The sequence below is a fragment of the Polyodon spathula genome, chromosome 2 (genome assembly GCF_017654505.1).
Source record: "Polyodon spathula isolate WHYD16114869_AA chromosome 2, ASM1765450v1, whole genome shotgun sequence".
NCBI lineage: Eukaryota > Metazoa > Chordata > Actinopteri > Acipenseriformes > Polyodontidae > Polyodon > Polyodon spathula.
The window spans coordinates 100,768,280-100,912,458 of record NC_054535.1 but is presented as its reverse complement, the minus strand read 5'-3'; positions in this window follow the sequence as shown (position 1 = coordinate 100,912,458).

The following is a 144,179-nucleotide window of genomic DNA, read 5'->3' as shown; positions in this document are numbered from 1 at the left end:
AGCAGAATGAAAGAGAGAGAGAGAGAGAGAGAGAGAGAGAGAGAGAGAGAGAGAGAGAGAGAGAGAGAGAGAGACAGAGAGACACAGATAGATAGACAGAGAGACATAAGAGAGATAGAGAGTACACCAGGCAGTGCTGTGGCAGAATCCTGTTCAGTACTTTCTCCATCACATGTTGAAATGTGACTTGAGACTGAAGGGCCTAACCTTAAATTGCAACAGATTTCGACCAGTGGAGAAGGCAGTCATTGGCCGGACTGAAGGGGCGAGCCCCACCTGCCAGTAGCCACTTTTCAGGTAGTCGACACAGAACCGCCACTCTCCATCCTTCTTGGGAACCAGGACAACAGCCACAGTCCACAGGATGTCAGATGGTTCGATGAGGCAAGCAAGCAGACTGCTTTACCAATTCCATGATCTCTTGCTCGTTACTCGGCAACTTTAGGTTATCATTCACGTCTTATCTGGGATGATGAAGAATTCGTTCCACTATTTATTATTTTGTCTGAAGAATTTGTGTAACTTTTGGTTGTCCAGTTTTTCAGGAGGGATGCTTGTGCAAACAAATGTCTCTGTTAGGTCAGAATGTAAGGTGTTTCATGCTTCGTGGTTTTTAGTGGACTTTTGAAACAAGGAAGTCACCATTAAAGTAAAGCAACAGCCACTCTGCCCAGGATTTCCACCTTTCTCTTTGGTGAACACCTGAGTCCAGATGTCCATCAACAGACCATTTCCTGTAGTGATCTACAGTAACGTTGCAGGAGGTACAGAAGAGCTTACCTCCATCACTGTGTAAAACTCCTGCTGGATACTGCTTAAGCGGTCTCCTGTAGACACATTTTTAGCTTTTTTAGAGACATCAATTTTCTTGTTTGCAGTGTAGTGTTTCCCGCCTACATTGTATTTAGTCACATGACATAATTACTGTACAGCAGTCTATGCATGGGGAATAGTACACACAGCAGAGGTGTATAGTTTAGCTAAGGTGATTTAAAAAAAAATAATAATAATAATATTATTAGAAAACCAATTGCAGTATTAGGCTAATTTCACAATTTCCATGCAGTCTGTGAAATTACATTTTACCCAAGGCCTGATCTATGGGAGAACATGGGGATGAGAATGCTTGCCTAGACAGTGCACTTCTGATGTAAAGTTCTCATGCCATCACAGGGATGTCAGGCCTATGAATTTCCCACAACATACAGAAATACATCTGACTAAATCCTTTAGTTAGCATTAGCATAGGCCAGCATCAGGCCCAGACTACACTTCATGACTGGCACTATAATTGCCTTGCACTAAGAGCACTCACTGTCAGGAGACGTGATCGTGTCTGTGTTGTGTGTTGTTCTTTGTATTATTATTTCTGGACTGAACCCAGTGGCTTATACGCTGGCAATACACATTGTTGTGTAGAGCCAGCATTATTATTTAATGGTCTCAGACAAAGAGAAAATAAAGAACTGTTTGATCTGTAAACTTTGTGTCTGTCATTGTTGGAGCCCCTGCATCACTTGTACACCTGAGCACTACAAACCTCTTTGCCACAGAAGTGCTTTAATTTTTAATGCTGTCAGTCATCCTTATCACTGCATATTGTCAGTTTTCTGAAGATGTGCTGCATCAATTGATCAGAATCACCACATGTCACAATGCTGTTCCCGGATTGGTTAATGCATACTACAGAATCATAAGTTGTAGTGTAAAAAAGGAAATCCTGTCAATTCCATATTGCATGGAAAATCATGCATTTGGTTTTTAGTAAACTATAGTAAGCTACAGTGCCGAGAAAAAGTTTGAGAACCCCAATGATAATTATGGAAATTCCATAGTTTTACCATGATAATCTTCCTAAATCAAAAACAGCCTTTTCTTAAATATCCAATAGGGTTTACATTAACCAATTCCATGTCTTTTGAAACAAAATGATGTATGAATTAGACAAACAATGATTAATTAAGATTCAGGGTATGTGAAAAATTAAGTAAACCCCTGGTTTTATCAGCTCAATTAAGGGGATAATTTGAATCAGGTGTTTAAATAATTAGGTAGATCTTCAGGGGTGAGTTTGGGAGGCCCCACCCTATATAAAGATCAGAAACTTTTTGAGTTTGGTCTTCACCATACAGGTGTGAGAAAACACATCATGCCACGATCACAAGAAATCCCCGAGGACCTCAGAAAAACAGTTATTGATGCTCATCAGTCTAGAAAGGCTACAAAACAATTTCTAAGCATCTCGGGCTCCATCAATCCACTGTCAGACAGATAGTCTACAAATGGAGAAAGTTCAAGACCACAGTCACTCTAGCCAGGAGCGGTTGTCCTACCAAAATCTCTCCAAGAATAAATAAGAAATTCATCAAGGAAGTTACAAAGAACCCCAGAGTAACATGCAAGGATCTGCAGGCCACTCTCACCTTGGCTAATATTGAGTGTTCATGATACAACTATCAGAAAAAGACTGAACAAGAATGGCGTTCATGGAAGGGCAGCCAGGAGGAAACCGCTGATCTCTAAAAAAAACATTGCTGCCCATCTGAAGTTCGCTAAAGAGCACATAGATGATCCACCACTGGAACAATGTTCTCTGGACAGACGAGTCAAAGGTAAAACTTTTTGGCCTCAATGAGAAAACCAAACACTGAGTTCGAACAGAAGAACCTCATCCCAACCTTCAAGCAAGGTGGTAGGAGTGTGATGGTTTGGGGCTGCTTTGCTGCCTCAGGACTTAGATGGCTTGCCATCATTGACACAACTATGAATTCTGCAATGTATCAGAAGATTCTAGAGGAGAATGGAAGGCCATCCGTCTGTCAGCTGAAGCTGAACCGAAAGTGGGTCATGCAGAAAGATAATGATCCTAAACATACAAGCAGATCTACAAAAGAATGGCTGCAGAAGAGGAAATTCCATGTTTTAGAATGGTCTAGTCAAAGTCCTGACCAAAACCCCATTGAAATGTTGTGGCAGGTCCTGAAGTGAGCTGTCCATGCAAGGAAGCCCTCAAATGTCACCGAGTTGAAGCAGTTCTGTAAGAAGGAATGGGCCAAAATTCCTCAAAACCGATGTGAGAGACTGACCAACAGTTACAGAAAACTCTTAGCAGAAGTCATAGCTGCTCAAGGGGGTGCCACCAGTTACTGAATCTAAAGGTTCACATTTTTTCACACATGGATATTGAATGTTGAATCATTTGTGGATAAATAAATGTTGAAAAAGTATCATGTTTGTGTCATTTGTTAAACCAGGTTATCTTTATCTATTATTAGGACTTAGATTAAGATCTAATAACATTTTAGGTTTGAAATATGTGAAATATGTGAAAATCCTAAGGGGTTCACAAATTTTTTCTCGACACTGTATATAGACATGCTCCTACAGGATACTTGTAATTTACTGCAAAGTCAGATGAATGTTGTGTATTTTAATCCAACTTTAAATGATTTACGATGTCAATATTTAACAGTTGGACTTTTTTAAGAAGCTGATAAGACAGATAATTATACAGGCAATCCTGCAACAAACCCTTTTCTTTGTACCCAATGGACAGGTCTTTATGAAAGTGATTTGGATGTTTTAGATGCTCCCCTAGCCAGCAGTGTAGAACATGACTTCTCATGGGAGTTCCTGAGGTACACACGATCCCTCATGAAACTGAACTCAGGAGCCCTTGCTGAGCTGTGTGATTACCAAGCAAACTGAATAGATGTCTGGTATCGGTTTCTCTGTATTGCTGTTTTCAATGACATTAATTTCCTAATGGAGTTTGGCACAGCATGTAGTGGAGCCAGGTGAATCATACAACATGACATCTGCTTTTCTTCCACATTCATGAGAATTGTGATGCAAAAGGCTGCCTGTGATGAGTCAAAGGGGTTTCGGTCTGCAATTCAGCCTCCCAACAGTAGAAGGCATCAAACCAACTCAGGACTTCCCTTACCAAGGTCTTGTGACCATGACAAAAGTCATCTTTTTGAGGGGCGGCACCTTGGTGAGGGGCGGAAGTACAAGTATGTAAATTCCAGCCACTGGAGTCAAGTGAAGTTAAGGATACCTGTCAGTCTGGGATTGGTGATCCACTGACTACCGGGGCGGGGTTTGCATACTAAAGGGAACGTGCTACTGTGTTCTGGGTTGGTCCTGAGGAATAGAGGCGGGGAAAAAAAGGCTGGAGGGAAGTACGTGCAGGGTGGACTGTGTTATTTACTTTTAATTACGGACGGAGGCCTTACTAACTTTGCTCTTTTCTATTTTTATTCCTTTTTGTTTCATTTTTGGATTGAGCAGATCATGAAGAGGATTAAGAGGCTTCCGTTCCTTTATTTTTGATTACTCCAGCACTCCCTCCCTCACATCCTTCTTTATTGTTTTTTTCTTTTCCGTGTAATATTAAATAACATTTTTATTTATTTTACACGTAAATCGCTGTCTGGAAAATCTCACACTGCCCTTTTAGGAAACTCTTTCCTCAAATATTTATAAATAGTAGGGTCAACAAAGTTGCAGAACTGTACAGGAAGCAGAACCATTTTCATAACTGACTTTACAAAAGTTTATTTTTCAGCAACATTTTTGCTTTTCCCATCATTATACTCTGAATTTTCCATAGTTTACCCCAGTTTGCCATGCTATAAATATACTTTGCAATGACTCTGGGATTTAGAGTGATCACCTATGGTTTACAATGCTTTTACAATGCTTTAGTACACTTTTCTTTTACTATGGGAAACTTTTATGTGGGATCGATAGTAACATATTCCCATTATAAAACCTCTAACATACAAACATATAACCACAGGCTTTTTCTCGGTAAAAATCCAATTAAAGTAAATTGTGTACATGCAGCCCAGTCCCAATGCCCAAGGGTACAATATTTCAGATAAACAACTTAACATATTCCACACAATGTCTACCTGTGATCAAAGGAATAGCGTTAACTAAATCCTCATAGAATAAAACTCGATCAAGCATTACAGAATCAGACAGTCCACATGTTGGAATGGATCTTTGAAAGCCAATGGACTTCAATAAAACATATTACCACACTTGTAATATGTAGCATGGTTGGATACATATATATGTACATGTGTATGACCTCTTCCACTGTGTCCACTTTGCGAAGAATTTCCTTCCAAGCAGGGGACAATAAGTGACACCCTACACACAACGTATTACCTCATATGAAACACTTCTGTGAGCAATCTAACCAATATAGAACAACAGGAAATAGTCATGAGATAAATAGAGGAGTGTGGTGTGTAGAGTAATGACAGAGCACTCACTCACCTGGTCTCAGGTATATCTCAGTGAACTCATTTTAAAACACGTGAAGCAGGAAGAGAAGTCTTTCATCTTGGGCTCGTCCAAACTTGATCAAAAATAATTCAGCCAGAACCAAGTTGTATTGATAAAGTATTCTGTATCTCTCTGTTGTATTTGCAGAGTTGTATTGATAAAGTATTCTGTATCTCTCTGTTGTATTGGCAGAGTTGTATTGAGAATGTATTCTGTATCTCTCTGTTGTATTTGCAGAGTTGTATTGATAAAGTATTCTGTATCTCTCTGTTCTATTTGCAGAGTTGTATTGATAAAGTATTCTGTATCTCTCTGTTGTATTGGCAGAGTTGTATTGAGAACGTATTCTGTATCTCTCTGTTGTATTGGCAGAGTTGTATTGATAAAGTATTCTGTATCTCTCTGTTGTATTTGCAGAGTTGTATTGAGAACGTATTCTGTATCTCTCTGTTGTATTTGCAGAGTTGTATTGATAAAGTATTCTGTATCTCTCTGTTGTATTTGCAGAGTTGTATTGATAAAGTATTCTGTATCTCTCTGTTGTATTTGCAGAGTTGTATTGATAAAGTATTCTGTATCTCTCTGTTGTATTTGCAGAGTTGTATTGATAAAGTATTCTGTATCTCTCTGTTGTATTTGCAGAGTTGTATTGATAAAGTATTCTGTATCTCTCTGTTGTATTGGCAGAGTTGTATTGAGAATGTATTCTGTATCTCTCTGTTGTATTTGCAGAGTTGTATTGAGAACGTATTCTGTATCTCTGTTGTATTTGCAGAGTTGTATTGATAAAGTATTCTGTATCTCTCTGTTGTATTGGCAGAGTTGTATTGAGAACGTATTCTGTATCTCTCTGTTGTATTTGCAGAGTTGTATTGAGATCTTGTGCTTGCTGGTCAAAACCTACAAATACAAGGAGATTTTACTTGCCAGTCTTCCGGATTTATTATTTTCAACAATGAAGATTGTACCCTGCACACAGTTCTTAACATTATGTCAACTGAAAACCTGAATTGTGTGTATTCTTAGTTTACATAATGTGATTGAATACAACTAAATACATACAAATCTGAAGCTATTATTGAAACCCGTTGATGCTTTTCTCTTTGGGGAAACCATTATCTTTAAAAGAAAATAGTAAAGCAATTAAAATGGCCTTCTAGCAGTACATCAAAGGTACAAAATTACTTCGTATTAGAATTCAGCCACAAGTTATTTTTGTTGCCAGTAATTTCAATAGTAATTACATTGCCATTAGTACAGTACTTAGCTTAAAACCCAGTATTACATGTGCCATTTTTCAAACTTTCCATGTAATTATTTTCTGCTTAAGCTCTTAATACACCTTCAACTTGACTGGATAATAAAGTCAGATTGTCAGTAACATAAGCCTCGCGAGTTGCTTTTAAAAGCTATTGTCAGTGTTAAGTGGTCCCGATTTATTTCCAGTGCAGTTAAAAAGCACCTGAGGGACCAGCGTTCCTGGACAGTAGACCTCTTTGCATGTAATTGTAAATTCATTCTCTGTGATAGAGCTTGTATTTTCAAATCAAATACCTGGTTTTATGTTATAAATCAAGGGTAACAATTTGCATTAAGTTTCTCTAATTACTGTGTATTTGCATAGTAGTTACTTAGTACTTACACATCATTACAATGTTATCATGTAAATAATTAGTATTGTATTACTGTACTTCTCAGGCCCAGTTTAAATGTTTGAGTTTTTTCTTTTTTTGGTTTGGTCAGGCTCCAGCTCGAAATATTCTTTGAGATCCTCTGATGCCACTATCAAGCAAGATGATATAAAAAGAGCATTCATGTAACATGTAAGGTTTGGCTTGCACTGTTGAAGTGTAATGTGATATACTCAGTTTACAGTAATGTGTTACATGTAATGTGTTACTCTCCAACAATGACCTCAAATGACAAGCAACATGAATATAGGGTCATAGAGGGACTCAAGAAGCTTCATTTTGTTTGCAATATAAATACTTGATATAGTTGTATTAATACAGAGATATTATTATGAGCCAGATGTATTGTAACATATTGTAGCATTGTATGAAAATGAATGAGACTCACACAGGATTTGTAGTTCTCGAACTCACAGTTTATTAAGCCGGGACTCTACACTGGACAGGTAAACATGCTAATTTACCAGCCAGTGGTAAAAATACAGCTGAGCAGCGTAAAGCTACTTAGACTGCAACAAAATAATACATATAAAATGAAAATCCTAAAGCACACTGTTGCAGCCGTGTGCTGCAGCCACTACAGTCTCTGGTCTTTTCTAGTCTCGCTTCTCTTTTGCTCTTTCCCGTGGTTTCTTCTGCTCTCTTTCACTTGTTCTCCAGCCTGTGTCTCTCTTTCCAGCTCAGCAGCAGTGTCCTAGGCATACCCCTGGTGCACCAGCCACCAATCCCAAGCACACGGCTTCCCGCTCTCTATCCCTTGAAGTTGCAACATCTTGTCGGTTGATTCTGCAAACATTGTTGCAACTGAGACACTGGCAAGGCAAAGCCCCTGATTGGTGGTGATTCTCCTGTCTCTGACGTCTCTGAACACCTGCTGCATGAACTGTTGACCCTGATCCAGAACCTTCACAATGCGGTTACAGCAGATCCAGGGTCGTTGCAATGTTTTTAGTTATATAACCAGTTCTTTGTCTCCTTGAACGTCACAAGAGGTTTTTTTCTTAATAACAGACATTAATCATTTGAAGGTCTATTGTCTGTCAAAGCCTCGCTGTGTATGTGCACTGACTGCTAAAAAAAGTTACATTGGCTATTCCACAACATGTGCAAATCCTTCTCCTTCCACAATACCAAAATCATGTGTGATCCCACACATTAAAACCAGATGATTACCATTTCCTTTATTAACACTGACGTTTTCAAGATGCGATGATGTGCAGTCTATTTAATGTGAGTCAGGAATTACAGTACAGGAGAAATACAGGAGATTTATCTTCAGTGTCTGGAGCTGCGTCTACTGAAGCTGTCTATATACTTTCTACCATTTAGTCAGCTAATCAAGCGTTTATTTTTTGCTTGTTCATGATAACTCCTTGGTAATCCATATGGCTATTTTATCTAAAGAGATTGGACAAAACAAAATCTGACAACTTACTTGAATTCCAGAAAAAGGAAGCCAGCAGGCAAGAGTGAAACAAACCACTGTGTCAATAATCAGCTCAACAGCAACAAATCCTTCTCCATGTAAAGGTCTGACCCAGCGTCTACAAGCATCTGTGCTCCAGCTGTTGCAAGCTGCGCTGCACTGCCCCTCCTCTTGATCTCCAGATATGCATCCCTTTTATAGGCCTTGTGCAACCCATTGCTTGCCAAGTACGTGATGGGGATCTGGATAAAATTATTTGCTCATGCATACAAGGCATGTCCACTCTAGTTGTCAGACATGGGCCAGCTGAGACTTGGTACAAAGCCTGACCTTGAAGGCTGCATGGAAGACCTGGTTCCTTCACAAGAAAAGGTCCCCAGTCCTAGTAGTGCAGAATTCATCCTCCTTGATGGGGCAGATGTAGTAAACATGCTGAGACCTGGCACTGCAAAGACTTTCTCTGATTAGGCAACACAAGTGTTCCTTCCTTACATCACATTTCAGCTGCAACATGCTTGTCAGGTGGATATTGTATAGGGTGTGTATGTTCCAGGTAGATGTTGTATGTGGTGAGTATGTACCAGACAGTCTGAAGGCAGGTACACAGAGCAAGAGGGGAAAGAGAATTCAGAGATGCATGGAGCCATCCAGTGCACTTCTTGGAAACTGGCAGAAGTTTCTAAGAGATGAAGAAAACAAGACAGAGTTGTTCTTCTTCCTGAATACAAAAGCAGTAAAACTTGAAACCAAAAGGTCAAGTCATAAGCATGGATCACAAAGATGTACTCTGTACTCAGCCCAGAGATGTCACCGATCTTGCTCCATGCACACATGATAAGGCAAACACAAGCATCCTGCTTAATGTGCAAGATGCTGTGAACTAAGCATTGTGTCATCCATTGGAGGCAGGGATAAAAAGAAGGCACGGGATACATGGAAGTATTTTGATGAAGCCACACCAGCATTCTGGGCTTTGGCTGCTAGCCCTGACTCTGCAAGTGACTGGGGTCACTGTAATGCTGTTTTGTTGTGCTCTTGTATGATAGTGCCAGCAGTGAAGACATGTCACCTGGCCACTGTTGGGCACAGATGATGGTTACTGTTCCTGAACTTTCATCTCCTAGTGAATGGGGATGGATTAAGAGTGACAAAGGTAGCTGGGATATAAGGTGGACAAGTCTTCCGGAGGCTACTCAAGCATGTCGTTAACTGCTTGGCTGCGGGTGCAAGAAAGACTGCAGAGGGCAGTGTAAATGCATCAAGGCAGGACTCAAGGGCACTGCTCTCTGGCAGTGCAGTGGACTGTGTGATTCTGAATAGATTCGCAACTAGTGGACACAGAAATGTGAACCTTTCAACTTTGTTTGTGTACTAAATGGTTGATTATTGATGATATATCTTAATAATTAGGCAAATATTAGCTGATACAGGCATCCTACAATTCACTACAAAGCTATAGTGGCCTCTAGCATGGATGAATTATGACAATTAGCAAATATTTTAATGCACAGAATGAGGAGTAGCATTGCTATAGTAATTCTGAAACACATATGCATGGTATAGTTACTTTTGTTCAAGCTCACCTGCAGGTACCTTATGTGGCCACAAGTCAGTTTTATGAGTTTATATGACATTTTATTGACTAAAGTTAAAATTAATTAAAGTTGATATATCACCAATATTTGAAGTTTGCAACACAAACACTAGATAAATAACATTTTGCGAGTAACCGATAGTGGTTTTTATCATTAAAGTCACGATTCTGACACATATCTGCTAGACTATATTACAGGTCTGGTGTTATTTTGCGGTACGTGTTAAAATGTAATACACTGTGTACTGTGCTTGTCCGGGCATGCGCTAATTATTTTAGCTCGGAAAACAAGGACATTCCCATCTGAAAGGGGTACGATGTACTGAAAAATGGGTAAAGGGTTATATAATTTTTTCCACAATTCACCAAATGTATGTGACTTTAACTGATGAGCAACAAATTGGGTTATCTAACATTGATAACATACACAATGTTGTGGGTGAACTACAGTTTGTCTTGTTTGTAGTGATTTGTGCAGTCATCAATCACAGCACTTCTGAATCAATATACCCTTAATTAGAGCCTTGTATGGCTGGAGATATAATTTTAAAAGGTGTCAATATAATGTTTTAAATTATTATCGTAAGAGACGTGTATTTTACGTGCAATAGGCTTTAAAGGTATGGGGTTATATTAAGATCACAATGATAACTCTGAGCAGTCTTTTTGTCTGCTTGTTTTTGCCTATCGCTTACAGCCCTGTGTTCGCTAGTTAATCAATGCCTTGTATGCCTTTTCATGACTGTTCTGACCCTGCATGTCTTGGATGGTTTCAACAAAGGGGTTTATTTTTATCGTTTATTTATTTTACTTATTATACTGAAAAATTACTGCTTTTTACAAATGCAATGTGCTCTGAGTGTATTGAACTGAATGTTGGCTAAAGAAAAGTTAAATCCAGGGGAAAAAAACAAAATGACTATTTTTGTACCTTTTGTCTATTCATAGCATCCTGTTTTTATTCTGATGAGGAGCCTATTTCTTGCAAATGAACGTAGTAGCATAATTCCCAGCAATTCTTGAACTGCAGTTCACGCAGGGTTTTGTTTGTTTGTTTGTTTGTTTGTTTTATTATAGGGATGCAGTACAGTATACTGTAGTTGTGCAAACATTTTAATATTCTATATATTTGTCCTTTTTTGTTACACATTTCCTGCATCGATATTAGCACTATACTGTGTAATGGAAATATTATAGAGGTGTTTTGGTATTTGGACTGCACTAAAGTTCAACGGGCAGTCAGCATGTTGATTAGGCTTCATAAAGTGAAGGATCCTGAAAAGGTCAAGCAGGGGGGTAATTTGATTTGGTGTCAAATTTTGATGACTCACCTCAGTCACGTTTATGACATAATCTCATGTGAGGGGAGTCAGGAAATCTATCCACTAAACTTTCCTGATGAAAAACAAATGGCAACAAAATATTGCACTAAATGACACTGTTATACCATTACAGCGAGGGCAAACTGTACATAGTGACATTACTTACATTTGCATTGAAACACTCCTATATAGAGGAAATAGGCATACTACTAACACTATTTTATCTATAGCCAACATAACATATCATTGGTATACAGTACAAATAGGCAGCATGCATATAAACCTCATTTAATACAATTATTATATATTCTATCCATCTGTATAAATGAGGGAACGACTAATGGTTCTGAAATGTATATATTTAAAGCAAGCCTACATCAGAAGCCTACATCAGAAGCCTAGTCAACATTTTCTTGCTTCACATTGTACCGCTATCAGCATATATATTGAAAAAAAAAGAACTTGTACATAAACTGGCACAGCATTAAAAGACTTAATACAAACATACCACTTTTTGACAGCGTACCATTTTCTGACCTTACATGGGTCATGTTTTGGTACGAGTACCACATTCTGACAATGTACCACTTTCTGGCCCTACACCGGCACTTTTTAATGAAAGTTTATGAATTTCCGATAAAGTGCAAGATTCTTGATTTAAAAAATACAGTGAATCTCTTACTCCAAATTGTTGTTAGATTTTTATAAGCAGCAACTTACTTAATGAATAGCCTAATTACACTACCTATGTCACTCAAGATTATCACTTTTTGAAAAAGTAAATGGTATTCTCGTGGTTTCAGCACACATTGATGGTGTTGGTTCAGGCAGTGTGGAGGACACCGAGTACGACTGGGTTGTTCGTTTCAAATTTGGGAGCTTTGTTGTTTTGACCTGTTTGTATCTACCCATTAAAGTATGAATGGACCAAAGCAGCTCCTACACAGCCTGCTCATGACGAGTGAAGGATGTTAATTATATTAGAAAGCTAACTTGTCTGTCAGCTGGTGTAATTGCAGCATAATTTCTCATATGTCATCACCTGCTAGCCAAGAGAATGATGTGAATGCTTATTTTATTATTAAACCATTATTAAACACAATTACAGTTAAGCAAGAGTGTAGAGTACAGTACATCCCGAGGCTCTGGTGGGTGAAGTGAGCATGGGAAGAGATTTATAAAAAGGTAACTGTGGTATACCATGGTAAAACACGAGTAAACTGTTCACTGTAAATCAAGTGTTTAAGATTAATTTATTATAAATCCTATGCAACAGATAATAAACACATTTCAATATTTTTACACTATTTACTGTGTTGTTTTGGTAATGCTTGTGTTTCTTTTTTTTGTGTGTGTGTCTTAAGAATAATCAAAAACATTTCAAATGTGATTGGAATATGTTCCATAGGATATAAACATGTGGTTATACAGTGTGGCAGAGTCTCGTGAAAGTATGACATAGCATACAGGTGTGCTAAAGAACACAGGCTTACTTTAAGCTTGTCACACACAACATGAATACTGTATGAGAACTAAAAACACACCCAACACGGCTGAGTTGGTTTTTATTTCGCTTGAATAAAATAGTACCTCCTGCAGGCTCTTTTTTTACCAGAGAATCCTATTCTCTGTGGTTGAGTGAATGACTATTCTGTATTTCAAGAATTTCAAACTATTTTTATTTGAAAATGTACAAGCCAGTACAATTCACTAACCTAGAAATGTTTTAGGTTAAGTGCTGCTTCAAAACTATTGGTTACCAAATCACATTTCAAAGACGACACCTCCAACAGTATAACGCTCCCCAATACTACTCAAAGCTGCACTGTGCAGAAAGTCCACCACACAGTCACATATGCCACTTACTACAGCACATAATGTACAGACCCTTCTCAGTTTAGTTTTGTGCAAAGACACAGCAGACAAGCATGGCTTATGCATTTCAATGTGGCTTATGCATTTCAACGTGTGTGTGTGTGTGTGTGTGTGTGTGTGTGTCTATATTTACTAGTTTCACGTATATATATATATATATAGTGGCATATATATATAATATATATATATATATATATATATATATACACATATACACCGGTCCACAATGTGGTCAGTGCGTCATGTATGAATATAAAGCCCAGTCTACATCTAGAACTGAACCCAACAGCGATGTGAGTTTATTAAATGCTAATTGTGAGCACAGTGAGAATAATAAAAGCTGAGATGTCATTCTTCTTCCTGTCTCACTCAGCCTTTTCTGTTGCTTTCTGACATGTTGTACTCTGCTGTCAGTTATATCAGGAAGGTTCAAGTCTCTGCAAGTCTCTCATTTTAAATTAGTAACACTAAACAGCATGCACTGGGCATGTGTCATTTGTAATTTGTATTGTCTAACCCTTTGAAGTGTTATTTGTTAGCCTTCATTCAAATGCAATATTATTGATTGCGCAAAAAGATATTGGGCATGTGTAAAACAAGATCAACTTCTAACTATAGTTGTGAAATGACGTTAATCCTGCAGCAAATCTTAGGTGGTCTAATCTGGGATAATTTCTGTACCCTTGCCTTGTTATTGTTGCAGGTCAATGGTGAAGGATCTGCCACAGCGCTCTTAGCACTTTCTGGGCTGGTTTTTGCACCGAGGTGACAGACTGATACCAGGCTTCAGAGAGCAGTTTAAATTACAGGTCTTTTCAGTTCCACTGCTGTGCCTTTTTAACAACCAATTTGCTAACTGCTCTAGATCTAAATTACAATTCTATTAAATTGGAACAGAAAGTTCAAAGCAAATAATAATAATAATAATAATAATAATAATAATAATAATAATAATAATAATAATAAACACAGAACAAAAGCAGAAAGAAAGACTTCAGCTCAAAGCTGCCAAGTGGCACAATTCTCTGGTAAAAAAAAAAATCCAAACTGGAGCAGACAAAAACAGATATGTAGGAGGCCATTTTAACTGTTGCACTGAATAATATCCTCATCTTAAAGACAAGTTGCCTGCAGATGGAGGGTTATTTATTTCTGTCAGTTTTCACTTAAATACAATGTAAATCAAAGGAGCCCTAAAGGCAAAAGCTCATATATTGAAATTAAAAGCATTACCTGGTGATTTGAGCTGCAGGTTTAATAGCTTATAATTGCAACATGTCAAATAAAAAAAAAATGCTGAGGGCAAAGTTAATGGAAGAGCTTTCTTTAAAAAAAAAATCAATCTCTGAACTCCAGCTGGATAAACAGCAAAATTACATTTACCCTCACCTGTAATTTATGTGAATAGTTTATAACGTTCTAATTCAAAACCCATGCTCTTGCTGTTTGAAAACAGGCTTGACTGACATTAAGGTCATGTTTTACTAGCTCCAAAGTACATAAGGCATATAGACATGTACAGTAATAGAAATACAGATAACTTGTGTATTCATTATTTAGAGATTAATAGAAAGTATATACATCTATAATAACTCCTGGCTTCTTGTTTTTGCTATTATCATTATTAGTATTATTTTTAGCAGTAGTAGTATTTAATCAGATTATATCCAATAAAACTTGAGAAGCCTGTTGCTCACATGTTGTCCCCAGCAGAAATGGGGGAAATAAAGGCTTGTTAGAGGGAAAGCCCAGGTACAGAATTTGTAACTGTATTGGAATCAGCACACCTTAAGGTATATTCAGTTGATTTAAGCAGTGGTGGATCGTATTAATAGCACAATTCAAATCAATTAAAAAAAAAATACTACCCTAGTTTGAATGTTGTTAAAACAGAAATAAATACAATGAAGACGGTCATTAGAAATGCTAGAGTTAGGGCTAGGCTTAGGGATAGGGATAGGGATAGGGATAGGGATAGATAAGGGTTATGGTTAAGAATAGGGTTAGGGGTAGGGATAGGGATAGGCTTAGGTTTAAGAATAGCGATAGGGTTAGGGGTAGAGGTAGGGGTAGGGTTAAGGAGAGGGATAGGGATTGGGCTGGGGATAGGGTTACAGAGTTTTTAGATGTCATTAGTACATTCTGAGATTTCATTGTTTCAGAATTAAGATCAGAATCTGTTTAGATCAACTGAATACACCGCCTTATCTTAGGTGTCCCCTAAAACCAACCATTCAATGGGGATTTATTGAGTCTTGGCTCAGGGGGTTGAGTGGCAGCAACATCATGTAGCATCTGATATACAAAACAGGCTTGTATTGCCTGAGACCTGATGGGATCAGAATTTACCAAAAAACATTTTTTAAATCCTCTGAAATTATCCAGGGGCAAAAAATGACTAATGACATTGATCTCTTTTGAGTCAATTGAAGGAGACCATCTTCTCTCCTGGGTAAGGTTGCAATGTGACTGTGATTTGGGGTGTGATAATATGGGAACTGATAACACATACTAATCTCATAGAGCTAGTTAGAGGTTCAGGAGTGAAGCTGTGAGCACATTTAGGAGTTAATAAACCAGACAAATCCATCAGAGGGCTATCATCTTACTCCTGTATAGCAGCGGTTTTAGAAACCCATGCAGTATTGACTCTTTCTTTTCTGAATGAGTGTAGAGCTTTCTTTGCCATCCACGATCATCAAGTTTCATTTACACACTGTGTAAGTTCTAGCAAATTCTATATAGGACACTTTTTTGATATATATGAGTCACACACAAAATGAAAATCAACCGTGTTGCGTCGATCATCAAATAAACATTTCCAAAGATAAGCCACATGTCATCTTTCTTATCATAGCTATCGCCACCTGAAATTGGTAATAAAACTGGAGAGGACCGCAGTGTCAGTGTCCTGTCCAATCAGACAAGACCCTCTTTTAACCCTTGAGACTGCAGCACTCATCACCTGAGTTCTGTTCTGAAACAATAACAGGGCATCAGAGCATTAGTGCAATTTCCACACTGGCTAAATGTAAGATTGTACAATTTTAGTTTTTATTTTTAAAAGAAGAGAAAATATTGTAGTGTCCCGTGGTCATTACTCCAGCTCAAAGCCAACATACATTACAAATAAAACATGCAGAGCTGATAACACGTGTGCTGCACTGTGTTATATTTGGACAAACGAAACTGATCTACCAGGATTTGTATCTTTTTGTGACACCTAGATTGGTCTATTATAACAATATAAAAAACAAATCGTTGTATTATGAACTGGTTTCAGAGCCAAAAGTTTTGCATCACCCTATAGAATAACTCATTTTGCTTCATAAAGTCAAATGAAACTTGCTGAATAATGTTTTCGTTAAAATATTGAATTACATACTGCTTTGTAGTTTCCCAGATACTTAATGTATCTGTTAATGTGACAATTCTAAATCTAACATGAAATACTGTATTACTATTATGGCTTCCAGTAGACTTTTGAGATAACATTTTGTAGTTTTTCAGTTATGCCTCATTCCTGAAATTCTGGGTGATGCTAAACATTTGGCCTCCGCTGTATGCTTCTACTTGGCTGGTCTTTGTCCTGCATGGGTTTGCAGCGTGCATCTGTTTAAAATTGCCAGAGGCACTCAGATCATAACTGCCTATAAAAACAGAGCTTAGAAGTACTTGCTTCTACAACCAACTGAAATCTCATGATGCTCACTTCCAAAAACGCTTGCGTTATTAAAAGCATAATACAATTAAATGCAAAGTACCAAATCATCCAAACTAGGAATCTATACGAAAAAAAAAAGAGAAACTGCAAGCAGATGTTTATCGCACTACTTGGTCCACTCTAATCTCTTCAGTCAATCCTTTGAAAGACTGTATGCACTCATTATGCATTCCCACTGTTTACACTAGAGACCATATTACAGTGTCTTCCCAGGGAGCAGGTGTGTAACATGTCTGAGTGGGTGTGTGGTTTAGTAGGGTTAACACTTCAAGAGCCTGTCTTCCAGTGCCCAGTCAAATTGACTTGTTTTCTCATCAATTTTGAGATGTCAAATCTGGACTGCAGTATTTAACAATGGACTGAACCAGCATTTTCTTTCTTAAGTTCTTATGGTCAGATAAGGTTATATTATTCTCTCAGACCTCTTTTATCTGAGCGATACAAACCACATGTTTGGTCCACACCATGTAGTCCAGCATGTGTCCATCTTCGCCCCTCCTGAGTCAGGCAGGGGTGGTATCTGTGAGCTGAGCTAAAGATAATAATTGGTAACTACTAAATTAACAAAACCCCCCCAAAAAAAAGCAATATCTTGTGATATTTCTGTAGGTCCCCAGCCTCAATGTTCATCAAAGACAAACTCTCTTGTGACTTTGGATTATTTATCTTTCACAAGGGAGCTCTGTAAAATAAGATATGTATTTACTTATTTTCTTGTTAAATGTAAACATTTCTGGAATGATGTTTTCTAGGGTACCATTTTCCACTGCTCTGTACTGTTTAAGCCACAACTTATTGGATGAAATGAAGTAAAAAAAAAATAATAATAACTTGTTGGTGTCTCACCAACCTCTGTTACAATATTAATATCTTAACCCTCATGATGTATGCAAGAGGTATTAAAACATATTCATTGTGTGATTTCAGTTATCATCCTGGCTGATATTTTGTGCATGTTGTATTTATTATATGCTGTAAACTTCTTGCAATAGTTTTTTTATTAAACGCATGTTGTCTATCATTAAAAAACAAACAAGATACATACGCTGCTAATTGTAAATACTTTGTGAATATGAATTGAAATGCCTGGTGTATCACCCTGTACAATGTATCAGTTACAGCACAGCTCATGGGAAATCAATCCATGGACTCATTTTACAATTAAACACTGCTTGAGGGGCTAATACTGCGTGACATTTATCAACTGCCAAGCGAATTGATTACACTTCAATGCAATGTTATTAAGCACATATGTCAGGCCTTTGGACAGGCATGTGATACCTTTTATACTATTCTGAATGACCTTAATCATACTGCACTAAATATAATGTAGTAGCCAAATGACTTGGTAGGTAGATAGATAGATAGATAGATAGATAGATAGATAGATAGATAGATAGATAGATAGATATAGATAGATAGATAGATAGATAGATTGATTAGCACTGCCCTGTGTTTCAAAAGTGTAAGAGGTGAAATATTAGATTTAGAAAGGTAGTCCGTCTGGGGGTACAGAGCTGCATTGATTACCTCTTTGTAATTTAAATGATTGAATATGTTATTGATAAGACCTTAATACTGTTCTATAGCGTGTATAGGTGGAATTAGCAGTCCTGATGCATGACTTGCTGTTTATAGACTAGGCAGTTACAATACTGGCACATAATAAATTCAACTGGGATCGCTGGATCTGTCAATCCTGAGCCCTACTTGTCACAATTACATTATTGAGTTGTATAAATCAATTAACTCTCTCTGCTTGGGAGATAACGTTTATAAGTACATGCATAAATGCATACTGGCATTTGCCAGAGAATACTTCATAAGAAGTATATTTGTAATAGATTGCTTTATGATCTGCATAATTTCCCTGTCATATTGCTATGAATGGCCCTATATCTACTGCATATGTATGTTTTTGCATTGTCACAAGGTTATACCATTCAGTTGCTTAACCTTTATAAGCTGATGTCCAGAGTTGACGTTCTACTTAATACTGTGGAACCTTTCCTAAACATTTTTTTCTCTTTGAATAATCTCTGAAGGCACAGCTCTACAAAGAAGCTCTGTCCTGCATGTTAGGCTACACCAGGGGTCTCCAACCCTGGTCCTGGAGCGCTACTCTGGCTGCTGGTTTTCATTTCAATCAATCTCTGTTACTTAATTGAACCAATTATTGTGTTAATGTTCCAGATCTTTAGCCACTGATGATGTAAAGACAACTATAAAACCTGCTCTCCAGGACCAGGGTTGGAAACCCCTGGTCTACACCTTTTAGAGTCATACTTTCTTTGAAAGAAGCCCATATTATAGAAACCATGAGGGATATGTATTTTATTTTATTTTCCTTGCAGTATTTTACATTACTGTAGTCTTCACAGCCCCTGTTGATTTAATACTTAATATTTAAGTAGAAGCAGCGCTACAGTAGCTGTGTGGTTCGACTCAATGCCAGGTTACTACACCAACGGGGTCAAACAAATACCAGCTTCATGATTGGTGAATTCCTCATACTGTACAATGACAATTATACACACTACTAGAAATGTACAGTGTGTATAAAGAAAAACACACAAGTTCAGTTTTGTCATTTCAGGTTTGCACTTAACGTTTCTCCGGTGTTTAGTATTTTGGGATTAGACTGAGGCAGCAAAATAGGTTCTAAACTACACAATCATTTTAATTGATGTGTCAACATAAGTTTGCAAGGTTTACAAAACTCGAAAATGTTGCTGAATTAGTCATTCAAGGTTGTTTTTAAAAAGTCTATTTTGTCTGCTTGTTGCTTTTTTTTGCAGCCAGCACAGAATTTAAACGTCATCTTTCCAGCAGAATTGTTACATTTGTAAAGATTGTTTCAATAGCGTTGATTCAGTAGCTAGGTTAAATGTTAAAATGTTTCAGCCTTGGTTTTTGGGTTATTAACACTGCCAGCTTGACTCTGGGGCAACATGTGATGTAATGGACATATGTACAAGCTTGAATTTGAAATTGCTGAAGCCAATCAGAAACCGCTGTTGTCTGGTTTGGCATGCGAGCGCCTGGGACTGATGCAATTCACCATCCCTGCTGAGCTAAACAAGGCAGAACATCAGCCAAATAGACCTTTGTCGAAACAACAGCTGACCAGTGCATATGATGATGTGTTTAATGGAGCAGTAGAATCCGTTCCAGGAGAGGTTCATTCTGAACTCGACCCAAGCGTTCCACCAGTACAATGCGCCCCACGTAGTCTGCCAGCAACCATCAAGCCAGGGGTAAAGGCACAGCTAGATAAGCATGAAGCAGAGGGCAATATTGCACCTGTGACAGAGCCAACTGATTGGCTAAGCAACATGGTAATTGTGAAGAAGCCTGAGAAGCTGAGAATTTGAACAGAAGTACTATGATGTTACGAAGCCTGTCATATACAGAGTGATTCAAAATGGGCTTGGATACTGCCTACTGCAAGAAGGTCAGCCAGCTGCTTTGCATCTAGAGCAATGTCCCCGACCATGCAGAACTATGCACAGATTGACAAGAAATGCTTGAGCATAGCTTTCGTCTGCCTGGGTTTCCATCACTATCTCTACGTCCGAGAAATGATCACAGCAGAACCTGACCATAAGCCACTGATAGCCATCTTCAAGAAGCCCCTCCTGAGCGCATCCAAGTTTCTCCAGCATTACAGCCACAATGTTGTGTACAAGCCAGACCCTGAGATGTATATCAGAGACACACTCAGAAGAGCAACAGCAGCAGACCTGATGTCCAGTGCAGAGAATGAGCACCACACAATTTGCAGACATAGCACAGATCAATCAAGCAGATTATTTGAATGTCACAGGTCAGCGATTGCATCAGAGAGATGAATGTTTGCAAGCACTGAAGTTGAAGAAGGAAATTCCAATCATTGTAAGAGAATACTGGTCATGGGCTGAGGGTCATCATACCCAAATCATTGAGACCAGAGATGCTAGCAGACATACATTCAAGCCACATTGGTGGAGAAGCATGCTACGGCAGGCACGCGACACCCTGTACTGGCCTAATATGCAAGGTGAGACAAAAGACATTGTCAGCAATAGTTCTATCTGCAATGAATATGCACATGAGCAGCAGAAGGAAATATGATGTCACATGAGATTCCATCACGGCCATGGCAGATTACACTGTGTAACAAAAAAAAAAAAAAATTAAATACAGTAAATACAGTATAATTGTAAATCTCGAAAAACTACTCACTTCTAAATTTTTTGTAGTCATCTTTGTATTACTTTAGTATAAATACATGTTAATTTGGATTCATATGTTGTTTTTTTCTGACTTTATGTGAACGAAAAAACACACATTTGCCCATTTTCCCATTGGAAATAGTGATATTTTGAAATATCACTGTCCTGGTCACAAAAGCAAAATTTGTGGGGAATAATAGCCATTTTCTATACTTTTGAGGCATAAGCAATTAGGAAATAACACTTACTACCCAGGAACAAAAATTGTGTTACATAGTGTTATCAGCCTGGACTTATTCAACTATGCAGGGAAAGAGTTCCTGCTAATAGTTGACCACTACTCAGACTTCTGGGAAATCAAGCTGCTCCCAGACTAGTCTGCTGAGACTACAATCAAGTGTTGCAAGGCATAGTTTGTGCATCATGGTCAACTGGATTGAGTTATCTCAGATAATGGACAGCAATTTGCATGCAAGCAATTCAGACAATTTGCCACTGAATGGTAATTTGAGCACGTCACCTCATCACCACATCAACCGCAAGCTAATGGCAAAGCTAAATCTGCTGTGAAGATCGTGAAGAACTTGTGCAAGAAAACTAAAAGTGATGGTAAAGACCCATGGAAACCCATCCTGCATTGGAGAAACATGTCAACAGAGGGCATAGATAGTAGCCCAGCACAGAGCCTGATGTCAAGGAGACTAAAGACATCATTGTCGGTAGCTAACAAGTTTCTTGAGGCCAGTGTGGTACAAGGCGTACCAGATACGCTGCAACAGAAGACTTGCCTGAGCTAAACATTGGTGAGCCAATTCGCATGAAGCCACTGTCTGGAGATCGACAGGCCGCTGGAGACTGGGTACCTGTATGCAAAATATTGCACCACGCTCATATCTTGTGGACGTCCAAGGAACTCTCTACCGCCGCAATCATGTGGATGATTGTCAGGCTGTCCACTGTCCTGCAGAGCAGCCAGCTATGCAGGACAGTGGACAGCCTGCACACAGCCCAACAGAGGCGTCAAGCAGCCTAGTTAGTGCAAGGACAAGTAGGGAGAGTAGAGGGTATACAGCTGACAAACCAGGGAGCAGTGACAATGAGAACTGGGAGCAAGAAAGCACAGCGGTCAGCACTTCAGTGCCAAGTACGCTAGCTAGGAGAGCTCAGAGCACCTCATCAAGACCAATGAGAGCTATGCAGCTCCCTGCATTAAAGAGCCCTGTTTACTCTCGCAGTGAAGACAGCCAAAGCCACCGGAAAGACTTCATCTGTAGGAGCTGATCATACAGCATGAAGTAAAGACATGTGATTGAACTGTTTCAAAATGTACAATTTATACGTAATCGAGTTGCAGGTTTTTGTTTATTAAAAAAAAAAAAGGGAGATGTTATGTATGTTAGAATCTGGGACATTATAAAAGCAAAGTGGTCCAGAACCCTGAGAACTAGCAGTCTATATGTAAAACTGTGATAACATTACAGATAAACTAATGAATCCTGTAACAAAACTATAATGGTGGGCAAGGTATACAGTATATATGCAATTAAAATAAACCACACAAACAATTATAGATATATGCTATTTGAAAGAAAAAAGTAAATCACCACAAAGCCAATTCTTACACTTGTGCATAACATGACAATTTATATAAAGTAATAGCCAACCATAGTTTGTTATATTAGTACAATATATACCACAAAATACCACATTATACTTTAATTGAAAGGTTCTGGAAATTATATCTCTCTCTCTCACTCTCTCTCTCTCTCCGATCACAATGCCTCCAAGCTTTCCTACTCGTGTTGATGTGTCATATTTCTGTGACAGACAAGGACCAATCAAAATGCAAGACTGTTATGCGTTTTCATCCCAAAAAATGGGTCTTATCATCCCTCCTCCATTCTTTGTCCTGCATTTCCTGGCCTGACATCACACAAGCCATCGTATCACGCCCTGGCACACCTGTTTAGGACCTTTGCTGCCAGGGGCTCTCTGATAGACTGACTCCTCCTACTTCAATTGATGCTTGCAGTATTATTCCACTCACTCGCTCATTAGAAGAGCTAAAAACAGTAATCACTGTGGTAATGAACAGGGAAAGGCATGTGTCACCCAGGGAACCCTCCAGACACAGCTCCAGTCTATTTCAGTCAACTGATCTATCCTGGGACAAGGCTGTGCCATGTAATTGCAGACAGGGTGCTAATGAGAGGCATGTCAGTCATCTCATGAATAAGATAACTTAGAAGCCATTAAATGATGAATTACTTCCAGGGTGTCTCTGCCAGAAAATGCACCACATTGCTGTGCAAAATCTCTTACATACATTCTTAAAACAAACGTTTTAGTTTATTTAAAAACTACACTTTACGAAGGATTGGATCTTGCATAACCTCAGCTGCTTTACCAACATCAACACCTGACCCTTTAACTGCTGTGCAAATAGAATGCTTGTCCAAGATGGATATGCTTCCATTCACACATTTTAGAAAATGATCCTGCAAATAAAATATTAAACAGCCTTTACCCTTCTTCTTTACCATCACACCAAGATCCTTAGGCACAATCTGTCTTTCATTATACATAGTTACAATATGCATAATACCCAACCCTAACCCTAACCCTTTCCTGATACTATTGTGTATTTATTAAGTACAATGGAAGCACACATGCATTTACTACATCACTACTATGAAAATACTCAGATTTTAGACACACTTTATGTAAAGTGTTACCCAGTTTTCTACTATGACAAAGAAAGTTCATATGCAAGGATAAAAGACAATTTGAAATAATCAAACCCTGACTGGTCAAAGTTAAAACAGTGTTTGGAATTATCCATGAGCTTGACACTTGCTTGTTGTCGACTTGAATAGAGGCCCAGTCTTAACTATATATTTGTGAAACCATCTTTCTCTTTCCACAAACCGACCAGCTGCCTGCTATTAAAAAAAATAAAAAAGTCCACTGCAAGTTAGGGTTCAAAATAATTCTAAAACCAGAAAAAGTGAACATATTATCCCTGTTTTGGCCTCTTTACACTGGCTCCCTGGGCAGTATAGAATTTGTTGTTATTTGCAGGAGTTACTGACCCCATATTTTCCAAACCACACTGAAATCACAGATTGCAGGGCCGCTGGTTATTCCTAGGGTCAACAAAAGCAACACCGGAGGAGGGCTTTTTCTTGTAGAGCTCCTAAATTATGGGATGCTCTGCCTTTGTTTGTCAGGGAAGCTGGGACTGTTACAGTTTTCAAGTCAAGACTAAAAACACACTTTTATAAAATGTCTTTCTTATCTTAGAGGGTTTTAATGTAACTCCAAAAGTGCTGCTTTTTGTATTATGTGTATACTGTTATTTAAATGTTATTTAAATCCTCTGATTTTATGGCAGTTGTATGTGTGACATGCTACACAAGTGTATTGTGGTTTGTCCTTTTTTTCTGCTATGTACTGTACAATGCTTTCCAATACTATTGTATAAAAAGCGCTATATAAATCCAATAAATAAATAAATATAACCAAAAAAGCAGGCAGCAATGTGTGCTAAACTGTATTAGAATTTGTGAGGACAAACAGGGTAGCATATTGGGCTATATTTATAAATGATTCCTTTATTGCTATTTCCAAGCTGTGATCGACAGTTTTTAAACCCCCACTCAGACCAGCCAATTGCTAAATGTTTTCCCCTCTCCTACACAGACAAACGCAGAACCCTAGAATAAAGGAGGGTCTAGTCACTTAGCTTGGAAACTCAGCCTGAGGGGTACTATCCAATGTAGGGAATTGCCTTCGCCTGTCTGCCCACAATGGGAAATAAAACCTCTTACATCTTCATTTGATTTGCCAAATTGAGATTTAAAAGATAAAGACAAATGATATAGACATTAATCTTATTAGAGCGACAAGGGACACCCAGCTACTGTTGGAAGATGGTAATATATCCACTTCCTAATCTTTAGATTTCTGATTGTTGATGTCATGAAGCTGGAAGCTGAGAGTATTTTTTCATTTCTTTCAAATCATTTTGTGAGAACTTGTTTATCTGGTTTATGTGTGGTATATTTGTGAAGAATGTCAGAATCTATCACACCTATTGCCTGACACTTGTTTATTATAATATTTTGTGAAAGTTTCAAACATTTAAAAGTTATTAAAATAGCTTCAAAGAAGAGGGATGACACAGATTCTGTGGGACCATCATTCATATACATAAGACATCGGGAGTTAGCATTGCTGGAGCGTGACACGGGCTGAATGTAATCAGGAGTTAGCATTGCTGGAGCGTGACACGGGCTGAATGTAATCAGGAGTTAGCATTGCTGGAGCGTGACATGGGCTGAATGTAATCAGGAGTTAGCATTGCTGGAACATGACACGGGCTGAATGTAATAAGAAGTTAGCATTACTGGAGCGTGACATGGGCTGAATGTAATCAGGAGTTAGCATTGCTGGAGCGTGACATGGGCTGAATGTAATCTGGAGTTAGCATTGCTGGAGCGTGACACGGGCTGAATGTAATCCGGAGTTAGCATTGCTGGAGCGTGACACGGGCTGAATGTAATCCGGAGTTAGCATTGCTGGAGCGTGACACTGGCTGAATGTAATCTGGAGTTAGCATTGCTGGAGCGTGACACTGGCTGAATGTAATCTGGAGTTAGCATTGCTGGAGCGTGACACGGGCTGAATGTAATCTGGAGTTAGCATTGCTGGAGCGTGACATGGGCTGAATGTAATCTGGAGTTAGCATTGCTGGAGCGTGACACGGGCTGAATGTAATCTGGAGTTAGCATTGCTGGAGCGTGACACGGGCTGAATGTAATCAGGAGTTAGCATTGCTGGAGCGTGACACGGGCTGAATGTAATCAGGAGTTAGCATTGCTGGAGCGTGACACGGGCTGAATGTAATCAGGAGTTAGCATTGCTGGAGCGTGACACTGGCTGAATGTAATCTGGAGTTAGCATTGCTGGAGCGTGACACTGGCTGAATGTAATCTGGAGTTAGCATTGCTGGAGCGTGACACTGGCTGAATGTAATCTGGAGTTAGCATTGCTGGAGCGTGACACTGGCTGAATGTAATCTGGAGTTAGCATTGCTGGAGCGTGACACGGGCTGAATGTAATCTGGAGTTAGCATTGCTGGAGCGTGACACGGGCTGAATGTAATCAGGAGTTAGCATTGCTGGAGCGTGACACGGGCTGAATGTAATCAGGAGTTAGCATTGCTGGAGCGTGACACGGGCTGAATGTAATCAGGAGTTAGCATTGCTGGAGCGTGACACGGGCTGAATGTAATCAGGAGTTAGCATTGCTGGAGCGTGACACGGGCTGAATGTAATCAGGAGTTAGCATTGCTGGAGCGTGACACGGGCTGAATGTAATCAGGAGTTAGCATTGCTGGAGCGTGACACGGGCTGAATGTAATCTGGAGTTAGCATTGCTGGAGCGTGACACGGGCTGAATGTAATCTGGAGTTAGCATTGCTGGAGCGTGACACGGGCTGAATGTAATCTGGAGTTAGCACTGCTGGAGCGTGACACTGGCTGAATGTAATCAGGAGTTAGCATTGCTGGAGCGTGACACGGGCTGAATGTAATCTGGAGTTAGCATTGCTGGAGCGTGACACGGGCTGAATGTAATCTGGAGTTAGCATTGCTGGAGCGTGACATGGGCTGAATGTAATCCGGAGTTAGCATTGCTGGAGCGTGACACGGGCTGAATGTAATCAGGAGTTAGCATTGCTGGAGCGTGACACGGGCTGAATGTAATCAGGAGTTAGCATTGCTGGAGCGTGACACGGGCTGAATGTAATCAGGAGTTAGCATTGCTGGAGCGTGACACGGGCTGAATGTAATCTGGAGTTAGCATTGCTGGAGCGTGACACGGGCTGAATGTAATCTGGAGTTAGCATTGCTGGAGCGTGACACGGGCTGAATGTAATCCGGAGTTAGCATTGCTGGAGCGTGACACGGGCTGAATGTAATCAGGAGTTAGCATTGCTGGAGCGTGACACTGGCTGAATGTAATCTGGAGTTAGCATTGCTGGAGCGTGACACTGGCTGAATGTAATCTGGAGTTAGCATTGCTGGAGCGTGACACTGGCTGAATGTAATCTGGAGTTAGCATTGCTGGAGCGTGACACTGGCTGAATGTAATCAGGAGTTAGCATTGCTGGAGCGTGACACGGGCTGAATGTAATCTGGAGTTAGCATTGCTGGAGCGTGACACGGGCTGAATGTAATCAGGAGTTAGCATTGCTGGAGCGTGACACGGGCTGAATGTAATCAGGAGTTAGCATTGCTGGAGCGTGACACGGGCTGAATGTAATCAGGAGTTAGCATTGCTGGAGCGTGACACGGGCTGAATGTAATCTGGAGTTAGCATTGCTGGAGCGTGACACGGGCTGAATGTAATCCGGAGTTAGCATTGCTGGAGCGTGACACGGGCTGAATGTAATCCGGAGTTAGCATTGCTGGAGCGTGACACTGGCTGAATGTAATCTGGAGTTAGCATTGCTGGAGCGTGACACTGGCTGAATGTAATCTGGAGTTAGCATTGCTGGAGCGTGACACTGGCTGAATGTAATCTGGAGTTAGCATTGCTGGAGCGTGACACTGGCTGAATGTAATCTGGAGTTAGCATTGCTGGAGCGTGACACGGGCTGAATGTAATCAGGAGTTAGCATTGCTGGAGCGTGACACGGGCTGAATGTAATCAGGAGTTAGCATTGCTGGAGCGTGACACGGGCTGAATGTAATCAGGAGTTAGCATTGCTGGAGCGTGACACGGGCTGAATGTAATCAGGAGTTAGCATTGCTGGAGCGTGACACGGGCTGAATGTAATCAGGAGTTAGCATTGCTGGAGCGTGACACGGGCTGAATGTAATCTGGAGTTAGCATTGCTGGAGCGTGACACGGGCTGAATGTAATCTGGAGTTAGCATTGCTGGAGCTGACACGGGCTGAGCGTGACACGGGCTGAATGTAATCTGGAGTTAGCATTGCTGGAGCGTGACACGGGCTGAATGTAATCAGGAGTTAGCATTGCTGGAGCGTGACACGGGCTGAATGTAATCAGGAGTTAGCATTGCTGGAGCGTGACACGGGCTGAATGTAATCAGGAGTTAGCATTGCTGGAGCGTGACACGGGCTGAATGTAATCTGGAGTTAGCATTGCTGGAGCGTGACACGGGCTGAATGTAATCAGGAGTTAGCATTGCTGGAGCGTGACACGGGCTGAATGTAATCAGGAGTTAGCATTGCTGGAGCGTGACACGGGCTGAATGTAATCAGGAGTTAGCATTGCTGGAGCGTGACACGGGCTGAATGTAATCTGGAGTTAGCATTGCTGGAGCGTGACACGGGCTGAATGTAATCAGGAGTTAGCATTGCTGGAGCGTGACACGGGCTGAATGTAATCTGGAGTTAGCATTGCTGGAGCGTGACACGGGCTGAATGTAATCTGGAGTTAGCATTGCTGGAGCGTGACACGGGCTGAATGTAATCAGGAGTTAGCATTGCTGGAGCGTGACACGGGCTGAATGTAATCTGGAGTTAGCATTGCTGGAGCGTGACACGGGCTGAATGTAATCAGGAGTTAGCATTGCTGGAGCGTGACACGGGTTGAATGTAATCTGGAGTTAGCACTGCTGGAGCGTGACACTGGCTGAATGTAATCAGGAGTTAGCATTGCTGGAGCGTGACACGGGCTGAATGTAATCTGGAGTTAGCATTGCTGGAGCGTGACATGGGCTGAATGTAATCAGGAGTTAGCATTGCTGGAGCGTGACACGGGCTGAATGTAATCTGGAGTTAGCATTGCTGGAGCGTGACACGGGCTGAATGTAATCAGGAGTTAGCATTGCTAGAACGTGACACAGTCTGAATGTAATCAGGAGTTAGCATTGCTAGAGCGTGACACAGTCTGAATGTAATCAGGAGTTAGCATTGCTGGAACATGACATGGGCAAAATGTAATGTCTCACATACCATGAATTGAACAGGACAGTCTTGTCTTTGTTTTGTCAACAAATATTTAGCATTTCAAACTACTTTTAAAAAGGTGGAATTTCCATACATTTTCATTAAAGATAGGGCAGAATGCATTTGAGAGATTTACTGTATGACCAAGACTCACTTTATGTAGCTAGTTAAGCAATATACTGCATGTAGAGTAGAAAGTGGGGAATTTGTCAAATTGGACGCATGACTATTCTTGAAAGGTGGCATCCTTTAAATCGATTCTCATGGCACAGTAACCCCCATTTCAAACTGATGCTCCAGTGGTGTGCCAAATTGAATTTAAGAACAAAATATTTACTATGTCCCCATGAAGTACATGAATAGAGCGCCATCTGAAACAATGAAGTACTCTTTGACACTCTTTCGATGCCAGCGTGTCTTCCTCTGCCACCCCAAGTGCTCCTGATGCACCATGGTTTCATCCAGCACTCCGGCAGCGAACTGTACTTAACTGTACTTAATGCTAATGTACACAAATTATATTCTAAAGAATATTGTGTGTCCCACACGCCACACTGATAACCTGTTACCACCAGAATCTGTCATGGCAACACACACAGAGGAGCAACCAGTTCTGAGTGGCCACCATCATCCTAAGAATAGCCATTATCTTTCTTCGCTAGCTGGAACACGGAATGTTATGTGATAAATTGGGGAAATGTTTTCATTGGTACAATTGCACAATATCGATAACAAACGTAAAAAAACACATACATTCACACTCACTCGCTTCCTGGCTTTGTCATACTTACCACAATGCATTGTGGGAGATTGCTTTGGAATAAGTGCGGCGCACTTCCATTCTCCAGTATGAAACCAATTGGTTCATGGAATATAATGAAGTGCGGCTTTAACGCAAACTTAATTTCAATGCAGTTCAGCATGCTGCAGGATCATCAATTTGAAACTGGGGTAAGGCAGCCTTCGTTTAAGAAAATGTTCTCATAGTGTTAATATAGGATAATATGCAGGTAAATATTAAATGAAAGATAGTAAAGAGCTACTTGGAAGAGGTATGCAATATCATAGTTATTTTAACTAATGTATTATTCTTATCTTTTATATTCAATGTGTATATTTTTTATCTTTCTGTTTCAGGCATGAAATCGTAGTTACTTTTTAAAACTCAGAAGTTTAAAAACACCTTTGTGGCCTCTATAGATCTCTCAAAAATGTCTCCTATCTTTGTGCGATTACTGAAACTGAACATAGTAAGTAGAGCGAATCGAAACAAGAACAAAACATTAGCTAATATAACAGGGACTTTTCATTCCCATACATTAAAGTTGCCCTTTAATATATGGTTAATTTCTGCTGGTTGTCCTGACAAAACAAAATAGTCCTCTCTTTCTTTTTTTAATCAATATACTGTACAGATGCTTCTTAGCTGAGGAAACTCTGTCAGTGTTTTATTTTTTATCATCTGCCAGATAGAAGGCTATGAATATGCAATGGCATCCAAATAAAAAGCACTGAAGGTCATGAAAAACACTATGCCCAAGGTTTTATACAGGCCTTCTAAGCTACAGCCTAAAAAAAAAAAAAAAAAAAGAAAAACAATCCTTGATCCTAAGGAACTGAATACAACAAGAGGCAGTTAATTTGAGGCCAATTCAAAGCCTCTTCTGTGTGGGGCCTACAGCAGGAGAAAGGTAGCAGGCCACAGCTGCAGAAGAAGAGTTGTCAGATCCCACAATCTCTCTTTCACTCACTATGAAAGGAAATCTGTACCAATTATGTAAAAACATTGGGGCTTTTATTTTATAATGTCTGCACTCCAAACCTAAAAAACCTCTTCTCTTTCAAACAACCACAATCGTTAAATGCAGTGTTTCTGTTTCATTAAGCTTCTGCTGTGAACGGAAGGCCTTCACGACTCACTTGGAATGTGCTGCTAATGTTGTTGAATGAACAGAGGTCACTAACATCTGGGGTGATTACCAACTCCCCACACTTTGGACCTAACCAGGAACCTCCACTGTCTGGTTCACTCTGAAAACAAACATTATTGCAAATAAATGAGCTTGAGCACAAAAGTGTTTGACTGTTTATTAAACTTAAGTCAAGTAAGTGTTATCTGTACTTGGCTGGCATGACTATATGCAGGACAAGTACAATACAACCCATCTCAGAAAACAATAACTGCTAAACTCGCATTGGATTCACACTCATTAATATTTTAGCAGGAACAACACCAATTCAGATGTTACTCACATTGAATATTATACCAGTGTTGGATACTCCATCCTTTACACCTATATTGTGGAATTAAACAAAGACACCCAATGATCTACCTAGCTGGCATTAGAAAACTATATCTTTGGTACCACTGCGCTTATGGAATCCCCGCCCCTGTGTGTATCTTATGTTATATGTATGTGTGTAGTGGTGCACGGAGTGTGGGTTATGTACATGGGTGATTTAAAATGTATATTTGTATTTAGGCACGGGGATTGCACAATCTCTTCAAATGCAGAGTAAAGTGTATATTTGGATGTGGGCACAAGGATTGCACTAATTAGTTCACATGCAGACTGTGCCGAGATTCAAGTGAATGGTTAATTAGCAATCGAGTCCCAGTACAGCTGTAGATTAAAGCAGCATGAATGTCTCACATTTTGTAAATGTTTCCATTTATTCCTAAAGCAGTTTGGTTTCCAGTAGAATATATTCTCAATTGCATGTACAGAGGCTGGTCACATAGTTTCCAAAGGATTTGGTTTTATTTATTTGATTGCCCAAGAGATGTGTGTCTAGCAGCCTTTTTTAGACCGTTTTCTAAATGCAATGCCTGAAGTTACCAAGCCCTATAGCAAAGAATCCTGACCAATAATGCATGGAGAGTTTGCTATGTGTTTGCCTTTGCCAGAACATATCTTACTGTGTTTTTTTGTTTGCTTTTTTTGGCTGTTTTAACTGTTAGATTAATATGACAGACTAAAAGTCCCTTATAAGTTTCTTATGCAGTTTAACACGGAACACTTGCCCCTGTTAAAATTATTCTAGTCTGCATGTTGTTCTGTTCTCATCAGCCCCGTATTTATTCTTGAACTCATTTCTTGAGTGTGTGTTGGTGTTGCTGTCACCAAAAGGTTACATGGTGCTAAACAATGCTCTTCATTGTCTTGAAGCCTGCTCGCTTCGCTCTTTATTACTTTGCATTCACCTGGGTTATTTTGGCATGGTGCAGGTTGGACATCTGTCTTTATTCATATGCAGGACTTGCATGCTGCCAATAAGCTGCTAGAATGGGATCACATTCAGGGAGCGGTGCTTGCCTCAGAGGACACATTGTTCTCACATCTCTAGGCCTCATGCAAGTACTGTTGCTGTCAAAATCCCTGTCTGTGCTGTGTGTACTGTGCCCAACATACAAACTGTCAAGGACAAAGTGCTTCAGCTCTCAGCATCAACAGCAGTTTTAAATGTATTGTATATTGTGCCTTTCACAGACAAAGTCATCCAAAAGCACTATAAAAAAGAAACTTGGTAACACTTTACATTGTGTCTCTAATTACTGTGCACTTACATAGTAGTTACATAGTAAATACATGTGTACTTACATTATTATTAATTATTATTATTGTTATTATGCATAGTTACAATGCACTTAATGTGTAGTAATGTGTAGCTCTTCTGCACAATATATGTAAGTACACAATTGTATCAGAAAAGGGTTAAGGTTAGGTTTAGAGTTAGGGTTAGAGTTAAGGTTTGGGGGGTTGGGGTTAGGTTTAGAGTTAGGGTTAGGGTGAGGAATAGATTAGGGATAGGGTTAGGGTTAGGGTTAGGGATGAGTTATATTGTGCAAAAAATAAGTAGGATAAGTACTATGTAAATACATAGTAATTAGAGATACTTAATGTAGAGTGTTACCAAAAATTTCTAAAAATCAAATTTAACATGAAACTAAATAGCAAAAAAGCCAACCTAACAAAATCCCATTTGAAAAATGTAGACTTATGTAAAGATTCCACAGTCTTGGAGCACAAAGGCTGAAATCCCTGATGCTTAATTCTAGGGATGGAAAGCAAACAATGGCAGAAAAGCAAAGCCATTGAGAGGGTCAAGCCATTGAGAGGGTCAAGTCATTGAGAGGGTCGCAGCTGGTTTTCACACATGATACCTCAACTTCAAATTAAAAAAAAAAAAAGATTGTACATACATGTATATTAAAGCGCCATTAACTGATGTATGTAGATTGCATTGATAAGACTGATAACCACAAGATACAAGTCTGATTGCATGCTGGTCATGGGGACAAACATACTCCAATAGCCCTAGAACTAATTCTGCAGAATACTACAGCTAAGACTTGTGCTTCTCGTGGGTTATTCTTACAGCAGCAAAGATTGAACAAGGATTTGACAACAAACACAGCAAAACCAGGAATATGAGTAAGTAAACAAGTGGCATTCCAGGGTGCCTGCATGTAGCAAGTATAAGGAGATTCTCATTGCTTTGGAAACCTGAATCTGGTGTATATTGTAGATAGCATGAAACAAATCCTGTCAATGTCATTGATACAGAACCAGATAGGACAGTTGTCAAAGGATTTCCATTTCCGACCAGCATAAGATTGGAAGCTGGAAACGGTGGAGGTGGGTGGAGGCTGGGAACAATAACAGCTTGCAGGTATGTTTGAGCTTACGAAAGAATTAAACTGGGGTCTGGTTGTCTCAGTATCTTTTTAGAAGCCCAGCTAACCTTCATTTAAATTCAATGTCAATGGGGGTAAAGTTCAGGTAACTGCTGTGATAATATGTTTTTGTGTTTTCATTTTTTTATTTAAAAAAGGATTTGGTTCAGTATCAAATGTTGATCAATATCTAAAATTTCTGATCTTAGGTTTAACTGATAAGTACTTATAACACACCCCACCCCTCACCCTATAATTTTTTTTTTTTAAAACTAAACACGGAAATCATTAATCATTAATTACATCCTATTTCCATTATGATACATGTGACCTAAACCTACAAGCAAAAACAAGAACAAATGCTGCCAAGATTTTAACCAGGCTATCAATCTGTCAATACATTAATCATTATCGCCTACGAGCACCCTCTGAATTCTTAACATAGAAGTCAACCAGCTACTCTGGAAATGCAGTCAAACAAGTGGGTTTGTGTTTGTTTAGCAGCAGCCATTTCAGTAGTTAATTATCAGTTATTAAATCTCAAAAGTGCACATCGACAAAAAAACTGTTAACAACTGTTTATGTTTTACACCCTGCCTACGCTACACTTATTGTGTCATTCCAGTACAGCAGCCATGGATTTGTGCTCAAAGTACCATCACTCACCTTCAATCTATAGGACTATATTTGCTTTGACCTGATTGTTCTTTGAAACAACATGAAACCTGTTGTGTATCAAGTTTCGGTGGCTTTGTGATTCTTCAATTTCCTCTTTATATCTGAACAGCTGTAAACTGCCTGGCTGAGGGGGTGGATGCTGAGTACAGATAAGATGGATGCCAATCGTACGTTACACACCTACATTTCATCTTCTAAAATCGCAGCAATCCTTAGGAGCACATTGGGCTCCATCGCCATTAGTATAGTCAAATAGTCACTCCACCCACAACAGACCCTTTTTAATTCCCCACAGGGCCTGTTTGAATTAGGTTCCTGTCTCCACTGGGACTCTTTGAAACAGACGGAACCACTTTGACTGAAAAAACTCAATCCGACCACATCAACTCTTTTGATTGTTGCACGGGGGGTATATTAATTAGGTACCCGCTTAATTTGCATAACATTCCTCATACTGTTGGAATTGAGATTTTGTGACTGCTCTCATCCTTTCTGGCCATTTTTTATTTTTGCTCAGAACTCTAAAAACAGTTGGAAAGTTAAAACACCACCACAAAAGCCCTCCGTGACAGACGGAAAAGCTTTGATATTCAGGGCCAAGAATTCCAGCTCCTTATTGCAGAATTATTCTGATAAGACAAATCATAACATATGATTTACCCTGCAATATGCATGCTCTCCGCATTCTGCTCACCCTCATCAGAAACAAACAAATATGTTCCTCTAGAAGGTGACTGATTTGTTACGTTATTTTGGGCACTAGACACTAGATATTAGTGATGCCCCTAACCAATTAACTGAGTGTCTTTGTTGGTTGTTGAGAGCCTAGGATGATTATTTAAGCATTTAATTTGAAAAGGCAAATATGCACAATTAAAGAAATTGAGACAAAACTAAATAAAATAATCCACGGTAAGGAGGTAAGCCATTCACCAAGTGTTAGGGCTCTGAACCAATAGGCTCTGACCCAGGAAGCAATACATAGTGGAGGCTGGGAAACAATAACAGCTTGCAGTTCAGTTTGAACGGAATAAAAACTAAACTATGGATGTCATTGTCTCTGTCTTTTTTTAAACCCAGCAGACCACGAAATGAAATATCAGTGGGGGAGAGTGCGCACCTAACTGCTGTGATAATATGTGTTCATGTTTTAATTTTTGAATGAAAGATTCTTTGGTTCAATATCAAATCCTGTTACTAGTACTGAAGTGCACACTTCACCACAAAGCCTTGAGGTAATGAGGAAGGAGGTAATGGAAGTAGACAGTTTAATTATACACGTGGGAGGATAAAGGTTAATTAGAAAAGAAAAAAGCTTAACCAGAAAGTTTAGATTAGCCTAAAGGAAACCCCACGTAACTCTCCATACAGTCTCCCTTCTTCACTGTCTCACGGTGAAGACCAGTGACTAAAAAGGTTATTGTGTTATAGAGCGGAATAGAATGGTAAATTATTAAATATAACCCTTCAATCAGCCTTTCAATCTAGCCTGGAGCAAGCCTCTTTATTATTTACTTTCTTAGACATACTGGAACCTAAGTAAAGCCATGTCTACAGCCTAAATAACATTTGAGCATCTATCCCCCGATAACTTTCCTTACTTGTTGCCAACTTTCAACTCCAGAAAGGCCTTGAGCCTTTTACACAAGATTTTCAATGTGATCACAGAAGATCAGGAAAGGTAGAGTCTCGGTTAGATGATGGTTTTTCGATTTGTCCCTAGAAATTGAGGCATTGAAGATATAGTATGATGTTTAATTAAACCAAAATGGCACAAGCCTACGCCCTTCACAATTGAGACCTGCAGCAAGCCCGAAGAATAGCACAGTACTGCCCCATTCAGCCCCACAAAGCACTGCTCTGAATCATTCATGTGAGTTCAGACAGGTAATGATGTTTTCTATTAACAGATAGCTGCATCATTTGAACTATACGGATGGAATGTGGTGATATTGGGCAGAGGGCGATGATAATAATAATAATAATAAAAAATAATAATAATAATAATAATAATAATAATAATAATAAATAATAATAATAATAATAATAATATATTTGTTTTTATATAGCGCCTTTCATAGTGGATCACCATCACAAATCACTTTACAGAGGTAGGGTGTGAACAGAACATTATATGCAGAGTCATTTATAACAGGACATTGATTTAACATGTCATCCGTGGGATGGAACACGAGGAGGTTAAGTGACTTGCATTTACCCAGTTACAGCTGTATTTCATGAGGCCGTGGGGGTGCTTCATACTTCTGAGGGTTAAAAAGCCCTCAGGATGTGACGAATTAAACAGGAAATTATATATAAAGCGAATCTAAACAAGAATATCAGTTAATAGAACTGTACGCCATCTATTTCACACCCATAACAAATTGCTTGCAATTTAACATACATTGTATTCTTGTCTGAATGTGTGCTGTTGGGAAAAGGACACTCCTACTCGGTGAAGTCATTGTATACCTCCTCACCAGGCATAATATAGTAAAGACCCTGCTCAGACACATCAGAGCTGCCCTGTGTTGCCCATGGTAGCCATAAACTCTATTGACAGTATTATTGCTTGTGTGGCCGGTTTGTGGTATGTTTCATTATGAACACCATGGGCAATGCTTGAACAGTTTGTTCTCTTGTCAGTAAGTCTGGAACAAAAAAAGAAATGCAATTGGAATCAGTGGGATATATCTGAGGGGAAAAAAAACACATACTCCTCTGCTCTTTACATAAAAATAAAAAGAAGTGTTATTTCTTTGTTCTCTTCTGACTCTTTTTTCTTTTAAGTGAACAAAGCTGGACCCCTGGTCCCTGTGAAGATTCCAGCTCACCACTTATGTGGTTTTACAGGTGCTCCTCTTTTTGATTTCCCCACTGTTTCTCTTTAGTTTCCGAGTTTGGAATTCATTATTAAACAGAGCCTTTGGGGATTGAGTTGTAGGAATGACAACCTCGTTCCCAGGCACTTTGGCTCACAGTAAAAGGTGAAAAACAATTCCAAAGAGATCCACTGGGAACAGCACTCAGCCAGTCCTATATAACACCAAGGCCTCCACACAGAATGCAAGCCATGGGAAACTGAGAGGCACGGCCTTCACCCATTGAGTTTCCTTTGTAATGAAACCCTGGTGCCATCTTAATAACTGCTGCGTCTTTTATTAACATTTCCTCTGTTTCTAAAACCCCAAACATGACCAGGATAGCGCTAGCTTGTTTACATGATTGATAATTCAGATTTGGTTCATTCAAGGTTAGGCCAAGTTATCTAACTGTGTAAAGACTCTCTGTAATACCCTGGCCTCAATATTTCATGTCATTGTCAGATAGTGAAGTAACAAGGGGAGCACTATATTTGGAAGTCAAATCACTTTTTTTATTTATGAAGGCAGTGCAGTGTTAAAGTGTCCTGGTTTATCTACTCCATACTTCAATATACAATACAAAGATCTTAGTAATTATCATGATAACAACAGCTGTGATCGGAAAGTAACTGAAATTCAACCGCCTTAATCCAGATTCAATTCATTATTTTGGACAGATTTACATATAAACCCTCACCTACCTGATAGGAAAATATCTAACAAAGCACTCCCTTACTTTGGTTACTGTCTATAAACCACCACATAGTATCCAGTTTGATAATTCAACTTCCTTTTAAACATGATACATTCATATCTCAGAGAAACTGGAGAGGAACGGGAAATTAAAACACGATAAAGACAATCATCCAAATAAAGCTGAAGCACTAACGGATAATGACATAGAACATCTGTACAGCACTGAACCACTATGTTTAAAAAAAACACAACCGTACTGTGTGAACCATGACCTCTCTTTAATATTAGCATAAGGGTAATCCCATAGATTTATATATATATATATATATATATATATATATATATATATATATATATATATATATATATATATATATGGGGCCTCTTCAGTGAGTTACAGGAAAACAATTCTGTCCGGTTTTTTGTTAAGACAGAGCCAAAAATTACTGTCCTTTGTTTAATGAGCAGGAAACCAGAAACACTACAGTGTCTATGGGATCTACCTTAATAAAAGGACATTGAGTGAGATTTCGGGTATTCTCTATTAGATAATAAGAGATAATCTATCAATTAAAGTCGAATATAGAGATATATATATATATATATATATATATATATATATATATTATATATATATCTGAGTCAGAATCATAAAATAGACTTTTTCAATAAATCTTGTTTTGCTGTATGCTAGATATATCAATCCACTAGCGATACCTACTGTTTCTAGAAGATATTCCCCAGTTAAGATGCACCTAAACATTACTTGACAGCATGCCCTTTCTTTGATTGAGACTCAGGTTGATTATTGTAGTGCCTTATTTGCTGGACTTCCAGTTAAAACATCTTGGCTTCATTTGGTTCAGCACGAGGAGCTCTTAAAATAAACAAATCTCCTGGGCCAGATGAGATCCTCCTAATAGTACTCAAAGAAATGAAAGAAGTTATTTACAAACCGCTAACCAAGATCATGCAACAGTCTCTTGAGACATGGGTTGTACCGACAGACTGGAGAATTGAAAAAATAATACAGATCTACAAAAAGGGAGACAAAACCGAACCAGGTACAGACCAATAAGCCTGACTTCTAATAAATGTAAACTTATGGAAAAAAAGATCTAGGAGTTTATGTTGACTCAGAAATGTCTTTATCTAGACAATGTGGGGAAGCTATAAAAAACAAAATGCCTGGATATATTGTGAAAAGTGTTGAATTTAAATCAAGGGAAGTAATGTTAAAACTGTACAATGCATTAGTAAGACCTCTTCTAGAATATTGTGTTCAGTTCTGGTGACCTCGCTACAAAAAGGATATTGCTGCTCTAGAAAGAGTGCAAAGAAGAGCGACCAGAATTATTCCAGGATGAAAAAGCAAGTCATATGCAGACAGGCTAAAAGAACTGAATCAATTCAGTCTTGAGCAAAGAAGACTACGCAGCGATGTGATTCAAGCATTCAAAATTCTAAAAGGTATTGACAATGACCCAGGGGACTTTTTTAACCTGAAAAAAGAAACAAGGACCAGGAGGCAAAATAGGAGGCACTTTTTTCTCCCCAGTAATTTTATTGATGCTGACACACTGGGATCCTTCAAGAAGCTGCTTGATGAGATTCTGGGATCAATACGCTACTAGCAACCAAACGAGCAAGATGGACCAAATGACCTCCTCTCGTTTGTAACCTTTCTTATGTTTGTATATTCTTATGTAATGCTAATCACCCAAGTACTCAAATCCTTCCCCTGGCTTCCAGCGAGTTTTACAATGTTATAGTGTATGCTCACTACCTACAAGGTCCTTCATGGTTTTGGGTCATCTTATCCTCTTAACCTGCTGATTCCCTGCCTTCTCACATGTTCCTGGTGATCACAAAACACTGATCTACTGGTGATTCCAAAAAGACTGTTGAGAAGCTAACTTTTAGTAGTTAACCACAAGCTCATTATGGATCTTATATGTTAATAATTAAGAGCCCTGGGATGTCTTTTCATGGAGAGAACTATATTACTTGTATTGCATTGTACACAGCTATGGCCAAATGAATTAACAGATGTTGTTTCATAAAGTCGAATGAAACCTGCTGAATAATGTTACGTTAACATATTGAAATACAGTCGCAGACAAAAGTATTTGGGCAGTTAAAACACAAAATGAGAAAAACCACAAAAAAATAGATTTCTATAATTTCTAATTGTTTTGTTAAAAGATATAAATGAGAGATTCAGCTTTATAATAAAACAATAAATTATTACATAACATGCATAAAATGAAAAATAACATGCACAAACTAATTAATATTTTAACAAAAGTATTTGGGCAATCAACATATTTCATATGAAACCCATTCGTTGCTAATTATTGAGTTTATAATGATTGCAAAGCAACACCTGATGATAATTATAGAATAAATACATAATCATCAAGTGCTGAAAAATAAATTGGAAATTTGTGATTAAAAAAAGCAATACATTTTTTTAAAACAAATGAATACAACTAAAGAAAAAGGAAGAACTACCATAAAACTGGCATTAAGACTCGGTTCACCAAAAGCACTGTGTGGGTTATTACTGACAAACACAGGAGAACAGGAACTACTGCAACTACTAGCTCCAGGTGTGAAAGACTGTGGCAAAGTGGGTAACAGTGTACAGGTGCAGAAGTGATACAATGCTTAATCAGGAGACAAGACAGTGATAAACCAATTAGAAAGGCTTTTAATATTGTAATCCAGATCTGGTGACCTCAAACAACAATCCCAGGTAATACACAGCAATGTGTATTGCACTGTTCAAAATAAAGGGTTTAGTCCCAAATAATAAACACAGTCCAGTTACACACACAATATACAAACACAGTCACCAGTCCTGGGTGCATGCTGCAGTGCTCATGGTGCTAATACAATTATTATCGTGAAATAGGTGTAGTGATGACCGGGAAATTAGAAATCACTTTCTTTGTGTTTTTTTCATTTTTTTTAACTACCCAAATACTTTTGTCTGCCACCGTACACACTGCTTTGTACTTTTCCATATACCTAACAAAAAACTGACACCAATTGAAAAATGTGCCATTTCAAAATCTAACATGAAATACTTTTTTTGCAATATCTTTTTGTAGTTTCTTTGATTTCATGTTAAATAAAAGGCAGCTGTGGACTCATATGTTTATACAAGGCAAACTTCAACATAACTTCTATATTGAGAAGGCACAGAGACCTCTAAGCAAAACAGCAATATAGGGTTAAGGCAACCTGCCAATGGAGCTCAATGAGATTTGCTCAAGTTTTTTCCTCTGTGGTGATACCCTGCTGTGAGGTTAGCTACTCATATCCTAAAACATCTGCCCAGTCGAATTAGTTTATAACCAAAGTGATTCAAAACACTGATGTCAGACAAATCCGAACAGAAATTGTTTTGAAACAGTCACTCTTTTACTAAAATCTGTTATTAATCAACTCCAGATAATGAAACGAAAATCAAAGTAATGTGGGTAGTTACAGCCCCAAAACATGTACACACATAGATAACATAGTTTTGATCAGAATTTCAAGAACCTCGGCATTAGGAGGGTCATTATACACCAGGGTGCAGTTTCTGGCTGTATCATTTTTCTAACTTGACTACTTTTTAAAAGATTCAGCGCTGGTCTATTGTTTAAGCAGGAATGATTGTTTCTCCAAGAGCTTTCAAGAACTTGAAAGAAGAGCGGTTTGAGCATAGCAACCACAAGCATGTCAATGTATTTGATGTGTTCTGTGAGCTGACTCCCCTTAATAACAGTCTGCATGGTCGCAAGTACTTTGAGAAACATGATATATGCAGTAGCTAGAACACAGTCCACAGAGAGGCTGAGAACCAGCAATGAAGCAGATACGCATTTGGGCATGAATACCATGTATGAATGACATTTTCCAGCAGAAAGACATTGTAAGTGCAAAATATTTTTCTCCTGTCGGGGATAAAAATGGAAAGTGCAGAGCCTGGGATAAAATTCTGTGAAATTGCAAGCTGTTATGCACTGTATAAGACCATGAGTTTTAATTAAAGAAAACATGTAATTTGGACTGATACAGAAACTGACATAAAAATAACTGTTTTTTTTTTTTCACCCAACTACTTAAGGTTGACATCAGTATCCTCTAATTTTAGGATTCAGATTTGTATCCTTCCTTTTGTTACATTTGCCATAAACCCCTCAATTAAACTCTACAATGTCATATGATATGGTTTGATTTCACTATACCATTGAACGCAGACTGCAGTCACTCCAAGGGGACACGGTGGTCCATGAATAGAATACGGCAGATTCAGACGCTATGCATCCTTTCTATAGATTTGAATGCCTGGGTATTAACAAGACTGCCACTGTCCTCGTCAAACAGGTGGCCTGGGACCAGTCTGAAGAGAAATGGACTCTTTCACATCCCCCTGGTCGGCCGTAAATCTCAAATCATTTCAGGCCATCTGGAATAAACTGACGTCTCTGAGCAAGGTGATGCCAACCTCATTATTTTTGGAAAAGCAGTGTATTTGTTATTATGTATTAAAGGATTATCATACATTTTATGTCGATGGACATAAAACTTGCTGGTTTTACTAAAGAAATGGTCCTTAATCCCCAATAGTCTGACTGAGACCTCATTGCTAGTACCCAGAAGAGGTATCTCTGCACACCACATGTAGTTTTTAAGGTACTATGTTCTTTCAACCGAAGAATGCAAAGCCTAAAATGCATCAAAAGTATCACAGTAATATAGTATAATATAGTAATTTCTTCCTTTATCACTAAAGTCATCAATAACTTCAATCACAAAATAACAGTTTGTTGTTTTTTTTAATTTTATCTCAAAAACTGAGATGAACAGTGGTCATATCAATGTGGTCATAATTGAATATGTAGTTTCTCGTGTAATCTTCTGCAGTTTGGGCAAGAGGACTATGGAGATGAGTGGCTCTGACAGCTCAGCCTGTCCTCTTTGTAAACAATGTCTCCTGAACTGCTGTTGAAAGTAAAAAAAAAATTCATTTAACTTTAGCGCTGAGGTGTTCTATGCAGAGGGTGGCACCCGTACACAGGACGCAAATGTACCTGAATTTTGATTGATTTATAATACAAGAGTATAGCAATATAACTTAAGTAACAGTGTAGCAACAGTACAATTACTGTATCATGAGTCTAAATATTGGTAACAACGTAGAGTATTGTGTTGCCACCTACTGTACAGTTTAAACACATGTGTTTTACTATTGGGCTATCCAGTGCAGGGCTTGACAAGATAACCTGGATAATAAATCAACACCAAATTGTTGCCCACACTAGGCATGTAACCAAGTTGTGCACTTTACCTTTGAATGCCATTCTCAACTCAATATTCCAGTTTACACAGTATGACAGCCCCCCCCCCCCCCCCACACACACACACACACATCGCCACATTCAACAGTATCATATCTAGGGCTTCTGATTTTTGTTTTAACCAATAAAAACCAATAAAACACCCCAAATACTATATATATACCCTCTTCTACATTCCTACATTTCTACTGGAAGATTGTAACACGCTTGCGAGATTTAAAAAAGAGATGTTCTTGCTTGCGATATTTAGCCACGGTACACAGTATTTACACGTATCGTGGAATTTAAAACAGAATTGCAAATTGCGGCGAAATGTAAAGGAAATACAAAAAAACATACAAAACCCCCACAAGAATGTGCCCTTGACCACGGGGATTTCATTGTAGAGACAGTAAAGGAAAGAAGGTACAATTGAAGTGTGCCAGTACTGTCGAGGTACTATATACATTGTGACAGAAAAAAACTAAAGAAACCCAAAACAATGAATTCATACAGTATAGGAAAAGCTACAGCCCTGAAAAAAAAGATTTACATATAACTCGAAAATAGGCACCGAAAGATTAAATTAATAAAAACCGAAAAACAGAATCCCTAATTATAACACACTAGCCTGCAGCCTTTCCACCTGGGATTTAGATTTTGACAGATCATTACAACTAAGCAGTGCTGCGTCTGGTGAGTGTTTGGATGGGAGACATCCATTAAATCCTAGGGTCTACAGGATGAGTTGATATCTCATCCCTGGACCAGATCTCATAGCTCCCCCAGCAAACAGGGAGCTGAGCTTTTTCAACTGCTGTCTCATTAAACACAGCTACTGAACCTGTGAAATCTGTTCAGAAGAACTGCAGGTCACAAACTCTGTCTAACGGAATTCATAATTGTTCTATCCAGCAATTCCTAATTGGGACTGCTCCCCTGCAGTATTTTGAATCCAGCTGCTGTGATGTACTGAGGTTTTATGTGGTCTGCTCGCCGGGAGTGTTTAGAGGGGGTTGTAGGTTCAAAGACCTGCAGTAAAATGTTGAACCCCACAAGAGATTTAGTGAAATACAATGCCACAAAACATCTTGGGGTACATTCATTTGTTCTAAATGTATCTGTTTAAATAATTATTTAAAGGCCAAAGGAAATAAAAACATCCCACATTTCATACTGTTCTTTCAGTTTAATTTCTGTCCATAAAAATATGAAACTCAGTAAGATTTGTGTTTTAAGGATTCAACTTCCACTGTTAAGACCAATTGAATAGGCCTCATGTATTTATACAGCATTTGAAATTTAGTTTGTTTTTGCTATATTATAAAGACTTTATTCCAACTTAAAAGCTAACACTTTTCATCAGACCAACTAGAAATCTGATTTACACTGATTAACGGATAATGATGTCAACTCATGTGCAGACTTCCTTTCTAGCTCATACATCAGTCTGACCCAGGCAGGTAGCACAAGACGGGCTATTGACCTGCCCAAGGCTGTGCTGCTGTAGTAATTCAGATATAGGGTGGGGCCTTTGACTGTCTTTGAAGCTGAACAGAGACAGAAGAAAGATTTATAGCTTTAATTCACAAGCTGCACTGGCCTTTGCCAAGTTAATTGTGTTTATACAGTGTGTGTGTATATATATTATATATATATATATATATATATATATATATATATATATATATATATATTATATATATAATATAACAGTCAGTGTTTAAAAAAGTATATCTATACATCAAAAAAAAAAAAAAATGAGAAAAACCACGAAGAAAGTGATTTTTATAATTTTGAATTGTTCTATTGAAAGGATATAAATTAAAGTAGAGATTCAGCTTTATAATAAAACAACACAATATTAAATAACTTGCATACAATGTAAAAATAACATGCACAGCGAAAAATGACATTTTTTAAATAGAAGTTGTTTCATGAATGCTATGTAGGCGTGCTTGTGTCAGTGTTGCTTAGCTTTATGAGATGTGATGAACATCTCACATTAAAGAATGGATGTAAAGTAGGAACAATTACCTTAAAGTTCGATACATATGGGAGAAAAAAAAAAAATGTCACAATAGATTCATTTCTGCAAATATACTTTATGGTAGCTCCAATAAAGGTGAAACAACTTCCTTTTTTGGCTGTCACTTGTAGGCAAAATTTCCATCTTCTAACCCTTGGTTTATGTTTGACCTCAGACGTGCTCATGTTAGGATGCTGGGAGCACACCTCAGGCATTAAAGGGTCAAGTTTCAGTTCAGAGTAGTCAAGGACTGGAGGCTGGAAGTTCTTGGTTTGGAGCCCAGCTGAGCTGCTGATTTACTGTGATTAAGGCACAAATGAATTGACTTCAGTCCTGTCAATCTGTAAGATAAGGTACAAACAGGTGGTGCCTGGAAATAAGATATATACACAGAGGAGTCCAGAGAATAGGAAACGGAGAGCTGTTTTACAGTGCTCTGTGTGTGTGTGTGAATCCAGCTGGCTGTGAAGGATTTTCAGCTGGTCATACTGGTTCAAGAGATAATACTAAAAGAATGTACTTTTAAGAGCAATTTTACAGTAGACAGGTTATCTTCAGCATGAATCTGAAAAAAAAACACTTTACATGTACAAAAACTGCAATGTAAGAATAAAAGAATCATATAAACTGATATCCTAATAAAGATGGGGTATACTCTACACAACACACTTGTCACCTTATCTTTAACACATGCGCACAGACATGTTTTAAAAGACTATCCTGTAGAGTGGAGCAGTGTCAGTGTGGATTTATCCCTGTGTCTGTATCACCATTTTTACTGAAAAATAAAAAAATAATAAAAAATAAAAAAAAATAGCATGGCCATTTGTCTTCATTTACTTGAACTGAACTGAAGGTGACATTCCTGGGCTGATATAATGAGGATAGATGATGTCTGAATGGATGCTTTGGTTACACAGGGGCTTTTCATTCTGAGTAGCCCTACAGCAGAGAGCTATATGTGCTCCTGTATTTGTATTGCTCACATTGCTGTCTGCAGGACTTTGAAAAAAGCCCTGATTATTGTACAGGATAAGACAATCAAGTAATATTTTTCAATATTTCTTTTGATTTCGTAAGTAATTAAATACAGTGAGCTACTGTCTACATTAGTACGCTGCCTGGCAATGTTCTTTACCTGAGGTTAAACAATATCTGGCACTGTTTGTGGAAGGGTAATAATTCATCAGTCTTAAATCTTACACAAACAATGACACACACAAGCCCTGCAGCAGAGTTCACTTTATCAACTGCTGGAATTAAACTGCATTGCATCAGAAAACCCAGCATGTAACTGCAGTTTGAGATCCCCAGCTAACAATAAAGTTTTTTAACTATATTCTGTTGGAGACTTGGTGACTTGGGTATCTGATTCACCTAAATGATAGATGTGTCTCTTCTAGGACCATGTCCGAATTGGGTTATATACAGTATTGTTGAATTATTTAAAAATAAAATAACCAGCACCCTTTTTAAATAAGGGCAATACCTGTTTCTTTGTTGTTTTGTGCTTTGCTGATAGCATGGTTGTTATGAACCCATATGAACCCATAGCAATACACACCATATGTTTTACAGGGCCATGGCAGCAAAGAGTTCAGTGAACTATGAAGCTGGATTGTAGGGTTTTATCCTCAGTTAATATACCTGCACTGAGTAGAAGTAACTTCCCATTAGTCCCATGCAATGTGTTAATCTGCAATTTTAGTTGACCATATTTACTATTATTGTGCTGTTACTTGGTTAAATCAAAAGTATTCATGGAAGAGGAAGGGTTAATGACTTGCATCTCCAATTGCTGAGAAACACAGGGGAAAAGATACCATAACCACACATTTTTGGAACGCTGAATTCTTACTCTAGCATAAACAGTTAGAGTGAGAACAAAGAAAGGTGACTATGGAAAATTTAAGATGTATGTTTTCAAGAAAATTATTTGGTTTGCAGGTGCAATTTGTCAGGATTCTTCAATATAAAAGGGGCCCCTTCTGTTCCATGAAAATGGCTTATCAGGGAAATCCAAACAGAACAGCTTACTTCAATAGAGAACAAGAGAATGTATTTGAAGAGAGATTCAGCATGAATGCCACACAAAATACATCGGTGTCAACACTTTCACCATGTTGTATCTAGCAGGCACTCTAAGATATCTATAGAACAAACTGGAAGGAGGGGGTGAGGTAAATGGGGCAAGATCATTAGCATCTTGGTCAGGTCAACATCAAAGGTCACAGTCATAAAGTTTTTGGTTGAAGTTGACATGAAAATAATTCAGGGTGTGATAAGTCACAGTAAATGAAAAGAATGTGAAAACAACACACTAGTCCAATCATCTTGGGATGTATCGATTTAAAGGAGGAGGTGTTATACAGTATATATATTTTTTACTTTGAGAACCTGTTATGCTGACAGCTGCTCCTAACCCGGGAGTACATTTCAATTTTGATATAGTAGCTGAACGTGTTATCAGAGGGCTTTAGGGCCAGATTAAAGTAAATACACAATATTGCTTCAGTCTTTCAGAGCCGTGGGTCATTTAAAACATGTTCTATACTTTTATTAATATCATGGCAATTTGAACAACCTGTGACCTGTGACCTGCCCTTCAACCATTCGCTTCTGTGGTTAAGATGTCCTCATGACCGCTGGCTCATACTGTTGTCTTTCACCTTGTTTGCTATCTTTACTTCATGAGCACTGGCTTTCTAATGTTAGCTCTTCACCCCGACAGTCATGCCTCATTTCTCCTCGACAGATTCCAGATATGTTGAAACTTCCTCTGCTCAACTCATTAGTCAAAATGTTACAGACTTCCATTGTGCTGCTTACTTGTAGTGTGGCTGTTGTGTGGGGCGTCTTCAGATGGGACTGTGTCTGATCTAAACAGAGCTGGTGCTGGCTTGAAAGAAAGAAATGTCTTACAAATAAAGGTTGAAATGTTGAACTACAAAAGGAGAACAGTACCTGTTGCATGTTTTCACAAAACAATGTACATGCATGGCTCCATCTTAGTGTGCAGCCGTACTTACTAGAATGCAGTTGGGGATTTTATGCTGTGTTTCCTGGAAACAGGTTCAAAATGTTAAAAGACCGAACACTCTCCACCTTACTGTAGTACATTAATACTGCTACATTAATCCATTACATGTAGAAAAAAAACATGCCTTAGTTTTAGAACTATATTGTTTGCCTCAATTGAGGAACTATACATTTTTAAACTGACACTAAGTGAATATAAGTAAACAATACAGCAGGGATGTATTTGAACAGCCTCCCCAAAGGAATGTGCAACGCTTCTAAATGGCAGCTTTCCTGGTTGGTTCACTATCACTCTCTAGGTACCAGTCCAGCCAGGCGGGATCATATGCTGTGCACATGTTCATAATATCATGCCTATTTGGCTGTGAGGAGTTACCACCATCTGTGATGGTTAAAGCACTGTCTGGGAGATTTCCACAATTAAAGACAGAGCCAGAAACTGTAAAATCCTGCATTGTCCTAACTTGCTCTTTATTTGTTTACAATGTTATTTACCGGTAAAGACCAAACAAGCCCTGGAGCTTGCAAAATAAGACACAGATGACCTACAAAGTCCTGAGCTCTCACACAAAAGAAACTACATTTCCCTTGGCACACTTTCTAGGCTGATAGCAGACAGGTGGAGATGGTATTTAAAGTAGTTAGACTGTATGTTTTCAAACCAGAAGGTTGAAAGATTATTCCAGAGACCTGGAGCTTTTCAAAGGAAGGAAAGACTGGTCCCATGGCATCAAGAAAGTATGGGAGAGCTACAATCATCTTATTCGATACAGATGTGAAGCATACAACAATATTTTGGTAACACTTTACATGAAGTGCATGGAATGACATGGAGTGTATTTCCATATTAGATACATTATAAATAGATGTATGCTTACTCATAATTGTAGTGTTATTATGCATAGTCAATGCCAGGGGTTCTGTTGCTTCAGTATTGAATTATTACCATATGTAGGTTTGTATAGTTGAAAGGTGATTATATATTAAATTAATATATGACTCCAATGTAAGGGGGATAGGAAGGCTGCTCAATGTAAGAACACATGGTCTCCTGTAAAGCTAAAAGCAAGCTCCAACCCAGGTTAATGGAGATTTGAAGAATAAATATAGAAATGCAATATTGGCCCAACAGAACCCAGGACCACTCAGAATAGGCAATGGAAAAATACTTTGAAATTACGTTTGAAACTATGTGATAAAACACAACATTATGATTGGTCAGTCACACATTTTATTTAACCACACACTACCTGGAGCCTCAAAATAAATACGCCCTACATTAAACAAACAAACCAATGATAAACGCAAGAAAAAAAGAAAGAAAGAAAGAAAGGACTGAGATTCATCCCTGTAGCTGCACTCCTTTAAAACCCCTTTATTCAATACCTGCTCTATCAGCAGCTTTTTCATTAGATTTATTGTATTTTTTTTGCATTGATTTTATTTTATCAGGAGTCCCCTTGTAAATTACATGCAACCTCAACACTTGTTTTTGGCTGAATTAGCAGAATTTACATGTATTTAATGGAATAGGCTTTATTTAGCTCCCAGGGTTTTCTTTTGGATTATTTATTTATTTAAATTTATTGCACTAATGCTCTACTCACAGTTTTAATTATCTTTCCCAAAAAATCTGAATTTAAAAACCCTTAGGTTTGCATACATTTAGATGCACAGTCAGATGGATTGATCCTCATAATGGGGAAATGAAACCGCACAGTCAGGTGAATTGATCCTCATAACGGGGAAATGAAACAGGCACAGTTAAAATCAATATTACAGCCAGGTTTCCTAGCCACGTTTCAGGGACAAGATTACAGAAGAGAGTCGCCACAAAGCATCAGGCATCAAATGATTAATTTCCATGAAGGGCATCTTGACATAAATATTTACAAACCTTCCTCTGGGCATTCGTCCTTTAAGACAGCTTCATATTTTGCTTAGAGTCTAAATCAGTGCATTTGTGTCTCAGTACTAGAACATTAAGAACAAAAGACCCACACCTAGCTGTCTGCAAGCACTAATCAGCCCACAGCTGCTGAAGCCGTGAGAGACCCAAGATGAATAGTGTAGCAACACAATGTAAAGGTGTGAACAGAGAAACACAACACTAACAGTCAGATGATGTCATCCGAAATATGCTCTGACTGGCGTGACATAGTCTCTGCCTTTACTTACACAAGCTGGACCAAAGTCAACTTACTCTTATCTAGTTATAACAATTCTTATCAGATACAACTCCTACTTACACTTAACTGTGCCCTAGCCCCTCGGATGAGTGTGTTCCCTGAGACACCATATCTCTATGACGACCACACTGTACAGCGGATGCAGTTAATATGAGATATGAGATGTGAATAGCAGATTTTTAATTGTCCATTTCACAGTTAAACAGGATCCTTATTGTGCCACTAACAAGAGTGTGAGGTGATCCCTAATGAGTGTCTAAATATAACAGAAGAATTGAATAGCTGTAATGTAATAGGGGTATGAATGAAGCCAGAGCCTGAATCCTGAACATGTGTTTGCAGCATATGGCTTGAACTCTGATCACCAGCAGTCTTAAAACCGGAAGGTTGTGCCTTGGGTTATATTATCATACATGTTGTCATAGATTTTCCAGTGACCAACAATATACTCTAAATGTTTCTTTTCACTTTACTTTTCTATTGTGGCCAAACACAGGTAAAAGTACAGTTCTTATTTATTGAGCCTTATAATTACTATTTAACTTAATGAAAGCTAAAATCAACCGGAGGTTCTGTTAGATGAGAAAACAATTTTAAATATACATTTTCTGTTTCAATACATGATATAGTAGGCTACAAGTTCAGGCATTTAAAATATTCATATTCAATATTCTACAATATTAAAAAATATATATACATATGTTAACATGCAGGACAATCTATGTTGATATATTGGGGCACTGTTCTTTCTTGTCAAAACATACTGAATTTCATACACAGGGGGATTGATTTCCAGCACTATCTGGTGTAAATGAGATTGCTTCATTTCAGCTCAGTATTAGTGATGCAGAGTTACCAGATTATTGAGTCTGCTCTAAATACAACGGCTCTGAAGGAATCAATTCTCTGTAAGTGTAAATGTAGCAGCGGAATTGAAAGATGAACGGTGCAGCCGTTTTGAGAAAAGGAAATTAATGACTATGCTGCAGGTAACACAGTCATGTTGTAATACATCTCAAGTCTGAATATCCAGGATAAAATGAATGGCACTAAGCAAAGCACAAACAAACAAGTCTCTCAAACTCATTAAACAGATTGATTTGCTGCAGCGGGGGCCGTGTTGACAGCAAACAAGCAATCACATCCACACAGAGATAAACACTTCTACTGCTGCAACATCACCACCAGCCCGGTGATTCCTTTGAATGATCCTGCTGGGAAAGTGATGTTGGAAGAATAATAAACTAAATAAGGGACTTGGGCTAGGTTAATTCCACATTGCCATCTGGACCTTGAAACCGGGCTGTACCTTTCCTGATACAATTGTGTACTTACATATATCCCACAAAAAGATGATGTACATTGTAACTATACATAATAACATTGTAATTATGTGTAAGTACACATGTATTTACTATGTAATTACTATGTAAATACACAGTAATTACAGACTCTTAATGTAATGTGCTACCGAAATGGTCATGATCAACAGATTGCAGTGAATTTGCAAGGCATGCTAATGTGCTACCTGTTGCAGGGCTGTGTTAAAAAGTTTCCAAGTAAGTCTATATTAACATTTGCTTATATTTTAAAGGACACAATTATTATGCAACAATATTCATGCCTTTCCAAGTTTCTCCTGTATTGTACAAATAATTTACTGGCTAGAACTGGTACCTTAAAAAAAAAAAAGGAATCTAGCTAACCTTTTTTTAACCATAGAATTCAAGAATTCCATTTTAGCTACCTCTCCTCTATAGCTCTAAACCAATTAGATTCTTGGATAAAGCTCTAACCTATGAGATTCCAGAATAAGTCCCTGCTGTAATTGGTTACTGAGACGGAAATGCATTTTCACGTGTGGAATGTGACTGGGTCGTGATTGGCTAACTGATGGTCAATCGTGCCCCAGCCAAATGGTATATAAAGGGAGCTGAATCCTTTGTTTGTCTCCTTCCTGCCAGCTCACAGCCTGGTGGTGACGCTATCCTTATTCTCAAAGATTTATCTTAAGAGAGTTTGCATTTATATTCAACTGGTGTTAAAGAAACCAGCAGCAGAATAGATAAGTTTATGGTTGAGTATTATCATGAATATTGCACTTCTGTCTTTGAGTTCCCATATATTTATAGACTCTTTTTTTACATTAACAAATGAGTACATGAGTAGCTGTAAATAATTGTTGTTTTTTTTAAGTAAAGAAGATACTTCTTTTTTGTCTTCCATTTTGGACATTATTCAATATAGCATACTTATTTCTGCTTGTATTAAGCAGTGGATCCATTAAGCAGCGCTATCCTCTTCAGTCAACAACACCCAATATATGAAGGAGTTAATTTCCTGTTACAAAACAGCAGTGCAAAAATGGTACTTAATCCAGCAGAGAATGTCGGCAACAGAAAATGTCAAATTCAGCTCCTGTAATCGGATCTAGCGTGACAAAAACACCAGTGTACTGTAGGTACAAAAGATGTGCCGTATTTACTATGTGTGAATGTGCACTTCAGTATGAAGCGTTACCATAGGCTTTTGATAAAGCAGATGAAAGAAGGATCAGACACCTCATTAATTCATGCTGAGGGAAAGCACTGGTTGTTATGATGGTTACAGACTGAGGGCAGCAGAGCAGTAGACGATGTGACCACCCCAGCATGAGTAAGCCAGAAAAGCAGTTTCATTGTTTGTTTGTTTGTTTTTTTTAGACAATTTAATTAAAAATATGTTTTTGAGCAGTTTTAATGTGAAAGCTTCTTAATTCACTGTACATAAACATCTCTGTTTGCCCTGTTTAACAATAAGGTCCATTGTTGTTGGTTTATATCTGGACCACTGTATTCTAATTAAAAATGTAACATACACATCCAAAGCCCTGTATTGTGTTGGCTCATTTTGTACTGTATCAAGTGAGACGCTGATATCAATGCAAAATCATTCACTTCCCAGCAATCTCTCACACCTCAGCATTTACTTTTGCAGGTTATTGAATACCCTTCTGTTGTTTTCTTTGTTATTCCAAACACAGACAGCACTTGCTGACAAAGAAACAAAGCACTGTTTTTTGGTAAACAGCTGTCAGATAGTGACAGCCCATTGTGTTGCTCCGTCACCTCCTGTCCTGGACAGCAGCACCTGAGTGTGAATTCTGCATTGTTTATGCTACTTATTGACCCTGGTATTCCCACACCAGTAGGTAGACTTTGTCTTTCCCACAGGAAGTTCTCCAGCAAAGAAACTGGTAAAAAGAAAGTTTACAGGGCTCCCGAGTGGCGCAACTGGTTAAAGCACTCCGAGTGGAGTGCAGGATGCGCCCTATAGCCTGAAGGTTGCCGGTTCAAGTCCAAGCTATTCTATTGCCGACTGTAGACGGGAGCTCCCAGGGGGCGGCGCACAACTGGCCGAGTGCCGCCTGGCGCGGGGAGGGCTAAGGTTGGCCAGGGTGTCCTCGGCTCACTGTGCACCAGCGACCCCTGTAGTCTGGCCAGGCACCTGCGGGCTTGCCTGTAAGCTGCCCAGAGCTGCATTGTCCTCCGACGCTGTAGCTCTGAGGTGGCTGCATGGTGAGTCTGCAGTGTGAAAAACAGCTGTTGGCTGACGGCACACACTTCGGAGGTCGGAATGTGTTCGTTTTCGCCGCTCCTGAGTCAGTGCAGGGGTGGTAGAGGCGAAGACGAACACACTCTGTCCTCTGGAGCTGAGACTAAAAATAATTGGATATGCCAAATTGGGAGAAAATAATAAAATAATTGGAGATATATATATTATTTATATAATCGCCCGATATTATTATTATTATTATTATTATTATTATTATTATTATTATTATTATTATTATTATTATTATTATTATTATTATGTATTGTTTGGCTGGACGAGCGAAACGCTGTTCACCTGGTTATTGTTTTTATTTTTAAATACCTCATAAGGATGAGTGACTGATCAGCTACTGATTATTTAACTAGCTGACAGTCATGCATCCTTATTTAATCTTGTGCAGACTGTGGCTGAGGGGTAATAAGGTAATTAATTAATAGCTAGTTAACCCCTCGGCCAGAATATAGAAGCTTGCAGCTGTCTGTGCTCAGGGTTGTGTGTGTCAGAGGAGACACGTAAGTCTGTGGAGTAATAGAACAATCGTTTGTTTAAGCACGATACTTGTTCATTATTTGTGTGTCTATTTGTTTGGCGTCCTTTGTTTTGTGTGTGTTTTTGGTTAAAATGTTTATTTTTGTTAAATAAATATACTGAGCACCACGGCTCAGTTTTCACCCGCCATTCCTCACTGTTTCTGTGTTTCCGGTCTGACGTCACCACTGTAAGCCACCCTTTGACACATATGCATGAAATATTAATAGGAGAACTAATATAATACTGGAAGTTTATACTTTGTATTTGTTTATTCAGCAGACACCTCTATCCAAGAGACTAGATTTATACTAATAGAAATTTGTACTCCTGCATGGCCTGTGCTTTTTCTAGGCCCTCAGGTTGTAGCTAATCAGAAATAGAACACTTGTGTAATACAATATATGTTTGCTAGTGGCCAAATATAAGCCCATGTTAGCTTCAAAATGAAAAAGGATTTCAGTCATTTGTAAACTCAGGAAACCACAATGCGCTTTGACTAGCTTTTTGTCCTGCATATAGTGAGGTCGTCATGGAGATAAAACCTCTGAGGTCACGTACTTTAGTTCAGGGGTTATGCATGCGCATGCAGGTTTAGAGCCAGCTTAGTGTGCTACAAGCGTACATGGAATCTTTTAATCCAATCCAACCATTGCCAGCTCAAGTCGAAATCTTAAGGGCAAACGTACTAAGAGGTGGGGTGATGAGAATCACTGACTATCTGAGGAAATGCACCATTGCATATGGAGAAGACTCATATAAGGGTTAAAAAATCAGGGAACTCATCGATTCTGATAAATCTTGGCTCTTTTCACAAGAGGACGTGCCCAAGTGACAGACACACGCACACACACCCACACACACACACACACACACACACACACACACACACACACACACACACACACACACACACACAGACATGAACACACACACACACACACACACACACACACACACACACACACACACACACACACACACACACACACACACACACACACACACACACACACACACACACACACACACACACACACACACAACACACACACACATTCACACACACACAGACACACACACACACACACACACACACACACACACACACACACACACACACACACACACACACACACACACACACACACACACACACACACACACACACACACACACACACACACACACACACACACACACACACACACACACACACACAGACATGCACGCACACACAGACACATGCACACACACACAAACACACATACGCAGACATGCACGCACACACAGACACATGCACGTGTTTCAGTATCCCTATATATTATAATGTATTTCTAAAATAAGTTTTTAATCTTTGATTGCTGTACTTTCTCTTAGGTTAAACAGTGCTTTGAAAAATAAAAAATAACCTTTTAAACGGTAAGCTTGAATTCATTAATTAATCAAAGTGGGTTTAAAATATACTTTCCAATTTTTCAATGAATTGAAAGCTTTAAACTAAGCTTTAGTGTTTACAATTAGGCAATTCATTGTGAATTCTACCTGACTGCAACATACACACAATTTAAAAACTTGGCAGGAAGTTTATTCTTCCACACATTTATTATCATACTTCAGCTTGGTCAAGAAACATCTAAAATCTCTTTTAATATACCCTAATGCCAGTGTTACTGAATAGCAAAGGAGTGAAAAAGAGAAACACTTAACACCTTAACAATAGGGGATAATGCTGGCCCTTGCCTGGTAAACAAATGTAAAATGCATCTGGTGTTGTGTGCAATGGTAAAACAGTGCCCCTCCTTATAGCAATCTCTCGTCATTTAAGAGCAAGAACACCCCAGCAGCAGCCCAGGAAGCAGTTTGTTAACAGTGAAATTGCACATGAAAGCATTGCTGAGCCTTATTGACACAATAAGCCTAGAGTCAGCCAAGACTTGGGTTATGTGTATGGTTTTGAAACAGGTGTAGATGTTTCAGGAAATTAAGCTTGTTCTAAGTAATGCATACATTTGAAGAAAGGCTGGGTTTGTTCCGGAATGAGAAACTGGATTAAACCAGGTTTGGTACCTCTCAATACTTTTGAAAAAGGTAATTCTACAGTATTAACAGTTTACCTAATGTATTTTTAACACACTACACAAGTTTAGTCACAACATTGTCTGATGAGTTCAGGGGGACTATTTCAATAACAGCAAAACTTAGCAAGAACACAATGTGGAATTATTTATCATGTGATTCCCTTTTTTTAAATAATAATTACCAATTGTGTAAGTGTGTTATCAGCATAACCAGTCAACTACAGACTGGTGTGCACAATGTCTTCTTTGTGAAGTTTCTGGCTTCACACAAACTATACAGCCCAACACTCACAATGTGTATGTTGCAACCTTGAGCTCCATATACAATATCTCCTTGTGATCTGGCGAGAGTGACCCTGGCCTGCAGGTGTTCTGTGACAGGGATGTGCCTTTTAAAGAGCATTGTGTTTTTAATAAGATGACTTGGCCCAAACTATATTAAAAGTTAGTAAGTGATAGATGTCTGCAGGACCTTGATGCTCTCCGTAAAGAATGGGGCCCCTTTGAGAACAGGGGTCTCAAAGCCAGACACACCTGCAGATTGGTTATCGCTATTGCAGTCCTTGAAGAGCATACAGGGTATTGTACACTCAAGGGCTTACATCTGAAGATCTTTTGATTAGAACTGAAAGGATTTCTACAATTAATAAATAACAGCATGTATTAATGGAGCAGTGCAAACAAATAACAGCCATTCTGAACCTATTGGTGAGTCTGAAGTGTTGAAAGTCCATGTTTCCCATCCACTGGCATTCTTGAAACCAGCTATGTTCTATCTAATAAAGCAAAATAAAAATGAATTCATAGGAATAATTTATGGTACTAATATTTCCAACATGGTCTTATACAAGGTAATATGTTCTTTGTATATAAAAACAGTTAAAAATGTGTGTACAATACAGTTACAAACTCCTAACTGCGTTGTAAGCCATGCAAAGAACTCCACCCAAGTTCATGGTTGCCCTAAAGTCAATAAAAAAAAAATTAACTGCGTAGCATTGTATGGCTGATCTTGATTTCTTATGAGCACTTCTAACTGACAAGAGGATGGTTTCATCACCCAAACTGCAAGGGTGAAAATGATCTGATACCATAAGTCTGAACAGACTTTTAATAAATGATCTTCATTTAAATGAAGAGCAAGGAATTCATTTAGTGTAATCCACTGTGAGTGTAATCCTAGAAACAATCATACTTTCAATGTGGTTTGTAATACAACAAATATTTTTTAAGCTAAAAGCAAAACTTCATTGAAACTCCTTAATCTTCCGTGAACAATAACTTGAAAATAAATAGAAAGTTTGTTGTTTAAAGTTACCCAATAACCAGATACTCAAACGCTTTTATTGACTGCTCAATCAGTTATGCCATCAACTTTTGACAATACAACACAAGAAGGTAATTTAATTTTCCCCATTTTTATATCATTATAAAAACAGGACTAATACACACCCTTGAATACAATGTCCTCCTAAAAAATGAAAATAAGTTGGTCACAAAACAGAATAATATGTTGTCTTGTCGAAACTACCAAGCGTGAGTTATTATTGTACAAAATGTGCGAACCCCACAAGCTTGTGAGTTGCACCATGGAAAAACATATCATAGCATACAAAAGAGAAAACACTAGCAGAATAGCCCATCTCTCTCTCTCTCAGCAGAGTCCTGATCTACTTCACAGGCTTCAGCAGAAGAGCCCATCTATCTCCCTCTCAGCAGAGTCCTGATCTACTTCACAGGCTTCAGCAGAAGAGCCCATCTATCTCCTTCTCAGCAGAGTCCTGATCTACTTCACAGGGTTCAGCAGAAGAGCCCATCTATCTCCCTCTCAGCAGAGTCCTGATCTACAACACAGGATTCAGCAGAAGAGCCCATCTATCTCCCTCTCAGCAGAGTCCTGATCTACTACACAGGATTCAGCAAAAGAGCCCATCTATCTCCCTCAGCAGAGTCCTGATCTACTTCACAGGGTTCAGCAGAAGAGCCCATCTATCTCCCCTCAGCAGAGTCCTGATCTACTTCACAGGGTTCAGCAGAAGAGCCCATCTATCTCCCCTCAGCAGAGTCCTGATCTACTTCACAGGCTTCAGCAGAAGAGCCCATCTATCTCCCTCTCAGCAGAGTCCTGATCTACTTCACAGGCTTCAGCAGAAGAGCCCATCTATCTCCCTCTCAGCAGAGTCCTGATCTACTACACAGGCTTCAGCAGAAGAGCCCATCTATCCCCCTCAGCAGAGTCCTGATCTACTTCACAGGCTTCAGCAGAAGAGCCCATCTATCTCCCTCTCAGCAGAGTCCTGATCTACTTCACAGGCTTCAGCAGAAGAGCCCATCTATCTCCCTCTCAGCAGAGTCCTGATCTACTTCACAGGCTTCAGCAGAAGAGCCCATCTATCTCCCTCTCAGCAGAGTCCTGATCTACTACACAGGCTTCAGCAGAAGAGCCCATCTATCCCCCTCAGCAGAGTCCTGATCTACTTCACAGGCTTCAGCAGAATTGTCCATCTATCTCCCTCTCAGCAGAGTCCTGATCTACTACACAGGCTTCAGCAGAAGAGCCCATCTATCTCCCCTCAGCAGAGTCCTGATCTACTTCACAAGGTTCAGCAGAAGAGCCCATCTATCTCCCTCTCAGCAGAGTCCTGATCTACTACACAGGCTTCAGCAGAAGAGCCCATCTATCTCCCTCAGCAGAGTCCTGATCTACTTCACAGGATTCAGCAGAAGAGCCCATCTATCTCCCTTTCAGCAGAGTCCTGATCTACTTCACAGGCTTCAGCAGAAGAGCCCATCTATCTCCCTCTCAGCAGAGTCCTGATCTACTTCACAGGCTTCAGCAGAAGAGCCCATCTATCTCCCTCAGCAGAGTCCTGATCTACTTCACAGGGTTCAGCAGAAGAGCCCATCTATCTCTCTCTCAGCAGAGTCCTGATCTACTTCACAGGCTTCAGCAGAAGAGCCCATCTATCTCCCTCTCAGCAGAGTCCTGATCTACTTCACAGGCTTCAGCAGAAGAGCCCATCTATCTCCCTCTCAGCAGAGTCCTGATCTACTTCACAGGATTCAGCAGAAAAGATCATCTGTCTCTCTCAGCAGAGTCCTGATCTACTACACAGGATTCAGCAGAACAGCTCATCTCCCTCACTCAGCAGAGTCTTGATCTACTTCTCATGATTAAGCAAAAAAGATCATCTTTCTCTCTCAGCAGAGTCCTGATCTAATTCACAGGATTCCAGGTTAGCTACAGGAGCTGCTTTGAATGCTTTAAAGACCAATCAGATTAAACATGTTTTAAATAAATATTCTGATGTCATTGATAATTGTAGCTCTTTGCATTTGTGTCTTATCATTTTGAGGCTTGTGGGGACAATTCAAAAACACATTAGTCATCCAAACGACATGAAGATTAGTTGCTGTTATAAACTGGAAGTTACTTTTTTTAAAACTTATTTGGTTCTTTTAAAAATATGCTCTATCTGGGACCCCTTTACACAGTGCGCTTTGCGCACCCCCAAAAACCATGTAGGTGAGAACCTGGTCACCCAGCGAGAGTCTAATAACAGATGAACTCTCTTATAAATGACTTAATGAAGAGTTTAAATGCTTTTCTCATAGTTTTCAAAGAGTTTGAAACTACAGTACCTTTCCATTGCTATAGTGTAATTTCTAAACTGTGCATCTTTTTTTTTTTCCCGGGGAGAAACAAATATTTATTCCTGTCTTTACGCCAGATACATTTATTTACATATAATTAATCCACCTCTATATAACTTTCATGTATTAATTTATCAAAATATTCAGAGTGGCCAATGTTTTATGTGTTCTGTAATAGATAAGTCCAACTCCATGGAAGTTACCGAGTATAACAAAGATTAAAGAGTGTGGACTTTATACAGTAGTACAATTACAATGCAATGCCGCCATGTGGCATAAAATACTAAGTAGTAGAAATGGTGACGTATCAAAGCAGCATGTTGATCCCAACCAGTATAGAAAGGGTTTCATATGGTAGTAGGTTCCTGGAGTGGGATGTCTCTTTCAGTGAGACTAGGGCTCACCTTGTGTGGCAAGCATTTATATTTAGCTTTGTTTTGTTTAGTTTTCTTTGTGTGTTATTAAATCTGCACTCTTGTGCGGCGTGTCAACACTGATTCTCTGTGTCTGCCTCATTATTATTCAGTGATGACCTACACAGGTACACTTCCCACTGTTATAATACACTATTACATTGTTCTTCTTTTGAAAATGTCTGATGAATGAGGACCCTAAACAGATCATTGATAATTATTAGGACTATGAACTTTTTTGTAAATCCTTTTCTAGGAATTACATACAACCTCTGAAAAGCTGACTCTAGTCTCATCTGGCTGAAGTTAATCATAAATGAGACATAGATAATGGTCTTTTGTTCCCCAAGGTTATTTTGACTGAAACATTCTTCCATTGACAGAGACTGACAATGAGAATAGCTCAGGAACTTGCTGGAGAACCTTTACTACATAAACTATTTGTTGTAAAATGTCCACAAGCCCCATATACACACCCTCCACCGCTCAACACACTCTCACAATCAACTGATTTTCATGGTGGCAGATCTAAAAACTGCAGCTATTTAATTCATTTAAAAGGATTCTTACTCATGTTTTGCATCTCTGGACAGACTGAGCTAGACTATGAAAGAGAGAGAGTTCACAAAACAAAATACAATGTACATACAGTCATTTTTTTTTCAGACAAAAAATTGGTTAAGAACAAATATGTAAATAGATATTGGTCTTGTTAAAATACATTACCCTGAAGTTTGACCTTTTATCTTTTTTTTTGTCTCAGAATACATATAAAATGACATAATCTTAATTAGTTGTTAGTAATTTACTTTATAAATCTTAAATAATAAATAGTGAGAAAACAACAAAAAAAATCTGTTAGTTATTTTTAAACCCGTTCCTTAGCCCTACCTTAACTAGTTAGGATAACAAGCTGGATGTCCAGAGATCCTTCACTGGCTGGAAATAACTTGTGCTTTCAGTCTGCAGACTACAGGGAGAGGAAGTCAGTGCAACGTTAAAGAACTCACACATAAAAACAACCAGAGCGCAAAGAAACCATGACCAGTAAGGTACCTTATTACTAATTAGATTAAACAATGTTACTCTGTATTTCATGATGTTCGTTAGTCTGAATTTGATAATCAGAGTCCATATGGAGGCTAGGGTTAGCACTGTTCATTGCTGTTTGGGTATGAGCTACTCTCTTAAAGCTCCACTGTGCAAAGTTGTTTTTTGGGTTTTTTATGTTTATTATTATTATTATTATTATTATTATTATTATTATTATTATTATTATTATAATGATGTTGTTGTACTCCTTTATAGCAGCCCCCTGATCCAAAACAGATTTGTATGCACTGAATTCTTTCACCCCACGAAGCTATTTTGTGATCAGATTCACAGTATTATAAGATAGATTCAATTAGTTATATGTTACAATTGTGCTTTATATTAACAGAGAAATAATTAACAGGGATAGCTGAATAATTAAAGTATCTGTAATATTATTGATTCATATTGATTTTTCAGGTTAAAATTAAACAATGCATAATGGTTTGCTACAGGCAAGGGTCTATAAGATGGAAATTTTGCCTACAAGTGTCCAGTTATAAAGTGTTTCCAAAAATGATTTTCTTTGCACATTTTATAAAGAAAATTAATTTGGGGTTAACAGCTAGCCAGCCTCTGCAGGTTACGAGAGGTTACATGTAATTTTGCAGGATGGCCCTGTGAAAATCAAAGCATCTCTCCCATGTTAAGGTGAAGCATCCGGGTAACACTAAGGCCAGGTCTCTCGGGTCATGGCCACTGCTTTCCTTTTGAAAAGTTCCCTGGAATGGACTGCATAAGAATGAGATCCTCATCGCGCACATCATTAATAGTACAACACCCAACAGAACAGCACCACCATACACCATTCTGTGATGGATTTCATATCCTCGATGATCTGTCTTGATCTTGAGGCCTTCTGGCTCAGAGGTGAATGTGCTGTCAAATGAGCCACCAACACCACACAAATAGAGTGCACCAACAACCATGACTTTTTTACAGAGTTGTAACATCTAATTCCGACTAAGGTCTTATGAGGCAATATTTTCACATTATTCAGACAAAGGGCATACATACTTGTTCGGGTCAGTTATTTAGTGCATCTGGAGTGCTTCGCTCTTTGTCCCCAGGCGTAAGTGAATGTGGTAGTTGCACTAAGTGGCAGCCTCACTTTCATTGTACGAGATGGGCTGATCTGATTTTCACGATGGTGTTCCCAAGAGCTCAGCCTCGGGTCCTCTCTTTAAGTGGCACTAACCTCTGTGAACACTTGTCAGGCTGACAAACAACAATGGCACCTTGGTAACCTGTAAATTCCTGAACTCCTCTGAAGAAGAACAGAGTTGTCCATGGCATATAAAGTGACTTTTTCACCACCCGATCAATCAAGTCTTGAGAATAGATATAGATTTTATAATATATTATCTATATATATATATATATATATTATAATATATATATATATATTATATATATATATATATATATATATATATATATATATTTCCATTTGCCTCAAGATTTAGACCACTGGTAGTGTTTTCTCCTCTTTTAGACCGATTCTGACTAAAGGGTTGTTGGTGTTGAATTAGATTTCAACCTGGTGGTGAAAGATCCGTGCTGTTATCAAGGAAGAACGAACGCAGTACCAGTTGATCACTTAATGGAAATAATTACTTTCAAACAATAGGGATTTATTTAGTCTTCATTCTGCCTCATGTACTGTAAATGAAATATGTATAGCCCAAGGTAGATATTACACTGACCATGTGCAGATAAAAAGGGGTTAAAACAGTGTGACAGTCTGGTAAGAAAATTAATTTGGCAGGATAATCCAAAAATCGAAGTACTTTATGATTCATTTCAAGGAGGTACCAGTATAACACTGGTCGTATTACAAACTGTATTAATTAGCTTGATGGGAAGACACAGCAACCCCTGACATAGACACTGATAAAATCAGGTTCTCTGACAAGAGCACTACCCTCAGCACAAAGTACTTTTCTCAACTGCTGCAACAGCTCACTACAGCCTACTGCCACGACTGTCATTCCGCAGCGTTTTCATATCCTACTGCCACGACTGTCATTCCGCAGCGTTTTCATATCCTGCTGCCACGACTGTCATTCCGCAGCGTTTTCATATCCTACTCCGCAGCCACGACTGTCATTCCGCAGCGTTTTCATATCCTGCTGCCACGGCTGTCATTCCGCAGCGTTTTCATATCCTGCTGCCACGGCTGTCATTCCGCAGCGTTTTCATATCCTGCTGCCACGGCTGTCATTCCGCAGCGTTTTCATATCCTGCTGCTGTCATTCCGCAGCGTTTTCATATCCTGCTGCCACGGCTGTCATTCCGCAGCGTTTTCATATCCTGCTGCCACGGCTGTCATTCCGCAGCGTTTTCATATCCTGCTGCCACGGCTGTCATTCCGCAGCGTTTTCATATCCTGCTGCCACGGCTGTCATTCCGCAGCGTTTTCATATCCCTGCTGCCACGCTGTCATTCCGCAGCGTTTTCATATCCTGCTGCCACGGCTGTCTCCGCAGCGTTTTCATATCCTGCTGCCACGGCTGTCATTCCGCAGCGTTTTCATATCCTGCTGCCACGGCTGTCATTCCGCAGCGTTTTCATATCCTGCTGCCACGGCTGTCATTCCGCAGCGTTTTCATATCCTGCTGCCACGGTTTTCATATCCTGCTGCCACGACTGTCTGTCATCCTGCTCCGCATTCCGCAGCGTTTTCATATCCTGCTGCCACGGCTGTCATTCCGCAGCGTTTTCATATCCTGCTGCAAATGCAGGTGGCCCCCCACCAACATTTAAATTGAATCAATGATTTGGCAAATTGGCCAACCAACCAACCCATGAGTTTTCCACTGTTCCAGCTGCATTCTCACATGGCAGTAATGGAGGAACTTTCATGCAAGGAAAGGGGATTTCAACCCTGTTCCTGCCAACCCATAACAAAACAAAAGCACAAATCCTCAATAATGAGATAGACCGCTCCTAAAATTTAAAACAATTTGATAAAATAATGAAACAGTCTGGTAATTTACTTGCATTGGGTGTATCGTCAGATGTATATTGACTGTGGAACATTATAAAGACTTTAAGAACAGGGTTACAATGTGTGCTTTGCTTTTCAAGAGGTACAATGCCTCAGGGCAAAAATAAGTTTTTCATGTTTGCTTTCAGTTTCATGGAACAAGTTGCATTAAGATGTTAGAATATTATCTCATTGGAACACTTCAGTCACTTCTAGTTATGCTTGTTAAAGTGTGCTGATTTATTTAAAATGAGTTTTGTGTGTGAATGTGACACCATCCTATTCATGTGTTTGATATAATTTAATGAATAGTGCTGAGAATGTTTGACTAGATGACTGAGGCAAGAGTCTGGACACTCCTGTAAATGAGCCCTTTGTTTCAAGCACTTTTTGTCCTTGCTACACAATTTGATCAGTAAATAAATACCAATGAACACAGCTATGAATTCTGGTCTCTCAAGCAAAAATCAGTCATGAAAACATACCCCATGGATTCTGGTATTGTATTCTGTCAGAAACCATGCAGAGCTGTGCCCGGTTGGCAAATGGATGAAATGTGTGTGGATGTCAGTGTGTGTAAGGGTGGTGTGTTTCCATGCATTTGAAGGGGATGTCTTTTGGTTTGTTGTTTTGTGAAACATTCCCCCCACCCCCATGTAGTTGCCCATGATGGCATTGTATCATAAAGGCAGTGCTGATAATAAAGAAAACAATGGCTGTATGAGCTGCTTTATTATCCTGAACCCAGGGGCCTTAACTGCAGGTTAATAGGCAGACTATGGAAAGTGTCATTGAGGGTTGCTAATCAGCTCTCTGGAGGTTCTTGATAAAGATAAAAAGGGGTAAAACAGTGATTAAAGAAGACTTTTTCCAGCTTCACCTGACTGCAGGACTTTGCTGCCGATTGTACTGATGAACAGCTGCAGGGCTGCTAATGATAAGAGACCCCTTTCCCACACACACACAGCTCCCTTTGTCTGCAGAGGCAACTGTGAGTCTGCTCAGAGTGGACAGATACTCTTTTCTACGGCTACTTTATGTCCCTGGCTATGAGGCACAGATAAGATAAAGTAAAAGAAAGACTATACAAAAAGAAAAAAAAACATTCTGCAGCAGTTAGTCATAGTTTCTGTTTTTTTTTTTAAGATTGTGAGTGCCTATCAAGTCTGCACACAAAGACCTCAAACATTAATAAGCTGACAGGCAACTGTTTTTTCACACTGTATATTTTAAAAAGGTCAATTTCACTGGGGTTGATCAGTTAGATTTATATATTTTTAAGCCTTGTGAATGCCTGTGCACTACAATACTTCATGTTCACACTGATAGACATACGGAGTCTATATTTAATGCTTATATGATACCCATTTATTAATGTTTGATGACTATGAAGAATCAAGCAGGGTTTTCTATCTGGCCCTCTTGAGAAGCAGGAGACATCCCTTTTTAATAATGTTATCTTTGTCTCAGAAATTTGGCATCAGAAGCCTGTGAACCTTGTTTGTCTGTTATCTTGGGTACTGTATCTCAGTGGGTTTGCACGGTATCCATATAAAAGGACAGTAACATACATCCCCAACAAGGCTATGTGTTGAAATGAGGAGGGATCCGAATGAAGGCCATGACGCAAATCAACAGTATGTACAGAAAAGTATAGAATAGGAAATGATTTAAAAACAGGTGGCGTTTGTTAAGAAAATGAGGTGTTTGTATCATGGTGAATTATATTACAATGACTGATTGACTGTATGGGAATACCAAGTTTCACTACAATTGGATAAGCGCTTTAAAAAAGCAAACAAAGAAGCTTAAAAAATGAAATTTAAACTATTTTGAATGTTTTTAATGAAATCACACTCTTGTAATCACACTTTAATTGTTCTTTATCTACATTCCTAGGGCTTCACATATTCCATTAATCTATTCACATTTTTCTGAAGCCAATTAAAAAAACAATCTAACAAAACAGGCACAGGTAATTCTGAGAAGGAAATGGGCTGATTGTATCTGCCCAAGACATTGCTGGGGTAAGAAAAATAAACTGGAATATTTTAATGATGATAACATCGGGACCTTTGACTTGTGCGTTCAAAAGAAAACAAGAGCAGAGGGGCACAAAGAAGCACAGAGCGCTTTCCTTTCTGAGTGGCTAAGCAAGGGCACTTCATTTAGCTTCACACTGACAAAGGCATAGAAGCTTGTTTTATGTATAGAGGCTCTGGATTTATAAAATCAGTGAATAGATGAACCCTGGGTCATTTCAGAAATGTTGCCCATTCTATCAAAAACTGGCTTTGATCTGACTGGAATTTCCCCATGCACACCCACTGGCTTATAATCTCACTGGACTCTTCTGAGGTGAGTGACCAACATCAAAATGCATGCTCAGAACACTCATGCCAGAAGTGACAATGCTGCTGCCCTGACTCATCTGCTGAGGTAATGCAGCACTTACGATAAACATACTAGGCACCTTCTCTACAAGATTATTCCAATTGCATGAGAGCTGAACAGTGTCACATTGTAAGTACGCACCATGTCATACTCAAACTGATGACAGAAATGTAATATTTGATGAAGGTAACTGTTAAGTATGAACAGAGTGATGAGTGTATGAAATGGCTGACCTAGTAATGTGGATAATAGTGGTACTTTAACAACCAATTAGATGAAATTCAACCACTTACTAGGTACCCAGAAGACCAGAGCTGGGCTGAATGGCCTCCTGTCTTTTTGAAACTGTTCTAAGGTTCTGCAGTGACACATTCCACACTTCCTGGTGTCTTCCGGAAATGCTCTGTTGGTATTTGAGTTCCTGTTTGTTCAGGTATTCTTTCTGGATGTGTTCTCACTATTGTGTTCAGCCAGCTTTCTCTGTGTTATTGCTTCTGCCATCACAGAGCTGCAAGCACTGGACCTTGTAGAAAGACAGCTCAAACAGCCCTGCTTTTTCTCCAGAGGGACAAAAGCTCTCCAGACAGATGGATCAGCCACAGGGGCCCGTTTAATTGGTCACCACAGTCCTCATCTCTGATCCTAATGGGCTAGATGATGGAGTGGCTTCACGATGCACAGCACAGGGACCTCCTGAGGATTGAAATGATCATGAAGCTGTGAAATAACGGGAGAAAGCTGTCAACAGCGAGTTGAAGCTTGATTTAGTTTTTGACCAACTGTTTAAAAAAATAAAAATAAATACATATTTTCTTTTCCATATAAAAATCCATAAATAACTTTGATAATGTTTGGCAATGTTCTTTGCTTTACCTGCAGTGAAAGGAATGTTTCCATTGCTGCCTTTCATGTTTGTTCGTGCTACACCACACTTAATCAACCCCACAGGCATTCCCGTTTGTAAATGTCGTGTTTCCACAGTGTTACAACCTGTCCGAGTCAATAATGGGGAATTCACAACCTGTATCTGTGCTTCCTGCTTCCTGGCTAGTATTTAAAGTATGGAGGTTAACACATAACTCACTTGTAAAACAGTCAAGCAGCATTTTAATTATTCAACAAATCTATATTTGAGGGCTTTGACAGTGTGTTTGGATAGGCTAATAGAGGAACATACTCGTTTTGCATTACACTGTGCCTTTATCCCCTCGGGTGTCAGTTCATTGCCTTGTACACTTAACCAGTACCCAAGTTACTGCTTCATTATAGAGCACTGTCAGCTCTTTCATCAGAGAAGGACATTTCAACCCAAGCTTCATGGTAGACCTCTGGAGAATAATTAAGAGTTAAATTAATTAAATAAGAGTTAAATAATTAAAAGTACTTTGCAACCTGGTCCCCACAAAGCAGGTGTTATTCCAATTAATTGGACAGTAATTGCTGCCTACAACTGCTAAATGAATATAATATCTACAGGCATATAAAAAATTGTCTTTGTCCAAATGTTTTGTTTATTTAACCAAAGGCCCCAGTTGTTGTTTGTATTTCCTGTATAAAAGTTCACAAAACACAGCCCTTTTATGTGAGTAGCTTTGACTAAAAAGACCCTTTTGTTCCTTGCACCTTCAGAATGGCACAGAGCATTTATTATTACCTCTTTCAATGATATATTAACTGGGGCTCCCGGTGATGCATTTCTAGTTAATGATAGGCTTAGGACACACCAGCACAGATACATTTTACTCAGCTTTGAACAACTGCATGCATTCCATGTCTCAGTGGAAGCAGTAATCTGTTACTATATATATGAACTGAATAATTGGTTTTCAAATCGAGTGTTTAAGCTATGGAAGAACAAGCTCACTGTGTTTATGAAATGTCGCTTTCATTAAACTCGTCATTCTATAACGGGGGCATTCCATGAAAAACTCCCAAACGCCCCACAGTATTACAGTTCTTGATTTGAACCATATCTAAACATCTGGAGTGTGTTCTTGCACCGCTACCCTACCCTGCGCCACCCAAAAGGAATTTCTGGTCAAGCGAATCAGGCAGAGCGGTTCTAAACATTCTGTGCTTTGGTGAAATATCTGCATAGGTTGGAAAGCTTATTAGCCAATGAGATTGATCTCTCTAGTCATGCCATTTTAAACAAATTATTAAAGTGCAGTTGTTTCTATTATAATAACCCAAACAGTGCTGGGCTTATTGACCCCTTTATAACGAAAAAAGGTCTGTTGAAAGAGAGCAATTCTAGTAGCTTAAGGGCAGTGCTGTTTAGGTTTGAAATAGACATCATCATGAAACAGCACAGCATACTGTTCCAACAGAACATACACAAGAATGACAGGAAGCATCTACCCTAAGAGGCTGTGGGGTGAACAGATTTATGGTAATGCAAAGCAATAACACTTTGTTTCATGTCAGCTGCTTGTGATTTTTGTCATTTTGTCTGATTTATGTCATGTGATATCAGACCAGTCGAATACTCTACGTATTGAGAGGCAATTTATGTTTTAATATGGTGTAAGTGTGTATCTGAGTGTGGCAGCTGTTCAATAAATGTCAGTATCAATGTCCTTATCAGCATCCTGTTTTATTACGAACATCTGCATAACACATTTCATAGGTTCAGACTTCCTTAACCTGGTAACACCTCTATCACCTGGGCCATATTAAAGTCTCCTTATCGATACAACACTGCCAAAACTTTACAAATATTTCAAACTTCCATGATCGATGGCTTGTTAAATGCAACTCGAGTTCATCACACATCCTGTACCCTCCAATTTATTACAATTGATTTAATTGGATTGAGAACAGGCAGAGCAGACTAGATAGGGATTCAAATCAAATGGTTTACTTAACCTTCAAAAGGACACCTGGGGTGTTTGCGCACCCAAAGCATCATGTTTTCTAATTATTATCTTCCTCGAGGTGCTCTGTTGAAGTTTAACACAAACCTCAGTTCGGTGCGAATGTCTCTTGGGAGAATTCCTCCACTATGCTACATACTCATGTTTGGAATATTCCGTTTATATGAATTCTGCATTCTAATCAATTTAAAATGCATGTAAACTTGCTGTGTAATACTGCACAGCACAGCACATTTAGTACAGGTGCAAACTCAATCCCCCAGTCGAATATCACTCAGATAATAAGCAACAATAATCAATGCATTGAGAATACTTTCATATTCAATACAAGAAAAAACTGTGTCAACCTTCTAATGCAACATGCATGTTCATTATATCATACAGTGGCATAACCTGGGTATGAAAAGTGGGGGTACACTTTCAGTAGTTGTGGCATATAGTAATACAATTTAAAATAAACGTTGATTTCATTCGGATTGGTGCCTTTGTGGTCGTGAACGGATCCTAAAAGAAGAATAGGACTGGATTGCATTGTACTGGTCTTACAGAAGGGTCATTCTTGTCCTCATTTGCTTAAAGAAACCGTGGAATTGATTTAATAGGATAACTTCCTTATTCCTCTTCTAATAAATGTCATGTACTTTTTTGGCTTGTGATTCACCTGGAAGACATCACACACACTGCTTCTCGATTGCTTGTGATTATCAATTAATTTTTTTTATTTTTAAACAATATGCTTCATACTGCACATCCTGTAGTACTGTACATAATCAATTTAGAAAGACTAAGATCCACTTCCCTAAATGTTGGCATTATGGTGGATTCCTCCCACATCAATTGTGTGACACAGACCTCTATGCATTATGCAAGGCCTTTTGTATTTAGGCTGAGCAAAGCAATGTTGTATCTAAATGTTCCAGCTGTATAGGAGCTCTCCTAGCATGAACCTGTCACATTGATTAAAGCAGAGTTTCCCAATCCTGGTCTTGGGGGACCCCTGTGACTGCTGATTCTCAATTACTGAATTGAATCCTTAATTGAACTATTCATTAGCTTAATTAGACCTTTTTAATTGTTTTCAGCTTTTAAACAGTTGGAGACTTCAAGATAACTATATAATTGTATAAATAACTTGAAATCTGCAACTTTTTAGGAGCTGAAAACAATTAAAAAGGTCTAATTAAGCATATTATTTCAGTGAAGGGTTTGATTAAGTAATTGAGAACTCAGTTGGTGTGAAAACCAGCAGTCACAGGAGTCCCCCAGGACCAGGATTGGGAAACCTTGGATTAAAGAACCCTCGTCCTCTCAAACGCAGCACAGAAGACAGCACTTGCCCACATTAGCTGTTGACAGAATAAGATGTCAATTATGGCAGAACATGTCATCTGGAGCTAAGGATCACCTGAGACAGGGAAGCCAACCTAACAGCAAATTACTGGGGAAACAAGACTAGAGAAAAAGACATGGGGCGCTGCTGTGAGTTATTGATGGCCTGAGTGGATAGATACTGTACAGAGATATTGCTAATACTTAGATTTTTGGTAGATCAAATTGTGTCTCACAGGCAGATGTGTCTCCAGTTCTGCTTCTGGGGCAGATATGATACAAGCGTAGAAAGGCTGATGACATTACAAAGAGATGTTCCTCTGAGGTAGGGTGGTGTCATCAATTCTTAATGTATTTATACAGCTAAGATTTCTGGATGTTTGTCCAGGAACTAAGTATATCAAACTAGGCAACACTTTACATGAAGTGGCTCTAATTACTGTGTATTTACATAGTAGTTAGTTAGTAAATATATGTGTACTTACACATAATTACAATGCTATTGTGCAGAGTTACAATGTACTTAACATAGGGTTAGGGTTATATCATGGAAGTAGTAGCAGTCAAAGGTTATCTCTGCCTGTATTTTTTTTTTTTGCAGACTTATCCTACAAAAATACTGCATTTATGAGTCAATCTACACAAACCTGTGTCAAGGAGACTTTCCTATGCTTACCATATATTTAAAATAAGCACAAGGTAAATTGGAAACCATGTTAAAAAAAAAAAACAACACATTCATAATTGTAAATGTGAGTTGTTTTTTTTTTCTCTGTACTAAACACTCAGAAGGTAGGAACATATCTGTTCTTTGTCCTATTACAAATCTGAAGTAATATGTTTTTGCACTGAAATCATAAATCAAAGGTGGTGAAAGGGAGAGGTCACTTATTGAAACTGGAGCTATTAAAATAAAGGACCCCACTGATTAGTGGCTTACCTGAAAACCAATAAATAACTAGCTTATACCAACTGGAAAAACAATGAAAAACTATTCTCAGCAGAAAGATCGGCATCAATGAGATACCCTGCTGGAGAATGCATAATGTCACACAACTGTGATTATATGAAAACTAGACACACCTCAACGATCAAAACCAGATGCTTCAAAACCCTTTTCCCCAGACATGGAAAAAAAATAAATAAATTTGAACATTTGTATCTCTTCAACAGAAAAGCCCCTCCCACCCTATGAGACTTAGAATATACCCGATCCGCAAAGAATATATCCATCTCCACATAGAATATACCCGATCCGCAAAGAATATATCCATCTCCACATAGAATATACCCGATCCGCAAAGAATATATCCATCTCCACATAGAATATACCCGATCCGCAAAGAATATATCCATCTCCACATAGAATATACCCGATCCGCAAAGAATATATCCATCTCCACATAGAATATACCCGATCCGCAAAGAATATATCCATCTCCACATAGAATATACCCGATCCGCAAAGAATATATCCATCTCCACATAGAATATACCCGATTCGCAAAGAATATATCCATCTCCACATAGAATATACCCGATCCGCAAAGAATATATCCATCTCCACATAGAATATACCCGATCCGCAAAGAATATATCCATCTCCACATAGAATATACCCGATCCGCATGGAATATATACATCTCCACAAAGAATATCCCCGATCCACATGGAATATATACATCTCCACATAGAATATACCCGATCCGCATGGAATATATCCATCTCCACATGGAATATATCTATCTCCACATAGGAATATATCCATCTCCACATGGAATATATTCATCTCCACATGGAATATATCTATCTCCACATGGAATATATCCATCTCCACATGGAATATATGTCTCCACATGGAATATATGTCTCCACATGGAATTCGTGTCTATGACTGCTGTTACCAGATGAAGGTATCTATCAGCCTGACAGATTCCACTTCTGTCCAAACGTATCAACATGTTTGTAACTCATTACACTTCTCCATATAATTGGATTATGGTCTCATTTTAGGCCCTAATTTTGGCTCCATTGCTTGGTAATTCCAATAGGAAACTGACACATTTCACATTTCAACATTTATTAACAAATAGCCATTGGCCAAGAAGAAAGAGATTCTGCTCCAGGTCATCTCAAATTTCAGCTGTTACAGTATAGTGTATGCCAGAAAGGTCCTGTCGTGCACTTCCCTTTAGTGTCTGGAGCCTCTGTTTAACAAAGTGTATGCCTGCCTCACAAGCTCAGCGGACAGCACAGCCTGTGTATCTCTGAGACCACCAGTGTGGTGATGCTTACCTCACCCATTCTATGCACACACCTTGGCTTTTGTTAATTGATTTTTTATTATTATTATTCACACAATCGTCTTATTTAAAAAGTTGTGTGTTTCCTTAGTTATCAAATTCTAATGATTACTTACGAAGGTAAACCATTTTACTTGGCACAATCTCTTAATTACACCACCACAAACAGGCAATTAATGCAATAATTATGTGGTAAGGAGCAAGTGTAGACAAAAGGTAGCTCCTTGTAGATTGTCACTAAAGTGCTATGAACCAATGCGCACCCATTCCAGTACCATGGTGTCATATCAGAATATTGTAACAGGACAGGCAATATTTGCTCCAAACTAATTGCTAATTGCTGGTAATGCTGTGGTCTGCTTGTGATTAAGCTTATGGTTTCTTCAAATTCAGAACAGGGAAGAGGGTTGAACATATAATGGGGTCACTACAATGAGAAACCGAGAAGCAGCAGTGTAAACACAACTTTAAAACACTGCAACTTAGCACTCTGTCCCGATGTTCCCAAGACTATCACTGGGGGCTGTTGGTCCTCTGAGGGCACAGGGTTCTCATCACCTGTCTGTCTCGGCTGATCAGATGTCCGCAGAACAGAGAGCATGCAGATGAGGAATGTGTAAGGCTTTGAAGTTTGAGACCATTGCTCTTTAAAGGCTTGACAGGTATGATAAAAAACAACTTGACATTTTCATCAAATCAAGTCATGATGGGCAGTACAATGTGTTTTATTGGATCAACGAAAAACAAATACGATGCCTTGCTTCAGCTAATGCCCCCTAAAGGTTTGACCTCAAAGTGCGAGTGTGTTTCATTGACTTGGTCCAATAAGCAGTACTGCACTGCCTCGTTTTCTTGATCATTTTAAAGTGTCATTGCACTCAGCAAATCATATTCATTAATTATAAACAATACATTTACAGCAACCTTAAGTTCACTTCTTAAACCGTGTGCTACCTTAAAACAGAAATTAAATACATGTCGCAAGATCTTTATGGGATTGTTAAGTGATTGCAAAAATAAATTCACACAGTATTATACAGTATGCAGTATACTGTAAAATGTTCTGCTATATTAGCACACAGCTTATTATAGTATGTGTAATCTTCAACACATTATATACAGTATGTATATTTATTTGTATCTATTTATTTGGCAGACACCTTTATCCAAGGCGTGTATTGTGTTATGTGTAGAGCAGTGTATGTGTACACTTATGATTTTTTATATTTAACTGAGCAAAAACATAATTACAAATTAAAATATAATTAAAATATAACAATTAAAGTAGAAAATGATACACGTGGGTAAATGTAATCATCTTACCAAGTATCAGTCTTGAATGTGTACAAATAGCCAGGTAAATAAGCAACTAATTATGTCAGTGATTTATTCATTGCAAGTATGTGCAGGTAATGTAGTCTTTCAAACCATCAAACACATTAAGAATAACAAGCCTGCGGTTACAAGAAGATAATTGATTTAATGTATATGCTTTTGGTTTTAATAAATATGTTTGTTCAGTGCTGTTGCTAGGATACCAGTTTTTGGGGTCATAATAAACCTAACCCTCTTCCTGCGGTGGTTTTCTCCCAAGTAAATGAATCAGAAGTGAAACTTTAATTAATGAAACCCACGCCTTTCTGTCAATAATCAGCATGCTACGCATAGAGGAAAGTGAAGGAGCAAAATAACTGCATGTATATAAAAGTCTTATTTTTCTGAAAAGAAATCTAGATTTTAAACACTTTCAAGCCATTTTCTGAAAACTACTAGAATTGTTGCCTCGTATGCACAGACTTCCTTCAGCAAGTGTCACAGGTGACTATCACTGTAGTGTTTTGGGTGTTTTGTTTTTCTGTTGCACTTTATTGATAATTGTTTTATGTCACATAATTAACTTTGCATATTTTTCAGTGTCTGCTTTGAGATTTTTATTGTTTATGTATGGATATTTTCTGTATTGTTTGCAGTGTTTACCCACTTATGGTGGAAATTTGATTTAGTATTATTATTTAATTGAGTTTGTATTAGTTGTTATTTTCTTTTAATGCACGGTGAAGGGGTTGTGATAAGTCCCCATTGCTCCAAGCATCCACAATCAGCCACAGGTGCATTCAACAGAGACACCCAGTACCATCAGTGACAGCCCTATAAAAGGGGAAGTAAAACTGACCAGAGGAGGAGCGCGGGTTGCTGGTGGTGCCTGGAGGCCGAACGGACAGGAAGTTGGTCATTTTGGGGAGCAGAAACAGCAAGACAACAACACACACAGAGAGACTGAGTTGCAGAGAGCTCCAGTCTGGAGTAAGGCTTCAGAGCTGAGGGAGGATCTCTTAAGTAAAATACAAAGGGAAGTATTATGGATATTTAAGTACAAGATAAGTTAATATCATAGCGCTTCATGTAGAAATTATTGAATGCTGATTATTGTTAGACTGCATTTAAAAGTGTGATTGCATGACCTCCAAGTATCAGCTAAGTACACGAGTGTACAAAAGACTTAAGTACTCACGCACTGCCACTTGTGAGGGACGTGGATATATTAATGACCTATGTGTTTTGGCTCTGTTTAAAAGGCACTCGCACTGTTGACATCGCTGCTGTAGAGGAGTGAACAGCACGACCCAGGAGATTGAATACCAGCAGCACAACACACACCAGAACTGCGAGGTCCTACTTTACAATAAGTACCAGTGACTGTGTCGGAAGGCAATTCGTAGAACAGGGGTGCCGAAAGCAGGGTGTGTTTGGAACCAGATAGAGTGCTGCTGGGTGAAGGAATAAGTGCTGTTCATGTCCTCTTTTCTACAGGAACTACAGCCTGGTGAGGGTGCGAAGGCGGCAGAAGACATTGTGTCTGTGACTGTTTATACCAGGGTCTGGAGGAGATCAAGCAGGCCGTGGTCATTCTTTTAATTACCATCTCCATAACAGCGATATATAAACAGGACATAGCATACAGCAAACTGTTTACAGTATTGGATCCTGAGGCCTCCAAGGGCCCAGGTGATATCGTAATATCATTTTTTCCATACATACCTGTTGAAGAGGAGTGTGACAGATAGAGATAAGGACTTGCTTTTTAGGTTTTTAGGGTTTTAGTTAGGATTTAGTACTATTAGTGCTTCCTTGTATATCTGTGAAATTTGCCTGATATATTTACCTGTGTGTTAATAGTACTTGCCTGCGGTGGTGTTTCCTGTGCACTCATTGGGGAAGGTCCGGTGGTCACCTGGAAGTCAAGACTATTCATAAATTCATACTTCCCAGTATTGACGATAACCCCTGACACAAGCAAAAAATAATATAGCAGGTAAAAGGCTGTTTTTAATAATCGGAACTGTTTTGAGGTTAAGTGCCGTTTTCAGGACATTTTTCAGCAAATTTCCTCTACTATTTAGCTCCATCCAGAACTTTTTATACATGGATATTTATACCAGAGGGGGAATTGTTGCTTGTTTGTTTATACCATACACCAGTTTCCTAGCAATGCCACTGTGTTTGTTATAGCACATTCAACGAAAATCATTTTAAAAGGGATGGTAAGCCATAAAGCAACAAACCAGAATGAAAAATATGACATGACAAATTAGGTTTGAAAATGAGGAAACAAATCTCTGTGAAATGTTTTCCTTTTATCTTTGGTATTCAAAACTAACAGATTTGCATAGGAAAAACAATTCTACAAAGTACTGTGAAGATATATGCAAATATGTGAATCTGGGATTGAACCAGCTGCGTAAATAACTTCTTCCTAGCTGGTGGGCTGTAAAGCTAAAGTGCACCTGAGTCTTTGCTTTATAGAAGACAACATCAGCTCTGTATTAATCCTGCTGTAGTATCATCAAGGCACAAAAAGAGGTCCTTAAAGCCTTGCAATCATTGTAGCCAACAAAGCAATTCCACAGATCATACCTGCGTTGCACTGCCATTGAAATCTAGTACTGCACGAGGTTAAAGAAAGTTTTTCGTTTGTATGACTGCTACACCTGCACCTGGGCCATTTCACATCAAGAGTATCCCCCAGATCAAAACATGTTCATGGCTGAAAGCATGTCAGTGAACATGAGAATCAACTGGCTGGTTAATGATAAGATAGAAGCCATTGATGGGGTTTGGACAGTTTCACTGTCCAGGTGAAATGACAGAGGAAGTGCGACATGATCTGATAGCATAGCTGCAAACAGATTTCTCTAACCAAGTGAGGAACCAAACATCATGCTTTAAAATAAAAATCAGAGTTTCTTTCAAAACAGGACATTTGATACCTTTGTAATGAATGGAAGTGCACTACAGGTAAGATTTATACAATCACTTTGAAAGAACAAGCTGATACAGTTCTTTTAATAGCAATGCATTTAAGCTGTTGATACGTCATAAAAACACATTGATAGGAAATGAAGCATATAAACACTCACTTACACTATCCCTGACCACCAATCTATTACTATATATGCACCTCCCCAATTTAATGAGAACGACCTGCTCAAGCACCTCCAGTATGAAGCATAGCTGCACATTTCTGATTTAACCAGACCTACAGCACATGAAATGTCAGTGAGTACTGGATGGGGTAACGCTCTGCAGTGTCTCTAATTACTGTGTATTTGCATAGCAGTTACACAGTAAATACACGTGTACTTACACATTTTAATGACAATGTTATTATGCATAGTTACAAAGTACATTTTTTGGCATGATATATGTACATACACGATTGTATCAGAAAAGGGTTAGGAATAGGGTTAGGGTTATATCATGCAATTATGCATTAAATACATTGTAACTATGCATAATAACATTGTAATTATGTGTAAGTACACTGGTATTTACTAAGTAACGACTATGTAATGTGAAGGATTTCACAGTGAAACAGATCCAGAGACAAGAATGATAATTTTTAAACACTTTCGTGCATATTTTATTATTTACAAAAATAAAGATAAAAACGACAAAACCAAAACAAAACCTAACTCCCACATGAGTACTACACTATACTATTTCACTTCCAAAACCTAACCCCCATATGGAGTACTACACTATACTGTTTCACTTCCAGTTCTAACTGTAACGAATAGCTAAGCCATTTACCGACTGCAGAACCCTTATGACACACAAAGGGTTACACAGTATCTTACTCTGACTGACAGCCTCTTCTTGCACACAGACTGCCCTGAACAAACCTTTTGGTTCTGTTTAAATAGCTGCCTGCTTCAGGCAGGTGACATCAATTATATTTAACAAAATTAATTAGACCGGTGGCTGTGTGAACACAGCCACACCCCCACATTTCTCTGGCAGGGACAGACATTAACCGTATCCCTGTCAACCCTCAACACACTCCTTCCAGCCAAGGATTCACCCTGCCGCAGCAAGGACAAAACAATTGGAGACCCTCGGTGTAAAGCGTTACCACAAATGCAAATAAAAAAACAAAAATGAAAAGCTAATGACAAGTAGCTGTCTGTTTCTTTGACTCTCTAGTCTACAGTATCCCATGTGGGACTATTTTGCAGGCTATATTTTCAGTATGAAAACTCCCTACAAACACTGAACTGCAAGTAGTGGCATTCCTTCCATTCATCAGTAGGGTGAACTCGACAGAGCCATTTACACTTTACACACAATTACATACACTTTCAGAACTGTGCCTCCTCTACATCGCTACATTCTATAAGCTTCTTGTATTTTAACCAGGGTGGGTGGGGAGCCCAATCTTGTGCAGTCTTACAGAATTTCTATTTACCACTGTGGATTGCCACAAAATGAAATCCATTGTGTGGCCATTGCTTCAGGTTCTGTGCGTGTTTCTTCAGAGTAATACACAGGAAAGCTACAGCAAAGAACGCTAGTGTGATCGAAATATAATCAGTTCTGGTTGGAAATGTCCCTCCCAACCTTTGAGGTCACAAAATAGCCAAAAAGGAAAGTCCCAAAACGGGCTGGCCTGACAGTTCATTTCCAGGGTCGGGAAGTCGGTCAGCCTGGGTGAAGGCGAGACCCCGTTGCAGGAACATATTGACCTGGAGGGTAAATGAGGTAGCAGCTGCAAGCAATAAAAACAGCTGTAATTGTTTGCCAAGGGGTCATGTGTAATAGCATAAAGGGGCCGGAGAATTAGTAATCTTTTCCTTCACTTTGGTTATGAAACCTAACCTGGAAGGACTCGTGCAGTGCGCAAAATAAATAATCGTGAGTGCTTGTTTTGTTTGTCTTGTCTATAATTGTTGCTTGTGTCTTTATAGACGTCTAACACGTTCCCAAGCTGTCGCTATAGGCCAGCAATAAATCCGGACAATACTTCACCACTGTAGCACGTATTTATATTGTACTTCACCACCAGCCCTGAGAGCTCACTTTGGACCTGTGATTGTGTGTGTGTGTCTAATTGTGTGTGTTAGTACTGTGCTTATTATTTGTGGGACTGCAACCCTTTTCACTATTGTTCTATACACATTGTTGTGTATTGCAAGCTCAGTATTGGTGGAGAAGGAACATCAGGGCAGTTCACTGGGCAACGTCTCCAGATTCCAGCTTGATAATTGGCATGGAGACAATGTTTGTACAAAGTGGCAGTACTGGGGAGCAACTGCCATGACTCCACCTCACCCTTCTTGGCATGGAAGAGTGTAATGCAGATCATTTACATCATTGGTTGATGCCTTAGCATTGCATATGAGACAGGTGAGTGATTGGAGGGTTGTCAACAATTAAACACGAGTTGTTAGAGGCTTTCTTGGTATTCTGGATGTGTCTTGACAATTTTCAGGGCAGATACATTTCCACATCCAGCAAATGCATTTACTGTGTCACATCCTGTGACAATGTAAAGGTCAAGAAGTGCCATGCTGACATCTTTGCCAAGAGACTGTGCAACCTTTTTGATGTCAATGTACTTGGTGCATGCTTGCATTCCACTTTTTTGGTACATTGGGCATTGGATTTCAGGTTCCAGACACAGCACTAGAACTTATGTGTCATCAAACACAACCTTCACTGCCTGGTGTCCTGATGAGGCTGCATGAGCTGCATGAAGCAGGATCATTGTGTCTGCTTCCTCTTGTGTGGATCGCAAATCCTCCATTTCTTCAGATCAATCTTTTGATATTTTAAAGCATGATTCCATGCAAGTCACATATAGTTCTTTGCCAACTAATTTTCCTTTGTTCTTGGGTTGCTTCTACTCATTCAACAGTAACTTGATCAGACTTTCTTTATTGCCAGGACTGGACAGAAACTGAGCCTTCAGTTTTCTCTCAACATGCATTTTGGTTGACTCTTTAACTTGGTGTATCCCAGCATCCTTCATCCATGTCAGTAGCATGCTTGTCAGTTCTGTCAGCTTTAGAACTTGAGGACTCTCAAATATGTCATTTTTGATTAATTTGTACAGTTTCTCATATGCATGTTTTGGCATACTCAGCATCAGCCTCCATATCAACATCATTAGATGGACTGCGTTTGTGTCTTCCTTGTGTAATCGTGATAGCATGATCTATGGTAATGAGCGTCTGCTGCTACTAACTCCCTGTAAACAATGACAAGTATTCTGCTGTCCAGTTTCTCTGTTGCAGCCTCTCCCATCCTCATCTGAGCACATCTCAACACATTGTGTTAGCGGTTCTCTTGTGTCCTTGTTTCTCAGGTATTTCCTTTTCTTCTGACAGAATATATGGATTGGTTCATAGACCCCAGTAGAAAGAGCTAAAAAAGATTGCAATTTTCTAGGAACTGTTCAATGCTGTGCAAAGGAATTCTTTGTACTGTCATCTTCAGCTTCTTCAGCACCAATTGCCTCAAGATCTCTTTTCATTGTGAATAAACTACGGCACTTTTGGTGGTATCAAATATTTGGTATTTCATCTGGAGTACTTTTGGCAATATCAAGAATAGGAGTGACATTTCTTATTTCAGCAGCCTTGACCAGGGTTCTGCAAGAAGCAATGTTTCCTGGTGAAGTGAGAGCAGTGCTTGAAACTCCACTGCTGCAGTGAATAATACATGATGAAACTTGTCTTGCCCTTTTGGATGGCCAAGGTCGTTCCACACCTCCTCCTCCACCACTGCCGTTGTGACCTTTAAGTTCACCATCACCTTTCATTTCTACGGCTAAACTACTCTACCTGAAGAGAAAACAAATATTATGAAGGAATTATTTTGTGAGAAAGGATGTCAGTTGACTCTGCATGTAAATATTCGGATAATATGAATTTATTTGTATACCCATGGAGACCAGTCCACACTGAAATTAATCAAAGAAAACATTTATTATCTCTAATAGATTAAAGCCATGTATACTTGTGTTTAAAAAGAGTTTCCAAACTTCAGTAAAACTTTTTATATCCCCTATATCTTCACCTTTGCCCATGAATATAGGTGACACACAATGGAATATTCTGTTATTACATATAAAAGCTGCTCAACTGTAAATGCTAACATGCAGATTTTGTTTTCATATGACCCAGAGAACAAAACTGCATATGTTTATTTTTGCCCCTTCAGGGGTACTGACCACACCAGCCAGCTCATGGACTATCAAGGGGGTTTTCAGTATTGATTTAAAAAAATAAAAATAAATAGATAGTAATAATTATGCAGTAACCTGGGGGTGAGCTCAGCCTATAAATCAATACACATCTCTCCCACAAACAATGTACTCTGAAACCACAAGCGGGGGTGGATTTCTAACTGCAAGCGCTAATAAGAGCCAGTATCACTCACAGTGTATCACTATTATCTGTAACTCTGTTTTATTTACTGAAGTGTAACATTAACAGTACTTTTTTGTAATACTTTGGGGACTGTTTTACAGAATGTACTTGTATGCTCTGCAGCATGGTCTGGTGAACACATAGTAAAGCATAGGTATGTATTGCAAAGCACATTCAAAAATCAAATTGGTGGTAATGACTGAGGATGGAACCTGGTCTCCTGGGTCTGAGGCTAATGTTCTCTAAAATGTATTAAAAGAGGCAGGCAAGTCAGTAAAACTCAAGAAGAAGCCAGACATGTGATAGACGCCTCAGTGGGATGTCTTTATTCACTGGTAAATGGGTGTTACAATGAGAATCAGAACATTACCGCAAGTGTTCAAATATTACATTTACTGACAAGGACAATTCCCCACAGAGGGGCAATATGGCAGGCTGGCGAGTGGATAGAGGCCCTGTGGCAGGCTGACGAGTGGATAGAGGCCCAGAGACAGACTGCAGTTCAAAAAAATAACTATTTTATTATAAATAAACACAAAATGAAAGGGCACAAGGGCCAAAACAAAACAATTTAAACACAAAGAAAGACAAAAAGCAAAATTTACAAAAATAACAATCTCCAGGCTGGGCAATGCCTTCACTGGATTCAAGCTCTCCAAACAACCAAAAAAAAAACCAACCTGCTTCCTCAGCTCCCTCTCTCAAATGAGAAGCAGAGGCCTCCTTTTATATCAGGTGGCTGGGCGCTGATTGATCGTTAATCAACCTAATCAACTAATCAACCCCAGCCACCTGAACATAATAAACCCAGGCAGGTAGGGGAAGTTAACCCCATCCCTGCCAATTTAAAGGGCAGAGCTTTGCTCTGCCACACACCTCCCCCCATGTACAACGTACACCGGCCGCAATCGGCCAACTCCCCCCTTCCCCCCACCCTCCCCACCCCCCTCCCCCCAAGAGTCCAATTATGTCCCTTGGGTGGGCTGTTATGGTGGGTGGTGGTGGGCGGGGTTGATGTCGGAGCCCCCAAGCCTTCTTTGGTTGAGGGGGCCCCGAATCTCCAAGGTAGCACGGCGACGGCGGCCCGGCTCCCTCTGGTGGCGGAGGCGGCGACGGCGGCCCGGCTCCCTCTGGTGGCGGAGGCGGCGACGGCGGCCCGGCTCCCTCTGGTGGCGGAGGCGGCGACGGCGGCCCGGCTCCCTCTGGTGGCGGAGGCGGCGACGGCGGACCGGCTCCCTCTGGTGGCGGAGGCGGCGACGGCGGACCGGCTCCCTCTGGTGGCGGAGGCGGCGACGGCGGCCCGGCTCCCTCTGGTGGCGGAGGCGGCGACTGCGGCCCGGCTCCCTCTGGTGGCGGAGGCGGCGACTGCGGCCCGGCTCCCTCTGGTGGCGGAGGCGGCGGCGGCCCGGCCCTCTCGGGCTCTGAGAGCGGCGGCGGCGGCTCCTCCCTCTCGGGCTCTGAGGCGGCGGCGGTGGCTCCTCCCTCTCGGGCTCTGAGAGCAGCGGCGGCGGCTCCTCCCTCTCGGGCTCTGAGAGCGGCGGCGGCTCCTCACCCCTCTCTGGCTCTGGGACGACGGCGGCTCCTCCTCCCTCTCTGGCTCTGGGAGCGACGGAGGCTCCTCACCCCTCTCTGGCTCTGGGAGCGACGGCGGCTCCTCACTCCCTCTCTGGCTCTGGGAGCGACGGAGGCTCCTCCTCCCTCTCTGGCTCTGGGAGCGACGGCAGATCCTCCTCCCTCTCTGGCTCTGGGAGCGACAGCAGATCCTCCTCCCTCTCTGGCTCTGGGAGCGACAGCAGATCCTCCTCCCTCTCTGGCTCTGGGAGCGACGGCAGCTCCTCACCCCTCTCTGGCTCTGGGAGCGACGGCAGCTCCTCACCCCTCTCTGGCTCTGGGAGCGACGGAGGATCCTCCTCCCTCTCTGGCTCTGGGAGCGACGGCAGATCCTCCTCCCTCTCTGGCTCTGGGAGCGACGGCAGCTCCTCCTCCCTCTCTGGCTCTGGGAGCGACGGCAGCTCCTCCTCCCTCTCTGGCTCTGGGAGCGACGGCAGCTCCTCACCCCTCTCTGGCTCTGGGAGCGACGGCGGCTCCTCACCCCTCTCTGGCTCTGGGGACGACGGCAGCTCCTCACCCCTCTCTGGCTCTGGGAGCGACGGCAGCTCCTCACCCCTCTCTGGCTCTGGGAGCGACGGCAGCTCCTCACCCCTCTCTGGCTCTGGGAGCGACGGCAGCTCCTCCTCCCTCTCTGGCTCTGGGAGCGACGGCAGCTCCTCACCCCTCTCTGGCTCTGGGAGCGACGGCAGCTCCTCACCCCTCTCTGGCTCTGGGAGCGACGGCGGCTCCTCACCCCTCTCTGGCTCTGGGGACGACGGCAGCTCCTCACCCCTCTCTGGCTCTGGGAGCGACGGCAGATCCTCCTCCCTCTCTGGCTCTGGGAGCGACGGCAGATCCTCACCCCTCTCTGGCTCTGGGAGCGACGGCAGCTCCTCACCCCTCTCTGGCTCTGGGAGCGACGGCGGCTCCTCACCCCTCTCTGGCTCTGGGAGCGACGGCAGCTCCTCACCCCTCTCTGGCTCTGGGAGCGACGGCAGCTCCTCACCCCTCTCTGGCTCTGGGAGCGACGGCGGCTCCTCACCCCTCTCTTGCTCTGGGGACGACGGCAGCTCCTCACCCCTCTCTGGCTCTGGGGACGACGGCAGCTCCTCACCCCTCTCTGGCTCTGGGAGCGACGGCAGCTCCTCACCCCTCTCTGGCTCTGGGAGCGACGGCAGCTCCTCACCCCTCTCTGGCTCTGGGACGACGGCAGCTCCTCACCCCTCTCTGGCTCTGGGGACGACGGCAGCTCCTCACCCCTCTCTGGCTCTGGGGACGACGGCAGCTCCTCCTCCCTCTCTGGCTCTGGGAGCGACGGCAGCTCCTCACCCCTCTCTGGCTCTCGGGAAGGCGGCTCACCCCTCTCTGGCTCTCGGGAAGGCGGCTCACCCCTCTTTATTGGAGTGACCGGGGCATCTCCCATGTCTACAGCCAGGTAATTAACCACCATGAGGGCAACCTCTGGGAAGGACGCCGGGTGGTGTTGTTCCTCCCACTGTTCCCACCTCTCCCCATCTCGACGCCACAGCGTGTTGATAACTATGGGGAGATCGTGGACGAGGTCTGCCTCAGGGTGCATCAACCAGTCCCAGATCTCCTGGGAAGGTGGTGAAGGTGGTGGTGCTGGAGGTAGTGGGGTGGCCCCTGATGCCCGGGGTGAACACTGCACCTCTTCCTGGGCCTGGTTGTAGGGGCATCCTGCCCAGTTGTGGCCGTCCTCCTCACACCGGCCACACCAGTTTGCCGGTGGCACGTCTGGGCAGGACCGCCAACGATGGTCCTCCTTCCCACACCAGGAACACCAGGGGAAGAGGCTGGCCGGGTCCTCCAGCGGTGGCTGCAGCAGCTTACATTTCTTCAGCTGCTGCTGCTTTTCCTGCTTTTGTCGCTGTCTGCTCTTTCCCATTTTTTTTTTTTTTTTTCAAAAAAAAAAAAAAAATTATCCCAAAAATTCCACAAAACAAAACAAAAATACTGCTCTGAGCCTCTAGGTGGCGCTATCCCACTTCTGACACCAAATGTGGCAGGCTGGCGAGTGGATAGAGGCCCAGAGACAGACTGCAGTAAAAAAAAAATAACTATTTTATTATAAATAAACACAAAATGAAAGGGCACAAGGGCCAAAACAAAACAATTTAAACACAAAGAAAGACAAAAAGCAAAATTTACAAAAATAACAATCTCCAGGCTGGGCAATGCCTTCACTGGATTCAAGCTCTCCAAACAACCAAAAAAAAAAACCAACCTGCTTCCTCAGCTCCCTCTCTCAAATGAGAAGCAGAGGCCTCCTTTTATATCAGGTGGCTGGGCGCTGATTGATCGTTAATCAACCTAATCAACTAATCAACCCCAGCCACCTGAACATAATAAACCCAGGCAGGTAGGGGAAGTTAACCCCATCCCTGCCAATTTAAAGGGCAGAGCTTTGCTCTGCCACAGGCCCAGAGACAGTCTGTAGTTCAAAAAAATAATTATTTTATTATAAATACACAAAAATAAAAGTGCACAAGGGCAAAATTAAGGGATTTAAACAAAAAAAAACAGTACAAAAAACAAACTTACAAAAATAAAGGTTTCCAGGCTGGGCAATGCCTTCACTGGATGTAGAATTCATAAATCACAAAAACCCACAAACACCAACCTGCTTCCTCAGCTCCCTCCTCCCAAATGAGAAGCAGAGGCCTCCTTTTATGTCAGGTGGCTGGGCTCTGATTGATCGTTAATTAAGTTAATCATCTAATCAACCCCAGCCACCTGAACACAATGAACCAAGGCAGGTAGGGGAATTTAACCCCATCCCTGCCAATTTCTAAAGAGCAGAGCTGTGCTCTGCCACAGGCAGCCAAACAAATTCACACAATAGCTATTGATGATGCATTCACCCATATGTTATCATGTTTTTCAAACACTTCAAATATCAACAGAACGGATACAGCCTACCCCAAACCAGATTCACTTACCATACCAGAAGAACCACTTCAAATCCCTGAGAGAGTCTGTAGATCTAGATTAACACAACCTTTCATAAACATAAACCACACACTGCAATACTGTATCGTCCTTGTTAAAAACAAAAACAAATAATTCAACCGAGAAAAGAATAGTTGTGTTAATGATTGGGGAAGATAGGTCTCTTGTTGTCTTCAGTGGCACAGAAGGGCACTGAAATAAGAAAGAATAAAAACAGAAATGTGGAATGTCATGTCATCTATTTTTCAAATTTGTAAAATTTTAATAAAACATTGGTAGCTCTCTACCGCAAATAGTTTGGAGGTTAAGCGAGTTTGACTGACCCACATTTTCAGCTCACAGGTTTGTGGCGAACAATTAAGGCTACACACCTGTAATTTACAGGTTTCTCTATGGGGTCAATATGTATAATTTTTTTGAGTGTGTCCATTGTCTGGAAGTAAGAGTAAGTATTGTTAATGTACTTGGTACCAACTTTCTAATTTTCCCTAGAATTGTACCTGATTTCCATCTTCATTTTGATATCAACACAATTTGAACAGGGACTCTGTCTGATAATTCACTCCAACCCAGCCTCTCCCACTCTCCATTAAATGAATATATACATGGTAATCACATGACATGTGACACTGTAGAAACATGAGTAACGTTTGTGTAATCTCTAATTGAGGCTGGATTGTGGCATCAGTTTGATATGGCAAAGAGATGAGATGGAGTTTTGGGTTCAGGGTCCCGATGCTTGGGTTGTTGGCTGTAAAGAAGGGAGGGAATTGGTAGAAGCAGAGATTCAGGACGCACTCATTTGTAATACATTCCCCAGAGATCCCCATGACAGATAACATCTGAGTGACTCGGAATTCTGAATGATATTCCCTGCTTCAAATTAAACTTTAATTCCAGGGTCAAGGGGCAAGAAAAAGCTCTGTTTGGATAAAAGAGTGGATGCAGTACTGGGGTCAGGAGTCAGGATGACCTTTTGATGGTCCAGCAGAGCGGAATTAAAGGATTTGTTTGCCTCTGCTTTTACAAAGAAGTTCTATTAGTTACTAAAAAGACACCATGACACATAACAATATCCTACCTCCCCACCCCACGCACTTATAGACACACACGGTGTAAACCAACAGGTAATCCTCACACCTTGTACATCGCAATAGTAAACGTGATTAACACAAGCAGACCCATGTGATGATCAAGGATTCATGTAGAGCTCAGATTGACAATCAACTGGCCACACACTGAAGAGCAAGCTTTCCAAGAGACTGTGAAGAATGGTTCAAAAAAGATGACACAAAACTGACTCTCTGATAGTTTTGGTCATAACACTGCTTCAAGATTCTAGGTTTCTACAGCTTGCGCCAAAGGTTTTACGTCTTCCTATAGAATTAACTCCTTTTGCTTCATAACGGTGAATGAAATCTGCTGAATAATATCATGCTAACATATTGAATTACATACCGCTTTGTAGTTTTCCATATAAATAATGAAAAACTGACAATAAAACTGAAAACTGTGACATAGACGTTCACGATATAGTTTCTTTGTTTCTTTGATTGCATCATTTGGTTTTGCATATACAAGCTTTGTGTTTAGGATGTGCTTTAGAGCATGTTTTTAGGTCCTATAAGCTCTTCAATGCATTGACATTAAAGCAGTAATAATTATCCAGAGATTTGATGAGGTTTCACTCTGGTTGATTGGTTCATTAATGCTGACAGTCTTACTCAGGAATACTGCACCGTATTGTTTTTAATGCTTGTCCTGGGTTCCCTTGGAGATTGAGGTATATTTAGATTTCAAAGCTTCTCTTACCTGTGAAAAAAATACTTTTAAACCCCAGGAATAATGTGTAACGAAAAACATCAAAGGACATGCACCGTTCCTCTGCTAGCTACTGCTAGATGCAGCTGGCAGATACTATTCAGATTCACCACTGACATTCAGGTGGAGATTTTCTACAACTGTGTGTACACCCTTGAAACAGTTCATAATTTAATCTGGCCATGGGATTGATTCCATCACTACCACCGGAGCAGGGGACTATGTTGGAAGTTGGGTTTTATTACTTGTTCTGATGTCTCTCCTTTTTAGCACTCAAGATATCTCTGTCAACTACAGTGACCCTTGCAGGCCCTATAGTTCACCATAAAATGTGAGAGTGAAACCAGCAACACTAAATCATGCTCAGATATAAAGATACAGTCATGTGAGGCACCATAGAAGACTTGTCTTTACATGAACTACAGAATTTCACATTAATGTGACTCAGTTGCAGACAATTTAAATTACATGTTGATGTGCTGTCAGATAACTGGGTGTCTATTTTCTTGTCCTTCAATAAAGGTACAGAGGCATTCTATTTCTGTCAAGATTCATACTATTGACTTTTTTACCCAGTATCTCTTCTAACACAAAAACTCACAACATTTAAAATATTGAACAAAACCTTGTTTTGTATCTTGGGCTGCTAGATGAGTTTTGATTACTATAGATATTAGCATACATGTTAAAAGGGGTTCATTTGTAAATAAAAGGTACTTAAAATTAAAGAAGAGTGATGGTATGTTAATGAACCTTGATTTACAGTAGCTTCCACATATGCTTCAAGCTCTCATCTGTGTGTGGGTTTGTGCCTTATTGTTGGTGCCGGTAGCTGCATGCCGATCATTGCACAGCCATGTTTTAACATAATCTTCAGGTTTGAACAATACTGGACTAATCTGATGAACAGGAGCGACGACGCTGTTGTTAAGAGAGCTAGTTATTTGGTGTTTTGACATTTGGGGTGTAAAAAAAAAAAAACGAGCAATTGTCTTACTCATGGACGACCCATTCTGAAATATATTGTTACAGTACACTTTGTCATTCAATTCCCCTCATATGGCTCATCATTTGCACACTGTTTAATTCATGCCTGTCAAACAAATGAACCTCTGCATGGTAATGCAGTAATCAAGAAGCAAACATGACCACAATTGTATCAATGTACTGCATTCAGTGCTTGCTAATAGCAGTGATAAACTCTCATTCTGGTAGAATGGTCTGGTGTCGACGCCTTCTGAAATACCCAAGCATGCCATCCAGTAGAGCATCACATGCCTATCATCCAGAAACACAGTGTGATCATTGCGTGTTGTGCCACTAGTAACAATAAGGTTAACAAACTACAGAAAACACAGTCACTGTTATCCTTATCTGTTCAGCCATAGCACAGTCCATTCAACCATCAATCTATTTTTGCTGTGTATTATCACACTTTTCATAACAGCCTTTGAAACCACAGCTTCACAAGATCAATCCATTTTCAACTTTGACTTTATGCAGGTTGATTTGAAACATGTCCAGACACAGCCCACAATGACAGGCTGCCTTGGTTTCATATCCACAAAGCCATCACACTAAACCCTTCACTGGAATTATTGATAGCATGCAGGGTCCTGTGACAAATGTAGAATTATGAAATCACCTGCATTGGGAGCTTATCAAACAATTTCGGCATGAAGTGTCACGTCAACCAAAGTATTTCCATTTTTAAGGTGCTCTACAGAGCAGTGAAAGTTACATTGTTGCCATCTGTTGCAAAAACAATTTAGGGTATTTTTTAAATATTTTTTTAAACTCCTAATTCAAACCAGAAAACCTGAATATATTTCAAGGTCATAACATTAAATATATCCTAAAAATATATAGATAACCTCCTTTTTTAAAAGCATTTTACAATGTATTTCAAATTTTGTAGTATCTTATTACAATTTGTTAGGTGGTCCAATAAAAAAAGTATATCTTGAAATGTTTGTGAAATTTATATTTGAATTTATTGTTATTCAGGAATGTTCCCACAGTCAAGATATATATATATATACATATATATATATATATATATATATTCTATATATATATATATATATATATATATATATAATCTATATATATATACATATACATGTGTGTGTGTGTGATGTGTGTGTGTGTGTCATATATATATATATATATATATATATATATACTATATATATATATATATATATATAGCATATACACTCGTTTTCAGTTCGTTGCCCCTGTAAAAGCAGGACCCAGGACACAGAAATGAAAGTTTTAAAGCGCTGATGTGCTATTTTTAATAAACACAAAAACAAAATAAACACAAAACGAACACCTAGCTCTTACGAGCACTGACTAACACACAACATAGGAACTTAAACTATAAACAAGACAGCTAAGCTGTTTATCTGTTACACAAACTAACAAAACAAAACACACAAAAAAGGCTTTCACACAGTACATTTTTTCATAACTGTTGAAAGCACCATCAACCGGGCCCTCCACACATCAGCAGCCCTGAGCCCACTGGCTGCTTTCCTTAAATACCCTGCACCTGGCTCTAATTTACAATAATCACCAGGTGCAGGGGATAATTAATAATAACACAATTAACAAAACAATCAATTACATGTTTTATGCAGGGAGGACATCAACCCCCTCCCTGCTGTGTTACACACTCTGACTCACTATATATATATATAAATGTAAAATGTCAGGTCTACAGTAGTACTAAAAACTGGCCAATAGAGTATTGCTTATTCAGGGGCATTCTCGCATAGTTTTATAAGCATTGTTAAACAGATCTAACCCCATAGGATACACAACTTTGAAGTGGTGTTTCTTTAATTAAAAACAAGGTGCCTGACTTTGATCAGATTAAACACACTGAAAATGATGACAGATGACAACAACAACAGTACAAGAAGAAGTTAGCAAACAGCTGGGGTTTGTAAGAGCAGCTAAAACAAAACAAGGTGTGATCTGAGAGATATGTAGACACAAAATAAGTCCTGGTTACAACTTCAAAGCATTTCAAACTGTGAAACCTGACAGGACAGTTGCAGATAGGAAAATGTGGGAAGGGTCGCAGGGGAAGCACTTGGCGGTTATCTGTCTACACTTTCCTGTCTGAATTCTGCCCAAAACCAAATCAAAGGGAAACCCAATTTTAAAAGGAAACAAGCTCAAGCCTTGCAAGCATTATCGGGTCTATCGCACACTGAAATAATAATAGGGAGAGCAGGGGCCTGGCAAAGTGGCATGTTTAATTTTCATAATCTGTCAGGTGGTTCTGAAGTAGGGCCCTGCTGACTGAACTGTTTAAGAGAGATTCCTTTTGTGATAGCCATAAAATGAGAGCAAATGAGTGTAGAAAACTGCTTGGATGGATGCCAGTGGAATGTCAACAGCATGCAGATTAGAAGTGAAACATTTTCCCAACAATAAAAAATTATACACATGTGCACTGCTGGTAGCCAGCCTTCCAGTGCAGCAGAGCTAATTTGTGATATTGTATATTTTTGGGTTTGTAGTCCACATATAATTATAACTACTGTTTAGAAAACATCTTTGATGGTGCAAATAAGTGGAAAAAAAAATCCATCCTGGTGGAATTACTGGAAATCTACAGCTACAAATGTAGAGTGGCTACAGCACAACACTGTAACCCAACCTGGTACACATTACAAGCAGGCGTTTCTTTTTACATTGGCTTTCATGTCTTGTCAGTAGTCTCCTGACAAGGTTGTGTGGTCCAGTGGTTGAAGAACTGGGCTTGTAACTAGGAGGTCCCTGCTTCAAATCCTGGCTGAGCAAATCACTTGTGCTCCATCTTTCAGGTGAGACATTGTTGTAAGTGATTCTGCTGCACATGCATAGTTCACACAGCCTATTTTCTCTAATTCACCTTGGATAAAAGCATCTGCTAAATAAACAAATAATACTAAAACCAATAGGCTATACATTAAATTACAATGTATGTTATTGAGAGTTACTGTACCATCCTTAATAAAGACAGTATTTATTTCACCTCTGAGTCGTCGTTGGTCCGCCCATTATTTTGTGTGTATTCACAACTGTACTTTCAAACAGAAGGTCAGCCCTGCAAATATCCACTTGAACTCTCTGGGTGCCTGGCCAGCAGGGGTCCCTGATGATTCTGACTCCTGAACATGCAGGAGCACCAGTCAATATGACATTTCCTGTGGAATCCCTATAATAAGTAGCTTGGCACAGCCAGGAGTTGAACCTGTGCTACCCTTATTGTATGACTCACCATGCTAACCGTGTGGTCATGCCACTCAGAACTATTAGATGCTTTTATAATAATATAAGTTTCATCCTCCTCTGGAGGATATCTACTTAAGTGCTTTCTTCTTTTTATCAGCATTCTAACCTTGAACCAGCATTCCTCGATTTTGATTAGGAGACTGATTGGGTTGCAATACAGAGGGCATTGATGTTTTCACCCCCGTATTAAAACGTTCAATCCAAATCGTATTGCACTCACGCTACAAAATACATATTGCGATTGTGAGAGGGTCAATACTTTTGGACACCAGCCTATATTGGCTTCTCTATATTTAAACAAGTTCTCCTTATAATACTGGAAGTATGTCAAATGTCTATTACATGAATCACAATGAATTGCAATGAATTCCCTGGACATGATCGAGGGCTGCATAGAGGAAGAGACCTCGGGAATTGATAATAGAAGATATGTGCTTATAACTTAGAAAAGAGTAAGGAGATTCCCATCGGCTTGCAGAGAGCCACCCTCAAAGAGGTGAGACCGAACCGTTCAGTCTCCAAGGCTGGGAAGCAACCGATACTTCCTCCAAGAGGGATATAGGAGAGAGAAATGGGAAGATGACAGCGATAGTTAAATTGGGCCGGAGGTCCCCCTTGACTTGCGCAGAACGAAGCAAGCGGCAGCAGGGCTTTTAAGGTTGAGAAATGAGCTTCACTTACCCCCAAAAGAGACTCCCAGTAACCTGCAACTGCACCACCAATGCAAAGCAAATATGAATTTTTATTTTTTTAAAATAATCTTACTGCTCAGTGGAGAGGACCCCCCCCCCCCTTTGGGAGGAAACCTCTGGTGAGCTGTACTAGTTACAGGGTGTTAGCCAGTGGAGTGGTCCAGCTGGAATGAGTCTGAGTGTGCTACTCTTTTCATTGGGCGATTGCCAACTGATGTTCATGTGTTCTTATGGAAAGAAGAGATGTGCATTTTAAAATATAAAAATTGAAAGTTTAAAAAAGAAAGAAAGAAAGAAAGAAAGAAAGAAAGAAAGAAAGAAAGTAAACCATTGAAATGCCAAAATGAATGATAATACATCATGATGCCATGTAACTTTACCTATAGCGAATGTTGCATAACAAGTTTTGTTAGTTCCACTTGGAACATTTATGTCAATGCCAACTTCCTGACAGTCAGATGTTTACCACAAACTCAAACATTGAGTACCAGTAGCAATAAAAGCTGCCAACTGTCATTTTCAAGGAGCTTTTTATATGTATTTACAAGAAGATCATTACATTGATTTTGCTTCTATCAGCACTTTGATAAAGCTGAAATCATTTCCCAGACTTATTAACGCTAAAACTGGCACGACAGTTCATTTTGATAGTTTGAAGTTTCCAAATTAAATTACACTGCGTGTCTGAAAGTTATGCGGTTGTCCCTTTAACTTTTCCTAAATACATGTATTAAATACCCTGACAGCGTATCAAAGACAGGATTGCAAAAATAAGGAAGTTGTACACCTGTCCACCTAGTCATTTTGACTGCCTTTTACAATACATGTTTTTATTTAGAATATAACCTACAATATTATATTTTACAAGCCTGTTGTTATCTCTACTGGACCAGGCAGCCCACAATTCTTTTGTTTTGTACAAGGAACGCACCAGGGAACATATCAGGGAGAGATTCTATCTTGAAACATTTCGATCAGAAAACCACAAAGTAGCAGGCTGCTACAAGCTCAACCTAGATTTAGTGCTACACTGACTTACACAGGCAAGGGAAAATATATGTTACTTTTGTTTTAAATTAAAAAAATTATTTCATTTTTACAGTTTTGTATGTACATATGCCTGTTTACACACCAGTTTCTTTTGAATTATAGATTTTCATTTTATGAAGAAGTGCGTCTTTATATGTGGTAAGTTTAGATAAACCCTTTTATGTTTAACTGTTCATTTAAATACAGTGTTTCAGCTGTGCAAATGTTGTGATTGAATAAAACTTAATCTGTAGCCAATAGTTGGTCTTTCATTTTAATATTGATGTTGTTTAAAATGTAACCTTCACAATGACTGCCAGCGCCGGGTTTAGGTAGGAGTATAACCGTGGCGGTTCTAGTGTTAAAACAGTAACAATGACAAGCTTTATGTCCTGGTACAAAAGACACATTTCAGCCATCATCTTCTCTCTTGGAATAGACATTGAATAGTCTGCAAGCGCGTTGGCGTTCTGATGGTCGATGGTATTGGTTAATGTGAAAAACTCACAAAGATATCTAGATTAATGAAAAATGAATCTTAAGTATCTTAAATCTGCAGAACAGACCCATCGAAGTTAAAAGCTGTTTGTCACACATTTGTAAATAATTACTGGCTTTGTGACAGGGCTTGGAGATTGAATGAGCTTGCAATATGGACAGATTCCCATTAATTAAATCAATTTAATTACTTTGCCCTACAGCAAAAATTCCTCGAGCAGAACTCAATGTACCCAGACAGAGCATGATCCATGAAATATTTAAAGTAAATTGCTTTAACCCATTAAAACCTTGGAGGCAATGGGGCCATTTATTTTTAAACGTCACAAACACCTCAGACCTATACTGACCTATATTTTTTGTATTTTGTATTTGAAACCAAATATTAAGTACATAGTATTTACTTAGTAAATACATGTGAACTTACGCATAATTACAATGTCATTAATTTGTAATTGTTTCATATTAATTGTGTTAGTGTTAGTGTTAGTATTAAGGTTAGTGCTAGTGTCAGTGTTATGGTTAGATAAATGAACTGTGTCATACAGTGAACAGAGTTGGACATGCAGTTAGCAAAGTGCTGTTTTTGGTAATTAATGAATGCAGTAGCATGGAACCTAAAGTAAACATGCAATCATCTAAATGTAAACATGCAATCATCTATATGGCTCTAGATATCAGATGTTAACTCTGTAAACTGTGGTACAGCTTATAAAAGGTTCCCTTTGAAAAGCATGGAAGTGTAAAAGCATGGCAAAACCCATAGATGTATGGTAATACAACATTTAGTCATCCCCAGTGAAAATTTCTCAGTCCTGTCTTGGGGGGACCACCCTTTCTCGCAGAGGGTGTGGGATTCTGACAAATTAAGCAAGTGCTAATTGATGCCACTGGTGGCATGGACTTCTCTAAAAGGCTGTTAAACTCAGTCTGTAATTCTTACTTTTCTGTTTGCCCAAATAAACTGAGCCACATATAAAACAGTGGGGCGGCAAATAAAGGACCTTTTTTACTGCAGCGTCCTACTCTGGACCAGGCATTTACAAAACGGTGTGGATTTCAAATATACACAGCATTAAGAACACTCTTTTGAAGGGTCTGTTTGGACCCTGGAGCCCGCAGGTAAACAGCACAATGTGGTTCTCACATTTACAGCCAGGATTTCAAGGGTGCTTCAACTTAAGCGTGAGAGGCATAAAGTGAAGAAACACTGGTGGTTCTTTTTAGCTGGTCTGAAGGTCAGAAATTAGCTTTCATTTGAGCAAAACCCATAAACCAAACCCATTGGAGCTCTTGCATCCCATTCACACATCTAATCACGCTGTGATTATACAGAATATCCAGGCTGGCAAAATTTCAGGGCCTAGTGGTATTAAATGCAATTAGGCTGAGAGCGGCTATGTTTGGCTTCGCAAGGCGAGTAGAGAGCTGGTTACACTGCATTAGGCAGGGTGATATATGTTGAGTATTAAAGTGAGACAAGATTCAGTTACATATCCTATGGGAATCCTTAATGTATATATTATTATTTGCAATTTGGTAACTGTTCCCATGTTTCTTTTTTTAATAGACTGACATCCCTTTCAAGGTTATCAAACAGTAATTTGTCTATGGAAGTTTTATTTCAAACAAGTTGAGTAATATAAGGAGAAAGCATGTACCCAAACTGACTTGGACTCAATTGGCATGCATATACTGGCGAGAATACACAAAACCCATGTCTCTTTAACAGAGCAGACAGTGTTTGAATCTGTGAAGCTGCAGGCTGGGGTGTGATCCTCTGTTGCCTGTGGTTTCTTACACTGTCTTTTAGCTTCATTATTTGACTACCTGCAGAACATGAATAGCTTAGGTGAACAATGGGGATTTACTGAAGTGTCTCGTGTGGATTTGTCTGCAACATATTGACAACACAGAAGAAAGAAAATGTCTCCAGATCATGTTTTCTGGGTTTTTTATCTAATTTTGTATCACAGTTTAACAGCTGTGGTATAAAATGTAAAATAATACAGCAAATAAGACATACTATCCATCAGCGCTCCAGGTGAGGTTGTGGGTCTGTGAGTAACTTACCCTCTAAAAGTGTAGTACAACTATTCATTGTATTAGTGAGTTCCCTTGGAGAAGTGTAATATTTTCATCATTTTGTTTTTCATTCCTGTTACATAGTAAAGCTTTAGTTTACACCCTCTATAACATGCAATTACACAGTGATTGTTTACTTTGTTTTAAATGTTAGACATTCAGGAAACTGTGTTTTGAAAGATTTTTAGTTGGCTGTGATGTCACAATCACCATTTATGTTCATTAAAAAGATGATGAAGAACACCCTTACCTGGCTGAGATATGTGGCTGATTGTGATGTCACTGTCTTGATGGAATTTGCAGTTCAAGGGAATTTAATTTTTTAAAGCAGGTGATGTCAATCTTACCATTGCTGAGAACAAAGCATGGTAGAAACTCAGTATAGTACTATTGATGTGATCAAAGCTGCCTAACCAAACAGGCATTCTGCATGGCTAAAAAGTCCCCAGCAGTCTATACTAGCAAACAACATATGTGTTTTGGCAAACCATCAATATTCACTGTCAAAATGACCTGAAGAAACAGAACCATTAGCAAACTGCACCATTACCTGCAATTGACGACTGCCCTGCGTGTGGAGCTGTTGTTTTTGTGGGTCCGGCTTGCTGTTTCAGGATGACTTGGGTTATTACCTTAGATGGCAGTCTGGAATGTATGGTTGCTACATTCACAACCTGTTGTTAATACATGTCTGCTTCACACTGCGTTTGCTTTCCTGTTTTTGTTTTCCCACCAGCCATGTGTTTGCCTGAGGTTGACTATGTCAATGATGACTTTCCACAACTACTTATCAACAGGCAGACAGGACCATAAAAATACTATGGTTTGACTCCCACGCCCCAAACCACAGGCCCACACCATCATCCCCGGTGAGGCAGACTAAGAGACAAGCACCCGTTCACACTTGCGGTTTAGGCCAGCCCAAAAAAGCTCTGCAAATTCCCATGGTATGTCAGTGGAACCTTTCTCCTTTATGTCCGTGTTATCTCTGGTGAAAACCTGCAAGTTTGTCTGAGAACTCTCGGAAATACTGAACAGCAGGCCAGAAATAAACCCACCACGGATCTTGGACTTTATGGAACCTACGGCGATCACCAGCCCGTTAAATAGCAATGGGGAATGCATTGAATACACCGACACTTTTGACGATGATGATGCTGGTCAGTCATGAATGGTAAGTATTTCTTCATCGTACAGCTTTCATTAAAATGATAAAACTTGCGCTCTCTCGCGCTCTGTGTGAGTGTGCGTGTGTATATATCTATATATATTTCAGATTGTAGCTAAGATTGTAAATTTCAACACTGATAAATAATGAATACGACGTTGCATACTCAGTCACCATTAATATAATAATCTGTATTGTAACTAATGTAACGTACAAGTCCTTGTTTGCTGCATTTATGCATGATCCAACACGAGCGCTTCTTTCCACAGTAACCGACTGCACTGTCAACACACGCCTTTATCGTATCTTATACAATAAGTACAGTACCAACAGTGCTGTAAAAAATAAGATTGCCATATTTACATCTGCAAATTTCCCAGATCAATCTCTTATGTTGACTTCTGGGAATGCTGTGTTTACGTCATTGTTTACATTCTTGACAAGCACTTCTCTGCAATTTCGGCTTCCTTTTCAGCCACATATGTGAACGCACTTAGGCCCCCTAAAACCTCAACTGTGAACGGAATTTTTGAGGTGGCCCAGAGGTGGCCCAAGGTCGACTCAGTAAGTGTGAACAGGGTGAGGGTGTCATTAAAGTTAGAGCTGTGTGTGAGAAAGCCAATCATATCTCAACTCTGGCTAACCACACTAAGAAGATCTGCTTAAAAACAAGGGAAATATATATAGTGTATATATAGTGAGGAATTCTTGCTTCTGGTTGCACTCTATGACTGTATAGTTTAGTCTTCCACACACTACCAGGTGTTTTTAAATAACAAACACTGATAACAGTAGTCCAGTTACCCTCCGTGGGTTGTATTTATTTTTTAAATCAAAATCAAATAAACAAACAAAACCTAACCCTTTCTTGGGTCCTAAACTAAACACTTATTTTTCCTTCCAAACTAAACAGGGGCAGGCTAATTCTGCTTACCCTGAAACAAACTATCCATTCAGTTTTAAAGTTCTTTGTTACGTCAGCATTTGGTCTCTTCTCTTTTTTCCCTTTTTCCCTTATCAACTTTACCAGCTTTAACTGCTAGACAATTAGATAATTAATCCAATTGATGATCACTCCTGACATTAGTATGCTCTCCAGGTCCTTAAAGCCTTCAAATATCCTTTCTAACATAATACCATTTTTTTTTCAACAAAACACAACATAAACCCAAGTCTGTGATTTAACCTAATACATCAAACTGTGGGAACCAATTTACATTAATTTATTAACTATAGTTTTACTTTTAAACACATTACATTATTTCATAGTTTACTGCCCAGTTGGTTTATGTTGTCTTCATATTTTATTATTTTAGTTTTCTTTGAAACCATCACCACAACCTTTACCCAGATGGAGTGGGCATTTATTACAGCCACGGCCTCACGGCTGATCAATTTTGTTCTGGAATGTACACTCCATCACAATATATAATATCTCAAACTTGAAATACACTTTATAGATATGTTAGCCTATCAAGGCCAGCTGAGGCACAGTAGCCTCAGGTGGCAGTGTATAATTCTGGGTCTCAAAGCGTCTTTCAAACAGTTGCAATTTATGCTCTTCCCATAGGCTATCTGCAGCTTTGCCTGCTCAAGTTGACTTGACTTGTGTTTTTGTTAAATTCATTTAAAATCAGGTACTTGTTAAACTGAATCTGTGCAACCTGTCTACATGTGTTGTTTTCAGCACTAATATTGTAGCTATAAGGACAGCCATGACTGACGTTGACTGTGGCATGCGTCTGGCTGCCCCTTGTATTGTGTGTCGTCTAAATGATTCTTTGTTTGTTTTGTGGGTTTTCTTTTATTTTGGCACATATCATGACAACAGATGAGACACCTTTCAGCAGCCAAGTCTCACTGTAGACTACTGTCATGTTTACTGGAAGCTGGTCTTGCTCCAGCAACACAAGAAAAGGTGTCAGGTGTCTAGAAATCTGTAACCAGGGTTACTGCTGAATCTGAATGATACAAACAAAAATAAAAGTGTGTGATTGCCAACTATATTTCCACCACAGACGGAAGTTCAAATTGATTCTTCAGCTAAAAACAAATGATTGGTGTGGCTGTTCGTAAACAAAATATTCTAATTATGTTTTGAGGAAACATAAAAGACAGGGTGCATTTGCACACATCAGAACGCAGAAACAGTGACAAGTGAGCGCTGGACAATCTACCCACAAAACATGGCAAAACCACAGCAATCAAAATGAAATGTTGGTAGAGCACTGAGGATTTGTGAGTTGGCTAGTCAATGGAATCCAAAAAGTTAGTTAAAGTCCTACTATTGAAATAGGTAGTTTTCTTCATTGACAGGTTTTCATGTTTTTTTGTTTTTTTGATAGATTCATATCTATACAACTTCTGTACCCACTCATCCATGTAATTCCCATCTGTTTGAGTTGTGAACCATCAGTGTTTCTATCTATCTTTCCAGACAGACTGTAGTTCAGTCTCCTCTATCTATCTTTCCAGACAGCCTATAGTTCAGTCTCCTCTATCTATCTTTCCAGACAGCCTATAGTTCAGTCTCCTCTATCTATCTTTCCAGACAGCCTATAGTTCAGTCTCCTCTATCTATCTTTCCAGACAGCCTATAGTTCAGTCTCCTCTATCTATCTTTCCAGACAGCCTATAGTTCAGTCTCCTCTATCTATCTTTCCAGACAGCCTATAGTTCAGTCTCCTCTATCTATCTTTCCAGACAGCCTATAGTTCAGTCTCCTCTATCTATCTTTCCAGACAGCCTATAGTTCAGTCTCCTCTATCTATCTTTCCAGACAGCCTATAGTTCAGTCTCCTCTATCTATCTTTCCAGACAGCCTATAGTTCAGTCTCCTCTATCTATCTTTCCAGACAGCCTATAGTTCAGTCTCCTCTATCTATCTTTCCAGACAGCCTATAGTTCAGTCTCCTCTATCTATCTTTCCAGACAGCCTATAGTTCAGTCTCCTCTATCTATCTTTCCAGACAGCCTATAGTTCAGTCTCCTCTATCTATCTTTCCAGACAGCCTATAGTTCAGTCTCCTCTATCTATCTTTCCAGACAGCCTATAGTTCAGTCTCCTCTATCTATCTTTCCAGACAGCCTATAGTTCAGTCTCCTCTATCTATCTTTCCAGACAGCCTATAGTTCAGTCTCCTCTATCTATCTTTCCAGACAGCCTATAGTTCAGTCTCCTCTATCTATCTTTCCAGACAGCCTATAGTTCAGTCTCCTCTATCTATCTTTCCAGACAGCCTATAGTTCAGTCTCCTCTATCTATCTTTCCAGACAGCCTATAGTTCAGTCTCCTCTATCTATCTTTCCAGACAGCCTATAGTTCAGTCTCCTCTATCTATCTTTCCAGACAGCCTATAGTTCAGTCTCCTCTATCTATCTTTCCAGACAGCCTATAGTTCAGTCTCCTCTATCTATCTTTCCAGACAGCCTATAGTTCAGTCTCCTCTATCTATCTTTCCAGACAGCCTATAGTTCAGTCTCCTCTATCTATCTTTCCAGACAGCCTATAGTTCAGTCTCCTCTATCTATCTTTCCAGACAGCCTATAGTTCAGTCTCCTCTATCTATCTTTCCAGACAGCCTATAGTTCAGTCTCCTCTATCTATCTTTCCAGACAGCCTATAGTTCAGTCTCCTCTATCTATCTTTCCAGACAGCCTATAGTTCAGTCTCCTCTATCTATCTTTCCAGACAGCCTATAGTTCAGTCTCCTCTATCTATCTTTCCAGACAGCCTATAGTTCAGTCTCCTCTATCTATCTTTCCAGACAGCCTATAGTTCAGTCTCCTCTATCTATCTTTCCAGACAGCCTATAGTTCAGTCTCCTCTATCTATCTTTCCAGACAGCCTATAGTTCAGTCTCCTCTATCTATCTTTCCAGACAGCCTATAGTTCAGTCTCCTCTATCTATCTTTCCAGACAGCCTATAGTTCAGTCTCCTCTATCTATCTTTCCAGACAGCCTATAGTTCAGTCTCCTCTATCTATCTTTCCAGACAGCCTATAGTTCAGTCTCCTCTATCTATCTTTCCAGACAGCCTATAGTTCAGTCTCCTCTATCTATCTTTCCAGACAGCCTATAGTTCAGTCTCCTCTATCTATCTTTCCAGACAGCCTATAGTTCAGTCTCCTCTATCTATCTTTCTATCCAGACAGCCTATAGTTCAGTCTCCTCTATCTATCTTTCCAGACAGCCTATAGTTCAGTCTCCTCTATCTATCTTTCCAGACAGCCTATAGTTCAGTCTCCTCTATCTATCTTTCCAGACAGCCTATAGTTCAGTCTCCTCTATCTATCTTTCCAGACAGCCTATAGTTCAGTCTCCTCTATCTATCTTTCCAGACAGCCTATAGTTCAGTCTCCATCCCCATCCAATCTTCCGTCGTGTCAAACTGTCTAATATTAAATGACAATAAAATCTGCAGACAATTGCATGCAAATCTCCATAGAAGTCAGTGTGTAGAATGATATATGACTTGCCACTGGGATCTGGAGCCTCATCCATATTATGAATATTATGAGATAAAATCAGTATTCAATGTATTGTAGTGCTGCAGCACACATAGAATATGATGCGTAAATCTCGCAAACAAACAACAGCACTAAACATAGTGAAGCATGAGTATTTTATGGTAAATACTAAGGGTTTTTTAAAATTATTATTATTATTATTATTATTATTATTATTATTATTATTATTATTATTATTATTATGCACAATTCAAACTATGTTACAGTAAATGACTATTATAGGAACACTGTGCTGTATGGTATAATGTGGATTAATTATTTTATACATTGTGTTACACATTGGTTTCCTTTGCATGGTATTGTTTTAATTTTCCAGTCCTGTTATATGAATGAATACGAACATGGTCATTTTTGCAATGCTTGTCAAACAGTGTTTGTTCCTGTACTTGCATATCTGTCCCCTCGCTGATTTCGTAAGGAATTAAAGTTCCAGAAGAACAAGCCATTTCATATGGTCGGCTGCTTCCACAGATCATCTTAGTGCTCAATTTAAGCCTGTGCCAGCTTGATTTACACCTGCTTAACAAACCAGGCAGAGCTCATGCTATTGAATCAGATTAGCAAAGCTGATTATGACACAGAACCTCAGTCTCTGCCATATGCTCCACAATGTATCATTAGGTAAATGATCAGGGTTTGAAGTAAGTGGTCCTCAGGTCAGTGTGGACCACAAATTCAGAAACATAGCTTGTGAGAGCATATTCTGACTGTAAAAAATGCAATACTTATGCATAATAAAAGAACACAGAGTGTTTTCTACTTGTTTTTGGAATTGTGATTTTTCTATCAAAACTGGATCTTAAAGCAAGCAGACCTGACATCCCCTCTGAGACAGTTCCAGCGTACATTTCAAAATCTCTTAGCAACTGCAACACGGCGAAAGCCTTTTGCTCAAGGTTGAGCAGAGAAACTTTAGCTAGAATCATCATGAGGAGAAAGTTGTTATTATTTGCTTTACTGTCCTTTTCAATCTTACCCTCACTTCACTCCATTCCTTTGTGCAATGCAAACTGCTTCACAAATATTTCAAATGTGATTAAACTCTTTACAGATATGCTTTGCCAACACCACAGCAGAACAACAGAACCAAAAGATACAAATACGTTAGCGTTAGATCAGTTTGTGAAAGCGCATGACTTTTGGTATACAGGACCCTATACTTGCAACACTTTTTTAAAGAATGCTTTTTGCAAGAGTGCTAGTAAACATTCTCTTAGGTTAAACAGTGCTTTGAAATAAATAGAGCAAATTATTATGCCCTCTCTAAAGCAATTAAAAAAAGTTTCATGGACAGAAAACGTCATTTTATTTTTTGACTGTTATTCTTTTTTGTGAATTGGAGGACCCACAGTGTTTACTATGATGTCATTGGCACTATGGTAATGATTGTGACAGGGATTTCTCTCATTGCATTGCTTTAGTTAGACAGGACGAATGCTGTGTTTACAATGAACTTCGTGTTTGCTTATAGTATAATAGGTGTTGTTTAGTGCCGCCAAAAACATGGTAAATCAGTTCAAAATACGGTAATTATTTATTAGGTTCATTAACCCTTCGAGATACAAAAGGAGCTCAGCGGCTGTTCAAACAGTTTCTCTTTATACATTTGAGAGCGACTCAAGTATCATGAGGAGGAAACTGACTATTTGGATGAGCAGATCCAACCTGTCAGTACATTTTAAACCCTGTTTCGTGCATCTCATTGCACCTCAATAATCTTTTTGTTTTTTGTGGGACACACACACATGTCCCTTGTACCTTAAAGGGTTACATTACTATTGCAATGAAAGACTTTAATGGCAATGTGATTGGGAATATTACGCCTACTTAGAGACTTGACCTCAAGGGGGTGTTATAAATAAAGGCTAATGGGAGAAGAGAGCCACCTTGGGGAATGAGGAGGCCTTATGAAAGTGGGCTCTAGATTGACTGGCACTGGCTGAAGGACCGGGTAACAAGTTGAAACCAGACCCAGTTACTAAGCCATCGGGTGCACGTTCCTTCAATGAAATTTTAAACTAAGGAAGCCGTCCTGATTTGTAAAAGTGTGTGTTGTGCTTGTCTGCCTACTACTGTGGAAATATGTGCTCTACACACGATATGTGTTGCTGTTGTGGTTACTTGTTATTCACATACAAGTATGAACACTCATTATTATCATCCAATAAAAGAAATGTAGGTATTTTAAACATGTGAAGCAGGCTGAGATGCTTTTCAAAACAGCAGCTTATTTCTCTTATTCAAGGAAGTCCGGCCACTGAATACATCCGTCAAGCTTAAAAGAAACATTGGAAGGTCAAATTCATCATCAGTGTTGATGTTTTTTTTCTATTTTATTATTATTATTAGGACTGTGACTACTTAGCTTAACCTAAGGATCCTGCTTAATGCGTTTGGGTTTACAGCATACCTGGCAGTTTGTTAAAACAAGTGAAGAATACAAGTGAGCTTTAAAGAGCAGTGCCTCACCTCACCAAATTTAGAATTAGGAAAATATTACTTTACATATCGGACAGCTGCAAAGATTTATTTCATTTTAAAAAATTACCACACTCCACACTCCGAAGAATGCATTGGACGAGGCCATTTATTTACATGAAATCCAGCTCAACATGAGCCAGATGTCCTTTGGAGAAACTTCAGGAAGAGAGTTCATGTAAATAAATGGCTTCATGCACTGCAAAATATACACATTAAATACTCAAATCCAATACCCAAATCTTTTCCAAAACATGTTGAAAATGTTGTAATCAAGTCTACTGGTCAGGGTTAGGGAGTGGGAAATGGCAGGGAACCACTCCTTGTCACAATCCAGTTTAGTTAGAGCTGCACATTAAAAGTGGGTTAATCATATCCAGATTCATTGCTACAGTATTGCCAAGACATTCCCAGGCCTTTCTTGCTTAAATACCATTTCCACAGCATTGGCAATCATGACCAGTAGGTAGTTGCACATGAATACACTGACTAATGAATTGTATTCTCAACCCACTGAATTCAACTGAAAGGCAAGGGCTGTACATGAACAGCAAGCCATACGGTTCAAAGAAGAACATCTTGCCATTCAATAAAGCGCTAGCTCTGTAGTTGAGAGGTACATACCTGTCATGTGCTGATGTCAGTATTATTAACTCATTGGCTGCTCAGAGGAGATTTACATTTCCATGGGCGAGGATCACCCCACTATACTAACCGTATTTGCTCACCAGTCCTATATATACCAAGCACAACTTTCACTAAATGTTCTGAAAGTCTTTATCCACCTCCACCCCACTACCTCTATTGAAACTGTGTCTTCCTTCTGGAGGTCAGTGGTCCTCAATCCTCCAGCCTTGGTTGACCTCTGACTGATGTCGGAGTTCGATCCTCAATTGATGGATGTTCCTGCTGGACCAGAAGGCAAGATCCTGGGTCAAATAATGTAATCACATTGGAAATTAGGGAAACAACTTCAAAATCATGTACCCTATTCAATACCAGGCAAGACTTATAAAGGAGACACATTTCTTATGCGACAAGGGGAACACAGAGTTGGAATGAACGAAGGAGTATGACCTAACAGAAAGGAATGTTATCTTGGTGGTCTGGGATTTTTTAAAGGAATTTACAAAAAGGTTTAGACTGTGCTTGGACTTGTGGTAGAGTGTCAGGAAATGAATGTGATAGTCATCTTTAAGCATGCCTTAACCATGTGAAATGACATTCTGTAGGAACTACCCTTACGCAATATAAGATACCACGCTAATAGTCGTATCACAGTATATATTTTATAGAAATGCTTTCTAATATTTAACGCTTTCTACTATCTATGAAACCAATATTGCTACTATGTGACTAAGTGTCTTTGAAATATGCAGAATTAAAAGTGTAAAAGGCAATTCCATATCTGGAGTGAAATTCTGAAGTTTTCATCCGTTCTTTTATTTCCCCATCGATCACCATGGTAGAATTTCTACAGCAATACATTTTCTTCCATCTATTGTACCATATAATTTCACTGTATTTCTCTGAAGAAACTCACATAGAACCATGAGCAGCAGATAGAGCAAATACAGCAGGTGACCTGATAGGATGGACCTTGGTGCTGATATGCTACCATGATACTGAAATGGGTTGCCATCCAAACATTTTCACAGTAGCTATGTTTACAATAATATTTTGGCACCCAGAATGGAAAATCCTTTTTCTAGAATTTGATCATCATACTTTCATTGTACTATACTGTTCTAGAATTTGATCATCATACTGTCATTGTACTATACTGTTCTAGAATTTGATCATCATACTGTCATTGTACTATACTGTTCTAGAATTTGATCACCATACTGTCATTGTACTATACTTTTCTAAATTTTGGAAATATGTGTTCCAAGCATGGAACACCTAGAGGGGGTAGGCCAGTGTCAGTTTAGTACGATTAATATAATTCCAATGGTTGAAGTGCATTAAATTCTAGGGACAAATTGAAGAATCCTCATTTTAGTGAGACAAAAATCCACTTCCTTATCTCCTGTAATCGCAAAGGCCACTGAAATTTGGTATAAAAAAAAAAACAAAACAAACAAACAAAAGTATGCAAATCAGGAAAAGAGCACAGAGTTACATCGGTGCTTCCCCAGGACTGGCAAAAGAGCATTCTCAAGAACTTCACAACAGACTTCTCTGAATATTCTCAAAACAGGTTCATCTGTTTATGCTGTGCATTCTTTATAAACACGAGTCACGATATACACACCTCAGTCACTGAGAAACCATGGAAATCTCAGCAGCAAACCGAGATCATCTTCATGCAGCTCAATCAATAAAGCCTGAGTATACACTGCTTCAGATGATCGCATTGAATCCTGCTGTTGAAAAGTATTTAAATAAAAATTGTTCAATGGCACTTCTCTTATTATAATTATAGTAGTTACAACCTTGCTTTGAACATTGAATTGATTTGGGGTTCAGAATTGTATATCTTTTATCAGAAATATTTTGTTTTAAAATTCGTATCCAGTGAAGCTATTGATAGTGATGATCTCATTGCTGAGGAGTGGTAACCACATGAAGTGCATATTAACAGCATGTAGTTCCAAAAATAAACTTTAATAGAATTAGTAGCAGCTGAAGCATTTAACAAATAATTACATTTAACCACCCTCGGAGGTAGAAAAAAAGCAAGGTGAAAAGTTGAATGATCCAGTAATATCTGTAATATCTTACAAAGTTATTGTTAGCACCATTTTTAATGTAATGCTTATTTAATTCACAATATGGTTCTTTTGATGATTGACACAGAACATATTAGCATAGCCCCTCCTTAATTACCATAAAATAACACTAGCACTGCAACCATAACGTGCTGCCTCTGTTTCTGCTGTAAACACAGACAATGTTGTGCCACAGCGAAGCCATTAAGGATGATCTAGTAAAGATTCCCATACAGGGCTTTTCATTGAATCCAACAAATCTCTGATCTGACCTCATTTAGGTGTGGCTGGTTCATTGCTTAACATTCTCATCATAGCTTCAGATTGAAAGAAAAAAAAAAAAGATTAGAATTCAAGACATGGTTCTTGCAGAGCATTTATGTAAAACAATAAAGTATCTAAAATTAGAGCCAGCTGCGCATGCAATGTGTGAATACTAGACCATTTCCAGACATACCTTAAAGCTTTGAAAAGGCTTCCTCATGCAATCTGATGGCTGACAAGTGATAACACTGATTTTTTTATCCAGTGAAAGATTCTGTAAGGAGACAAATCTATGCTAGTCCTGAAAGCAATAGAAATTTGCAGTAGTCTTGCCTTCAAATAGTGATTTGCATGATGTTATCACAGCTGGGCCTCGTGCCATAACAGGTGTTCTGAACTGCAAGGACTTTATTTAGCTACAGAGTTCCAGGTGAGTGCTTCAGTATTCTTGCATGTCCCTGGCAAAGGTTTCTCTGATTCGTGTCAGCTCAGAATCTGTTTCTTAGACCTCTAGATGGGTGAAATTGATTCTGAAACAAGAGACAGAAAACAGGACACAACTTCAACAATGGTTTGTCTTAAGATACAGGGTCCCGGTTACACAGTGACTGCAGCCTTTTAAGCAAAATGATAAACTGATTTATTATTGACTAGCTGAAGTACCTGGCATTGCTCAGGGAAATTCAATATTTCAATATTTCATGCATGACAAATTGGCACACATTGCCACTTTAGTCCCGGAAATACTAAAGATATTCAATTGGCTAGAACCCACACTCTGACCCCTTTCCTTTTTTTTTAATTTAAATTTATATATATATATATATATATATATATATATATATATATATATATATATATATATATATAAAAGTTTCTAGTTTATTCTATTGCAGCCACATTCTCTCAAATGTCATATTTTAATTTTTACATATTTCTAGAGAACCTCTTATCCAATTGAGATTTCCCCTCCATTATCATAAGTTATTGAGGGTCTCCAGCGGGCACCTGTCTGTACCTGTCTGTATGTCACTCTGATGTTTTTACATATATGTATAGAGAAGTGGTTATCCAATGTGCGTGTAGTGTGTGGAGTGGATGTATATGTAGAGGTGATCTCATTTTTCATGTTACTGGTAGATCTCATTTTGTATTTGCAGTAGTGGTGGGGGATGAATGTCACTGATATATTTGTTATTAACAGAATTGCCATGTGTATTGCTTTACACCACCATGCCTTCTGTTTATCACTTTCCACACAGAACATAAGCACGCTCTTGAGAATGAACACCCCAGCATGACATTGCAAGGTTAGTTGGCTGACAGAAATGTAGTGTGGCCAAAAATGACTCAGACAAAATGTTGTTGAAGCTGTATCCTTCTGCATTGTTTCCACAGCGTTTCCTCTTCCTCACTGCAGAAAGCAATAGATTTTCCCAGTCTTCACCAATTAACTCCAGAAACTTGCCTTATATATCCCTTGAGAGACCGTTTAATTATCTCTAACTAGTTGAATTTACTGATGTGTCATGTTATACAAGTTTAGTGATGCCATTTAAACTACCAACATCATATTAGAAAGTTAGAAAGTATTGAATGTAAATAATTAAATAATGTGCAAACATGTGTTTTAATCCTGCATTTTAAATAGAGACAGTACAAGTTCTGGCTCCCACTTCCCACCTGGTTTTAATGCTTTCCCCATCACAAAGACAGACCTCCCCCCTCCTTTATCTAGCATGGTAGGATCCACAAAGAAAGCAGATTCCTGTGATGATTTTTAACCCCCCTGCCTGGGCCTGAGCGTGTGTTGTGAGAGTAATGAGGAATGACACACAGAGACGCAATGCTGCTCACGCTTCTGTGTGCAGATTGCCTCTGCTTTCCCTGGCTGCTTGTTAAATGCAGGTTACTCCAGTGAATCCGAGTGGTTCTTTTAGATGCCTTTGCTTAGATTAGATAGCTGAAATTGATTCTGTCGTAACAGGAGACAAGATACAGTCAAAAGCAAGTCTTCTTCAGGGTTTGCTTTTTTCCCTTCTAAATAAGATTTGTCTTTCATTGCTATTCGGTTCAGTACTGTACCTACTTTCTGGTTTTAATAAAACTACCTAGATGTAGAAGAGAGACGAACTGTACACTTATTTATGCACTGTATTAAGAAATCTGTGACAATTCACTAGTATTAGCATCTTTTAAGAAGCCACCACTAAGGTCTTGTCAATGTGCCTTTATTGCTGTTGCTTCATTGTTAGTCCAAGTCATCTGAGGCATATTTATTACAGTAGTATTAGCATTATTTCTTTTCATAAGTTATTCCCTAATGTCGACCAAGATCCAATTTAAGGCTCCAGGGGGCACTGACAGGAAAAGATGCTATGTTTAATTCAAGGTGTGACTCATAGGCAACATTGCTTGTTGTAATAAATACTGTGTAAGGTTCTTTACCGGAGTAAAATTGTGGAGAATACTATTTCACTCAATAAGTAGTCAGAACAAACTACGTCGTTTTCTGAAGAGACCTCAGTTTATTATATATACAGCGCCTTGCAAAAGTATTCAGACCCCTGACCAATTTTCTCATACTACTGAATTACAAATGGTACATTGAAATTTCGTTCTGTTTGATATTTTATTTTTAAACACTGAAACTCAGAATCAATTATTGTAAGGTGACATTGGTTTTATGTTGGGAAATATTTTTAAGAAAAATAAAAAACTGAAATATCTTGCTTGCAAAAGTATTCAGACCCCTGACCAATTCTCTCATATTACTGAATTACAAATGGTACATTGAAATTTCGTTCTGTTTGATATTTTATTTTTAAACACTGAAACTCAGAATCAATTATTGTAAGGTGACATTGGTTTTATGTTGGGAAATATTTTTAAGAAAAATAAAAAACTGAAATATCTTGCTTGCATAAGTATTCAACCCCTGTGCAGTGGAAGCTCCCAGTTTGCACCGATGAAAGAAATTGCCCTAACGAGGACACAATTACCTTACCATTGGCCTCCACCTGTGACCCATTAAAGTTGCTGTCACATTTTCTGGATAAAAACCCCACTGTTGAAGGATCATTGGTAAGGCTGCGAATCTGAAAGAAAATGAAGACCAAAGAGCATTCTACAGAAGTTAGAGATAAAGTAATACAAATGCATAGATTAGGGAAAGGGTACAAAATAATATCCAAGTGTTTGGATATCCCAGTGAGCACAGTTGGATCAACAATCAGGAAGTGGAAGCTGCATCACACCATCCAGGCACTGCCAAGAAAAGGCCATCCCTCAAAACTCAGCGCTCAAACAAGAAGGAGACTTGTGAGAGAAGTCACATAGAGGCCAACAATCACTTTGAAGGAGCTACAGAGTTCAGTGGCTGGGAGTGGAGTAATGGTGCACCAGTCAACCATATCAAGAGCTCTGCATAACACTGGCCTGTATGGAAGGGTGGCAAGAAAGAAGCCTTTACTCAAAAAGTACCATCTGAAAACACGTCTGGAGTTTGCCAGAAAGCATGAGAGTGACCCAGCTGCGATGTGGGAAAAGGTTATATATAAAATCATTACAACTGGTATTAATCTTAGTTAGTAGTTAGCAGAGTGTGCAACACGAAGGACTAGACTCTTATTTTCAGGTTAGATATGCAGAATCGTCAGGGTCTGTTTTCCTCCCTACACTACAGTGAAGCGGGGTGTGAAGAGGCAATCAGTTTGGTTGTGGGATCAGAGGACAGTAGTTATCTGAGCTGCCTTGTGGGATTGCTGTGGAGAGGGAACAGAATGGAGCATTCTAGAACATCTTGGCGAGAAAAGGGAGCTAAAACAATTATAAAGTTACAACATATCACTGAATATCACTGCATGCTTACTGTACATTATTTAGAATATGTTCTATTCTGGAGGTTGCTATCATTTTGCTCATAGTAGTGTTGATCATTTGAATATGAGCAATGATTAAACTTCAGTGATCACAGCATCTGATGTTTTGGTGCTATCGTTTGCTTTTGCATGATGTATGTATCTCATTTGACACAGTGGTATTTATTTTGCACTCTGCATGGGATTTTGACCCCAGAATGAACAGTTCAGCATCATGTGTTAAGAGTTATGCACATTGGAACGCTGGATTGAAAAATGAGTAAAAGCAATTTGTAAAAAACTGTAACATGTTTCTATGAACGTAAAGTAACTCAATGTGGATTGTTTCATCATTCCTAAAGAGAAGCACCATTTATCATTCAAACTAGCCCCCCAACCTCCCATTTAATCATTTCCATACACACACTTTTCCCAGAAACAGCAGGTTATTTCAGAGCAAGATGGATTTTCTTTTACAATGTAAATTAAAGTGGTTGACCTGAAATACAAGTTAATGGGCAACACAGATGTAGTTAGCCTTTTAGCCTTGATAATGTAAACCTGATTCATTCCTTTAGTACCCTCGAAGGCTCAATCCCAGGGCTTCATGAAAGGGCTCTGGGAGAGGGAGGTGTAATGCGATCACTGCAAACCACCATGAAGCAGGGTGGCATTCTTATAAAACGCTGCTTTCTAATCCGGGGAGGTTTTTACACAGCCTTTGTTCTGTGCTGGGGTTTCAAATGACCCTGTCTAGCATGAGCCTAACTAGAGGAAGCAGAACATTAGTTTTAAGATTTATGAGAACTTTCATTAGCACATGGATTAATACATGCTGCGGTAACTAAGCTATCGTACATTCATGTTGAACCCCACGTTATGTTGGGTCCACCACAATCTGAACATGGATATATTATTACTGGTACTTAAATTAAGCACATAAGCACAAGCTATTGCTAGCCACTGTGGTTTTAGAGTTTATTTTCCACAAAGTTGGTGAAAGATTTGGGACAAACATTGATTGCAAGATTGCTACTGAAATTTTGGACTAGTTAACCTCTATGAATGCATCCAGCTTACTGGAAAGATGTGTGTTTGGATGAAACTGGTCTTCATTGAAAGGGCCATTTTTCAGCTGACTTGGAGGAATTTAATCATGGTATAAAGAAGGTTAGGGACTTGACAATAACTTGAATTCATTCCAGGTTTCATGTTACACTGCTCACACCACTGAAACACATCTGAGCAGTTTAGCAAAGATCTAGAGATAAAATAATAATTTAAAGTCTGTCCAGATGTTTGTTTGAGTGCAAAACTAATTCCAATATGTTACATTCTAGAATATGCAAGGGAGCACATAGTAAAAAAAAAAGTGTGAACCAAAACAGCTGTTTACTGCTTAGTAAGAACATGCAAGCCTATGATAATGTAAACTATCCAACTGAATGCTTTGAGACCAGACAGTATCCCCTCAGGCAGCTGGTGAGATCTTGATTTTTGGAGTAGAGGGACAGCCAAGCTATTCCTTGTAGCCTCTTTATAATTATTTAGTACAATACAGGTTTTAGGAAAGGGAGATCGTGTCTAACTAACTTGTTTGATTTTTTTGAGGATGCAACATCGATAATGGATAATTGCAAAGCATATGACATGGTTTATTTAGATTTCCAGAAAGCTTTTGACAAAGACCCATATAAAAGATTAATTCTCAAACTGAACGCAGTTGGGATTCAAGGAAACACATGTACATGGATTAGGGAGTGGTTAACATGTAGAAAACAGAAAGTACTGATTAGAGGAAAAACCTCAGAATGGAGTGTGGTAACCAGCGGTGTACCACAGGGATCAGTATTAGGTCCTCTGCTATTCCTAATCTACATTAATGATTTAGATTCTGGTATAGTAAGCAAACTTGTTAAATTTGCAGACGACACAAAAGTAGGAGGAGTGGCAAACACTGTTGCAGCAGCAAAGGTCATTCAAAATGATCTAGACAAGATTCAGAACTGGGCAGACACATGGCAAATGACATTTAATAGAGAAAAGTGTAAGGTACTGCACGCAGGAAATAAAAATGTACATTATAAATATCATATGGGAGATATTGAAATTGGAGAAGGAATCTATGAAAAAGACCTAGGAGTTTTTGTTGACTCAGAAATGTCTTCATCTAGACAATGTGGGGAAGCTATAAAAAAGGCTAACAAGATGCTCGGATACATTGTGAAAAGTGTTGAATTTAAATCAAGGGAAGTAATGTTAAAACTGCACAATGCACTAGTAAGACCTCATCTTGAATATTGTGTTCAGTTCTGGTCACCTCGCTATAAAAAAGATATTGCTGCTCTAGAAAGAGTGCAAAGAAGAGCGACCAGAATTATTCCGGGCTTAAAAGGCATGTCATATGCAGACAGGCTAAAAGAATTGAATCTGTTCAGTCTTGAACAAAGAAGACTACGTGGCGACCTAATTCAAGCATTCAAAATTCTAAAAGGTATTGACAGTGTCGACCCAAGGGACTTTTTCAGCCTGAAAAAAGAAACAAGGACCAGGGGTCACAAATGGAGTTTAGAAAAAGGGGCATTCAGAACAGAAAATAGGAGACACTTTTTTACACAGAGAATCGTGAGGGTCTGGAATCAACTCCCCAGTAATGTTGTTGAAGCTGACACCCTGGGATCCTTCAAGAAGCTGCTTGATGAGATTTTGGGATCAATAAGCTACTAACAACCAAACGAGCAAGATGGGCCGAATGGCCTCCTCTCGTTTGTAAACTTTCTTATGTTCTTATGTTCTTATGTTCTTATGCTGGGTGATGGAATAAGAGCTGTTCATGTCGTCGTTTCTACAGGAACTACAGTGTGGTGAGGATGCAATGGCAGCAGAAGATATTGTGTTTGTGACTGTTTATATCAGGGCCTGGAGGAGATCGAGCAGGCCGTGGTCATTCTGTTACTTACCGTCTCCATAACAGCAATATATAAACAGGACAGAGCATACAGCAAACTGTTTACAGTATTGGATCCTGAGGGCCCCAAGGGCCCAGGTGATATCGTTATATCATTGTTTCAATGCATACCTGTTGAACAGAAGAGACTGAGTATGCTACTCTGGGACAGATAGAGATGAGGATTTGCTTTTTAGGTCTTTAGGGTTTTAGTGCTTCCTTGTCTATCTGTGAAATTTGCCTGATATATTTACCTGTGTGTTAATAAACACTGTTGAAATGTACTTGCCTGTTGTGGTGTTTTCTGTGTACTCATTGGGGAAGGTCAGGGTGGTCACCTCAAAGTCCAAAATTACCTGTAGAGGAAAACAACAATCATAAATTCATACTTCCCAGTATTAACAATAACCCCCGACACATGTACAGTGCCTATAGAAAGTCTACACCCACCCCCTTTCAAAATGTTCACCTTTTGTTGCCTTATAGCCTGGAATTAAAATCATATAGTTTTTTTTTTTTTTTTTTTTTTTTTTTTTTTAATTTATCTACACATCCTACCCCACAACTTTCACATGAAAAAAATGTTCTAGAAACTTGTAGAAAATTGATTAAAAATAAAAACTGAAATAGCTTGGCTGGATAAGTGTCCACCTCCCTTGTAATAACAATCCTAAATTGGCTCAGGTGTAACCAATCACCTTCAAAATCACACACCAAGTTAAGTGGCCTCCACCTGTGTTAAATTGTAGTGATTCACATTATTTCATTACAAATTCAACAGTTCCTGTAGATTCCCTCTGCTGGGTAATGCATTTCAAAGAAAAGACTCAACCATGAGCATAAAAGAAGTTTCCAAAGAACTCTGGGACAAAGTTATTGAAAGGCACACATCAGGGTATAGATATACAAAAAATATCAAAGGCCTTGAATATCCCTTGGACACAATCAAGACGATTATTAAGAAGTGGAATGTGTATGGCACCACCAAGACCCTGCCTAGATCAGGCCGTCCCTCCAAACTGGATGATCGAGCAAGAAGGAGTCTGATCAGAGGGGCTACCAAGAGGCCAATGGCAACTTTGCAAGAGCTACAGGCTTTTATGGCCAAGAATGGTCAAAGTGTGCATGTTACAACAATATCGAAGGAAGCCATTACTCAAGAAAGCCCACCTTGAATCCCGTTTGAAGTATGCAAAAAAACCACTCAGGAGATTCTGTAGCCATGTGGCAAAAAGTTTTGTGGTCTGACAAAACTAAAATGGAATTTTTTGGCCTAAATGCAAAGCGTTATGTTTGGTAAAAAACCCAACATCATCCAAAGAGCACCATCCCTACTGTGAAGCATGGTGGTGGCAGAATCATATTATGGGGATGTTTCTCATCGGCAGGGACTGGGGCACTTGTCAGGATAGAAGGGAAAATGAATGGAGCAAAGTACGAGAAGTCCTTGAGGAAAACTTGCTGCCCACTACAAGAAAGCTGAAACTGTAATGGAAGTTCACCTTTCAGCATGACAGCGACCCAAAGCACACAGCCAAAGCTATGCTGGATAGCTAAGGAACAAAAAGGTAAATGTCCTTGAGTGGCCCAGTCAGAGCCCGGACCTCAATCCAATCGAAAATGTGTGGCATGACTTGAAGATTGCTGTCCCCAAGGAACTTGACAGAGCTTGAACAGTTTTGTGAAGAAGAATGGTAAAATATTGCCAAATCTAGGTGTGCAAAGTTGGTAGAGACCTATCCCAACAGACTCACAGCTGTAATTGCTGCCAAAGTTTCTTCCACCAAGTATTAACTCAGGGGGGTGAAGACTTATCTAATTATGATCTTTCAGTTTTGTATTTTTAATATATAATTTTTTTCTCAATAAAACCTTTTTCCCCTTAACAGTGTGGAGTATGGTGTGTAGATAAGTGGAAAAAAAATCATCATTTAAATGCATGAAACTCTGAGGCACTGACACAAAATGTGAAAAAAGTTCAAGGGGGTGTAGACTTTCTATAGGCACTGTATATCTCAGTGCAGATAAATCCTAAAACAGTGTAAAAACATGCTTTGTTTCACATACTTGTCTTCAGAAAATATTCCTGAATAAAATCATATGCAACAATAAACACAAGGTAAATCTCTGCCTGTCAGCTTGTTCTCAGGGCCCATATGCAGTCCTACCCCCAACAAAGATATTCAATTGATTCATCAGTCAAACCAGAATACAAAAACCATTCGCGTATGACAGAAACTGACAACAAATACCAAGATGCCTCTTGTCAAGGTATTTGAGATTGTCTTTTGTTTTTAAAGAGTCATTCACTTCAAATTACATGTTCTTTGTTTTTCTCCACTGCTCCCTGGCCTTTTATGATGGTTGCTTTAATACTGAGGGGTCCTTATTTCAGTTATTTTTTATGCTATCTCTGTATCTGCCTACACCAGGAGCTGGAATCTGAAGCCACATAATAAACAGGAAAGTTAGAATAAGATAACATCTGATACAGATTGAAAAATCTATTTTGTAAAAAAAACAAAAAGAACACTATGTCCAAGAGTTAACTTTAGTTTTGAAGTGATCCTGTAAGTCCTCTGGTTGTGCTTGTCGGTTAGGTGATTCCAGGTGATACCATTTTGGTGTTTTTAGCATCCTTATAAAAAATAAACAAAATTAAAAATCTTCAGTGAAATCCAGGAATTCTCCAGGGTCCCCACATGCCTCCAGCTAAATAAATACAGAAAGAATACAGTAAGTTTTAAGTGTTCAGACATTTTTAAGTGTTCAGAAGTCGTTGCTGGTATTGCTACAATACAGCATGTGCCATTACTTCAGTATACAACCTTTACATTTGGAATTGCTATTGCTTTCCGTACAATATGGTACTGCTGATAAGAGCATTACAGCTGATGCAGAACGAGTAAAATGTTACCATTAATAACATTTAAATGGGATTTACCATGCGCTTTTCTGAAGCTTAAAACAGATTTACCATCCTGACATTGCAATGTCTGTATTGATGATGGGGAGGAATTACAAAGGGATATGAGGGCAATCTATTAGACCGTCACCTCGACCAAGCAAGACACTTGTGTGAACGCAGACCCAGACTTTTTGTGGCATGTGATGCTAATCTGGGTGCTATGGTGCACTCTGCACAATCACTGATGGTCTCACACTGGATATTCCCATCTCTAAATGATGTGCTTTCGCGTGCTGGTTACAACGGCAGTTTATCCTAGTCAGTATCACACCAGCAAATAGAAAAAAAGACAAAGGACTGTGAATGAAGAATGCGTAAAGGAATAGAGACAGATATATTGCACTACAATATTCCATGGTAAACTCCTACTAGATAAAGATTAAATAGAGAAGATATTGTGCAATGGAATTCAGTAGTCTTGTGAAGAATGATGTCAAGACTAGGACTGATAGATCACTTGAAGGAGGGCACTTTCTAAGCCATTTCAATCTCAGGGTGCCGGAGTAAGAATCAATTAAAAGAGTGAGCAAGTCCATTAATCTTCCAAATAGGAAGGAAATGAATGACATAAACAGCAAGTCAATATGATGTCAGACTTTCCTAATGTAATGTTTTTTCTGGATTACACCCCTGTGGATTTAAGGACTCTTGCAGGCGAGAACGCACTGCTGTAGGAAGTCATGCCTAATGCTTAATATTACATTTAAACGCACCGGTAGTAGGACCCTGCAATGGCTCCATTAACATCAAGTATTTTCCAGACTACTCCACTGAAATGCAGTAAATGGAGAAGGGGAACTACTGTATTAGTTCAACAATATCAGCATATTTCCTTAAAATGCTAATTTGTAGCTAGAATAATTAGTTTTCTGCTTTTTCTGTGTAGCAACATATTGTGCAATTAAAAACATAAAGCACATAAGAAACTCTACATAACTCTTGGTTACCTTTTTATAAGGAGATCATTGCCTGGCATTGCTTTTTTGCTCTGCTTCTAAGGCACAGTAGCAGAAATAATGACGTGATGGTGGGCTAGTATTGCAACAGTCCAGCTATGCTTTATTATCCCAATGTCATAAAATAATATCTATTTTACTGTGCACCACCCTCCTAAAATCAAATGCGGGTGTGTTTTATTAGGTTCAGCAGGGACAAATGGAAGCAACATTTCCAGGAATTCTGTGTTCTTAATAAAAGTATTTGAAAGTTTTGTTCTGCTTTCTGTTTTTGCACTACAGTCAGTGTAAAAGGTTACTGCCCTCTCTCACATTACCAAGAAGCTCAAAGAATATTTAGACTGTCTTCCCTTTGTAGATTTAAGTGCCAGTAGGCAGTACAATAAACAGAGCAGTTAATTCTGTCAGCTTAAACCAGAGTCACTCAAGTCTGTCTAATACCATTATTAGGATTTCTCGCTTGCTCTTGTTTTTCTAGAATTTTCCGACTGGGTTTTTTTTTTTTCCAAAGCAGCAGTCGTATTAGATTTTTAACACGTAGCATGCCATCAAATCATTACTTTTTTTTTTTTTACTCATGCCCCTCTTTTAGCTGGAATTTGAAGGCAGCTAGAGACCTGACTGTGCAGGAGCCAGACTAGCTAATCAGAAAGCCTGTACAAGTGTGGCAATATAAAGGAAATTCTCTTATTTGATTATCATAACTTTCCATGCCTGTTAGACACAGTTTTTCAATCAATAACCTCCTCCATACAACACAATTTACCCTTTGTACCCTTGTGTCACAGTAATCTCTCTCGACTCTCCATAGGCTGCACCATTAGGCATAATGGCTTACTCTTACGAACTGAGTTTGTTAAAGAGTCTGTCCCTTCACACCTGTCAGATAAGCTAGCTGTTGTTATTTGTTAATCAGTAAATGTACTGTAAGAGATTGTTTTCAGATAGAAAAATAGAAATGTGCTGTAAATAAGGAGTGCAGTAATACGTCCCGTTTCTATGGTTAAGAAAGTCAAACCAGTATTCGTTTTTCATCCTCATAGATTGTGGGTAGTTATTGTGTTGAACTCCCTTTGAACTCATCTGGTTGAGAATCCAGCATCCACTGAAATAACATGCCTGCCTGCTGCTGATGACACTGAGTGTCACTGTGAAGGACCTCCACCCCAATACAACTGCCTTCAGAAACGGCTGGACTTTAAATAAATAAACGCCTTGGGATTTATTTTGTCTCCTGACACGGGGACTAGTCTATTCTTAGATTTTTTTATTTTGTCTCCTGACAGGGGACTGGTCTAGCCTCAGATTTTATTTATTTCTTCTATTTATTTTATTTTATTGTATTTTATTCTATCCAAGCTGTGTATGAAAGCTCCATTCTTGTAATCCAAATGCCTTGATAAGAATTTAGTGACGTCACGCAACATTCTGGAGTGTATTTAATGTACGGACAACAATTACAGAAATAACCAGTTTTACTACTGTAGACATTTTAATGCATTCAATTACATAAACTTTGAAGAAATCCAATTTACAATATCTCTATTGACACAATTCATTGACGCTATTGCACACTATAAATAGTGTTGCTGAACCAGCTTGTGAACTAGGCAAGGGCCCCAGGAGCAGAGGGCAAGAGAGGGAGTGACAATATTAGCAGCACATTACCAGGAGAGAACAACGTCTAACCTGAGAACTCGACCGAGTTGGGCAGCAAAGCCTTTGGATGGGATGATTAAATAAGCAGCAGCTACAAAGAAGTACTCTGTGGTGGAAGCTGGAGGAACCAGAATAAGACCTCCAAGTTGATGGGGCTAGGCCTGGAAAAGCAGGTGGATAGAAGTCTGTTGAGGGGCCTATATTCTGCTGACGTGTTTAACAATAACTGCTTAGCTTTCCATGGTGACCCTACCTCCTATCTGACAGTGTTATGGCAGGCGTTTTCTATTTTTTGCCTAACCTCTGTATATAACTTTAGATGATTTAATGTCTAATAAAATATATTCTTCACTGATACACTTTCACAAAATATCAATGCATTTTATGAAGAAATACATTTTGTTAATACAACCTAATCTAAATCTGTTTTTCTATTTTAAATATAATGGAATTAATTTCTTCATATAGTCAGCCAAATTGTTTTTGATCTACAGCACCAAAATTCAATTTCATTCTTATCATAAAACACAACTGCTGCAAGTAAAAGAAAGAAAAAAAAACTGATTTGAAAACAGCCAAGCTAGCTTGACAGGGATTCACCCTAATTACATTTGTGACAAGCTTTGGGGAGGATTTACTACAGATTCACTTCAGATATATGTTATCATCTCTTGTTGAATTTGACATGTTTTGGAAATCCCATTCTTTAGATAAGTGCTATTATAAAGAAAATACAATGTGCACCTGTGACAAGGATCGCTGGTGGTGATGTCAGACCAGGAAGACAGTGGACAAGTGCTGGGGTAAGAAACACACGCTGATGTGAGTATTTATTAAATAAAAGGTTTAAACAAAACAGAATAAACACTGAACAAACAAAACAGTGCGTTGGCTAAAATAAATAGGCAAACAAAGCACTCATCCAAACAAATCAAATTTCCTCAAATCTGCAAAGAGAAAAGTGCATTTTCTGCAAATAACTTGTCAAAGACTTTTTAATGAAAAACAGTGTATTAATAAATACATTACTATGATCGGAAAAAAAGAAATAGGACACGTTTGCCATATTTTTTGGAAATCAAACAAGAAGAAAAAACACATACAATACAATACAATAAACCAAAAGAGTTAACTTATTAAATAACTGTAGGATGCCATTTTTTAAAATATACATAAAAAAAAACAGTCCTTAAAAAATAAATCAGATACAGTTATGGACAAAACATATGATTGTATTTAATCACATCAGTAATAACATTTGCCTAGCAGAATAAGATTTTAGTGGTGCACTGAGATTCAAATTAGCATTGGTAAATTTTACTGTGTACTAGGCTTGGAACATTTTTGTACAGATGTAACAGTGTATTTTTAGAAACATTTGTTGTTCACCAAAATGTTTTAATTTTAAAACGTATCCACATCAACACAGCACAAAGAAATAGTTTGGAAATTGTGACAAGCACTTGGATACAGTGAAATGCGACAATGATTGGCTGATAAACTAGCATTTTTGTTTCTTTGACCAAGGCCACAATGTGGAAGTGCTGCCATCATATACCACAAAACAAATGGGAAAGTAACAATTTAAAAAAAAAAAGTTCACAAAAATGTTGTCATCCCAAGTAATCAGATAATATCTTCCTTTTGAGCATTCATGTTACTACACCAAAACGTGCGTATTTCCATATATAGTTAGAACGACATCTTTCAGGACCTGCAACATAGGGACTTGTTTTTCTCTGACCTTTCACATAGCAGTAACAGAAAAACACTCTGCTTTGAGCTTGCAACTAAAATATGAAATCTTTCTGTAAAAAAATAAATAATAATAATAATAATAATAATAATAATAATAATAATAATCTTACTTCGTTTTGTTCTTCAGTAGCCATTGTTTGTCTATCCATGGTCGTTGTCATGGTCTTTTGCCGTTTTAACAGAAGCTATGACGGTGAGTTATTGTAAATACTGGACTTGCATTCTGTATTTGTGCCCTATCTTTGGTCGTTATAATCGGTGTTCATTTAGATTTGTTTCCAGAGCTCACCGATGGCCTTCAGAATCTCTCCATGGCTGAACTAAAGCTCACAGTGAAACCCCGCCACACATCTCACTATACAAACAGTGTGTATGTGCTCTAGTCACATGTGCAGTGATAGCAGGGAGCAAATGTTTTCTTTTCTTTTTTTTCTTTTTTGCAAAAAATTTAAAATTTTGTGAGTTTTAGAGCACATTCTGTGATTTTTTCCACGATCACCTGTGAAGCTTGAACTAGGAATATATAATTGCCTTCCTTAGTTTAGGTAATAAGAGCAGAGCATTTTGGATAAACTGCCCCTAACCCAAAACGAACAGCCATACCAACAAGACAAAGCATGGGCCCCAAGTATTATTTCTATGAAACAATACAGTGACTCCCTAATTTCATTATAAAATGCATCATGTTAATTGTCTCAGAATAATTTTTTTTGTAGGAGTGTGGACATGACCCCTTCCTGCATACTTAAATGTAAATGTATTTCACACTGAAAATGAAATACTTGCAATGCAAACACAACAATTAGATATCCTTATCTGATGCAAACTAAATTAAAATAACAAAAAAAGTTTTAAACTTATTTTGCCTGGAACTTCCTACCTGGATTACTTTTCATCACAAAAGGAATGTTTTTTTTATTGGTTTAAGTGGCTTGCAGGCTTGTTGGATAGTACTGGTATTGAGTACCTGTACTTTAAATGGTGCTCAGTATGGTGACTCAATAACGTTCAATCAGCCTGTGTTGAATCTGACCCTCTGATGAGTCCAATTACTTGTCAAGAAAACTCTTTTAGCCTTACAAATAATTGCTATCCAGTTTCTCCCCATACATTACATAGCAGTCTCCAGAGCAGACTATGCACTTTGGGAGAACTGCCATTCATCCTGGGCGTATGTCAAGGTACTTTCGAAGTACAATGATAAAACAGCACCATTAACGAGGATTTACATGAGCAGACACATTGATCCCAATGAAATCATTGCTCAGCAGCAGATGAAATCCTCAGCCCTGCTCAGCTGAGGTACAGTAACTATAACACTGCATTGTAATTAATGGGCTCTGCCTAGGAGAGGAAAGTGTATCACTCTCACAGCAGAACATCTGGCCCACATTACACCCCCTCATCAATGACGTCACAAAGCTATTATGCTGCTCCTACAGCATTGTCTAGCACTTGTAATGTGAATTCTTCTGGTGCCTGGATTTAGGCAGGTCTGAATGACATCATACTATATTGGGCAAGGATGCAAAAAGATTACGGTTTTAATATGATGTATTTCATTATACAATGCTGTTGGAAATTCTGGTTTCTAGACAAATGACGTGACAGCTGTATTTTTTATATTTATTTCACGGGGCAGGAACCAGGGCTGCAAGAGGAAGGAAGTGTTTTTTGCAACTTAGGATTGGAGACTCAGCCTCAAGACAAGGGAAAGAGAAAAGGACAGGCCAGACCAACCGAGAGAGCCTTCCCTATGGAGTCGAGACTAGACCTAATGGCCTCCAGGCCCCTGGAAAGACAGTCCTCTGACTTCTCGGAGTGTCGTTATAGGCTCGGCCTCGCGACTGGGTCCCAGTTAGTGACCGCGGTCGACCCTCAGAGGACAGAACTGCTCATACGAAGCCTTGATGTAAGGAAGAGAATCAGAGGGAACACAATTAATTGTTAGTTATGGGTCGCAAGCACTAAGAGTAAGAGGGCCACGTCCCAGGAGGGTAAAGGAGGAAGGAAGAAAGAGCCTTCTTTCTTGAGGCAAGATATAGCGCACGAGCTGTGAAATAATAGTGTGGCCTGTGAAGAACCTATGGAGTTACTGGAACTCTAGGTCTGGGAAGTGAGACTCACTATCCCCCCAAAAGATGGACCCCTGGCTCCCCACTGAACCCATACCTGTGAAGACAAACAAAAACTGTGTATAAAATAAAAGCAAGAAGAGACAAACAATGACCAACAAAGACAAACAATGACAAACAAAATAACTAGAAATGGATGGTTAGTGGAACAAGTTATGTGTTGGCCAATCCGCTCGGCAGAAACAAAAAAAAAAAACCTTCTATTAGGGGAAAACCTGTGGTGGTCCTGGCGGAGAGGGCGCCCCTACTCCGAACATACTAGCTATAGACTGGTGAGCTGCAATAATATTGGATGGCAGTGATCTGATGTAGGAATTGACTGCTGAATGGACCAATGCCCTATGGTCTTGATCAGGTGATAGCTGATGCGGGCTCTGGCTGCTGAAAAGGGTGTACCAATCCTGAAGGAGTGTGTGATGTAAAATATGCGGGAAAGCCCTTCTCTGGTAAATGAGAGCAGAGAGCTGGGAAGAGAACCAGTGTCTGGGAATGTCAGCTGTGGGGACCGGAAGTGCTGAACCCTTAGACGGCGGCCATGATTGTAATGGCGAATACTAGTTTGAAGTAATGGAGATTGCTGCAGTGTTGGAAACAACCCATTTGTCCATATTGTTGAGCTGTGTATTAATTGAAGCAATTAGACAGCGATGGGGTGAATGAGGGACTTCACTTCATGTCCTCAAAAATGTTTTTATGAAGCTGAAGGATGGGATCTGTTGGGCTGCGCTGCGCTGGAGAGGAGGGGATGACCATGACTGGAGAGGAGTGACTCTGGCAAACGAGTTCGAGGAAGCAACGTGGGTGTAGCAGATATAAAGGTACAGTTATTACTGAACAACGCCATACACTCGCTTCCAGCCGGGATGTTGATATTGTTGTTGTGCAGGGTTTTTAAGTGGCGTGTGGCCAATCCTTATAAAATAGCTGTTCCGGGGGCTAAGCCTGCTGGCGCGGGTGTTTTCATCTTTGTAGGGCTGGGGGAGCAGGTCTGGTTGCTGAGTAGAGGTCTGCATTCACACTACACGATACTGAGCTTCCATCGGAGAAATGCTAAGATGGAGAAATGAATGCAATATTTTGAGACGATCCGGCAGGGAGGGAGAACGGGAAGCAGCGTATGCAAAAAAGCAAAAAGGCAAGAGAAAGAGCTGAGCTGTGATTGGGTTTAAATAGGGAGTTGATGATGATAGGCAGGTGAAATTAGTCAATAATGAGAGGCAGGTAAAATTAGAAAGGGGCAAAGCCCCGGCTCACACCTCCTGAACTCTACTAAAGTTAACATATATATAGAGAGAATATGGGGTAGTAATAATCTAATTGCATTATTTATAAAACAAATTTAAAAAACTACAATGTATTTGCATGCGTTTGGCTGATGACACTGTACTTCTGCAGCTTCATTATTAACCCGTCGCCCACATGTCTAAATACATCAATATATTGCACCACCCAGGTATCCATGCTCTACATAAACAAACTGCAAAATAAACCCAAAAAAACTTGTTGGAAACAAGGGGGTCTGTTGATCCAAACAGTGATGTATCTGTAGCAAGGTGAGGGGTCCCTGTCATGTGCTGGGATGGTACACGTGGGTGGGAAGCCTGTTTATCCTCCTTGACCATCGGCCACTCTGTCACAGAATGTTTTTAACAGACGTCATTTAAATAAATAAAAATGACCCCTATCTTCTGTTCTAAAGTTTTAGAGACAGAACACTGACCAGACTCATGCAGCTAGATGCTTGATTTGCATAAAACTAGTACCCAAGATCCACTTCTGATCCACTCTGATTAATTGAATAGGCCCAGAGTCTATAGATGTATGTGTGTGTCTGATATATAATCCCATTCCTAGGAAATGTTCTAACTTTGAGAGGATTCAAGCCAGATACCTCTGATTTTGGTAAAGTGAAGAGATTAGATTTCGGGTTGGTGAGCATTCGTTCCATAAATATTTAATAAGAATAATCTTTGAAATGTACCCAGGACCTTCTGGTGTCTCTACTGCTGTAAAGTTGCTTTAATACAAAGGGTGGTAGTGGAGGGTTTTTCCTTCAAAAAAAATAAATAAATAAATAAATAAAGATGATAACTAATGATTGACCAAAAGCCTGAAATCTAACATTTACTGTGTTGTTTTTGACTAATACAATGTTTGTATTTAACATCATTTGTGGTTTTATGCTATTTAAATGATGTTTTTGTTTTTTTTAGAAAATATATAAAATATAAAATCTTCATAAATTGTATGCAGACACATTTCACCTGGTAAATGAATGGTTAAAATGTAATTTGGTTATATATAGATTTTCACATTTATTATTCATTTTCTGAGTTTTCATGTTTTGGTTAGTTTTGGTGGGGGCTATTTCAGAGAAAGCTATCAAGCAGGTTAAGATTGAGATCTCTTTGAAAGTCTTGTGTTTTCTGGAAGATAAAATCACAATCCCAGAGCAAGCCTAGCAGACTTCATTTCTTGCAGAACCTTCCCCAATAAACCTTTCTTGTGAAGTGGTGCCCATCCTACCTCCCAAGAGCTACCTTGTCTCATCCAGCTATCATGTTGTAGGGCTTTCCTCAGGTCAGGGTTCTGTGTGAAAGAATGGGAGGCAGACCTCAGCTTTCTTTAGATGGCTTCAATTAAAGCCTCATGTCCTGACCTTACATGAGCCTCTTCACTGTTCATTCTGTATATCCAGGAGAGGTGTCTGATGAATTCTTGTAATATACATATATACTATATATAGAGGACTGTGTTAATGTGCTACTGTATGAGCTCAGGAGCTGCTCTTCAATTCCATGTTGCCTGCCATAGAGATGTGTAGTTTATAGAAGTAAGAATAAAATCAATCTAGTGCTCCTTACTGTACAGTGCACTTACAAGGACCCTTGCAAATGAAATCAGAATTTTCTAATCAAGCTTGTAAATTGCTATATCATTATACTTCACATAACCTAGTTTTTCTTTTTATATATCATAAACTAATAGAAAATACTGTTAATAAAATATTGATAATGATAATACATTGTGTTTGTGGACTGAATAAGTGGAACTCCAGGAGGTGCTGTGCCCTGTACTCTATTATAATCAGGCTGAAAAGATATCTTATAAGTTAGTATTCATAAGCATTACTTGTACAGTTTCATGAGTAGTGGTATCTCTTTTTTAAATGTTTTGCATTCCAAACTGTTACAGAGATTGACGTTATAATTTATAACCTCCAAAGGCTGCAAGTTGTAGCAGGGATATGCTTATTTGTCTCATAGAGTGCTATTGTGGCAAGGTTTCAGAAAAGGAGGAAACCTGAGCCCCAATATATAAAACTGCTTTGGTTAATATAATCAAATCGGACTGGCTCTTTCTTTATTATAAGGTATACTAATAATAAGGATAAAAAAACACCAAGGAATTATAAAATTGGACAAGTCTGTGTACAGCAAAGCTTAAACTAAATTAGTGTAACTGTGACACCTGCCCTGCAAGAGTTTACTTTTGATATTGCATTCCACTGCACGTATCTGAAAGCTACGTAATCAGTTTGTTAACCCAATGAAAGCAGACCTAATGAATAATCAAATCCACAAACACCCCAAACAATGGTTTCTATTCTCTTGTATGTGAAAAGGCTCTCCCTCCAGCTGCTAGGAGGGCAGAATGACAGATGAGGCCTGTCACTCACCCCTTTGTTTCTCTGACCATTGTTTGGAAGAGAAAAAAAAAAAAATTTAATGTCATGGACCTTTGAGAAGATCTCCTCTTTCTAGGGGAGGAGGGGAGGGGGGGGGGGGGGGGGGGGTTAAACCCTTGACAGAGTGCCCCTGCTTACCAGTATGAGGCTAACAAGCCTATCACTAGACCCCAGGGCAGAGTGGCTAGAGGCAGTGTCATGGCTTGTGTCAGCACCCCTGCCTTTCCAGATTATCTCACAATACAGAAAGATGTCAGGCCTCCCTGGTCAAACTCGCTCTCAAGGGGTTTATCTTTCGTAAGGCCCAAAGCCAATAGCTATAGCACAGTCAGCACCGTTTTACAGTCTGCTTATTGACAAACAATATCGTCTTATTCTTAGAAGATTTTGTTTTTTTCTTGTTTGTTTGTTTCTTGTTACTGCTGCTTAAAAGCATTCATTTGACGTATTTCACCTGTAATCCCTGTAAGGTTTTTTAAGTTTGCATTAAGTAACGTACATGGCAATCATGTGCTCTTGTACATTGTTCAGGGACAGTTGATAGGTTATCATAAAGCCTATATTTTTGATGCAACTAAGATTTAGAAAATTGGATTAAATTGATGGAACTGTAACAAAGCTTGTCACAAATTGTAAAATACATAAATAAATACATAAATAAATAAATAAACACTGAGCATATAAATAAATGTAGAAATGTGCCAAAATATACAGTCTAATATTATAATTGTGTTTTTTGTTTTTTAAAAGCATGATGTGATTTATGCAGTTTCATTTTTTCTGTGACAACTAAGCATTTCCTATTGGGATGTTTGGAACGTGTTTCACGCTGTCTAGTGAAGAATAATAGACTCAAGACCCATAAGAATAAGTGTATCCATTATGTCCTACTAAGTGGATGACCAAAGCTTCGTTGGCCTAACTTGTCCTGACTTGTTTCAACTTGTAACAACAGATCCCTGGCAAGTGTGGGCCTGGACGTTAAAGGCAGCTGTCTGGACTATGTCTGGAAAGACATTAGAACGAATAGCAATTTAATAATGATGCTAATAATATGTCATGACTATAATCTGTGACAGCACCACAGCCCTCTCGAGGTGCTGTGCAGTTTTAAAGTTGAATACTGGAGGTCTCACACTCAGCAGTCCCAGATGTTCAGTAAAGCATTGCTCTGGGAAGGGGACTCTTCCTGTCCAGCAGTGAAAGCAGGTGAGACTTTAGGGGGGAGCAGACGAAAAGGACTTCAGGGACAACATTCAGTTACAGAAAGGTTTCAGTTTGCTTGCCTTACTTACCCAGAAGTCTGTTACTGTTTTACTTCCATGGTTATTTCACCCCAGCACTGTCTTCAGGGTTAAAGCATCTTACTGGCTGGACAGCATGTCAGTTATTAAGGGAAGCAGCTGGTTGCTGACAGGAAAGAAAGCCCTGGAGCGGTGGGGACAATTTCACTCTCCAGGTGAAATGACCGAGCAAGACAGTCTAAACAAAGCATGGCATGCAAACACATTTTTAATCATTTTTGTGTAGTACCAGTTACCATGTTTTAAAATGAAAATACATTTATACTAAGAGAAAAATAATGAGACTATTTTTTTGCTACAATTACTTTAGAAAAGGTTACAGTGTTGGCATTGCAATCATTTTTACAGCATAGAGTGCAGACCTTTCAATGCAATGTCATTTTATTTCTCTCCAAGCATACATGCGAATCAGAGTTCAAGTGCGGAGAGACAGAATGTTTCACCATCACTATTGACTTGTTGCGCACATCTGTGTTCAGGCAGATTTTATGTAATGATAGAGAAATGGGTCATAGTTCTTCAACTGCCAATTTTTTTATTTCTATTTCCGGGCGCTTACAAGAAAAACAGCCCAAGACTCGAAAACTAACAGCTTTCTGAAACAAATGGCAACAACCAAGAAATCCTATCTAAAAACACAGCTTTCTATGCAGTGTGATTCTATGAAATCCTCATTATAATATACACTGAGTGTACAAAACATTAGGAAGACCTTCCTAATATTGAGTTGCACCCCCTTTTGCACTCAGAACAGCATCAATTCGTCGGGGCATGGACTCTACAAGGTGTGAAAAAGTGTTCCATAGGGATGCTGGCCAATGTTGACTTCAATGCTTCCCACAGTTGTGTCAAGTTGGCTGGTAGTGGATCTCTACTCCAAATAGCTTGTTCCATCTCATCCCACAGATGCTCAATTGGATTAAGATCTGGTGACTGGGCAGGCCACTGCAGTAAGTTGAATTCATTGTCATATTCATGGAACCATTCCCGGACAATCCTAGTCTTGTGGCATGGGGCATTACCCTGCTAAAAAATTCATTAGCAAATGGATACACTGCTGCCATGAAGAGATGCACCTGATTGGCAGTGATGTTCAGATATCCTGTGGCATTCAAACGTTGCTCCACTTTTATCAAGGGGCCTAATGTGTGCCATGAAAACACATCCTACACCATCACACCACCACCACCAGCCTGCAATGTTGACAGGCGGCATGATGGATGCATGTACTCATGTGTTTTTCTCCATACCCTAGTCCTCCCATCAGCTTGAAACAGCAGGAACCAGGATTCATCAGACCAGACAATGTTTTTCCAATCCTCCAGTGTCCAGTGTTTTCTTTCCTTAGCCCACTGCAACAACAGTTTCTTGTGTTTTGCTGAAAGAAGTGGAACTCTGTTAGGTTGTGGGCTGCCATATCCCATTCATGTCAAGGTACGGCAAGTTGTGCATTCTTTTATGGATCTTTCATCACCAATGTAGTACTGGACTGTCAGTTGACTAACTGTAGCCCGTCTGTTGCTCTGCACAATTCGTGTCAGCCTCCGTTGGCCTCTTTCATAAATGAGCCGTTTTCGACCACTGGCCTGCCGTTGGCTGGATGTCCTTTGGGTGGTGGACCATCCTTGATACACACAGGAAACTGTTGAGTGTGAAAAACCCAGCAGCTTTACAGTTCTTGACACACTCAAACCGGCGCGTCTGGCATCTACTACCATACCCCGTTCAAAGGCACTTAAATCTTTTGTCTTGTCCATTTCCACTCTGAATGGCACACATACACAATCCATGTCTCAATTGTATCAAGGCTTAAAATCCTTCTTTAACCTGTCTCCCCTTCATCCACACTGATTGAAGTGGATTTAACAGGTTACATCAATAAGCGATCATAGCTTTCACCTGGATTCACCTCGTCAATCTATTTCATGGAAAGACCAGGTGTTCCTAATGTTTTGAACACTCTGTGTATATTGTTATTTTTAATCACTTAAAGTATGCACAGACACAGACAGCTCTCCACATGCATTGTCTTGCATTTACATACACATCTCCATTTCCAAATGAAATGTAAATCGTTTAGCCTTTTATGACAGCCATCACATTAGAAACAGAAATACTGTCAGTCTAGGATACATCAATTGTATATTCAAAATATATCTATGGAATAAATCTAACATATATATGCCTCTAAACATTTAGGTATAATTGAAATGTGTTCTGAACACTAAGCATATATCATGGGTACGTGTGTTGAATATATTCCTGAATGAATCTTAGATGTGTTTGAGATCCCTTTGAGTCCACAGGGGTGCTTACACGTGTGAGTTTTAAACAGTCACAGGAATGTGATGCCTGACCCTGCAAATGATATACAATACAAAGTGCTTCCAAGCAAGATGAATACATTAGAAGCAAACTTCATGGGCTCAAGTGTAACGGGGAAACAAGACAGAATCTGCCTTGGGTAAAGCTTTAATATGACACTGTGGCAGGCTGGCGAGTGGATAGAGGCCCAGAGACAGACTGCAGTTCAAAAAAATAACTATTTTATTATAAATAAACAAAAATAAAGTGCACAAGGGCAAAATAACAGATACTCAAACACAAATAAAGCAAAAATAAAACTCACAAAAATAAAGTTTCCAGGCTGGGCAATGCCTTCACTGGATTTAGAAAATTCAAAAACCACAAAACAAACACCAACCTGCTTCCTCAGCTCCCTCCTCCCAAATGAGAAGCAGAGGCCTCCTTTTATATCAGGTGGCTGGGCGCTGATTGATCGTTAATCAACCTAATCAACTAATCAACCCCAGCCACCTGAACATAATAAACCCAGGCAGGTAGGGGAAGTTAACCCCATCCCTGCCAATTTAAAGGGCAGAGCTTTGCTCTGCCACACACCTCCCCCCATGTACAACGTACACTGGCCGCAATCGGCCAACTCCCCCCTTCCCCCCCCCCACCCCCTCCCCCCAAGAGTCCAATTATGTCCCTTGGGTGGGCTGTTATGGTGGGTGGTGGTGGGCGGGGTTGATGTCGGAGCCCCCAAGCCTTCTTTGGTTGAGGGGGCCCCGAATCTCCAAGGTAGTACGGCAACGGCGGCCCGGCTCCCTCTAGTGGCGGAGGCGGCGACGGCGGCCCGGCTCCCTCTCGTGGCGGAGGCGGCGACGGCGGCCCGGCTCCCTCTGGTGCGTGGCGGAGGCGGCGACGGCGGCCCGGCTCCCTCTGGTGGCGGAGGCGGCGACGGCGGCCCGGCTCCCTCTGGTGGCGGAGGCGGCGACGGCGGCCCGGCTCCCTCTCGTGGCGGAGGCGGCGACGGCGGACCGGCTCCCTCTGGTGGCGGAGGCGGCGACGGCGGCCCGGCTCCCTCTGGTGGCGGAGGCGGCGGCGGCGGCCCGGCTCCCTCTGGTGGCGGAGGCGGCGGCGGCGGCCCGGCTCCCTCTGGTGGCGGAGGCGGCGGCCCGGCTCCCTCTGGTGGCGGAGGCAGGTGGCGGCGGCGGCCCGGCTCCCTCTGGTGGCGGAGGCGGCGGCCCGGCTCCCTCTGGTGGCGGAGGCGGCGGCCCGGCTCCCTCTGGTGGCGGAGGCGGCGGGCGGCCCGGCTCCCTCTGGTGGAGCGGCGGCTCCTCCCTCTCTGGCTCTGGGAGCGACGGCAGATCCTCCTCCCTCTCTGGCTCTGGGAGCGGCGGCAGCTCCTCGGCTCCTCTCTGGCTCTGGGAGCGACGGCAGATCCTCCTCCCTCTCTGGCTCTGGGAGCGACAGCAGCTCCTCCTCCCTCTCTGGCTCTGGGAGCGACGGCAGCTCCTCACTCCTCTCTGGCTCTGGGAGCGACGGCAGCTCCTCCTCCCTCTCTGGCTCTGGGAGCGACGGCAGCTCCTCCTCCCTCTCTGGCTCTGGGAGCGACGGCAGCTCCTCCTCCCTCTCTGGCTCTGGGAGCGACGGCAGATCCTCCTCCCTCTCTGGCTCTGGGAGCGACGGCAGATCCTCCTCCCTCTCTGGCTCTGGGAGCGACGGCAGCTCCTCCTCCCTCTCTGGCTCTGGGAGCGACAGCAGATCCTCCTCCCTCTCTGGCTCTGGGAGCGACGGCAGATCCTCACTCCTCTCTGGCTCTGGGAGTGACGGAGGCTCCTCCTCCTCTCTGGCTCTGGGAGCGACGGCAGCTCCTCACCCCTCTCTGGCTCTGGGAGCGACGGCAGCTCCTCACCCCTCTCTGGCTCTGGGAGCGACGGCAGCTCCTCACCCCTCTCTGGCTCTGGGAGCGACGGCAGCTCCTCACCCCTCTCTGGCTCTGGGAGCGACGGCAGCTCCTCACCCCTCTCTGGCTCTGGGAGCGACGGCAGCTCCTCACTCCTCTCTCTCTGTAGCCATCTAGCCTTGCTTCGGCAGGATGCAGCAGAAGCAAACTTCATGGGCTCAAGTGTAATGGGGAAACAAGACAGAATCTGCCTTGGGTAAAGCTTTAATATGACACATATACTTACAGGAAGCAGGATTGCTATTTAATTCCAAGAAAGGATTAAAGGGCAGAGCTTTGCTCTGCCACAGACACATATACTTACAGGAAGCAGGATTGCTATTTAATTCCAAGGAAGGATTATGAAAATGTGCTTATTTCATGACTGAGTTGCTACGTTTACATGTTATGTATCCATCAAAACATTTCCTAGGGTTGCAGATTTACCAAGTGTTCCATCGGCTACCAGCTGAAGCTCTCAGAAATGTAATATTTAAATGTATCCATGACAAGTGGTTTTGAAATGTCTCTCTAGTTAGACTAACACCTTTAAACATGTGAAGCCCTTTCTTTAGTTTTCAAATAATAAGTGTCTTCTATAAAACTATAAACTGACCAGACTGTAGATTGCATCATTCATCTCTGCTTTTATATTGCATTGCAATCACACTCATATTCAATTATATATTGTATTGCAATCACACTCACACTCAATTATATATTGCATTGCAATCACTCACACTCAATTATATATTGCATTGCAGTCACACTCACACTAAATTATATCTTGCATTGCAGTCACACTCACACTCAATTATATATTGCATTGCAATCATACTCACACTCAATTATATATTGCATTGCAATCACTCACACTCAATTATATATTGCATTGCAGTCACACTCACACTCAATTAAATCTTGCATTGCAGTCACACCACACTCAATTATATATTGCATTGCAGTCACATTCACACTAAATTATATATTGCATTGCAGTCACACTCACACTCAATTATATATTGCATTGCAGTCTGTGACGAGGAACTCCCCGTCTATATGAACAAGTTTGGAACTGGCAGGGAGGGGGTTAAATTTCTCCCTGCCAGGAAAAAATGTGAGAATGTGGTTGGAGCCCTAATTGAATAATTATTGATTAATTGGGCTCCAGCCACAAGGGATAAAAACCAGGGGAGAGGCCCTGGTTGGCAGTGAGTAGGTAGTGTGAGTGTGAGTGTGAGTGTGAGTGTGAGTGTGAGTGTGAGTGTGAGTGTGAGTGTGAGTGTGAGTGTGAGTGTGAGTGTGAGTGTGTTTTTTTCAGTTTGGAAGGGTGTGTTCCTTTGTTTGGGAGTTTGTTTATAGGTTGGAGAGTTTTTTGTTTAGAATTAAAGAAAGACCTGGAACTGACTTTTTTTTTGTAAGTTCATTTTGATTACTTCTGTTTGAATCTCTTTTTGTTGGCCCTTGTGCCTGTTTATTTGATTATTTTATTTAATAAAATAACTCTATTTTTGCCTTTATTCTGTCTCTTAGCCTCAATCCACTAGCCAGCCTGTCACACAGTCACATTCTATTTTATATTGCACTGCAGTCACCCTCAATTTTATATTGCATTGCAATGCACTTCTCAGTCCGTTTTTAAACACTATTGTTTTGTCTGTGGGTGCTTTCATCTTCATAATCTTGCAAAGCCAGTGGTATATCTGTGTACCAGCAATTGTTAAAAAACTACAGCTTCCACAATGCACCTGACCAGGTTCTGTCAACTTCCTGCCAAATAAAGTAGTCAGCATTTGAAACAAATGATTTACTTTTCATCTTTATTTGGAACAGAAGATTCTACAGGATAAAAGTTTAATTAAGACCCTCCATGATAAATTACATACTGTAATAATATCTATCTATCTGTCCTCGCCAGGGACATCACCAGCCCTGGGCTTTCAGGGCTTTAGTCCCGAATGATTTTGACTCAGCCCCGAGTCTTTTGCGCTGCTGAGATAGTGTGATTAAAACTGGGCTGCATTCTACAGTCTGGCTGGAACGTTGCACTGCAATATATAGGCCTGCTATCATCAAGAGCCGCGGTCTGCCCTGCCTTTTTAGTGCTTCTCTACTCTGTATGGTGGATTTTTAGGAGGCAGAGTCGGTTTCCAAAATACCAAATCTATTTCCACACGCGGGCGGGCAAAGAAGGCTGTAACTTTGCGAGGGAGAGTCAGAGAGTGCAAGATGAGAAGGAGAACCTGGGGGAAAGTTGCTAGCTAGCTACTACTAATTTTGATTACATGTGTTTTGTTGCCCAAGATGAGTTATTGACCTCACAGTAAGCTAAATTCGAGTAGCTAAGCTAACATTTCAACTTGTTGACTTAAAAGCTGCAATGACCAAGTTACTAACATTTAGTTAGCAAGCTTGCTAATGTTATGAGCAGAGTTTTGACAGTAATTGATTATCTGAACACTGAATCCAACTGTTACTCTGAAATATGCTAAAACTTGCTAATAAAGCATATCATAAACTGTTATAACGCAACACACACACAAAGAAGAGTTACGATGTTTTATCTACAGTAGCCTACTGTATCTGTTGTTTACTTTCTTTTCTAATCTGCATGGACTAACATCCTATTACTGTGTAATATAACTCAAAGACATTGTGAATATTCAAGACTGTATGCTGAATCCTGTAATGTGTCCTGTAGCTAATTGACCTTGGCATCTCTGATTTATTATCATAAATAGTATAAAATATGATTTTCAAGCCAGAGTTGGTATTATCTCCAAAACGTATCTGTGTCTCCCAACTCTACAGTTATAATACAAGCCTACTGCTAGTATGAGTTATGTAGACAGATAACAGTGACGGAGCCAGTGACAGCACTATCTAAAGTTGGCTATAAATGCATGGATTACCAAAAAAAATTTGTGCTGGACAGTCATCAATCAAGGTGTCTTCAAAAAGTAAGTGATGATTATCAATGACATGGTCACTCTTCCAAAACGTGAGTTTTCATCAAACCCAGAATCAATGGATTTGAATCATGCTCAAGTCTAGCTCTGTGTGTGCTGCCTGGTTGTATCAGGGTGGTGTTTCTGGTGTTGAGGCTGTATGTATTTCCTGTATTACACAGCATGTCAATGTGGTTGTGCAAGTGCCAAGTTTAGCGCCACAAGAGTTAGCTGTACAATTGGACTCAGAGCTGTCATTATTGCTAAGGTCGGAGCTTTCTGATCTGTTGTGGTGTGGTGGTGGTCTACCCTAGCCCTTTTACAGTGTGGTCACAGGCTTGGTCTCCATCCTTCAGGTTTCTGCTTTTTTTTACTCTCAGAACTCACTAAAATGCACAGATTTGCATTATGGAGTCCAAAATTTTCTCAGGCGAGAAACCCCCGAACCCCTGAACTCTCACCTCCTCTTGTCACTGAGGCAGGAATCGCTATTGGTAACAATATAGCTAAAAGCTATATTACATATGTAACCCCCCCAGCCCCAGGTCTTCAGGGCTGAGCCTCAAATGTTCTGAAACTCTGGTGATGTCCTTGGTCCTAGCTATCTAGCTATCTAAACACACACACACATGTTTGATTGCATTACCTGAGTTCCTTGTAGATTTGCAGCATGTCAGATGAAAGAGAAAGTGCCAGCTGATGTATGATGTATTGTATGCCCCACATGTCATCCAGTTCCTGTCCAGTTTTAAATAACTTTAGCATAACTGAGGCAGAAGTGTTAAAGGGACTAGGAGCTCTTAAAATAAACAAATCCCCTGGGCCGGATGAGATCCTCCCAGTAGTACTCAAAGAAATGAAAGAAGTAATTTACAAACCGCTAACCAAGATCATGCAGCAGTCTCTTGACACAGGGGTGGTACCGACAGACTGGAAAATTGCAAACGTAATACCGATCCACAAAAAGGGAAACAAAACTGAACCAGGTAACTACAGACCAGTAAGCCTGACTTCTATTATATGCAAACTTATGGAAACTATAATAAGATCCAAAATGGAAAATTACCTATATGGTAACAGGGTACTGGGAGACAGTCAACATGGTTTTAGGAAAGGGAGATCGTGCCTAACTAACTTGCTTGATTTTTTTGAGGATGCAACATCGATAATGGATAATTGCAAAGCATATGACATGGTTTATTTAGATTTCCAGAAAGCTTTTGACAAAGTCCCGCACAAAAGATTAATTCTCAAACTGAACGCAGTAGGGATTCAAGGAAACACATGTACATGGATTAGGGAGTGGTTAACATGTAGAAAACAGAAAGTACTGATTAGAGGAAAAACCTCAGAATGGAGTGTGGTAACCAGCGGTGTACCACAGGGATCAGTATTAGGTCCTCTGCTATTCCTAATCTACATTAATGATTTAGATTCTGGTATAGTAAGCAAACTTGTTAAATTTGAAGACGACACAAAAGTAGGAGGAGTGGCAAACACTGTTGCAGCAGCAAAGGTCATTCAAAATGATCTAGACAAGATTCAGAACTGGGCAGACACATGGCAAATGACATTTAATAGAGAAAAGTGTAAGGTACTGCACGCAGGAAATAAAAATGTACATTATAAATATCATATGGGAGATATTGAAATTGGAGAAGGAATCTTTGAAAAAGACCTAGGAGTTTTTGTTGACTCAGAAATGTCTTCATCTAGACAATGTGGGGAAGCTATAAAAAAGGCTAACAAGATGCTCGGATACATTGTGAAAAGTGTTGAATTTAAATCAAGGGAAGTAATGTTAAAACTGTACAATGCACTAGTAAGACCTCATCTTGAATATTGTGTTCAGTTCTGGTCACCTCGCTATAAAAAAGATATTGCTGCTCTAGAAAGAGTGCAAAGAAGAGCGACCAGAATTATTCTGGGCTTAAAAGGCATGTCATATGCAGACAGGCTAAAAGAATTGAATCTGTTCAGTCTTGAACAAAGAAGACTACGTGGCGACCTAATTCAAGCATTCAAAATTCTAAAAGGTATTGACAGTGTCGACCCAAGGGACTTTTTCAGCCTGAAAAAAGAAACAAGGACCAGGGGTCACAAATGGAGCTTAGAAAAAGGGGCATTCAGAACAGAAAATAGGAGACACTTTTTTACACAGAGAATTGTGAGGGTCTGGAGTCAACTCCCCAGTAATGTTGTTGAAGCTGACACCCTGGGATCCTTCAAGAAGCTGCTTGATGAGATTTTGAGATCAATAAGCTACTAACAACCAAACGAGCAAGATGGGCCGAATGGCCTCCTCTCGTTTGTAAACTTTCTTATGTTCTTATGTTCTTCTTATGTATTCTATGCAAATATGTTTCTCTGAATGCTGTGTATTCAACCACAGAAGCACCTGTATGCAAATTCCTTTTCAAAGTACTGTGGCAGATTGATTTTTGAATTTTACTGGAAGACTGGATTATGTTCTTCTTAATAAACTTGAAGTGCTATTTAATTCCCTATTGTCTTTTTATGTTTTGTTTTGTTATCGTTATTTATTAAATATAAAACACTTAGTGTTTTGTCTTGAGAAAGCCCAGCCCAGGCCATTGTTTAAACGTCACCATATAGTTTACTGGAAGTAGTTTACATGTTAACAAAAAAATGTTTCAGCCTACTAATCCAAAAGACAAAAACAATTCAGAATCTCACATGATTTAAACCAAATCTGCCTATTTTAACAACAAACCAGGACCCGAACAGCAGGCACTTCTGAACAGAGTGAAATACAATATTATTTTGTGGCAAGCAAAAACTAAGATAAAAAGGTAGAACATTAAAAAACAAATGAATCCAAATATCTTTTTCACACACAACTGCTGGAAGAAGCTGTTTTTACTTTCAGCAGCAAAAACACGCACTTAGCTTTTCAACACTCAAGCATTCAATAGGCAACAACAAAAGCTGACTGTGCTTTATTGTAAACCAAACATAAACCCAGGATAATAATCTAGCAAAAACAACTGTACACAGTGCTAAGAGACAACTAAAGAATCAGATGCTAAATTGACACTTCGATTACTGCACCAAAGCACACCTTTCCTACAGGAATTGTTTTATTTTTTACAACCCACTTTTAATCTACATAATAAGGTGTTGTGTTGAGAGATATGACAGCGGATAATCTGTAATGTTCAGCCACACAGCAAGAAGCTGATGATCTCAAGCAACAAGTATTTATATTGTTTGTATGACCCAGAAGTGAAAAATATCATTGTTTCAAATTCCATTTCAATCACCTGCCGTTACTGAGTCCCTGATAAATATAGGAGGAAGCCCTGTGCAATTTATGTACCCTTGGACAATGTAGCATAGTTGGTAGCCATCTTGGGTGGGTGTACCAATTTCTCATGTTGAAAGCTTTTAAACACCCCACAAATGTGTGCCATTATAATGCATGGGATTTGATTTAGGGCAATTTACTGTGGGCTCACAGAGATTGACTGTAGTGTAAAGACACACTAGACATATGACTAGGCTGTAACAAGAATACCAAACAGCTTTAGATAGAATAAAAATGTGAATGTATCATAAGCCTTACAAGGCTGTAATTGAATCTCAGGGTGTAAACGGAGCCCACAAACTGCTGGCCGCCCAGTCACATGGCATATGACATCACCCTCTTAATTGAATCATGGCTCAGCATCATGGCTGCAGCCCATGTGGACAACTTATGTATACAATGCACATTTTATACATACATTTTGGCTTAAAAGAACTCATATACACTTGTCTTATTGCATGCATTTCATTATGTTAAATTTTTTTATGTGTCACTGTGACAGAAATGGAATGATCTTTGGTGGTAAATCTCCCTCCTGACCTGTGAGGGCGCTAAGTAACAGGAACAGAGTACCCTGGACTGTTTGGCCTGACAATTCATTCCCAGGGTTAAATGGAAGTCGGTCATCTAGAAAGGGAGCGGAGCTTCGGTGTGCTAGCTCATCAACCCAGAAGGGAAACAATGTGAAGCCTCGGATTGGAGTGAGCGGCTGCAATCGTTTACCAAGGGATCATGTGTGACGGTACAAGAAGGGGACGAAGCGAAGTAAACTGGTCCTTCGTTTTGGTTAAAGAAATGACTAAAAGGACCTATGTAGCATCGTACGTGAGTGTTTTGTTTGTTTTGTCTTGTCACTAACTGTTGATTGTTATTTATTAGGTGGCTAAACACATCCGGAGCTGTCGCCAGCACAAACCTGGACTTCACTTCACTTGTTGGCACGATAAATTGTATTTGCACAAAGAGCACTACAGAACGCATCCAGAACTGGCGACCGTGTTTGTATATTGTGTTTTTGAAAACTGACTGTGTTTATTATTTGGAACCGCAACTCCTTTATTTAGAACAGTGCAATACCCATTGTTGGGTATTGCCTGGGAAATATTGTTTACAGTCACCAGACTAGGATTTTGTTGGTTGCGCATTTAATTGTCTCTGTGACAATGCAATTTAATTTGTTTCAACTTGTCACATATAGATTGCCACTGTCCTTAGAATGCCTGGGTGTTTTATCTGTATACTAAAGAATAAAAACATCCCCTAGTATCAAAAAAACTGAGCAATGTATATAATTCCCACTGCATTTAACACATCTTTAAGCACAAGTGCTTGGGAAAATCGATTTGTGCAAAGCACTTATTTACCATTGCAGCAAATGCAAATGCAGCAATGGCTAAACGTTTTGCATCACCTAGAATGTAAGGATTGAGACATAATTAAAAGAAATACAAGTATATGAACATAGCCTCACGTAATCCACAAAACTACAAGATGATATCTCAAAAGCCATAATAGTACTACAATAGTTCATGTTAGATTTCAAAATGTCAAATTTTTCAATTTTTGTCAGTTTTTTGTTAAGTATATGGAAAGCTACAAAGAGGTATGTAAATAATATGTTAACTTAACATTATTTAGCAAGTTTCATTCGACTGATGCAAAACCTTTTGGCCACACCTGTAGCCCAGCCTTGGTAACAAATTGTATGCATTTATTATACTTTGTAAACCACAGCCATTTAGCTATAGCGGGAGTCCATCACACAAAAACCACCCTTGCAATGCACGCTGTACACCAGTTCAGGAAGGCCAATCCAGACCTTAAGGTTTACACAAGGGGAAAAAAATCTACAATATTTTTTCAAAATCCAAACATGGGGCTCATGTTTTTCAAATCTGATGAAATGATTTATTCCTCGTGCAGTTTATAATTCAGGCCCCTATTGTGACAGACCCCTATTTGAGACAGTCCTTCAGGCATAGCTAGGGGATTAGGGTGTAAACCGATCACTCCAAGCAAGGTCTTGGAACACACAGGGTCACAGTTCAATCCCTGTGTTCTTCCTTTAGATCATTCATTCACTGAGGCTAACTGCGAAGGACGTTTCGTACAATATAACTTGTTACACTCATGCTGTGTTGTCACTGTAGATTGCAGTAAGTTGTCTTTCTTAGAAACGGTTTGTGTTACAGGATTTTTAGGGTCAGTATCTCCATACATAACAATATAGCTAAAGTAATAAAAGTAGAGTCAGGACTTTTTTATGGTGTACTTTTTTAGTTTAATTGTTAACTAATGTAAAAGGTATTTAACTCACAAATTACATGGTTGTCTTGGGAGTTGATAATCCAAAGTGGGTAACTGATATTAGGTGAACAATTTTAGCTGACCTTTTTGTAAATAAATAACCATTAACAAAAAATGCACATTTGTTAACATGTTAGTCAGTTAGCATAATAAAATAGTGCCTATTAAAATAAAACATGACCAAAAATGTCCAAACGACACCTGATCAAAAGTATTGCGAATAGCACTGGCTTGTCATCCTTGTTTGCACAGAGGCCAGCAAACCAAGCAGTTTACAGTTCATCTAACAACAGCATGTAGACTCAGGAAAGACTTCAGACTTATTTTACATCCATGCTCTTTCAGAACAAAGTATTTGCTGGTGCTGTAAGTGCAAAGCTCTCAGTAACACACAATATTACTTTTGCTCTTGATGACTCAGCTTGCTCCCAGACCTTCAGCATCACAGGAAAAGCTGAATCTTATTGACAGTGGTGTCCTCATTAAGCGGTTGCCATGGTCACTATCCTCCTGCAGTGTAAGAGCACTGGAAGAGCCTTGCTCTATCCCTCTACCCCCTACAGAGACCAATTAAAAAGCCAAATCCACAGGTTCACCACCAGGGAGTAATAAACCAGGGGTCCATTACAGTGGGAAAAGCTGTAGTACAGTAAACAGAAGGGAGGCTCCATACATTCCTACATTGGGAAAAGTCTAGTCTGGTTAATTTCATTCCCACACAAAATCTCAGTCAACATATTAACACAGAGTAATGTGTCTAACATGAGGTTGGGGGGGGGGGGCTGGGAACAGAGACTAATATGAATGCTCTCACACTAAGCAAAATGTATCATTACTAAGATCAAACCCTGATTTAATATTGTCTTTAGTTAGTAAACAACAAGCAGGGCCAGTTATATGTACCGTAGACACACCGATAAATGTTGTTTTAAGGGTAACACTTTGTAACATTTATCTGTAATTTTCCTTTTTCAAGTTGTAAATTATGTGTTCAAATGTTGAAAAAAAAAAAGTTAATGCAAACATATGGTACATCTTCACTCAGACCCACTGACCTCCACTCCTACAGGAGTGTACTATATTACAGACAGCACAGGTGCAGGTCCACTTATTCCTGCTCCAGTTAATGAGATCATTTTGTCAGTTTTTCTCCATCACCTTTCCTGTCTCCCTGCAAGCTGTTTCTTGCATAATAAAGATGCAAAGCAAGTGCTGCGAAATCATCTGCTCACACTAAACTTTTATCAGCTGGCCTATGTCTCCTGAGGAGAGGAGAGAAAACGGCACTGCGGGGTTTTTAGATCAGTTGACAAGACCAGATGCTCCCAAAGAACACAGGCAGAGGATCCTGCTTCCCAC